Source organism: Lepidochelys kempii, chromosome 5 (assembly GCF_965140285.1).
Source record: "Lepidochelys kempii isolate rLepKem1 chromosome 5, rLepKem1.hap1, whole genome shotgun sequence".
NCBI classification, from domain to species: domain Eukaryota; kingdom Metazoa; phylum Chordata; order Testudines; family Cheloniidae; genus Lepidochelys; species Lepidochelys kempii.
This window is the reverse complement of record NC_136384.1, coordinates 44,786,605-44,911,428: the sequence shown is the minus strand read 5'-3', so window position 1 is coordinate 44,911,428 and position 124,824 is coordinate 44,786,605. Positions and strand designations below refer to the sequence as shown.

Sequence of the window (124,824 nt, the reverse complement as noted above, 5' to 3'; positions counted from 1 at the left end):
GTTTTACATCTACTTTCTGGAGAAAGCTTCTAAAATATGAGACCAAGGACCAGGTTCATCACCTTACTATGGAGGAGCTGTTCAGAAAGCTAGCACAATATGAAGGAGGATGCAGTGACATTCCATCAGCACCAAGTCATCAACAATGAGGATGCCAAGCTCTCCCGTCTCCCTCTTTTGTGGCACCTATATACAGCAATGTATGGGGGAGATCTGTGGCTACGGTCACACTGAGAGGAGAGTTTGGTAAAATGACACAAGTTATGCTCCTGGATACAGGTGCCACCACAACTAACATCTGCACTCGAGCTGTATCTAAAGTTAGAGAACTGCCAGTGCAAGAAATTACGGTATTACAAGGTTACAATGGGAAGGAAATCACTGTTCCTTTCTTAAGACCTATTTCTTCCATTATAGGCACTTAATGACTAAGGCTGCATTTGGCATTCAATGTCTGGATGGATATGGTATTCTGGGCATAGATGTGCCCAAAAGACTAAATGTAATAGTAGGTTTACCAAATAATAAGCTCAGTAAAACAGACATTGAGTTGGGAGGAATCGTTGCGCCATCTTCACATCACGTGGCAGCAGTTAAAGCCCCACAGGCAATCATCATTCCTGAATGGGAAGAAGCAGTGAAGCAAGTTACCAGCTAGCATCCATGAGTCTTTGCAAAAGATAAATTGCAGTGTGGAAGAATCCAGGCCGAAGTCATGGTTGAGGGACCTAACTCCAGGCCTCAAAAACAATATAAATTCTCCAAGGAGACTGAAGAAGGAATATGTAATACCACTGACTCCCTCAAAAATCAGAAGGTGCTGATTGAAATGGATAGTGTCGGCAACTCGCCAATCTGGCCCGCATTAAAATCTGATAAAACCACGTGGAGGTTGACTGTAGATTACCGCAAATTAAATCGGGTTACCCCTAGACTAACATCTGTCATGGCAAAATTTCAAGAAATAATGTCAACTATTGCTGTGAGGGCACAGTGATTCATGGTGTTGGATCTTACAAATGCTTTCTTTTCTATCCCACTGCACCCGAGTGCTTGGCACAAATTTGCATTTATATATCGCAAATTTATATATAGACTTCCCTGTGTCACAAGTACGTATCCAGGATGTGGAGAATCTTAATAGCAGAGACAAAATCATTTGCTATATTGGTGACATCTTAATAGCTACTGTGTCCAGGGAGGAGAACTTGGAGGTTCTAAAAGAGGTGCAACAGGCCACTGAAAGAACTGGCTTCATCATCAGTCCCAGCAAAGCCCAAATGCTACAACAAAGGCTTACTTATCTGGGTATGGGGCTCAGTATTCAAGGGAGATGACCTGATGCAGCCAGAGTGGAACTAATCAGCAAGATGCCTGCACCGCAAGATATTTCAGCACTTTGGTTGTTCCTGGGCCTGACTGGCTTCTCGAGGGACTTTGTGGAGGATACTCTGAGCTAGCGCAGCCCCTCTACCTGCTGTTAAGAAAAGGACAGGAATGGATATGGGGTAAGGAGGAGAAAACTGCCTTCTGAAACTCAAACAGACTCTCCTTCAAGCTCTAGCCCTTGCCTACCCCCAACCAGACAAGCTATACCATCTCCAACTGGCTACCACAGACCATGGATGAAGTGCGGTATTGTTACAACAAAGTGGGACAGGCCTGAAACCTGTGGCCTTCGGGTCCAAGGTTCTGACGGAAATTGAGAAGAGGGAGGTGTTAGTGCTCACCTGGGCACTGAAGCATTGAGATTACCTTACAGGGATGTTCCCTGTTGTATTGAGGACTGTTCACACACTTATCAGGTATGTCCTATCTGAGAAGATTAATGAAGGTTGGGTCTCCAATCCCCGCCTTGCAGGGTAAATACCCATCTGAGTAATTCCCACCTGTCTCAGGAGAGAGCTGATTGCTTTGGCCCACCATCAAGGTCGTTTTGGAGTGGGAAAAAAACAATAAAAGAATACTAACAGTGGGATGGTGGCCAAACCCAGCAAAAGAAGTAGAAAACTACATATGGAACTGTCTGGCATATGCTGCCAACAACCCTGACCACAAGATTGTTAAGGGACCCTGCAGCACCAACCAACTGATGGCACAGACTGCAAATAGACTATATCAGTCCCCTACCATGTTCAGGACAGGGTAACTGATACTGCTTGGTCATAATAGATCCATTTTCGAAATGAGTGGAAGCATATCCAACATGCAATAATACTGCAACCACCACCGTGCGGATGCTGTTTGAATAGACCTTTTCGAGATTTGGGATTCCATCTGTCATTGTATTAGACCAAGGGCCTCATTTCGTGGGGGAAATAGTTAAAACCCTTTGCCAAACCTTCAATATCTGCCAGAGACTCCACATTACAGGCCATCCACTGAGCTCAGGGCTGTGGAAAGGACCAACAGAACTCTCAAGACAGCTCCGAGGAAAATCATCAAAACTTCTGGAAAAAATTGAGACAGAAACCTACTATTTGTGTTTGATGGCCATACGATCATCCATGGGGGTTCATGGATACACTCTGCATGAGATCACAACCGGGCATCAAATGAAAACACTAGAACAATGGTGGCTAGGAGGGGTGTGTCCCAACCACTACCAGCCACAAGTGCAAATGGTCAAATACATGAACATCTGACTGAATGCCATCAGCAATGCCCAGAAGCAAGTGGCCCTGCAACTAAAATGTAGTATAAGGCAGATGGATAAGAGACTGGGGGGAAATTAAAATTTATAGAGTGGCAAATAGGGGACAAAGTTCTCTCTACATTTTTCTCAAACAAAAACCATTCATTGGGTCCCAAATGGGTGGACCCAGTGGTCATTGTTAACAAAGCTAGCCCTATAATGTATCAGGTGGAGTTAAAGACAGGGAGAAAAAGAATTTTAAAATGGTTCTACTCAACCCAGTTAAAAGCATGGAAGGGGAAATAACTGCATGTCGTCTTCGGATTCTCTCTCTTTCAGGGCTAACTTCTACATCTAAAAATGAAATTCATGTATAATATTTATAGGTATAAAATGTTTTATAGTTGTTAAAGAAAATGAACATGTGTATTGCAAGGTAAACAAAACCTTCCATCAAAATGAAAGTAATTGGGTTTATATCTATGGCCATGACTCTGAATTGTCTAGTTTGAAACTTCATGGAATAATATCCATGTATGTCTTTAGTCACAACGATATTGCTACGTAGTCTGGAAACAAGAGACCAATAATAAGTCTCCGACGGCTTTCACGGAAAATGATGAAGGGAATCATGAAGCTATCACTGAAGATGGAAAACAGCTTTCATGGGTTCATAAGTTACTATATGAATTTGCGTGGCGGTACAATAATGATTTCTTGGAGGAGTGTTCAAAAAAAATGAGCAATGCAGGAGCCGCGTAAATGCGCCTATATTCAGTCCAACATTCCCTCCACCAGGCCAGATGGAAATTTTAATTTCAATGGGTCTCCAGTACACAGTAAATAATGTAAGTGCATATCTGAATACTCCATCATTCAGATATCACATTCAATTAACATGTTTTAACTGTACTCAGTTATGTTATGTTAACCATCCTGGCACTAATATGGTTTGTGCTAAAGGAAATGCGTTGTTTCATATCAAATTTGGAAGTGTAAATATACAAGTGCATCCCAATGAAAAGGGAAATTGACATGTAACAAGTTTGTTTGGACTTCAATGTTGTGGTCATCCCTGAACCGAATGTCAGTAACATTGGTCCAGTTGTAAAAAGAGGTGTTAAGCGGTTGTTAATGGTTAACCCAATTTATGCTCTAAAAAAAATAATTATGCCTGTCCAGATTTCATTATCTCAAGCGCATGTAGAATGTATACTCTATGTCATTCCTTTAATATCTGGGTGGCACACATGGCTCAAGGGTGCAGTACCCAAAGCATCCCCTTTACAGGTTCAAAAAAGGGACACAGTAACAACCATATTAGGACGGGTAGGAATGGGGGCTAAGTGTCCTCAATATGATAGATCAGCAAGTTTTAGCCAATAAGATTGGGGAACTAGGTTAGCCTCATTAACAAATCCCTTCACAACATCATTAAACCAGTTAAGTGTCATAGAGTACAAGGTTGCCAGCATTCTACCAGGCTGGATGAAGTTGCAGGAGGCAGACCACCTTAATCTGGTAGGAGCCATTCACATCCTGTAATCAAATAGCTCCATGGCATTGATGTGTATCCGGCTCAGGAGTGGGTCCAAAGTGTGGCTAAAGATATTATTAGAAGCAGACTGAGTGGTTTAATCCCTATCGAATTACGAAATGCTCTCTGGGTGAATGCCACTAATGCCTGTGAACAATGTCACCAGGCACGGTGAAGACTAGTCAATTTCTCATATTTACCCGTAATGACACTATTATAGCATATGTCCTCACCCTATTAGATGCCCAAGAGGAATGGATACGTCTTTTGGTGCCCTTAGGTTTAAACCTCAGTAGTTCAGTCCTGCTCCCAATAGAGCTGAACGAAGCATGCACAATAGGAATGGAGCCTATCAGGGTGTTAATTTACAATCTGTTTAAAGGAGAAAGGATTGGGTTATATATGTGACTCTGGAGTTTTGGAGATCTCTCAGATCTGTCTAAATCCCAACGAGGGCAAATGTAACTATAAACTCCAGCCATCCAGCTCTAACAGCTCAGTGTTAATATTGGTCGATCCTACATGCATATTCTTGCTGGTGCAGGGAGTTCTTAATAAATTCCTATTATAAGATCTCTCATAACCCTTATATTAATTTGTGCCTATGTTCAGTTTTCTCCATCATGGGTTGTGATGTTAATTTTATAAGGTTCCAAATCTCTGTTCAAACTGTTAACATACATTATGTTTTAATCAAATCAAGAGGATATTAAAAAGAATACAATTTGACTCTTTTCATTGGTGGGAAGGTTTATTCAATGGCTCAGTAGATTTAATCAATTCTGGAACATTCTGTTGCATCCGGTAATCATTGTGTTGGTCATCCAATTAATGATTATTATTTACTTAATTGCCCTCACATTTTGGCTAAAAAGAAAGATTAAATATAGTCATAATTATGTATCAGTTCCCTCTTTTAAATTTAGTCTAAATTTGTTGTGACGGCATTGAAGACAGAGTCCTTCAATCCGTCAAGGAGGGGAAACTGTACGGGAAAACTATTATGTTATGTATTCTAACTGTATATTGTGTTACGGTATTGTTTTAAGCATTTGTTCACAATTGCCATTTTGAATTCTGTAAAGTTGTTGTTTGGGAGCCACATTGGACTCCCTTCTTGTTGGGCTTTTAGCACCCTTTTCCTGTAAGGTGGGAAAAGATCCAGCAATTCTGCCCGGAAGACAAGAGAGTATATAAGCTCGTTTCACAGGCTATAGGATACGGGCCATCATGGTGGCAGTCTGTGTCTGTGTCAGTCATCAGTCGTCGTGAGCAGTCTCCAAGAGGCAACACATCAACTCACCCCGACTTACCTGAGATTGAGGGATTCTGGTTCAGCAGCTGATTTGATCCGTGTTCCTCCTGTGCACATCACCGGCACAGTAGGAGGCACTGTAGGAGGTCTGGGTAGTCCATCGCACCGGAGCTGTGGCAGTCAGTCAGACATGACCCTGCCTCCGTGACTGATGTCTCGTCTGTAAAGTATAGATTTCTTGACTGTGAGTCCTTAACATCTGTAAGGGCTAGAGGGCTTCACACCCTTGATTCCAAACCACCGAGTGTTCTTTACTTGCCTGTACCTAATAAACTGTCTTTTCGTTCACTTTTAATCTTGTCCTTCTTCTGTTTCACTGAGACCATAAGTGACAGACCCTAAATCAGGGATAATCCGAACTTCCATCATTAGCAGGGATCCTTTAATACCCCCTTTGATTCCTTTTCCCCTAACAGTAGTACTTTTAATCAAATTCAGTTCAAGTAGAGGAAACAGCACTCTGAGGCTAAAATGGCCAAGGGAAAAATTCTGTCTTGGTTTCTATCCCTGTAGCCCAATTGAGAATAAATAAGACTTCAGGGGTATATTGGCTCTAAATTTGGTCTGAAGTCTTTGTTTATATGCTTGGAAGGAATAACGATGCAAGTATAGTCCTGAAAAATATTACACAAATGGAAGTGACGGTTCTATGCTTATTGGCACTCACATTACTATTTCTGTGTGAACATACTGCCTGCACTACAAGCCCCACCTGGATACTGAAATATAAACTGTGTTTTTTCTGGTTAATGCATCATCCTCAGTAATAGAGACTGTCGTTAGGTATCCTGTTAGTAATGTGCATCCATGAACAAAATCCAGTTTGCCTTCACAACACTGTATCTGTTGTACAGTGCTAACAGGAGTGAGCAGTAATTAAATCTTATCTGCTTACTTGAGTAGTTAAAATCTTATTCTGAATTTTCACAGGCACTGATCTGTTTAATAATGTGACTTTTTCCAGTTTTCTTCTAACCATAAATATATTTTAAAGCTGTTGATTTAAAGGTTGTATTGATATGTATAGCCTTGTAGATTTGTCTCTCTGGTATCCCTGGCAGGTCATTTGATCAGGGGTATTGCAAGTTTGAGGGTTAAGACATTGCCAAATAAAACGTGTAAACTAAAAACTTGGTCTAGCCCAATAAGCTTATAAACTGGACTCTTTCCTTTCTTCAGAGGCTTTTTCGGGGGTGGGGGCATGAAGTCCACATGAGAAGTCCATCATGAGATTAGGGTTACCATATGTCCGGATTTTCCTGAACATGACTTCTTTTTTGGTCCTCCAATCTCCGTCTGGGCAGACAAATGTCTGGGATTTGCTATTGCTACCCTTACTTCTGAGCTGCCTTCAGAGCTGGGCAGCCAGAGAGGGGTGGCTGCTGGCTGACCGCCCAGCTCTGAAGGCAGTGCCACCGCCAACAGCAGCGCAGAAAGAGAGGTGACATGGTATGGTAATCGAGGTCCCTTACAGTTCTACAATTCTATACCATTGTATGGTACCATGCTGTACTACATAGTATCATATCATACCAAGAACTTTTTTGGGGGTCATGACAGCCTGAAATATTTTCAAAGGGGGACCCAGCAAAAATGTTGAGAATTATGCACTGGAAAACCTGGGCCCTATTCCCAGCTCTGCCACTGTATGAGACCTTAGGCAAATCATATCACCTTGTGGTGCCTCTGTTTTCCCACTGTCAAAAGGGAATAATTATTGAGAGGAAGGATGATCCAATGGTTAGGGTAGCATCTTCGGTCTTTAGAAACCTAGAAGTGCCTGCTCTGCCACAGACTTCCTATGTGACCTAGGACAAGTCATTTAGTTTCTCTGCTTCAGTTCCCCATTTGTAAAATGAGATAATAGTACCTCCTTGCCTCACATGGAGGCTATGACGATAAATGCATAAAGGACTGTGAGGCATTGGAGTGACTGGGGCTGTATAAATACCTTAGATAGATGAGTAGATGAATGCTGTTTGTTATTTTGCGGCATAGTTTTCTCCAGAAACTTCTGTCTTGAGGTAGAAGTGATTGGGCTGGTTTCTTTATAATGGCCATGACAGATGGTCCTCTTGCCTCTTACTTCCTGGTAAGTGGATTCATAAGAGTAAATCAGCTACTGGCAAGTAGTTCTGTATTAGAGCAGTGCAAATAACTGATTTTTTCAGTTTGCTAGCAGGTCTGAAAAAATTTCTGTTTAGGTTAAACCAAAAATTTTCAGAATTTTCAGCGAATTGAAAGTGGGAAAAATAATTTGTGATTGCACAAAATGTTTTGATTAACCCAAAACAAAACATTTACGGCATTGTTAATAAAAGAAAAGTAAATGAAGGGCTAGATTCACACAAACCAAGAAGGGGAAGGTCTTATACGCAAGAGTCCAGTGGAATGCAGGAGACCCAGGTTTGAATCCCTGCACAGGAGCAGGGAATGGAGCCCAGGTGCCCTCACCTTCTAAGTGAGTGTCCAAACCACCATGCTATAGAGTCATTCTCATGCACTTTCTCTAACCCAATGACTATTCAAGTATTTCATATAAAATGGAAAAGCTTCAGTAGGGGAGACTGAGAAAGCCCCACTTTAGAATAGCCAACAGCCTCGTAGTTAGGGTGTTCATGTGGGAGGGAGGAGAGATGTGGGCTCAAGTCTGAGTTTCCCAGATCCCAGGTGCATACCCTAACCAGTGGGCTATTGAGTATAAGGGGGCAACCATAACTGCTTTTATGAAGGGTTCCAAAATCCCCTTGTGAATCTAGCAGGAACATTGTTTTTATAATGTTGAATTGGTTCACTTTGACATTTCAGAAATGTTTTCTTTTTCCTTTTCATCCAAAACAGTTTGCCAAAATTGATACACATTCTGGTGGACTTGAATCTGCAGTTATGGGCAAAAAAACAAAAAACCAACAACCCAGAGATACCAAAGAATTAAAAAAATTAATGGTGAAACTAAAAAAAAAAAAAAACCCACAATTAATCACAGTTTTAATCACAGTATTAAACAATAATAGAATACCACTTATTTAAATATTTTTGGATGTTTCTACATTTTCAAATATATTGATTTCAATTACAACACAGAATACAAAGTATACAGTGCTCACTTTATATTATTTTTGACTACAAATATTTGCACTGTAAAAATGATAAACAAAAGAAATAGTATTTTTCAATTCATCTCATACAAGAACTGTAGTGCAATCTCGTTATCATGAAAGTGCAACTTACAAATGTAGAATTTTTTTAAGATAACTGCATGCATAAATAAAACAATGTACAACTTTAGAGCCTACAAGTCCACTCAGTCCTACTTCTTGTGCAGCAAATCACTAAGACAAACAAGTTTGTTTACATTTATGGGGGATAATGCTGTCTGCTTTTTATTTACAATGTCACCTGAAAGTGAGAAACATTCACATGGCACTGTTGTAGCTGGCGGTGCAAGGTATTTACATGCCAGAGGTATTTACAATGTCACCTGAAAGTGAAAAATGGCATTTGCATGGCATTGTTGTAGCCAGCAATGCAAGGTATTTACATGCCAGATATGCTAAACATTTGTATGCCCCTTTCATGCTTTGACCACCAATCCAGAGGACATGCTTCTATGCTGATGATGGAAGCATGGAAGAATGTTCTCTGGAATGGTGGCCGAAGCACGAAGGGGCATACAAAGTTTAGCATATCTGGCATGTAAATACCTTGCATTGCTGGCTACAACAATGCCATGCAAATGCCATTTTTCACTTTCAGGTGACATTGTAAATAAGAAGCAGACAGAGATTGGTCTTGTAGGCTCTAAAGTTTTATATTGTTTTGTTTTTGAGTGCAGTTATGTCACAAAAAAAATCTACATTTGTAAGTTGCACTTTCATTAAAGAGATTGCACTAGGGTTGTATGAGGTGAACTGAAAAATGCTATTTCTTTTGTTTATCTTTTTTACAAGTGCAAATATTTCTAATTAAATATAATAATGAACACTGTACAGTTTGTATTGTGTGTTGCAACTGAAATCAATAGATTTGAAAATGCAGAAAAACATCCAAAAATATTCATAATTTCAATTGGTATTCTGTTATTGTTTAACAGTGCGATTAAAACTGTGATTCATTTTTTAAAATGAGTTAATTTGTTTTGTGTTAATCACTTGAGTTAACTGAGATTAATTGACAGCCCTAAAAATGAAATTAATCCAGCTCTATTAACTATCCTTGCCTGTCCAAGAATGACTCCAGTTGCTTTGTCTCTTCTCCCTGCCACCAGGAAATTTTCTTTGAAGCCCCTTCCTTTGGTACACACTATTGCTTTCTCCATCGTCTGTTTGACACTTTCCTCTTGGCCACAATCCTCAAACTCTCATATTTGTTGAAATTAAACTACATGCCAGCTGCAGATTGCAGCAACGGATGCTTTAAACATTCACTTGCCTCTTTTTTTTTTTTTTTTTAAAGAATCTAATCTGAAATGGCAGAGTTGATTATGCTTTTTTTTTATATATAAAAAAAGCATAGTTTGCCACAGCCTGGAATAAGCACATAGTGAAATACATATGCTGCATGCAACAGAGCCTTAAAACGCTTCTTAAAGAAACAATCAATTTGATTTTTTTTAAATTGACTAAAAAACATTTTTCTTGATAGACAATTCTTTAAAGTAGCATGTCCTGAAACTTAATTTTTTAATTGATTTTTAAGAGGATTTTTCTGTTCCCTTTTGACTTTCAGAAGAGTCTTTTGAGTAAGTCTGGGAGCAACACCAAATATGTTTTGGACGACTACCACTACTACCTCTCTCTCTCTCTCTGTGCAAAAATTTGCTAGCTACCTGTTTAATGTCAGTTTTAGTGCTCTTACTAGTAAATACCTGCATGTCCTGAGGAAGGCATTCAGCATCAAAGAAAACAATTAAACTGACTATTTATAGAATGATGCCAAAGGCAAAAAGTAAACAATCAAAAAAATATTCTTCCTTATGTTTCAGTTATGGTAATCTGAGGGGTTGCTCCTAAAAGTAAGTATGAAAGATTTAGATGAAAATGTGACTTCAAATTGTTAGTGTCTCTTTAAGATAAACCTTGCAAATATATTATTGTGACAGTCACACTTGAAAAGTATGTCCCTTGTACTTAACAGATGTTGTAAAGACCCCAAGACATCTATTTTTAAAAACTACTTAAACTGCTAAGAAAAAAAAGCATTGCAGTCCTCCTTAAGGTAAAATCTTCTGCTGACTTCTTCAGTGAAAGATTTGGCTGAATACGCATGGGGTTTTGTTTGTTAGAACAAGGTGTGCAAAAAAAAGGAATGTTACAAGTAAAGTTGTATTTGTTTGGCCAAGATTCAATACAACTTCAAAGACCATTATCGGGCTGCAAGAACTTAATCCCACCCCCTGACCACATAACTGTGATTCAGACTTCTTAAATTCTGCATTGTAATTATTTGCTTCTAACCTGGTTTCTCAGCTTCCAGGTTTTTGAAAACACAGCTGGCAGATGTAAAAAATCAGAACAAATACCTTCCTCTCCTGAAAAAGTCTTGAAAAAATTAACAATGCAGCTCTCCTCCACAGAGCAACGAGGATTCATTACTACACTGCTGTGTAGTACTTTATAAGCACAGTACAACCTCAGAGTTACAAACACCTCAGGAATGGAGGTTGTTTGTAACTCTGAACAAAATTATCATCCTCTAACCTTATTTACCCGCCTTCAGAAAAGTTAGAGTATAAAATGTATACAAAAATCTGTTATAGGTGTTAGAATTTGATCCCTGAAGTTAAGGACTTTCAGTGAGTGGAAGGTAAAACAACATAATTCATGGCTTCGTTCTTCAGGGGAGAGCCCAAAAGCCCTTGGCAATGAGACCAACCACAGTCTGCAGTAAGCGTACAATAACTTCAATACTGCTAGCAGGATAGTGGCCATAAGTTGCTATGCCTTGATCCTCCTGGCTGAGGAACCCTGGTCTGCCATGCAAGTTTCTGACCAGCATAGAGGACCTTCCATTTCAGGAATTTTAACCACTACAGTGGGGAGACTGACATCCATTCTTGTCAAGAGGAAGTTCCCTTCCAGCTACAGAGGCAAAGCCCTTTCCAACATCAAGTGAGCCAATCTTCCCAGAAGCACCTTTCCTTCCAATAAAAATCTAATTATTCACACGAACTGTTTGCCTCTGTCTCTCAGGTAATTTTGTCACATTAGGCTACAAGCAGCAAGTTTGACAGGACAATCTTGAAAGACAGCTCCACATTTTGATTCATAAGTCACATCTAAAATCTCCAGTTTTGTGTAGGAAAAGATTCCGATCGGTCTTTCTACAATATTGAGTTTTCACAAAATGCCCGGTTGTCATGGTTCCTTTCATTTGACATTAGGGTATCCTGGATCTAGATTAATAGTTACTAAATACGTACAACATAAGGGGTGTCTTCAATTTAGAAAAAAATAGGCACACTATTCCACTCCTTGCGCCTTCATGTAAATAAACAAAAGTTTATTTGCATGCAGCCTTGGTAGATTCCACAGCTGTGAAAATTTGCTTGCCAGTGAACCAGCTCTACACCACATCCTCTGCAAAATCCCAGCCTCCAAGAAATATGCAGCTTCTCCTCTAGCTGTTAGGCTTCACACACCACATGGCACCATTCCCCAGACTATTTCAGAAGAGTCTACAGGGCTGTTTACTGGTAATGTATTATCCCTATCTTGACAGCAGGGTCATGTTAGGTCATTCAAGAAAATTTACGGTAGTAGATAAAGGAGGAACATACCAGTCAAGGAGTCCCCATCTCACCTTGCTGTCTCCAGTAACAATCACAGGCTGCAGGTGCTTTAGTAGAAGGCATGGGGGCTCCTCCAAAACCTCACACTAGTCAAGGCTGTGGGCTTCCCCAGAGATGAAGTTTAATTTCACATTGCTGGAGCTGACAGCTATTAATCTCACCTGCAGGGTTTTCCTCCTTCTTATAAAATCCAAAGTTATCCAAGGCTTAATCAACAATGCCATGAAAGTATACATTAATTGCTAACAAGGAGCCTGATCTCATTTTGTTCTCAGTGTACAGAATTACCCCAATATCTCTTCATCTGCTGGGTAAGGACAATATTTTAGTAAACTTCTTACACCACAGTTTCCTGTTCAGAAGACAACTTCTTTATTGCACATGAGGAAACAGTAGCCTGATGTTCATAAATAACAGTAGCCTTGAACAGTAGCCTGATGTTCATAAATAACTTCATTATTTCAGTCTCTACTGAACTTCAAGCGAGCTTAAATCTATATATTACACACTATAAACTGCATTAGAAGAACATTAAGATTATGAAGTCTAGCACAGAAAAGTTAGGAAACACCAGAATTAAGGTTATTTGAGCAACCTTGTGCATATCCATTATGATACAATCTTCAATGATATGATTATACTACTTTTTCCACAGGACCAGTGTACATGGTGCGCACTGAATGAACAGCTATTCAGCATTTTGATTTTACACTCTTCAAACCCTGCTTTGAAGACAGAATTATTTTCCTCAGAGACTTTTCTATGGCACTTTGCTCTATATTGTCTGAGTAGCTCACAGACATTAAGGTATATTCTCAAAACCTCTGTGAGGTGAGGGGTTGGTATTATTCCTATTTTACAGATGGAGAACTGAAGCAGAGAGAGATTAAGATCAAAAGTATCCTTTAATTTAGGGTGCCCAATTTGACATTCCTAGGACCTGATTTTTCAGAATACTTAGCATTGTATAGCATGTTAAATGTACAAAACACAGCTCTCTTTGACTTCAGTTGCAGCTGTGAATGTTGAGCACTTCTGCAAATCAGACCTCAGGGTCTCAAGATGGGCACCCAGAAAATGAGGAACAAATTTAGTGGCAACCTGTGAAAAGTCTGGTTTAAATAACTAGCCCCGCATCACCCAGGAACTCTGCGTTAGAAGGGTGGAATACAATCCATTTCTCCGAAGCAGCATTCAACTGCCTTAACCATGAGACTGACAAGGTGAATGAGGTAATATCTTTTATTGGACCAACTTCTGTTGGTGAACAGCCTTGTTCACTACTCAACTCTGATTTATCCCCAGGGCACGGTCCACCCTGTGCACTGAATGATGCAGGTGTCCTGTGGTGCATCCCAGTCTCTTTTCCCCTCCTATCATCTTATTCCAATCAAGCCATGGGTCAGAGCTGGAATCAGAGTTGGGAGTCAAAAACCAGGGGCAAGCATCACTATATATAAATCCATGAGTGCAAATGTGGTTGTCCCATCTCAAAAAAAGATATATTGGAATTGGAAAAGGTATGGAAAAGGGCAAAAAAATGATTATGGGTGTGGAACAGCTTCCTTATGAGAAGAGATTAATAAGACTGGGACTTTTCAGATAGGAAAAGAGATGACTAAGGGGGGATATGATTGAGGTCTTTAAAATCATGAGTGGTGTGGAGAAAATAGATAAGGAAGCGTTATTTACTCCTTCTCATAACATAAGAACTAGGGGTCACCAAATGAAATTAATAGGCAGCAGGTTTAAAACAAGGTGAATTAATTTGAATGAAGAAGACAGGAGTTGTGGTTTTAGCCATGTTGGTCCTAGGATATTAGAGAGACAAGGCAGGTGAGGTCAGGGTGGATAAAAATCAATGATTTTTTTTAATGGATTTTTTTTTATAAAATGCTTTTTGACGAAAAAACCTCAATAATAAAATAAATAAATAAATAAATATCTAAAGATAGTTTTAATTAAGATGCATTGTAGCTCAAAGATATCTCATCATGGAATAGGGATTATAAATTCTAATTCTATAGTGTGGGACAATATATTCATGTAATGTTTAAGAAAAGTTTTTGTAAATGAGTTTCAATAGTTCATGGATTAGGGACCCAACCTTATGAGGTTCCAGGGGCTTCTGTATAGATTATTTCGGTCAGGGGTCGGCAACCTTTCAGAAGTGGTGTGCCAAGTCTTCATTTATTCACTTTAATTTAAGGTTTCGCGTGCCAATAATACATTTTAACATTTTTTACGTCTCTCACTATAAGTCTATATATTATATAACTAAACTATTGTTGTATGTAAACAAGGTTTTCAAAATGTTTAAGAAACTTCATTTAAAATTAAATTAAAATGCTGATCTTACACCACTGGCCCGCTTAGCCCGTTGCTGTCCTGGGATTCCGTTCACCTAGGCCAGCAGCAGGCTGAGCGGGGCCTGCGGCCGGGACCCCGGCTGGCAAGGGCCCAGCAGCCAGAACTCCGGATCGACAGTGGGCTGTGCGGGGCCAGCGGCTGGGACCCCAGTCCAGCAGTGGGCTGAGCGGCTCAGCCCGCTGCCGGTCTGGGGGCTGTCCGCCAGCTCCTGCCAGCCAGAGTCCCAGCTACCGGCCCCGCTGCCGGTCTGGGGTCCCGGCCCTGTCCACATAGAGTAGGTACCTACCTTCTCCCTGGTTCTAGCCATTCTCTTCCTCCCTTTGCACTGAGATGAGGGTGGGAGTGCGCTGAGTACGGGGCTGGGAGTGAAGCAGCAGGCTGGGGAGTGGGGTGCAGGGTCTGGCCAGGAGCTAGAATGAGGGAGGGGGCTCATCATAGAATCAGGGCTGGGGCAGGAGGTTTGGGTGTGGAGCGCTTACCTGGGCAGCTCCCATTTGGTGCGAGGGGTGCAAGTGGGAATGTGGGGGTGTGTGTGTGCAGGAGCTCACGTTTGGTGCTCAGGGTGGGAGGTGGGGATGTGGGGGGTACAGGAGTCAGGGCAGGGGGCTGGGGGCGTGTGAGTAGGGTGGAGGAGTCAGGGTTGGGGGGGCTGGGTATTTGTAGGGGGTGCCGGAGTCAGGGCTGGGGTTTTGGGGGGTGTATGGGTCAGGGTATGGGGCTAGGGTGTGTGGGGGGTTCAGGGGTCAGGGCACAGGGCTGGGTGTGTGTGACGGGGGTGCAGGGGTGAGGGCGGAGGGCTAGGAGTGTGTGAGGGAGTTGCAAGGGTCAGGGCAGAGGGTTGGGGGTGTGGGCTGGGGTCGTGGGGGTGCTCCCAGACCCCTGGCCTGAGCAGCTCACGGCAGGGGGCTGGAGGGAATATGCTGATTCCACCCCCTTCCCCAAGGTCCCCGGAGCACAGAGCGCGAGTGCGCTGTGGCTTCGCTTTTCCATCTCCCGCTCCGTAGTAAGGGCCGCCAGCTGATCGGCCGCAGGGAGGGAGAGAAGGAGGGGCAGGAACCCAGCATGCTGGGGGAAGAGGCGCGGCAAGGGGGAAGCTTGCCTGCCCTGAAAGGAGAGAACGGGGGGTGGAGAAGAGTGGGCCAGGCCAGGAAGGATTTTTAATGGCACGCTGCTGTCTGCCAGGGTCCCCGGCAGACAGCAACGTGCCATTAAAAATTGGCTCGCGTGCCGTCTTTGGCATGCGTGCCGTAGGTTGCCGACCCCTGATTTAGGTTAATCTTTCTATCTACCCACTGGGATTCAGTGCTCAGTCTAGAAGATACCATCAGAGATGCTTAGTTTTGCAGTTCTCAAACTGTGGATTTGTTTATCCAGAGATAACATGCTTGTTAACAGCAAAAATGTTTCAAATAAATAAATAATATATAGAGGTGAGAAATAACAGACCTCAACCCTATTGTCCCTTTGCAAATTTGTGTACACAGAGTCAATCCCTTACCTCTCTCTAAAAGTGCAAAGTTTCAAAAAGTTCCAATGAATTGTTGGGAGAGGAATAGATCTGGACAAGGAGAAGAAATCTGGAGATAAATGTGAGAAGGGACGGACAGGCAGTAGAAACAAAAGTATAACTTTTGTTTATGTTTGAGCAGCATATTTCAGAAGTCTTGAGGTCTTTCTGAGTGTTGCCTTCATTGATTTGTGATCTACCGTACCATTCTCTCACTAGAAGGGAAAATCTATAATGGCAGCAGGCCGTAAAAGAGACCCAGTTTGGGAATATTTGAATGGAGTTCCTCTACTTGTGGGTCGGGCAGGCAAGTGTGCAAGATGCAAACAGTGCAACAAAGAAATGCAAGACCTGGTTGCCCAAATAAAACAACATCATGAGAAGTGTTCCTTCTCAGGAAGAAACTGCGTTGAAGATGACGAAAAGAACATGTCTGAACATGCAGGATCTTCAGGTTGGTAAACTTTATTATTTCATAATTCTTTCTTAAGAACTGCCTTTCTTCCTTCTTGAATTCTCATGTTTGAGCAAAAAATATAGTTGTTACTCTATGGTACTATCATTTTAGATGAAGTTGTAATAAAAAAGAGCTGAAATAGGCAGATCTTTCTTTTACAATTTCACCTTTAAAGTAGTACCGAATATCAGTGAACGCAATGAGTAATATTAAATGAGCGAAATGGTAATAATAATTAAATAACTGCATTGACTTATTTTGTTTAGGAGAATCCATTCTCAACATACAGGATTCTGAAGAGTATCCACCTTCAAGATCACCATCATTTTCTATAGTTTTAGGGTTATCTGCCAACGATAGTGTTTCAGTCACATCATGTATGTCACATAGCCACAGTATATCACCTGCAGCAAAAAGAAAAAAATCTCCATCATCCAGAAACAACCATAAAAAGTTTGTGATAAGAACCAGCAGGTTACAAAAAGAGGTAATTGATGAAAAAATTGCCCGGTTTGTTTATGCAAAAACTCTCCTTTCCGTATGATTAAGAACCCACACTTCATTAACATGGTTCAGTCATTAAGACCAGGATACAGTCCACCCAACAGAGCAGATGTCGCAGGCAAATTGCTGGATAAAGTGTATGAAAGAGAAATTGAGCAGTGTGCAAAAGGTCTAGCGGGTGAAATTGTTAACCTGAGTCTTGATGGGTGGAGCGATATCCACAATGATCCTGTTGTGTGTGCTTATGCGACAACAGAAGAAGGGAATGTCTTCCTTGCAGAAACAATTGATACATCAGGAAATGCACACACAGCCGAATACTTACAAGTAGCAGTAAAAACCTATAACAAACTGTGAAAAAAAATTCAAATGTCTAGTACGCAGCTTGGTCACAGACAATACTGCAAATATATCCAAGATGGGAAGAAATTTAGAAGAGAGTCCCAGGCTAACAACATACGGTTGCAGTGCTCATTTGATGCACCTCCTGGTCAAAGACTTCAGTGTTTCAGAAATAAAGGCTAATGTTGTTGAAATTGCAAAACACTTCCGTAACAACCACTTTACAGCAGCTGCTCTGAAAAAAGTGGGAGGAACCAAGCTAACTCTCCCACAAGACATGCAATGGAACTCAGTAGTGGACTGTTTTGGGCACTATATTAAGAACTGGCCTAATCTGATGACAGTTTGTGAACAAAATCGTGAAAAAATAAATGGCACTGTCACAGCCAAAGTTCTCAACATTGGGCTTAAGAGAAATGTTTAACCCATGCTGAGTACCCTGAAGCCTATTTCTGTAGCCTTGAACAAAATGCAGGTTTTGTTTTATTGCTGATGCTGTTGAAATTTGGAAGGAACTGATTGAGATCTTAAAAAGAGAAATATGCAATGACAGAGTTAAATTACATGCATAAAAAAACCAAAAGGGACAAGCACTGTCATCTATTTTTTCACGATATTCATACTATAGAATTAGAATTTATAATCCCTATTCCATGATGAGATATCTTTGAGCTATAACATATCTTAATTAAAACTATCTTTAGATATGTTTTTCCTCAAAAAGTATGTTATTAAAAAAATCCAATTTAAATAAAAAAAATCAGATTTTTTTTTTATTTAAAAAAAAATCATTGATTTTTATCCCCCCGGGGGCGTGCGATCTACATCAGCGGGAGCAATTTAGCAGCACAGACCGTTACAAAGTTTAGGTTGACATAAGCTGCCTTAGGCCAATCTAACTCTGTAGTGTAGACCAAGCCTTAGTCTGCAAAGTTTTTCAGTGCCAATCCATCCCTGAGTTCAAAAAACAAGCTCTCTCTAGTGCTGTGTTTATACTTTCCAATTCTAGGTACCAGCTCTTCTCATCCCATCCTCAAAAGTCTGTACACGCGCCTAGCAGCCTCAGATGAAGCCCTTCCAAGGAGAAGGGACGTTAGGAAAGGGGAGAAAGTGTTTAGACTTGAGGAAATGAGGAAAGCAGCCTCGTTTTTAGCGCAGCGACAGTCCAAGGAGAAGCTGCCAACAGATGAACATATTCCTACAGGACAGGGTTAGCGGCAAGGAGCTGTTCCCGAGCCCTCTTTGCCAATTCCACCGCCCAGGCCTCTGCCCTACAGCGTCCAGCCGCCGCGGCGGGATCATTTCAGCCGGCGCGGGGGCCGGCTCACCTCTTGAAGCACAAACTCTGTGTGCCCCAAGGGTAAGTGGCAACGCCGGGACCGAAGTGATCATGAGGCAGCAGACCATTGAACCCGTTGCCGCAGCGCCGCCTAGCGGCTGAGCTCGCACCGCAGGCTCCAGGAGGCTCACGCCGCTGCAGCAGGAGCGCGGAGGGCTGTGCCCGCTCCCAGAAAGTTCATCCCAAGGCGGGGGCGGCCCCTAAAAGGCTCGCTCGTCCCCGCGCGCACAGGCAGGGAACAGAAAAAAACGACGCAGCCACGCCTCTTCTGCACCAGAGGGGGTGCTGCGCATGCGCACGGTGACCCGCCCGAGGCCGGGGACGGGAGGGGCACAGCGCTGACGTCGTGCCGGCGCTTTCTGGATCCGGGTCAGAGGGCGGCTCTCAGCTGGGTAGCCCCTGGCCCGGTTGACTTCCGGCGAACCCCTGCCGGCGGAAAGCAGAGCGAGCCGCCCGCCGCTGACCGCCCGGGGCCGGCACGGCGCTGCGTCCTATGCGGGGCTGGCGAGGCCCCGGCTCCTCCATTGCCAGTCCCTGCCCTCGGACTGGAGTAAGTGTCCCGGGCCGGGCGCCTGCCGCGGGGTCCTCTGCCGGGGGTGGCCGCGGGTGAATCGCTGCTCAGGACACACGGGAGGGGCCAGGGCCCCGCGCTCCGTCCCCCCCGCCCCCCGCTTGCTGCTGGGACAGAGGTATTGCGCCGGGGGGTACAGAGCTGGGAGCTTCGGCGCTGGAGGTGGGGTGGGAGGGATAAGAACGGCCATACTGGGTCAGACCAGAGGTCCGACTGGCTCAGTATCCTGTCTTCTGACAATGGCCAATGGCAAGTGCCCCAAAGGGGATGAACAGGGAATCATCAAGCGATCCATCCCCTGTCGCCCATTCCCAGCTTCTGGCAAACAGAGGCTAGGAAGACTTCAGAGGATGGTTTTGCATCTCTGTCTATCCTGGCTAATAGCCATTGATGGGCCTATCCTCCATGAACTTCTCTAGTTCTTTTTTTTTAACCCTTTTATAGTCTTGGCTTTCACAATGTCCTTTGGCAAGGAGTTCCACAGGTTGACTGATCATTGTGTGAAAAAAATACTTCCTTTGTTTTATATCTGCTACCTATTGATTTCATTAGGTGACCCTTAGTTCTTGTGTTATGAGAAGGCGTAAGTAACACTACCTTATTTACTTTCTCCACACCAGTCATGATTTTATGGGCCTTTATCATATCCCTACCCCAATCATTTTTATTGTTCTTTACCATACCTTTTCCAATTCCAATATCTTTTTTTTTTGAGATGGCGTGACCACATCTGCACTCATGGATTTGTATAGAGGCAATATGATTTTTCTGCCTTATTATCGTTCCCTTTCCTAATGATTCCCAACGTTGTTAGCTTTTTTTACTGTCACTGCACATTGAGTGGATGTTTTCAGAGAACTATCCACAATGACTCCAAGATCTCTTTCTTGCGTGGTAACAGTTAATTTAGACTTCCATGACTTTATATGTATAGTTGGGATTACGTTTTCCAAAGTGTTGCATTTATCAACATTGGATTTCATCTGCTGTTTTGTTGCTCAGTCATCCAGTTCTGTGACATCTCTTTGTAGCTCTTCGCAGTCTGCTTTGGGCTAAATTGTCTTGAGTAGTTCTGTATCATCTGCAAATTTTGCCACTTCCCTGTTTACCACTTTTGCCAGATCATTTATGAATATGTTGAACAGTACTGGTCCCAGTACAGACACCTTGGGTACACCACTATTTATCTCTCTGCATTCTGAAAACTGGCCATTTATTCCTACCCTTTGTTTCCAATCTTTTAATCAGTTTCTGATCCATCAGTGGACTTTCCCTCTTATCACATGACGGCTTACTTTGCATAAGATGTGTGGCGTACAGAGCTGGGGCCTAGGGCACTGAAGGTGTGTGCCGGGAGATGTGTGGGGTACAGAGCTATGGCTGCCTAGGGCACTGGACATGAGTGCAGAGATGCGTGGGGTACAGAGCTGGGGCCCTGGAGGTGTGTGCGGTACAGAGCTAGGATATATGGCTTGGGCAAAGGTACTGTTCTGTGGTTTGGGGGCTGGCAAGATGTGAGGGCATGTGCTTGTGGCACTAGAGTACAGAACACTTGAGGGGTGTGTGTGTGGGGGGGGGTTGTAGTGTAGTACAGAGCTGGGGGCTCGGGCACCAGGTGCAGGGCACTGAAGGCATATGTGTGGTATGCATGCTGGGATCTGGAGGCATTAGGCCATAGCACACTGCAAATGCAGGTGGGACTCCACGGGGTTGGAAGCATGGGGTGTGTTTATTGGTGCAGTTGTTGATGAGCCTGGAAACACAAAGGTGGGTATGTAATGTAACCTAAGGTTTGCAAAATGTTTCCACAATTCTGCAGAGCACTGATGAAAAAGTGATAAATGATGATAAATTCTATATTTAATGAAATAAATATAGTTTTAGTGACTTAAACATGAACTGAATAATGGGCTGAATCCAATAGCCCCTGTTCCATTTATTTAATGTATCTTATATTGTCCCTACATTTTTAGTTTTTCTTATGCCAAAGATATTTGTATTGGCAGTACAGAACTGAGTTGGAGAAGTTGTTGAAGAGAAATTAGAGGATTTTTGGGCAGCTGGGTAGGGGATAGCTGGGACTTGTGGCACCTGGTAAGATGTTTATAATAGATTTATAGATTTCAGGCAAGAAGAGACCATTGTGATTATCTAGTCTGACCTCATGTACAACACAAGCCATAGAATTTCCCCAAAATAATTCCGAGACCAGATCTTTTAGAACAATATCCAATCTTGATTTAAAAATCGTCAGTGACACTTGGTAAGTTGTTCCAATGGTTAATTACTTTCACTGTTAAAAAATTTACACCACGTGGGGGGAAGGATCCAAGGATTTCATTGTGGATCTTTTGGCCATAGCATTGCTGCAGGAGCTTATGTTCAGCTGGTTATTCACCATGGCCCCCAAATCTTTTTCAGAGTCATTGCATCCCAGGAAAGCATCCCCCCAAACTGTAAGCACAACCTACATTCTTTGTTCTTAGATGTATGTTTACATTAGCCCTATTAAAACACATATTGTTTGTTTGTGCCCAGCTTACCAAGCGATCCAGATCGCTCTATATCAGTGACCTGTCCTCTTAGTTATTTACCATTCCTTCAATTTTTGTGTTAGCTATGAACTTTATCAGTGACGATTTCATGTTTTCTTCCAGGTCATTAATAAAAATCTTACATAGTGTAGGGCCAAGAACTAATCCCTGTATGGTCCTATTAACAACACACTTGATGGATGATGATTCCCTGTTTACAAATACATTTTGAGACCTGTCAGTGAGTCAGTTTTTAATCCATTTAATGGGTACCATGTTAAAAAAACCAACCAAAAAAAAAAAAACTAGGTAGATGTAAAATTAATCAAATTTAATGTGGTACCAAGTCAAGTGCCTTGCAGAAGTCTAAGTATATTATGTCAACACTATTACCTTTATTAACCTAGTTTGTAATCTCATCTAAAATAGATATCGAGTTATTTTGACAGGATCTATTTTCCATAATCCCATACTGATTGGCATTAATTATATTAGTTTTCTTTAATTCTTTATTAATCAAGTCCCAAATCAGCTGCTCCATTATCTTACCTAGGATTGATGTTGGACTGACAGGCCTATAATTACCTGGACGTTCTGTTTACCCTTTCAAAATATTGGCATTGCGTTAGCTTTCTTCCAATCTTCTGGAACTTCCCTGGTGTCCAAGATTTCTTTAAGATCAACATTAACAGTCCAATAAACTCCTCATCCAATTCTTTTAAAACTATTGGATGCAAGTTTTCTGCACCTGCTGATTTAAAAAATGTCCAACTTTAGTATCTGCGATTTAACATCCTCCTAAGATAATGGCAGAGTGTAAAGAGTTATGTGATATGACTACATCTCTCTTTTTTCCCCCCCCAAATACAAAACAGCAATATCTATTGAACATTTCTGCTTTTTCTGCATTATTGGTAATTCTACCATTTCCATTTAATAATTGACCAATATCATTGTTAGAATTCCTTTTGTTCCCAATATACTTTTAAAACTCTTTATCATCCTAACTTTGTTGGCAATGGGTTTCTTCTTGTGTCCCTTTGCTTCCCTTATCCATTTTCTAAAAGTCCTAGCATCTGGTTTATATTCAGAACTATGAGCTTCTCTTTTCTTTTAGTTGTTATATATATTTATTTTTTATGGCTGTTTTCACTTTCCCTCTAAACCAAGTCAGTTTTTTAACCAAGATGGCCTTATTCCTCAATCGTGGCTTTTGGAGCATCTAGTAAAGTATTCCTAAATATGTGAATGATAATTCTTCCTCCCAGCTGATTTGGCTCATAATTGTATTCAGCTTTGTGAAATTGGCCCTTGTAAAGCACCAAATATATATATTATTGGTCTGGACTTTATTCTGCTTGCCCATTATAAATGTGACCAAGTTATGATCACTTGTACCTAAGTTACCTTAGGTACCTAAGTACCTAAGTTAATTTTAAATTCTGTGATCATTTCTTCATTATCTGTCAAGATGAGGTCTAATATAGAATTCCCCCATCTTGGATGAAACAATTTCTGAGCCAGGAAGTTGTCATCTACAATACTTAGAAATTCCAAAGATGTTTTGGTACTGGCAGCATGAGTCCTCCAGCATGTGTCACCCAGACTGAAGTCCCCCATTATCAGTGCTTTTTTTCTGTAAGTCCATAAGGAGCTAGTTATGTGGTTCCCTAGTGTGTGTTAAAGTTCTGTAGCAGCCCCTTATGCCCCGTTGTGTGCTTTATGTGTTAGGACATTGATCCATAAGCATTCAAGATCATTTTCTTCTGAGTTATCAGTGACTTGGAAACAAGTAATGCCATTTTTTACATAGAGCACCACTCCCACTCCCCTTTTGGCCACTTGATCCTTCCTAAATAGGTTTTAACCATTAATTCCCTTTACTGAAGGTTAAAAATCATCCCACCAGATTTCAATTATACCAACAAGAGCAAATTTATGCTCATAAATGAGCAATTCCCTCTTGTTTGTTACCCAGGCTCCTAGCATTTTTGCATAGGCAATTAAAGAATTTCTTCTCTTCATGTCCTTTGGTTCATGATTAATTTTGTTCTCAACGTCTTGATTTGTGTGGAGTGCTCAGACCTTCCCTCTTTTTACCCTCCTCTTTTGTTATTATTTTAACTACCTCCTGACTACTCTAGCCAGCCAGCCCCTGAGAAGATTGGTCCCTCTTCTGCTGAGCTTGAGGCCATCCAAACTTTACAGCTCCCTTTTCTCACAGAAGATGGACCCAGAATGCCTCCACCGAGCACCCTGAATCTCCACCCCACGGAGCCTCACCTCCTGCATCCAGAGGACCCCTGCACTCAGACCTCTCTCCCTGCTGAGCCCCCTTTCTCTGCACCTGGACCCCTTGGAAAGCCGCTCCCTCCTGCATCAAGACTCCCACTCCTGCACCCAGACCATCCCCCGCAGAGCCCTGTGCACTCGAACCTCCACCCCAACGAGCCCCTTACCCCACTGAGCCCCAATCAGCTGCACCTGGACTCCCCCCTGAACTCCCCACACCCAGAGCCCCCTGCCAAGCCTCATCCCCTCACAGTCCCTCTGCTTAACCCCAACCACCTTCATCTGGACCACCCTGCAGAGTCCCATTCCCCCTGTAGATGGAACCCCGCAATGAGCTGCCTGCACCCAGATTGCCCCGCACAGAACCCTCTCACCTCACATCTGGATTCTCACCACAGTAAGCCTCTCCACACTTGGATGCTGGCTGAGCCTGTTTGTCCCACACCTGGATAGCGGGAGAGCTCTTTGTGGACAAGCTTGGTTTTCTTACAGATTGGGCTGAGCTGTCATTCACAGGTGTGTCCTGTACATTTCTCCGTTCCTTTGGAACAGCTGGATCTTGAGAAGTCTTTTCCACCGTTTCCACACTGAGGACCTGGTATCAATTGGAAACTTCTAGCTTTGTGGAATTCCTCTTGATCCTTGTCTTTCTGGTGGCCACAGCCTGCCCATCCTCATCTATCTCCAGCTGTATAGAATGCTGCTGTGACCTTTTGCCTCTGGTGGTTACAAACTGCCAGGTCTTTTCTCTGACTCTCTCAACTCCTTGGTGGCCAGCTCCTTGAATCTGGAGTACTGATGTTTCCTGAATCTGGCTTGTCCCGGAATTCCTCAGCTTCTCTGATTCTCTGTAGTGTCTCTACTTGCCCCTTCAATCCAAGTGGATGCCATTTTAGGTTTGTCAGCTATGCATGTTAGGACTCGTCTGTATGGGGAAATCTACCAGCATTACCAGGCTGCTGTAGTTATATTGGTATAATTACCCATGTGGCACTATATGTAGCGGTATGATAATGTTGGTAAATTTTCCCATTAAGACAAGTCCTTACCTAAGTGTTTCTACCTGGATAATCAGTGATGAAAATTAATTTAAATATTAACATAATTTTCAAGCTTTCTGATAATTATCACCATTTGCATAAACTGAGCAGTTCATATCTCTGAGCCATGGGTTTAGGTTGTATTCTGATTCAGGAAGCTAACTGGTGCATTGATTTATATTTGGTTCATGGTTCTTTACAGCCATTTTTAAAAGGAAGTTTGGATTATGAATCAGTTCTCTTGTAAAGGATGTACTCACTTCAGGGGTTTTGTTGCTTTGGGGGTCATGGAATACACACAGATTTAGTGCATATGAAGGGATGTAAGTTTTAGGGGATGCTGAAAACTGGGTGTGATGTGTGATGCAGTTGTTGCCATATCTGGTGCTGAAGTGGGAATGGATCGTTTTTTTTTTTTTCTTCTTCTATTTGTGGTTTCTCTTTTCTTAAGCAATTGGGAAATTCCCACTGAGTTCCTTAATGGTTTAACTTTCTTTTTAGCATGAGCATATCAGTGTTGTGGATGGCACTCTTTTTTCTTTTCTTTTCTTTTCTTTTCTTTTTTTGTGGGGTAGTGTTTATAAAATCAAGTTGACAACCTAAACATGTGGAAATATCTCACTTTATTTTCAAATTATTTTTAGGCATTCCAATGAAAAAGGTTGTTTATACAAACATCCCTATGCACAGTCTTAACTCTTGCAGCCAGCAGCCAGTGGGGCTACTTTATGTGATTAAGATTTGTGTTTGGGTTTAAGTCCCTGAATGTGAAACTGATTATAAAGAAAATTGAAAAAACTCTCTGGCTTTCACTGCAGCAAAGAGAAAGGAGAAAAGTAAACAGCAGTGATGAGCAAACTGGATTTGAAAATTCTTTTGAGGCAGTGTTCATAACTTAAGAAAGGAAACTTGTTTATAACATAAGTTGAGTTTAAGAAAAAATGCTCAGGAATTTCTGTAGTACATTAAAAACTTCATTTTTGAGACAAATTAGACACAGAATTATGATTGTTTTTTTCTGATTCTATACAACATATGTGATTTAAGTTATACTTTCTGGCATTTTCCTACATGGTGGCAGATTAAAATAGTGGGTTAGGTAAATTGTAACAGACTCACAAATGTTTGTCACAGTCAGCTGAAACAATGTGTAATTAAAAAAAAAAAAGTCAAACTTTTACTACTATTGCCTTAGAACAGTGGTTCTCAAAACTTTTTTTTCCACAGACCACTTGAAAATTGCAGAGGGTCTTGGCAGACCACTTCATGATTTTTCCAAATGTTGTTTGTACCGTTATCTAACTATTGTAAAGTGCTTTGGATAAAAGCCCTTAATAATTAACGATATTTTGTTCTACAAATAAAAGCACACAACTCGTATTTTAAGATCAGGAGTCTTTCTAATGCGATGGATGTGCCCTCTCTTCTCTGCTGTGGCAGCCCCCGAGCTGGGTCTGGGACGGAGGAGTGTCACAGCTGCCATAGAGCTGAGGCTGGGAAGGAGGGCCGTCTCTCCCCGGCAGCTGCAGCCCTGGAGCTAGGGAAAGTCGCCTCTTTCTCTGGTGGCTGCAGCCCTGCGTGTCCCAAATTCCTCCTACCCCCTCTTCTCACCCCATTGCCCCCTCCCACCTACCCGAAGGCCACCACATCCCCTTACATGTGCATCTTCTCCAGGGTCAAGGCACCTAATTAGTGGATCACAGTTTGAGAGCATCTGCCTTAGAACTCTATCCTGTAAATGTGCATATGAGTAACTTTATGCATGTGAATAGTTCCGTTAGACTCAGTTATATTGTGGAAACTGAAATCATTTTAAAACTCTATATTACATTTCACCATTAATGTTGGCTGCTTACTTTTCACATATTATTCATCTTGAGCATGATAATATACTAGTTTTGTTTTATGGTCAGTTGCACCTTTTGGTTCTTATCTAGTAACTGGGTGCCATTTTGTTTCTTTTGGAGTATGCCTGGAAATGTTTAACTCCAAGTAGACTGTTTACATGGAAATCAATTTTCAACAAGACGGTGGAAACGCCTACCTTTAGGATTTGTAAAACATTTTTAACAAAAACTAAATATGAGGAATTTTCCCTTTTAAAGAATTTTCTAAATCAAGGTAACTAGTAATTAAAATGATTTTGTTTTACACAGTGCCTTCTCAGAGGCGTTAAAATACCTATAGGATAAGGCTGAGAAAATCGAAGGTGACTTCTAGAAATCTGTTTGATTATTCTAGTTGTTCAGTGGCAAAATAGTTAAATCAATGCGTGACTTGAAAAGAAGTACATAATTAGTATTTTGTTAACTGCCTAATTTCAGGATTTTTTAAAATGTTGATCTAGGTAGAAGACTACATGTTCACTTTCAGTGAAGAAGAGCATGTTCCCAAATTCCTCCAACTTGGGTCGTCCACCCTTTCTTCCAAAACATCAGCAGCACAATAATTTCTTCAATGAGCTTCCTCTGAACATACCGCCCACTCTTCTCTCTCATCAGCAAATTGTTGATGCTCGGTTCAACTTTCAGAATGCAGCGTAAGTACAGTAGAATTTCAGAGTGGGAAATGATTCCCGAAAGGCCTGTGCTTTTATTTTTCTTAAACTGATCTCTCTTGGAGGGAGGAATCCAGGGGTGAAATTAAGGTGGTACGGGCCGGTACAGCGTACTGGTAAAAAGTGGCCGCCTGTACCGCTGACTTTAAAGTGCTGCCGCGGCAGCGCTTTAACATGGTTGCTCCTTTTGCGCCCCCATGTTGGCAGCCCTGCTGGCTCCCTACTGGCAGGGCCACTGATGGGGGGGGGGGGGACGCAAAAGGGGCAGTGACTTTAAAGCGCTGTTGGGGCAGTGCTTTAAGCAGGGTCCTTTAAAGTGCTGTTGAGGCAAAAAGACTCTGCTTAAAGCGCTGCCCCTCCTCCCTCCCGCCCCCCCTCTGGGGGCCGCTGACTGGGGAGATGCGGGGGCAGGGGGAAGGAGCAGCTACCGTGCGGCCGGAGCCCCAGGCTCTTTAAATTGCCGTAGAGCCCTGGGTGGTGCGGGCGGGCTAGCTGGGGAAGGCTGACCTCCCCCACGCCTTCTGCCCGGGGCCCTGCCCCTTCTGGGGGGCAAAGCTGCCCCACCCCAGTACTGGTAAGAGACACATTTTACTTTCACCCCTGGAGGAATCAAACAAAGATAATACTCTCAGAGAATTAACAGATGTCACTGTCAAATCAGGCCCAAAATTTATCTTCCTTTGAAGGAAAATAATTTCTGTTTATCACTGGAGGGTATATTTTTTTTCCAATATATTAGGCTTTATGGCATATAAAATATTTTAATTTTGTTTAGAAATTGATACATTTTTAACATGGATTTACATTATCTCTCTTGGTGGCCTGCATATTCAATTACTCTTCAGTGGTGGATGAAACACACTCCAGCGCAATACGTGATGCATCACAGCAGTGGGAACTAGTAATACAGTGGGTCTTTGAGGATCTTAAATTGAGAATGTGTGGGGGTGCTGGTGGAAAGTCAAGGGGAGGAGATGAATAAAGGAAAGGAACATTTGGCTAGGGTTACGTTTTAAAGCATGAATGTTCTCTTGAGAAACTCATGTTAACACTAAGTGTTGTTTTTGAGTGAGTTTGCAAAGTTCCTTTTATATTTGTACGCTGCACAGTGACTACCTCATTTTCTTATTCTAGTCAACTTCATCCTGTGAAAAGTATTCTCCTCCTTCTCCTTTCAAATGTAAAGAATGGACATACTGCTTCTAAGAAATAGTTGGGGGTTTCTGCTGAATTTTTTTGGTTGAAAAGTGTAAAAAAAAAAAAATCCCAAACCCTCAGTTATAATCTGAATAATAATTATGGACTGCAGTCTTTCTAGAGCTCTCTTGAGTGGGAACCTTTCAACTATTCCAGCTGTTTCGCCACAGCCGTTGACATATGGAAATGGCAGCTCAGGACCTACATCAGCTGCCCCCACGTTATTCCGAGGCAGGAAGTAAGTATTTGTTAGTATATAATTACTTATGCTTGTAATGCACAAAAAGGTGATTTTCTGAGAGACTTGATGGCGAGATCGATTTGCAATTTTTATTTAAAATTGTCTAGAATCAGGAATATTGAATAAGAATACTGATGAAGTAGGTCCAAGTACATGTATACCAGCATTTTTAAGCATTCATATACCTGCTTGTGACAATATTAGCTGTAGTAGAAAAGTGCTTAGCATATACTGCTCTTTTATTTCTTTTTCAATTACTAGTGGTCCCTCCGCCATCTGACCTGCAAATCAGGGCCCTGATTCTGTATAAACAAACACACACGCGTGGTTAACTTGAAGTAGATTAGTGTCAATAACTTGATAAAAATTATGAGGAAGTAAAAAATTCAAGTTGAGTAGATCTGCTTTTTCAGTGTACATTTTATGGAGATGTTTCTGTGACATAGAAAACAGGAAGTTTGCAGCTTGTTTGCCTCTGCATCTTAGAGTTTGTTTGAGGTACATTATTAATTAAATTTAGCTTTTTATAACTTTTATTTATTTATATATACACGCACACATAAGAGTCTTGCTTTTTGGAATTTTGTAGGCAAGTTGCGGCTATTCTACAATAAATAAATAAACTTACACTTAGCTTTGTGTCCCTCTCAGTTGTCTTAGGTTTTTCTGAAAGGGAAATTCCAGATGGAAACTGGGTTTTGCTCAGTTTTGTGTCAAGCTGGATTTAGATGGAAATTGGAATTCAAGTAAATGTGCAAAAATAGGATACATAAGGAAACACAATGTTATCAAAACATGTTTTTATATTTAAAACTGATTATTTATTAAACAAAGGAAGTATTAACTGTAGCTAACAAATTGACAGATGGAAATCTGGCCATGGTGACCAGAAGCAAAGATATTTAGGTGTCTAAAAATGCAGATAAAGACCTTTTGAAAATCCCATTGGTAACCATCTGCATCCGTAGGTGTCTAAATATCTTTGAAAATCTGTCCCCGTGTCCTTTGTTTTTAGAATTCGTATCTCATCCTCTCCCTCCTGATTTTTACTCCTAGATTGGAAGAGGAAATCAGGCATTTCTGTTGGTTTTTTTTTTTTAAATTCCCAATCAGTTTCTCAAATTTCAAATTGTAATTTTAAACAGGTTTATTTTTTAAAAGAAAAGTTCATTCATGGTGCATTTTTGTAAAGAATAAATATACTTTTCTTTTATATTCATGTTTTCTTTGTATACAAAACTAAAGCATCCTCTTCTGTACGATAGCTGTTTGAGAGTATCTAATACAGCTTTGTCACAATAGGAGTTTGAAATGCCAAGACCAATGTAAGACCACAACATCACATAATAAAGTATATTTAGATTTCTAAAACTAATGACATGCTCAGTTATATTAAGTTTGTGTTTGAAACGGAGACGTTAACTTTGAGCCACATTGCTGAATGCATTAAACTATAAATATTTGCCAAATGAATAGTGGTTCTTTTTTGCCCAGATTACACATTTTACTGTCTGTACAATCTAAACCTACACAGACAAATTCTACATTTTGAATGGCTATTGTGGTAAGTTTCTCTCTTTTTCCCCTTCCCACCCCTGAATTTATCAATTTTATCACTGGGTATACACACTGGACACAACTTTTCACTGCACCAATGTGGATGTAATTTACAAAAACACACTTTTCGGTAGTGAGTATTTCAGAAAAAAAGTTTAGGTTACTTTTCATAAAAATAGCCTGACCAGACTTCAGCTTGGTTAGTTATATTTCTGCCTAACCGAATTCACCATTTAGTTTCAGTTGGCGATGGTATTCGTTTTACTGTTGTATAATGTAAATTGTCCCATTAAGCAGCTGGTGGTGCATTGCACTTCAGAGTTGACTGCACTTCAGCGGTTATCCATTCTCTTACGTTATCCATTCAAGATTTTGATTTACGTAGTATCTAGGATGGGCGTGCCTCTTGTTTTTTAAAAAACCTTTGTTTTGCTGAAATATTCACTGTAATTAACTGTTAGTATTCGTACTTCAGGCTCTTCTTTAAGTAATTCATTATTGGATGTTGGTACATGTTTAAAATACAAACTGGAGGGATACTGTCTTTGTTTTTTGCAGGAGGCTAAGTGAACAAAATGTTCCTTATAACGTCAAACGTCAGCGGTTTCATTCACCTCATTGTGAGTCAACTCTAGTTAACCAAACAGTGCCTTTACCAGAAGAACGCAGATACTCATTCCCAGGATCAATTCCTTCACCATTGTTTCATGCACATTACATACCAGATTTGACTGGATGTGTTCCACCTTTGCGAGATGCTCCATTTCCAGACCCTATAGAAACCACGCTCCCTGTGGCCAAAGATAAGGTAATGCTAACACAGGCCTGAGTTTTACTTTCTTCTTGTGCGATGTTCAGATTGTATCATTTATGTGAAAAAAGTATAAAGAAAACATTTAATGCTATTTTCTTAAGTATTAAAGGTAAGACACCATTCTGTTTTAAAAAGGGTTACCTAGGGAGGTGGTAGAATCTCCATCCTTAGAGGTTTTTAAGGCCTGGCTTGACAAAACCCTGGCTGGGATGATTAACCTGGGCTTGGTCCTGCTTTGAGCAGGGGGTTGGACTAGAAAACCTCCTGAGGTCTCTTTCAACTCTAATCTTCTATGATCTATTAACAAATTTAAATGAGCTAGTTATACTACTATACCTCTACACCAATATAACGCGACTCGATATAACACGAATTCGGATACAACACAGTAAAGCAGCACTTTAGGAGGCAGGGCTGTGTGCTCCGGTGGATCAGCGTATCTGGCTCCGACATACTGCTCTGAGCGGCGTGTTAAGGGTGCCGGGCCGGGGCCAAGGAGTTGGATAAAGGGCAGAGGGTCTCAGGGGCGGTCAGGGCACAGAGACCAGGTGGGTTGGGTGGTTCGGAGGTTCTGGGGACGGGGCGGTAAGGGGAGGGGGAACGGAGGCATTGGATAGGGTGTGGGAGTCCCAGGGGGCTTGTCAGGGGGCAGGGGTGTGGATAGGGGTTGGGGCAGTCAGAGGTAGGGGGTGGGGTTCTGGGGGTGATTAGGGACGGGGGGGGTCTCTGGATGGGGTAGTCAGGGGACAAGGAGTTGGGGGGGTTGGATGGGTCGTGGGTTCTGAGGGGTCAGTCAGAGAGCGGGAAGTGACTATTAATGGCAATGCTCGAGGCCAAAGCAAGTTTGATATAACGCGGTTTCACCTATAACATAGTAAGATTTTTTTGGCTCCCGAGGACTGCGTTATATCGGGGTAGAGGTGTACTTGTCGCTTGCATGATGCTTTTACGGAACACTTACAAACATTAACTACTTTAAGTCTGTTCTCCAGCTGGTAGGGAGACTCTTGTCTCTCAGGCTCCCAGGAAAAGTTTTTTTGGGAGGGTTTTATGGCAGCATCTGCTGCTGGGTTTAACAAACAAGGCTGCTGGTGCCTTCTTGCAAGGGGCAGAGAATGTCTTTAGCTCAATGCTACCTCCCTGTTTTCTTCCTACATGTGGATGTCATGAAATCTGCATAACTGGGTCAGGCAGAGTGCAAATCATAGGGGTCTCTATTTGTTGCATCACATGTGAAACAGCAGAGATAAGACTAATAAGTAAAGAGACCAGTAGCGTGGGAGATGGCTCCCTCTGTAGTGTAATGAGAGAGCTGTAGAGAAGCCTCTCTGCCCAAACCGGGAGGAGGTGAGGGAGAATTTATCATTCCATTTCTGGGGATGTGTAAGGGAGGAAAAAGCCTTTTTTTTTTTTTTTTTTTTTTTTTTTGCTTTATCCTGCATCTTATAGGATGTGTGGGAGGAGGGGCATAGCGGATATAATCAAAGCCGGTGGTAGGCATAAGCAGACTAAGCAATTGCAGGTCCCGAGCAGCTCAAGGGTGCAACCTATTCACTTTTCAGTACTGTATGTATTTGGTGGAGGGGGTGGCAAAAATATTCCTGCTTAGGGCCCCCAATGGGCTAGCACCATCTCTCGTATAATGGTATCAGAGCCACAAAATAAGAACAAAGCCTGCTGCAGTCTTTTCTTTTGAAATTGAAAGACTTATTATGTAACAAAGAACAGGGAAGTCCCATGTTAGAATTTTCATTTTTAATAAGGTCAAGAACGTATTGAGACAGGTCTTGTTATACTACTGTGAAGATATTTACCTCAAGACGTTTATTATTATGCATAGCTATACAGTAGATCAAGAGAAACTGATGCTTATTTCCAAACGAAACCAGTATTTTTCAGCCAGACAGCTAGTGTCTTGATTTTTCCTCTCATGCAAACTGTCTTCAAAATAGTTTTTTTAATATTTGTGTTTTTCCTGACATTGATAAACAAATAGGAACTTTTAAAGTTATGAGTCAGTAGAGAATATTTGTAACCTTTAGGTCTGCTCTTTGCTTGGAAGGTTGCAGATATTGCCTGGCTGAAGATGGAAATTGGCCTGCTGTGGACAGCTTCTCTCCACATGTTGGCCAAATCAGTGTTGTGTGGGTGATTAAGGTGAATTTTGGTTGGATAAGACTCTAAGAGTGAATAGACTTTGGAAACAAATATAGACATGCATATTATATGTATTTTATTGCCTCTTAATTATGATGTATTCTGTCTTTTTCACGGGAAAGAATAACTTATCCATTATAAAAGGTTTTTTTTTTCGTGGGGGGTGTTAAGTTAAGTCAACAGGTTCTGGAGTTGTTTCAAGCATGTCAGCAACAAACCTGCGACTTGAACAAAAAAGAGCTCTGCCGAACGGAACTCCAGAAGGAAATTCAGCGAATTTTTCCACGTATGTTGTTTCTGGCTTTTAGTACATATTTTAATATTTAGGTTTCAGATATATGATTTTGTTCAAGCTAAGAAAAATCCTCAAGCTTGGTTCTATGGTTCTGTTGCTACAGAGAGCAGACTCTTCTTGGTTGGATCCTCACTGAATGGATTTGGTACTCGTAGCAGTGATGGTGACCTGTGCCTGGTGGTTAAAGAGGAGCCAGTAAGTTGCTTAAAAAACATTGTTAAAATGGGTAGACTGTTCACATAGTAAACTCTGTAATAAAGCAAATTGTCTCTTTTAAGATATTACCTCGAAAAGTGTGTTTTTTGGTTTGGTGGATTAAGTCTGTTTTTGGAATCCACCCCTGTAAGAAATTGAAAGGTATACAGGCGGTGTCAAAACCTTCTGTTTAACACCTATATTTCACATTGCTGGAGCTTTGATCTGTGGCTCTCAGAATTCTTTACAGATCTTAAATAACTTCATGCAACAGCCCTGTAAAGTAGTTGTTTATCTTAATTTTACGAATAGACGGAACTGAAACACAGAGGGATGAGGTTAGTTGCCCAAGGTCACACTGGAAAATCTGTGACACAGCTGGGAATACAACCCAAGTATCCTGTTTCTCAGTTCTGTGCTCTTACTTATTAGAACTATCAGTCTTGCGCCTTTTAAAAAAAAAGGGAGTATTTTTTTCTTAGTTGCCACATCAAGTAAGGCAGATAGCGAATATAGCTGTACCTTCCACGTCTTAGATTTTTCAATAAACGTACTTTACTTCAATAGGAGAAAAGTTCTCAAATGGGAAAATGACTTGAAGTCCAGGTTACATATAGTGGTGACAGCCATTTGCATTATTATGAGAAGGCAAAGACGAACTTCCCAGTGATACAAAATCCTATTGAGAAAAACAGAGAATGAACTTTTTAAGAGGGAATAGAGACTCAGTAATTTTACTGAGTTGCCACAGTAAGAAACCGTATGCAATGTATCATCAGTAAAATGTACTTTACTACATATAGTGAGAGGAAGCTAAATACAGGGAACTGTGTTAAGTTCAGAGAAAAGGAATCGTAAAAATAAGTCTTAAGTAGAGGATTCTGGAGTATTTTTTTAGGTAACACCAATTCAAGTGAATGATGCAAAATTCCAGTTTCTTCAGATATGGATTGGCTTCCTTTCACAGTCATTCTGTGATGTGACTATGATGCATGTTAAGCAGTACTCCATATGAAATGTTTTAGCTGGTGCTAAAGAAAATATTATGAAGGCTTTGATAAACTTCCTGAATGTTGATAGGTTTTTACATGCTCATGTCAGATTTTTTCCATTCACTGTAAATATTGTCTAAGTAGGGAAAGAAGGTAACGTATTTATGTTCTGTATTTTAAATTTCATATTTCAGGTAAATCAGAAGACTGAAGCAAGGCATATACTCAGCTTAGTCCAAAAACTCTTCTGTACTAAACTTTGTAAGTCCCAGACAATTGGTAACAGTGTTTGTAATTCTGGAGGGAAAATGGATATTTCATTAAAGTTACCTATATATGTGTATGTTGTCTAGATTCCAATCATGTGAGATAAAAATATCATATAATATACAGTATCTTATCAGAAGGGATAAATGGTACAGTAGTTAGAAAGACCTTTGCAAATTCTAAAATCAGATAGACATGACTTTTTAAATTTCACTGGGAAGATTGTTTTTAATAGACTAATATTGTACTATAGTGCTTGCAACCCAAACCTTACATCTTTGGGTTAGTGAGAACCTGATTGTAAACATGATGAGAAACGGTTTAATCTATATTCACAACCCTGAGAGAAAAACAAAATAGTATTATAGTGAGGAGTAAGTTAATTTAAGGTGGTCTTAGAGGTAAGAACAAAATGTTCTTACTTTTATTTTCCTTACACGTTCTACTTCTGGTTTAATTTACAGTAGTGGAAAGAGAAAATAAAATGTTATGTGTCTGATACAGAAAGCATGCAAAGTTCAAGTGGTCCCAAATTTTGCTAACGTAGTGAAGACTGTTAAAAGTTCTGTTCTCTGATGGTTCTCCATGATGGTTAAGCTCCTTTGGACTCAGCTTTTCTCTCTCTGTCTCTCTTGATTATTGCTGAGTGAGATATGCCTCTGGGAAGATACGTCCTAGCTCCCAAAAAACAAAGTGCACGTGTGGTCCATCCTCCCTCCTCCCCTTTGAGGGAAAGAGTTATACTAATTACAAAAATGACAATGACTTGTCTTCTATGTTGTTAGAATGCGAGGGAACATCTTTCTTAGAACAGAGTCAATTAACCAAATTAACAGTTCCTGTAGAGAGTTTTAAGTACAGTATGTATGTATAATGAAGATATAATTCTTGCATTAAGACAAAATCAAAGTACTAATCTAACAAAATGTAGAATTAAAAAATCCTAAGTACGAAGGAAAATGATTAAAAATTAGACAGGCTAGTTACATGTCACACCCACAGCTCAGTGCTAGTCTGTTTTGCTGTATATCAGCAGACTGTGGGCCTGGCTTCCAAGTTTTAGGTCTGGTTTTGTACCTCCTTAAAGTAAGTAGCACTAATATAAGCGGTTTCATTGACTTCATGGTCCTTTTCATGTGAACAAGGACTATTCAATGTAACATTTGAAGAATTGGTCTGTTTAGGGTTAATCTGCTTATATCTCATGCCCCATTGAAAAACCTTCCACCAATGGTTTTTTCACAGTAGAAGTAAGTTAACTTTAATTTTTTCTTATAATTGCCTAGATTGTATTTTAGCTAGTAGTTCTAGGTTTACTGCAAAAGTTCATATTGGACTTCATTAAACCACTTTACCTAAATTCACTAGTCAGCTCCTATTTACTAATTGTGAACAAGCTGACGACTACTTTAGAATCCAGTTTTCTTACGGTCAGCATCTTGCATGACACTTCATTGAATATATTTTTCCTCCCTTTCAGCAAACTACATTGAGAGACCTCAGCTGATTCGAGCAAAAGTGCCAATAGTGAAGTTCAGGGATAAAGTCAGGCAAGTACCTTAAATTAACGTCCTTTCTTAGGCCTGATACAGTAAAGTTCTTAAACATGTACTTTGCACTTGAGTAGTCCCATAAAATCATGCTTCTTATTTGTGACATGTGCTGTAGTCAGATCATAGATCTTGTCAGCTAGCACAGTGGTAATGTCAGCTTATCTCCTTCCTGGCCTTAAGCAATTTTCACTACTGGAGAGCTGTTGAGTTTTTATGATGTGAATAAATAGCAGCACCGCATCACATGTTATCATGTACACAGCGTTTTGTTTCTTAAAAGCCTTAGTTAATAGTAGATCTGTGCAAGAACCTTTTCTCATCCTGCAAATATTTTTGAGATTTTGAAAAATTTCCAGTTCTACATTGGGACATATCAGAGAACTTTTGAAATCTTTTGTGAAAAAAATCAGTGAGAGCTCCCACCCCAGAATAGCTACTGTTCCTGTGGTTAGGGGGCAGACCTGGGAAGTGGATATTGAGGTTCAGGTGAATATTCTAACTACAGAGACGGAGAATCGAACTCTATCTCTGATCTATTGAATATTTACTTATTTATGCAAAGTGGAACAGGTCAAACAGGAGAGAGTGAGTCATCCACTATGAGAGTAGTAAATAGCCTGTGAGCTAGAAGATTCGCCTTGGATGTAGAAGACCCATGTTTAAGCCCATGCTCCAAATCACACAGCAGAAACTTGAACCTGTACATCCGACTTCCCAGGTGAGGGCCCTAACCACTGGGCTATTCTGAGGTGCGGGGGTGGTTTCTAGTTTTGACCTGAGGCATCTTTCCTACCAAAAGTGTAGTTGCTGGTGCAGTCCTGCAAAAATTAGCATTTTTCCAAAGAAACGATATCTTAGGAAAAAATTCCCAAACAGCTCTGGTTAATAGTTACTTCATTGCAGGATAAAATTCAAAGGGGAAACAATTCAAGATGTTTTCACCATTTAAGTGTTTAACTGTTGTCAAGAATGAATTCATGATTTCTTTGAGTGTGGATCCCACTGTGGATGTGAATGTGCCTCACATACACAAGCTCAGAATCTTTTGAACAGTAGTAGCTGTTGGTGCTTCGCATGCCCCCTGGGCCATCTCATGTTCCCATACCAAGACATAAAGGGCAGAGTGTCTACAACCCTCCCTCAGTTGCCTCTTACTGTCTGTGGCAGAAAAATGGAACCTGGCAAATGTTCAACCCATTACACATCTTGAGCTCAAACTTTGTTTTGTGAAGAAACTCTTCTTCACTTCCCATTATCTTTGACTTAGATGTTTAAAAAAAATGGGTACATGCCTCTTATGTCCCCTGTACAATAGGGCAAGGCATTTTGCACCAGCTGTCATCATGACAGACTCTAAACCCACAGGGTTTAAACCCTGTCTTTCATGTGATGGCCATATGCTCTTAATTGATGGGTTCAGCAGATGTCTTTTCTGCTTCAGGGAAAGGGAAGTCCCCAGCAAGTGTGGTGGGTTTTTGTTTTTTTTTTTTTCCCTGCTGCATCTTCTCTTCCTGCATTCAAAAACTGAGAGACATCAGGCTCAAATTACATCTACTTGAGCAATCCATGACAGTTATGTCTTAACCTGGGGAAGAGAAATCCACCAACCCAGAGTTGTGGGGCCTATCCATGGCAAGTGCCTCCCTGTAACCAGGCACCATAACCTTCGTTCCAGTGGGGAGAAGAAGTCTTTGAAAAAGACACCCAGACCATTTGTACTGGTGTCAAACTCTCTGACATAAACCATCCAGGCATTGGTCCTTTTGCTTCAACAGCCTTGATACTGTTTCAGCACTGACTCTGGGACTAAGAGATCCAACATAAGCACTGTCCACTTCCCAAAGCTCTGGCTGACAGAGTTGTACCAAATGCACAAACACCTCAGAGCATGCAGCAGGCTTATCCTGCAAGGAGGAGGAACATTCCTCACAACAAATTGTCAAACCCCTCATTGATGTCGAGAGCTGGGAGCAAAGTACAGATTTTGAAAAAGGTACAAGAGACTGTTATGCTTGTATTTGACCTTCCTGCAGATACTTGCTCTGGTGCTGGGGTCGATACCAACCAGCAAGACCTTCCCAGCACAGAGAGACCCCTTCAAGGAACTCTAATCCCCTCTTGCATCATCATCAGCACAGATAGTGACAGTGGACGCTCTGGCACTAGAATGGCATCCAGTGGCACTGCCATTCCCAGAGATGTACTCCTCTTCGCCATCTCCAAGCCACACTTTTTCTTCCCTACTTCAATTAGGGAATCATCCCTTGTGGGTCAGAAAGAAGCCTAGAGGGAACTGTGGGAACATTCTGTACTGGGCACTGATATGTGACTGGCTGTGGACAGAAGAACTGTAATTGGACCAGTACCCTTATAATCTGTCACTGTGGCCTTTACTGGCGCTGCTGGGCTCTACCCTTCCACATGTCCAGAAATGCAGAGCCTCATCCCATGTACTGAAAAAGCAAACACCTTCATCCTTTCTCCCACGCTGCCCCCATGCTTGGGAAGAGCTTACCATAAACATCTGCAAAACTAACTTATTATCCTCCTTTAAAACCAGCCTTAAAATTCTACCTTGCCATGAGGCCTACACAAAACTTGGCAATGGTTATGCTGCTGAGACCACTACCTATCCTGCTGACCAATACTGACTCACTGTTTCCTTGTACTTCCTATCTGCCTTTATCCTCTGTTGTCTTTTGCCTTAAACTTGGATTGTAAGCTCTTTGGGGGCAGAGAATGTCTGTCTGTTCGGTTTGTACAGCACCTAGCACAATGGGGTTCTGGTCTGTGATAAAATTGCTCTCCATCTTCTCTCATCTAATGGTATCCAATTTTCTTGAGACTAATGCTTACTTATCTACAGGTTAGAGAACCTCCTTCCGTATGGAACCTCCATGTTGTCCTTTCAAAGCTTATGGAGCCTCCCATCAAACCCCTCTCAGAGAGCTCTATCTACAGTCTTACACTCAAAACAGTCCTTTTGGTGGTCATCAATTTGGCCAGAACAGTGAGTGAGCGTCAGGCACTCGTGTCAGAATACCTGTATACCTCATTCTGTATGGGCATGGCGATATTGATACATCATGCAAAATCCATTCTCAAAGTGGTTTCTGAAGTCCATTTAAGCCAATCAGTTAACTTACCTCTGTTTTTCCTGAAACTCCACACCAGGGGAGAAAAAGCTACATACTCTGGACATATTCAGAGCTCTTCTATATTACACCGATAGGCCCAAATCTTTCAGAATGTCTCCTTTTCTATTTGTGGCTATAGGGACAGGCTACTTCATGCACTCCATTATCCGTTTAAGTATCCTTTGTATCTAATTGTGTTACCAGCTGGCTGTTGTCTATCCTAATGATGATTATTAAGGCTCACTCCAGCTTAGTCTAGATGACATCTGTAGCCTACTTCTGAAATGTACTGATATCTGAAATCTGCAAGATAGAACAACCCACTCATATATGTCAAGCATTATGCACTGGATTTAGCTCGATCTGATGCCAAGTTTGGGAAAGCTGTACCTCAGTTTCTGTTCAACTGATGGAGCTGACGCTCCTTATGCCACCATCCCTTGCCTTTCTATAGTAGCAGTGGCTCTTAGAGATGTTGTGGTAAGTGTGGGTCCCATGACCCATTCTCCATCCCTGCTTTTGGAGTTCTCAGCAGTCAAGGGCTTTAAATTACGAGGGAACCGAGGGAGGGCAAGGGACATGGCTGTTGCACAGGCACATGTGCTGCCCTGCTGGATGTGTCTGTTGAAATGTTGAAAAGTTTTAAGTTTGTGCATGTGCAATTCAGACCAGGGAAGGGTTGTCACTTCTTACCCTGTAACACTTAGTGCCTCTCAGTGCTTTGCCACTGTAGCTCACTACCTGGGACATGGAATCAGCAATAAGCATGCAGGTCATACCCCGAGTGTCTGTGTGCTATGCAGCCAGCCCTGGTTCAGCAATTCTGACCTGAGCAGCCTGTCTACAGACCCACTCTGGCTTCTACCAGCTTTGGTTACAACCAGTAAGGTGACCCCAACATACTCCCAGTCCCAAATTTTCCCCAAACCTTGTTCTCTATGTCCAGCCCTCTCCTGGACAGTTCAGAGAAATAATAAGGTCTGTGTGTCTGTTTAAAGGAACAAAAGCACATCACAGTTTATTAATTTAATTGGAATAAATGTATCCTCCTGCAAACCCAGCACAGAATTGGTTTATAGGAAAAAAAAATGTATTAACAATAGGGCATAGGTTAAGTGATGCCAAGTAAAAGAAATAAAGTTAGAAAGGGTTACAAGCAAATCAAAAGGGAAAACGGTCATCTAAAAGATAAACTAGGAAGGTATAGGCTTTGTTCAAGATGGTTTCTCACACCAATCTTCCTTCTTCCCAGTCATGGCTGACTTTCTCTCAGTCAGGACCTTCCACAGAAGCACAAGGTGCTGGCTTCGCTTGTCTTTGTGAGTGAAAGATCTTGGCCTAAGCAGATTTCTCACTTTATTTGAAGTTTCCAGAGACTTCAATACCACCTTCATTGAAAGACCCATCTTTCTCCACTTGCAAGAATTCTGTTCCCTTGTCTGTCAAGTGATGGATGTCAAAGGTGGCTTCTGTCCTTGCTTATATCTTTCAAATTTCAGTGACCTTGTTTCAAGAGGCAGGATGGCCTCATGCTATTCTTCCCTTCCTATAAACTTCCCATCCCCCTCCTTATGTAAATAGGACTTCTATAGTTTTTTGGTCATACCTTGCTTAATTTCATTGGAGACCAGTAGATAGCTGCCTTCCCTCCTGGCTGAGAGGGAACCTGTTTCTGTTTAGGCACAGACTTTAAAGCACAATATCATTAAGTATTCATATTTCCTCACGTAATGTTAATACATACATACATTTCATAATAATCACCAGTGTATCGTTAACTTTCAGAAAAGACTTCTCCCTGTAAACTTGGATAATACAGTAACACTATATACAATCAGTTGATTCAATTACTTATCACTTGAGTCCTTCCACCCCACCACTATCTTTATAGACCAGTAAACTTCTGCAATGTATTGTTTGAAAAGTAAAACCCAGACCAAGCTTCTCTCTCCTGCTGGGGCATAGATGCCATGCTGTCTCCTCCCCCACTTGTTAGCTTTATAGCTGTGTTCGTCTGATATGGTAAAATGGGTCTTCTTTGTCTCTGCCTGATCACCAGGCTGGTCAGAGAAGCAAATACACATTCCTTTGTCTAGGGCAGACCTGGTTACCAACTTCCCCTGGCATGCCTGGTTTAAACACATTTTATTAATCATTCCAGCATACATCCATAACTCTTAATACACACTGCATATATACCTCACACAAGAATATTAATGATCAGTGAGTTGTTAAATTTTCAAATGCTTCACAAGGCATATTTTTTACAAAGATTATTACAATCGTGCGTAGGGTGTGAATACAGGGGTGCTTAGTGTCACAGTGTGTGATCCACATGCACACCTATGGTGGGATCCACAGTAACAACATCTCGAAGAACCATATTTACTGTAGGGTAAGTAACTGATCTTTGTACTTTGTGGTAAAACCATCTTAACATCAATTGAACATCATTTTTTGTAAAGACATATTGTTTTTTAATCATTATGCACAAACTATAGAGCCTGGTTTGAATCAAAATTAACATTCTAAATACTTTGTGGAGAGAGGTGTTGAATTTGTAGCAAAAAATATGGACTTCCATACTAACCGTATAGTACAAGGATTATGCATGTGCATTAAGTACTTGGTTTAGTATTTAATTTTTAATTTTTTTAAACACTTGAGGAAAAATGTCTATTTTTCACATAGATACACATCTTAATGAAAGCATAATGGATCCAAAAAAGTTCTTGTGAAATTTATGAATGAATATGAAAAGAACATTAGTCTAATAAGAGGGATGCACTAGGATGCTGTACAGCATAGTTATTTATATCCTGTTACCCAGCTAAGTTTTCAACATCTGAGTGCTTACTTGGAAAAAAGATTACATGTAAAAGCATTAAATTAGTGACAAAGTATAGGAATGGTGCCCAAGTCTTTCTAAATGTATGGGCCTGCATGTTAGGATAGAAAGACAATTTATATATCCTTTTCATATGATGACTATACTCTAATCATTCCTAGTAGAGAGTTCCATGAGCAGCTTTCTAATATTCAGCTATTTTCTGCTCACTGCCCCCTTTCTTCCTGCTCCCCCCCCCCCCCATCCTGTCTTGGGGGCGGGGAATCCAAAACTTATTGAGACCTTCCTTGGAGAGATTCACTGTGATCAGATCAAAAAAACCCTCCTATATCCCCTTTGGTACTACAAAATCTAGTATTTCATCAGTTTTTATTAGTAACCACCTTCCAATTTTGCTTTACTTGCATTCTGGATTATAAAATGCTAATTGGAATTTCATTACGTACTTTTTCCATTTACAATGAGGTTCAAAATAAGAGAAAAGATGGTCTGTTGGATAGGGCATAGGACTGTGGGACACAAGATCAAAGTATGCAAAATATTACTTTGATCATTTTATTCAACTATTTTAAATCATAGGTAAACAGTGGATAAATCATCCAAATAGTGAAGTAAAAGCAAGGATCATGTAAAATTTGCCCAGATACCACAGTGGTCTCCTGTGTGCATTTAGTAGTAACTCACAGGTGAGAAACTTAACTACATCTAATCACTTATCTTTGTGTAACAGCAAGTTTAAAAAAAAAACAAACAAACCCCTAAGAATAAGTATTAAAATGATTGTATTGGGTAGTTTTCATAAATATTCTGATAAGTTTACAGTTCATACATTCACTTGCCAGTAATACTACTATGTAAAGGTTCACCTAATACATGGCCATAATCTTAATGCCAACGCACAAAGTGGAGACTATTTACAATCCGAGATTGAAAAACTTACTTGTCGCCTATTAGCCCCCAGGGCAGACTTATCACCCAAGAAGACTGTACTGCCAACACTTGTGGCTTATGGGAGTTAAACACCTGTTGTACTATTTGTGTATTTTTAGTTGCAACATCATCAACAATACTTGCTATGTTTTATTGCTTTTGTTAGTCTGCTTTCTTTTTTTTTTAGATTCCATCTATTTATAGGGAAAATAACTTTCACAGGAAGGGATTCTGAGAGAAATCCTGTTTCAGAAGAATGAAAACTATTTTTTTCCTGCTTCCTGGCCACCTTGAAGGAAGGCTCTTGTCAATTTCTGTTCTGAAATTGGCAGGAGCCTTCCTTGAGGGTAGCTGCCAGAAAGGCAGAGAGCGGAGCCGCTATGCCTCCCTGCTAACCCCCCAGCTCTGGGACCCACAATGGTACGGCTTATTCTCCTGAGCTAGATGGGAGGTAGAGGAGGTAGAGTGTCCTGTGCTCTGCTGTGTTTCCATGAAAATTTTTCCAGTTCTAGTACAGATTTGACAAAAGATTTTGTTCTACTGAACAGGCGTTTTTTGACAAAACTAAGTTTCATCAGAAAATTTCCCCAAAGGTGATACATCTTTCCTGCATAGTCTTCAGTGTCTTTTTTTCCTCTTTTCCCTCCTTTCCTTCACCTAATTATTTCCCTAATTGTGTATGTTACTGTATCCCTCCTCTCCTAAAATCTCCAAGTGACGCATTACTTTTCCAACTTATCCAATCAACCTCTTTCTCTCCCACACTCTTCATTAACTCACACATGCATGTACCCATGCACTTACCCACACAGAAATCAAAAAATGAACCAGGCAGTGATTACCTAGAGGACTAACCCTGTATAAACCAAACTAAATTTAGGGGGATTCACTGTCCAGGCACCTTCTCTCTTTCCCAGCTGCTCCCAGGAAGCATATTTAGTTCAGTGCAGTTCTGTGACCTCTAATATTCCCGGCAGTGTTTTCACATTTATTTACAATATCTACCAAATACTAACTCAAACTTGTAAACTTCCTACTCTGCTGATTTTCTGTTTTCTTTGTGGGGCTTTTTCATTCTCTGACTTCTGAAAGAGTAAGATTTAACTCTGATATAGGTTTTCAAGTAATATGTCTGGTACAATGAGCTGTTTTTAAAGCAATTAACAAAATAAAAATTCCTTTACCAGTGTAGTGTGTTCTGCAGATATTCAGAACTGATATCTTAATTGCCATACTTCTGTTTCCACCAATATAACAGTTTATAGGATTGTTTATCATAAAGGAAGTGTAAGTAACATGCCAAAGGGATTTTCTCCCAAACAGAGATTATTAAATAGCAATCTCATGATTATATTACTGTGTAATGTTTCTCTAAACAAAAGCTCACTGCTGTAATGGTTGTTTTGATTGGTTTATTTTGGTTTATTTTGATATCTATATGGCAACGATTTGTAAACCTGTTAAAGCTTCATAAATAGATTTTAAAAAAAATTTTAAAAGAGCTAGATGTTAAAATCAAAGCAAAATAAGAAGTGTTTGACCCTTTGAGAAAATTTGACTCAATCAGTCCTGAATCTCTAATGTATCACTGTTTTGAGTTCCCTTCCGGTCCATCTGCAGTGTGTCCTTTCTGGAATAGATTGAAACATTGCTGTTCTTCATTGACTGTAAATTCAGATGCTGTCACTAATCTAGAGTTTTCTAATTTCATACAGGCACTACAATTAAAATTTTTGATTTGGGAATAGGCATATTATGCTTTTCTTGCTGCGCTTGTTTTGCTCCTAATAATGTGCAGTTTATAAAAATCGCACACTCTGAAGTCAGATTAACAATGGAGAAACTGAGTTAATAGCAAATCTTGCATATTTTATACAAAACAATGTCTCATTCTTAAGTGCTTGTTGCTTTGATATCCAAACGCCACTGCAGAGTTAAGAAACAGCAAGGACACTGAAGTGTGTATAGCCACATTGGTGTGTTCCCAGAGTAGGATCAATTAAATCTGAATTGTATAGGGAGGATCCTTGTGTTTCTAAACCTTCTACCTATATTTTCCTTCTCCCTTTCTCAGGGACGTATTCTAAACTAAAACATCACAGAATCCAAAATGATTTCAAAAGATGCGTCATCAGACCCAAGTGTTTATGTAAATGTGTAGGCTAATACTAAAACATGTAGGATTTTAAGCCATCCTATTGGTTTGGAATGTATTCTTCTTGCATATCCTGTACTATCCAATTTCAGTATTATTTAGTTGTATCAGACACAACCAAATTCAAGTCCATAACTGAGGCATGAGCAACAATGAAGCAAATAGCACATCCTCACAGCTTTTATTGACCCAAAAAGCAGAAGTCTAGAGGCTTATCTTAAACTCAGGTTTCCAGTAAACAAACTCATAGTTGTTAATTCAGTCAATGACAGTATAGTAATAAATATAGTGTAGTTATGTCTTATTTTGAAATATGTGTGTGATACAATTTGACTTCTTTTCCCCTCCCCCCCGCATAGCTGTGTGGAGTTTGACTTGAATGTAAACAATGTTGTAGGAATAAGAAATACATTCCTTCTCAGAACCTATGCATACAGTAAGTTGTCTTTTTATATTTTCTTATTCCCAGAGAACTTTCTCCTACTTTAAACTAGCACTTCAGTTAAACCCTCTTGATAGGAACTTTTATTACAAATGCACTAGCATCTAATCATATTGGGATGTTATCTATTATTAAGTAACTAAAATATGTACAGTAATTCTTGTTACCCACAATTCTTAAAAGATCAGTTATATAGACAAAAGTGGTGTAGTTTAATAGGACTAGTTAATCTTTTTAACTTTCAAAAGTTAAAATGTATATTTTTTCATGCTAAGGTCCACAGATCTATTACAGTGGGTGTGTCAGCCTGCCTGTAGCTTGGTGGCAGAACCTGACTCACCAGTCACTGGGAGCAGCGGAATGCCCTGCTCCTTGAAGGTCCCCCAGTTTTTTCTGCCTTCCTACTGCAGAGCTTCTTTGGATGGAATTCCAAACAGTGTTTCAGATTTAGACTGAAAATTCCATTGAATAATTAGTCTGGCTAATTCCTAGCAGAGTCCCAGGCCTGCCTTCGATTTTGGGGGAGATTGTCCTCTCAGTTCTGATTCCCTTTCTGAGGTATTTGGAGCAGCTGGCACCCTTGCAGAGAGAGCTAGCCTGAGAAAAGCCAGAGGTAAATGGAAGGGTCTGTGTTTTGTTGGGGAGCGTGACCAGCTCTGCACACAGGGTGCAATTTCCCTCACAATCCAGTCAGGGTGGGTCACCTTAGCCCCTCTCCCCTGGACAGGAGAGGAGCCAGGCAAGATTGGAGAGGCTGGCTGTGCTGGGCAAGATGCAGCCCAAGTAGGAAAATGGGACAGGCAGGATTGGTAAAGAACTGGCTCTGGGGAAAGCAGTCCTCTCCATCTTCATGAGGAGACTGAAGCCAGAAGAGCAGTATGCCAGATGGAAGACCGTGCCAGCATCCCTTCAGCCCATACTAGCAGCCAGACCTCTGACTGCAGAGCACAGCTGTCTCTGCTTCCCTGTATGTCACAGATGTTGGGGGGCACCAGATACAGCACAGTCACTACCAGTGCCAGAGGATGCAGTGAGGTGCCTTTGGGCCCAGCTCCCTCCCCCTCTGCCACCTCTATAACAGCCCCCAACCTGAATAGATCCCTGCTGATGTCCCAGGATGAGACTCCCCCTCACCCCGGGGGAAAACAGACTTATCTGGCCCATGTGGATCCCATGCAAAAGAGAGGGATAGAGCTGCATGGTCCAAGGCTCATGCCTTCCTTGAGAGACCCAGAGAGGGCTGTGTTAGGGAGGAGAGACAAATAACCTCAGCATCTCTGAGGTCATAGAAATTGCTAGCCCCTTGAAATGTTCCCAGTGCAATCTGAACCCAATTTCACTCCCCACTCTGAAGCAGGATTATGGGGACAAACTCCCAAAGGAGAAATAAATGAATAATAAAATTAGTGCTTGCTTCCCCTGCTCACCTTCACGGCATGAAGCCTGTCAGCTAATCCTCAGTACCAAGATATTCTGCTCACCATCACAGAGCAGATAAGCAGAATGGTTGGCCCACAGACATGCTGATTCCTCTAGGGATGCTTTCACCCCAATTTCACACCAGCAGTTCAAATCAGAGTTAGACACACAAAGAGTAAAATATATTAACATTTCCCTCCCCACAGCCCAAAAAAAAAAATCCCACCAAACAAAAAGAGGATAGACTTTTGTCGATGAGAGTACTGGGTATTTTGAAGCTATCCCTCGCTGGTCTGCAGCTGTCTTGTAGCTGTATATCCATCTTGATGCTCTTTGGGAAGATATAATAGAAGGCTAGGACTTATCTGTCACACCAAAAAGATTGGGAAAGTATCACGCTGTTGTCTCCAGCTGGTGCTGTGGGTCACCGTGCCCTAATGTTCAGATTATTGTTCCTCGCTTTTGTTGCAGGTTGCCATGCCTCACCACTGCCTCTTACTTTCCCCGGTAGATAGCTGTGGACTAATGGCTGGACAGCAGCCCATATATGGAAGAACAGTCAGGCAGTGAGGGGTCTCTTGGTTCACCACTCACTTGTCTACCCTTGACTCAATTTTATAAGGGTAGAAGGCCTCCTCGGTGTGCACCAGACAAAATTTAATCTGCTTTCACTACCCAAAATAAATGTGGCTCTTTGGTGGCCAGGGATTCTGTGTTTCTAACTTGTGGATGTTTTTACCTGAGTGACCACTTCACTATATAGGCCTTTGATAAGTATCATCTCAGCTCCCTCCTTTGGGCATGGAAACTCTTAGATAGCATCAGGCAAACAAAAATAAACTAGTAAATATGTGCCTCTGATCATCGACCTCTCTGCATCTGGAAACCTTATAACCTTGCTGTGCATGAAGATCCAGGATGTGAAGTAGTGAATGACATCTCATAAAGCTGGATAAAGTCCCTGCTATATATTTTTCCACCTTTTCCACTGCTCCCCAAGACAATACAAAAGGAACAAGACAGTGGCAGTTTTACTGTTTATGACTTTCTGGCTCTCAGGCTTGATTAACCTAGCATTGGATCTTTGGGTATGTCTGTCTCACACAGGAGGTCTGTTAGTACAAGACCAGTCCTCCATCAAGGACCATACAGGGTTTAAAATGAATACTTGGATGAAGCATGTTTTGCTTGGGCACTCTTAATATACCTAAAATAAAGCCCTTCTGGGGGAAATCAAAGCTATGTTTCAGTGGTTTAACATGGTAATTAAACTAAGGGCTTTGTATCAAAAAAAGTTCTCTTTGACTTTTTTGGGGTCCGTAAGATCAATAAACCCAAGTTTCTGAAATGTGTTCTAAGCATGTTTAAGAAAAGACTTATTTATACAAATTCAACATTAAATATTTTGTTAAGGCATCAACTTTACTCCAACCCCACAAGGTTATAGTGTGTGACCCAGGAACCTCATTGTGCTCCTTACAGACTCAGTATTGTACTTTTAATTTGGAAAAATAGCCCTCATAAGGCTCATTGTATTAATTCCTTAAGTAAATTCAAAATATTCCTCCTTTGGCTAAGCAACAAAGTACAGTCCTTAGGCATGCTGACAATCTTAGGGCAGAGTAGTTATGTCTTCTGTATTGAAATCTGCTAGATGGCCATTAGTTAACCAAATTCTGCATATTGGTTATCCAATCTTACCTGATGCCATTTCCTTTCTTTTGGCAGAAATCTTTTCCACACCTTAATGCCCAGGGGAAGAGAGAGACATAATTTACTTATTTCTGGATGTCCATATTTAAAGGATGATCCTGCTTTCCACCCTGTAGGCACATTGCTATGAAAATCCCATTGTAATGGATCTGTAGACCTTAGCACAAAGAAGAATAGGAAAATTTATGCATGTTTACCTGAAAGTTTCCTTTCTTCAAATTATAAGACCTACGTAGGGGATAATGGATTATCTAGGTTAGAGACTGACATCCAAGAATTTGGGTTTGTTTGTTATGTGGTATTTACCATGCAATGCAATAAGAGAAATTGTTTTCTTCAAAGTATTTTAACATCATCTGTAATTTAGGAAGGCAGGCTTGAATTATCCTAGCTGTGGAAGTTATCTCAACTTCAGGAGGCGGGGCATTCCCCTGCTACCAGTGACTGGTGGGTCCAGTTCAGTTCCCAAGCTGCAGCCAGGCTGAAGTATCCATTGTAATGGATCTGCGAGCCTTATTACGCAAAGAAAGGAAATTTTCAAGTAAGCATGAATACAATTTCCTGTTCTGGTAAGATGACAGTAGCACTGGGATAACTAATGAAATTCTGTAATAGGCAGGAAAAGGGAGGGCATCATATAGAAGGTGGTGTCATGTTAACCTGGAGGGAATATAAAAACTGTAACATTGACAATTAGTTAAAAATGTATTTAATTGCTTATTTTGAGTATTTATTTTACTTACAGTTGAGAATCGAGTTCGTCCATTAGTACTGGTGGTTAAGAAGTGGGCAAGTTTTCATGACATAAATGATGCCAGTCGTGGTACTTTAAGCAGCTATAGTCTTGTGTTGATGGTTTTGCACTATTTACAAAGTAAGTATGTTTTCAGCTTTTGAAATTGTGTCCCTTTTAAAGTAATATTTTTCTAGCTTTCTTTTTTTTAGCATTAGGAGTTCAAGTAACCTGATAGAAGTGGCTGAGGATAAAGTGAAAATTATTTTTATATTCTTTTTCCTTAGTGCTTCCTCTTAGGTAGTGAGGATGGACCTGTTCTCTGGAGGCAGACTAATTCTTAATAAAAATGTGCTTGGAGGACCTTGTATTGCCATAAAATAAACTCAAGCCCAGGTTAATATTTTCACTTTACAAGAGAGAGATTTTGGTTAAATGCTCTGCTTTCAGGTTATTTTTGTGTTCAGGAATGTCTTCTGGATAGCCTAAGGGGGACTGTGTGCTGTTGGGTGGCCTCCTCTGTGTTCTGATTTTCCAGGACCTGAACAACTGGAGCACAATGAATTCCTGCAAATAGAGCTTAAATTCATGAGAGCTTCCTTACTATTGATTTTTCATTAAGGGACTGGTATATCCAGTGATCATGAGCTGCTGGGGTCCCTACATGTCTGCAGTCTCTCATCTTTTCTTGTAGTTTATGTATAGAAATTGTGTCTGTATTTGATAAGTCTCAGGGCTGCTGAGTTGAGACTTCTTGTTGCAAATTCAGTGGAATAGTGCAGCACAGAGATTGCTTCTGTAAGCATAAGACTGAACTGCATGCTCATGGTTCTTCCCCTCCCTCCATATGCTTATATTGCTCTGTTATGTTAAAGAAATCCCTCTACATCATCTCCTAAATTCTCTGGCCTGCTTAGAAACATAGGAATAGAGAATCTATATCAAATCAGTGGTCAGTCTAGGTCAGTATCCTGTGTCCCAACTGTGGTCAGTAGCAGATATTTTGAAGGACAGTGCAAGAAACTCTGAGGTGTACAGTTATGGAGTAACGTGTCTACAGAGGAAGTTCTGTGTAGCCTCTGCCACTTAGAGGCTGACTTATGCCTCAAAGCTTGAAGGTTTGTATTTCTTCCAAATTCTTGTTTTTTAACCTTTTCTAATGCAACTCTCAATGTTCTTATCTATATAAATAGCTGTCCTTTTTCTAATCCTACTAAGCTCTTGGCCACAAAGATTCCTTGCTGTTTTACCTTCAAATTTTGTGTGTATTTTTAAGTTTTTCTTTTATCAGTTTGCTGCCTTTCAGATTGCGTAGATTTTCTTTCCTGCAGGTAGGAAGATAGACATGGCTCTATTTATTCACTTCTGCATAATTTTCTTGGCCTGGATGCCTGATATCCAGCCTAGAATGTATAGCTAACTACTTACTAAAATGTCTCAAGGAGCATGTGATACCATGATTTCTCTGCAAGCTTTTTACAACAATTCGGAAGTTAACTAAAAACACAGTTAACCAGGTTGATGGCTCTGATTATTGTAGTAAGACAACATCTATAAGCATAGCAATTTAAAAGGCATATGTCATTCCATGACCAGTTAGATTGAGTTACCTCTCAATTTTGTCCTGCCGAGACTGTGTAGATATTCCTAATGTAGCAGTCACCGTGGTATCTAGGCACCAAATGTAAGAGTTAGTCTGTGCTGTCCTATTATAAGTATATTTTTGGTCTGGTTGTCTGCTATAGGCTCCTTTGGAGAGATGCCTGTGAAAGGGAAGAGTTGCTAGCCAAAATGTTGCTAAGTCTGTTTTTTGTGACTCAGAAACCTTATGGTAGGTGGTGGAGTGTTTCCAGAATAGTTTCTTGTTCCTTCCAATTAAAAAAAATGGCTGTATTGTTTGCATGCAACTGGGTAGAATGGATGTAAATCATTGAAGCAGCCAATTAAAAAAATGACATAATCGGGAGGTTAATCAGTGAGGTCTTTGTCAGTCTGGCCATTTTGGTTATAGGATCAAAACCACTGTGGACCTTTGGATCCTAAGGTCCCAAATAAGAAAGCTGAAGTGTGTGCAAGAGGGGGGAAGAAGTATCTTCAAAGAGTTGTGAAAAGCATTTAGCAGTCTTTAAAATGGATTTGGCCCAAAAGTTATAAACCATTTGATGTGGTCAGAGGTAAGCTTTCAGTGTAAGTAGGCTGACTCACTTGGAGATTGAAGGCAAGGGCCTCACTTTTTTTTTTTAAACTTTAATATTTGTATTACAGTAACACCCAAAGAGTTCCTGGTTCACATTGGGGAACTTTTTGCTCTAAGTGTTGTGCAAATACAGATAGATAGCTTTTCAAACCAGAGAGTGTGTCTTACATGAAGACAAGTGTCCTACAAATAGTAGGGAAGGGGATACAATGAAATACATGGGTTTTATATACATAGATATTTTGCAATGATACTGCTAGTTGTGAGGGAGTGATAATTGCACAAAATCCCTGTGACAACCTCTGCATTTGTTTGCATTTTATTAGGAACTTAATGTGTATTTTGCTATCTCTTAATATTATTAAGCAATTGGAAATCAGCTGGAGAAGCATCACCATGTGATCAGCCAGCTCCCCAAGGAGAAACAACAATTTACAGACCACAGTTTGGGAGCTTTTTAGCTCTGTTAGATCAACCTCCTGGGCTAAAAAGGCTGGGGGAAATGTGCCTCTGGATATATGCACAGCTGCTAGTGGTTGTATTCCTAATGTTTTATTTCTGCAAGATTAACTAGCACACAACTCCTGATAACACATTTGGTAGGAGGCTATTGGAAACAGCTTATCTTTTCTAATTGTATACTTTACCTACAAAAATCCTAGTAAGGAGGTATAGGAGAAGAAGAAAGGAAAAGCAAATATTTCATTTACCAGTAAAATTGAGTCCATCTTTCCTCCCTAGTACAATCAAATCTCTGTTCTGTTTTCTTTTTTGCTTTTCGCTTTGCCCACCATGCTACTGTGGAAATCTTTTTTGACCTATGGCTTGAGTTTATTTTATAGGTACACACATTTCTTGAGCTTTAACCTTTCTACATGAACAGGTCCATCTGCACTGTATTGTAGGAGAAGAGGAACTCAAATGGCAAATGTGATTACGGACCAATAACATTTCCCCCCTTAATAGCCCATGACTCTTCATGTATGATGTAGACTCAGATGAAAATATCTTGAGCACTCAGATGGCTCAGATTTTGCTTCCTTTCCTGTCATTATGACAGAATGCTGGGAAATCTCCAAGATGTCATAGAAATAAGATAGCTCCTTCATATCCCCAAACGCCCACAAGCAAAGGAAACCTTGAGCATTAAAGCAGCTGTGATCTTATTCTTAGCAACCCAGTTAGTCATTGTAGCATTCTTTTGAAAATATGAAAGTCCTGTTGCTGAGAGTTCTGCAGGTCTAATTCTCAGTTCTCAAAAACAAAGGATATCTTAACCATTGTTCCCTTCTGAGACCTAGTTTTGAGTTCTACGTGCTGAACTTCATTATCATTCTCCTTAAGGAATGGTATAGACTAACTTTTTTAAAAACATGTTGATGGAGTGACATTATAGCTTTAGTGAAACAAGGAGCTAGCTACCAGATCTGCAGCTCAAATAATGAGTGGGATATAAATGTTAAATGGAAACTCAACTGTTTTTTGTGGGGGTTTTTTTCTCTCTCTATTATGTTTAACACCATCTGATATGGAAGATAAATATTTGCCCCATTATTTTTATTCTTTGTGTGTGTGTCCTGTCTCTCCTCCCCCGCCGTGCCTCTTCTCCCTCCCGCCCCAACACACACTCCCTCCACCACCTCAGGGTTTTATGAAAGTTAAAATTACCTCTTTATTTGTTAGTGCACTAACATCACCAATGTCCACGTGGCTTTGGGACACTGCTAGCTGTGTAGTAAAGCGGGAAATAGCACAGAACATAATCTCTCTAGGGCTTTTGTCAGCAGTGGCTACTGGATATGTGGCACATCTTATTTTATTTTTAGTTACTTTTGATGATCTAGCGTGGCAGATTTTATATCTGAAGAATTGTGAACTCATTTAGAATATGGAAGACATCCCATGCCATGTTATAATCATGTTAGGGTAGATCCAAGTACTTGAGTTAAGCTATGATTATCCTTTTTGGAGTCTAAATAATAGTAGCCTACAATAACGAATTAACATGAATTTTAAAATGCAAACAGTGTCCAGCTGACATAGAAGTCTTCATATGTTTGTTCTACAAATAGCAATATGTTGATAACACTTTCATTTAACTGAATCATTTTCATATTATGAGATATACAATAATTATATAAAATTTATGCAGGTAATTTTAATTTCACAAAGTACATGAAAATGAAATTCAGAGTAAACGCTTCTGTCATGGACTTTCAGTCCACACCTTTGGTGTAACTGATACAATATTGTTTTCTGTGAATTATGTGAATCACAGCAACTTTAAACTTTTTTTTTATAGCCCTACCTGAACCCATCCTTCCATCCCTCCAAAAAAATTACCCAGTAAGTGTTTCTTATAAATTCTTATTACATCATATTTTGTATATAAAACTGATTATCTACAATATTAATGTGAATACTTAAATCAGTATTGGGTAAAATTAAATATAGCTATGGGCATGGTCATTGGAACGCTCAATGCCATTTCATTTGCGTGCAGAAATGCTGCCTGCTGATTCTGACCATTCCTTTGTTAGTATGAACTGTTTCAGTTACATACAAGATCAGTTTTCAACACAGGATCAGACAATGTGTTGTGGTGTTGTTAATAGGAGCTGCACACCTAATTGACCATGTACTGTGCTGAAAATTCATCAGTTGCATATATTAGTCTGGTGTAAAGTTCCGCTTGCTATTTCTTAATACTGCTTCCAGCAGCACTTTCATTCTTGTTGTCTGTCAGCAGCAGGAAAGGCCAGGGAGAGAGCCAGCTGCCTAGCTGTTGAGTCACTTGGATCCTCCATTTGATCAAATATTTAGACCAGAAGAGGACAAAACTTGCATAGTTAATATGGAGGATTGTGCACAACCTCCCCATGACGTTAGGCTTCAGTTCTATCAAGTGTGTGTGTGTGTGGACACTTACTGGTATGCCCACGGAATGTCCCGCTGATTTCTTACGGAACTACTGGGCATAAGAGACCATGCTGTTGGATCTCTTTTTAGGATCAGGGTCTTAATTGGTGGCTCTTTAATTGAATGCTTCCTGCCCTTTTACAGATATTCAATTGGAAAAGAAAAGGAGGGAGTTATTGAGTGGCTATACTTTGTATTTAAGTTGTTCAGAGACATTCCTTATTCTGTTCTCCTTGTGTATCACTTTTTTTCATGTTTCTCCCTAACATCTGTCTTTTCTCCTCCATCTGTGCCTTCATATTCTTTGCTCCTCATTTCTCTCCCATATTTCCTATAACTCCACTCAGTCTCTTCTCTTGGTCTCTTTATGCTTTATTATGTTACTGATAATGACAGTTAGATGTCCAGATTGTGCTGAATCAACCCTTCAGAAAACCATGCTTCCTACCATCAAACACTGACAGGAAGAGCTGCTTTCAAAATTGCTGACTCTCTATAGCAGGGAAAAATAATAGTATCCAGCTCTCATATGGCAGGTTTTATTCACAGTAGTCCAATGTAAGCCATTATACACAGTGAAGATTAACAAAAAACAGTGGAAAACTTTGAAATAGAATATAAAACTCAGAATTTGCAATTCTGTTCTTATTCCATTGACCCTGCTGACTCGGTAGCTACAATTAGTCTTTAAAGCTATATATTTTTTTTACATTGTGTTTTTATTCTTTAGAAAAATATTACTATAGTTTTATATCTTTCAATCTCTTCTCTCACAATTCACTTTTTTGGTATTGCATTACATCTGAAGTTTCTTATAATTTTTTGTAAATATCATACTCTGTGTAGTTAAAGATAACTGAACTTGCCTTCAGGTCAACATTTTATGTCATGTAAATATTGCAATTCATGTGAAACTTAGTTGTCATTTGCAAAAAGAAAAGGAGGACTTGTGGCACCTTAGAGACTAACCAATTTATTTGAGCAGCTCACTTCATCGGATGCATGCATGCTGTAGCTCACGAAAGCTTATGCTCAAATAAATTTGTTAGTCTTTAAGGTGCCACAAGTCCTTCTTTTCTTTTTGTGCATACAGACTAACATGGCTGCTACTCTGAAACCAATTAGTTGTCATTTGTACAGCATATATTTTTGAGTGTCACCGACTCCTACAGTTTGTTCCGTGTTAAAAAAAAAAAAAAAAAAATCATTTGAATGTGTTTCTGTTATGCAGTGTTGTCATAGCTGTGTTGGTTCCAGGATATTAGAGAGACAAGGTGAGTGAGGTAATATCTTTTTTGAACCAGCTTCTGTTGGTGAGAGAGGAAAACTATTGAGCTTACACAGATGTGAAGAAGAGCTCTGTGTAAGCTTGAAAGCTTGTCTGTCTCACCAATAGAAGTTGACCCAATAAAAGATATTACCTCACTCCCAGTGTTTCTAATGTTTATTTGAACTCTCACAAAATGCAGGTGTTCACATTGTGGACTTGCCAAAGAAGTTGGACTCTCTTAGGAAGACACATTGTGGGAAATTAATCTGTTTTAATATGAAGGCATAGGAGATTCTTTTTAACTTCTTTCAAGTGATAGCAATTTCACAGATAGGTACCTGTATTTGAGGTGGCAGTGTAGTATTGTATAGTTAATAGCCATTACATTTACTCTTTTGGAATTAATTTATGAATATATAGTACCATAAAATGTAATAATATTCTAATCAAAATCTTGTATTAAAGTAATAAAATCGTTGGCTTCTACGGTATGCTAGAAAATTGCAAGTATATTGCTGGCTCCACCTTCTCCACCAAGAATGTAATTTCTTAAGTATTAAACTATTGATTTGAAAATTGTAACTCCTACACATTGGATAAACTACAAATCAGAATGAAAATGAGGAACACCTTATAAAAAACTTGAATTCAGGATGCTCAAGTGCATTTCACATTAATGTAATCCCTAAAAACTAGGGCTGTCAATTAATCACAGTTTACTCAAGTGATTAACATGAGTTAATTAACTAGATTAAAAAAATAATTAGGATTAATCGCAGTTTTAATTGCACTGTTAAATAATAGAATACCAATTGAAATTTATTATAAATATTTTTGGATGGTTTTTCTACATTTTCAAATATATTTATTTTAATTATAACAGAATACAAAGTGTATAGTGCACACTTCTGAGTGCAGTGCTTACAAATATTTGCAAAAAATAAAAGAAATATTTTTCAGTTCACCTCATACAAGAATAGTAGTGCAATCTCTTTATCGTGAAAGTGCAACTTACAAATGTAGATTTTTTTGTTACATATCTGCACTCAAAAACAAAACAATGTCAAACTTAGAGCCTACAAGTCCATTCAGTCCTACTTCTTGTTAAGCCAGTTGCTAAGACTAACAAGTTTGTTTACATTTATAGGAGATAATGCTGCCTGCTTCTTATTTATGATGTCACCTGAAGTGAGAAGAGGCATTCACATGGTACTGTTGTAGCCGGTGTTGAAAGGTATTTATGTGCCGGATATGCTAAACATCCATATGACCCTTCATGCTTTGGCCACCATTCCAGAGGATATGTTTCTGTGCTGATGATGCTCATTCAAAAAGAAGATGTTAATAAAAATTTGACTAAACTCCTTGGGGAGAATTGTATGTCTCCTGCTCTGCGGTTTTACCCACGTTCTGCCATATAATTTTGTGTTATGGCAGTCTCGGATGATGACCCAGCACATGTTGTTCGATTTAAGAGCACCTTCACTGCAGGTTTGACAAAACGCAAAGAAGGTGCCAATGTGAGATTTCTAAAGATAGCTATAGCACTCAATCCAAAGTTTTAAGAACCTTAAGTGTCTTCCAAAATCTGAGAAGGACAAGGTGTTGTGCATGCTTTCAGAAGTCTTAAAAGAGCAACACTCCAATGCAGAAACTACAGAACCCAAACCATCAAAAAAGAAAATCAACAGTCTATGTTGGATTTGATGCCGATGATGAAAATGAACATGCTTCGGTCTGCACTGCTTTGGATCGTTATTGAGTAAACCCGACGTAAGCATGGAAGCACATCCTCTGGAATGGTGGTCGAAGCATGAAGGGGCGTACAAATGTTTAGCATATCTGGCACGTAAACACCTTGCAGTGCTGGCTACAACAGTGCCTTGGGAACATGTGTTATCACTTTCAGGTGATGTTGTAAATAAGAAGCGGGCAGCATTATCTCCCATAAATGTAAACCAGTTTGTCTTTGCGATTGGCTGAACAAGAAGTAGGATTGAGTGGACTTGTAGACTCTGAAATTTTACATTGTTTTGTTTTTAAGTGCAGTTTTATGAAAAAAAAAAAATTTACATTTTATAAGTTACACTTCCATGATATTGAGATTGCACTACAGTACTTGTACGAGGTGAAATGAAAAATACTATTTGTTTGTTTCATCTTTTTACAGTGCAAATATTTGTAATAAAAATAATATAAAGTGAGCACTGTAAACTTTGTATTCTGTGTTGTAATTGAAAACAATATATTTGAAAATGTAGAAAACATCCAAAAATTTAAAGGGTATTCTATTGTTTAATAGTGCAAATTAAAATGGTGATTAATCGTGATTACTTTTTTTAATGTTGCAATTAATCATGATTAATTTTTTTTCAGTTTGACAGACCTACTAAAAACATAAGAAATGTGCTAGTTACAGATACATCAGCATCCAAAGAAACTCACATATTACTTGTGGTCACGGGACCCACGGAACAATATATATCTCCACATTCTGATACTGTTTACCAATGCAATTTGTTCCCTTTCAGTACAAATCTACACCATTCCAGTTATCCAGAATCAAATACAAAGCTTTAACTTGACCTGAAAATACTCCTAGAACTTTGAGAAATGTCTAATCTAAATTGCAGATAATATGTAATAGATGAGGAAATAAGTGTTTTGAATAGGAAGTAATAAAGGCCAGGTTTTCTGCTTCAGTCTAGCCCCTTTAATGTTGTGACAGTGCAAAGGGGCTGGAGAGCAACCAGATCTGCCCATCTGTGGAATTCATTGTCATGGAGGAGTTTGCAGCTGGCAGAGAGCTGACATTTGTACCTCTGAGTTTTGGAGAAATGCTGGGTCATATCATGTGTGGAGTTGTTCTGGTGCTTCCAGGCTGGCAGACAGACCCTTCTGGGCCATAGTCAGATGCATAAATTAGAGCAGCCCTGAAGCTGCCCCTTAAGCAACTTTAATCTGCCCTGGGTCTGGCATTGTACTTGCCTCTGAATGAGGCAGCCATTAGTGGCTACTATGTATTTTCCTCCCTCCTTCCTGCTGCACCCTTTGAAAAGGTGTGTGAGGGAAGATACTCAAAGATGGCTAGATTCTATGCTGATAATGTCAAATTGTAAATTTTTAAAGGAAAAAAATTATGTGGCCAGAGTTTCCTTGTGTGTGTTGCTTTTGAGTAACTAACTGTGTTGGGTGGAGGTTTGTGTTCTCTTCCAATAAGACATGTAGAATGGGAATATATATTACTCACCAAAGGCTCTTAAGCAAAGTAAGTTGTCATGGGATAAGAGGGAAGGTCCTCTCATGGGTTGGTAACTGGTTAAAAGATAGGAAATCAAGGGTAGGAATAAATAGTCAGTTTTCAGAATTGAAAGAAGTAAATGGAGGTGTCCCCAGGGGTCTGTACTGGGCCCGGTTCTCTTCAATATATTCATAAACGATATGGAAAAAGGGGTAAACAGTGAGGTGACAAAATTTGCAGATGATACAAAATTGCTCAATATAGTTAAGACCCAGGCACACTGCGAAGGGATGCTACAAAAGGATCTCTCAAAACTGGGTGACTGGGCAACAAAATGGCAGGTGAAATTCAATGTTGATAAATGCAAAGTCATGCACATTGGAAAACATAATCCCAACTATACATATAAAATGATGGGATCTAAATTAACTGTTACCACTCAAGAAAGAGATCTTGGAGTCATTGTGAATAGTTCTCTGAAAACATCCACTCAATGTGCAGCGACAGTCAAAAAAGCGAACAGAATGTTGGGAACTATTAGGAAAGGAATAGATAATAAGACAGAGAATATCATATTGCCTATGTATAACTCCATGGTACACCCACATCTTGAATAGTGTGTACAGATGTGCCCCATATCAAAAAAGATATATTGGAAAAGGTTCAGAAAAGGGCAACAAAAATGATTAGGGGTATGGAACAGCTGCCATATGAGGAGAGATTAATAAGACTGGGACTTTTCAGCTTGGAAAAGAGACGACTAAGGCAGGATATGATAGAGGTCTATAAAATTGTGACTTGTGTGGAGAAAGTAAATAAGTTATTTACTCCTTCTCATAACACATGAACTAGGGATCACCAAGTGAAATTAATAGGCATCAGGTTTAAAACAAACAGAAGGATGTATTTTTTTCACACAAGGCACAGTCCACCTGTGGAACTCCTTGCTAGAGAATGTTGTGAAGGCCAAGACTATAACATGGTTCAAAAAAGAATAAGTTCATGGAGGATAGGACCCATCCATGGCCATTAGACAGGATGGGCAGGGATGGTGTCCCTAGCCTCTGTTTGCCAGAAGCTGGGAATGGGCAACAGGGGATGATCATTTGGTTGATTACCTGGCATTGGCCACTGTTGGGAGACACGATACTGGGCTAGATGGACCTGTGGTCTGACCCAGTATGGCTGTTCTTATATGTGGTTGTGAAGATAAGTTTGTATATTTGAGGAAACATTAGCGTCTGTAGCCAGCCAAGTAAAAGTAGGAAGGCTGTGAGAAGTTGGGGGAAGCACTAAAAGGGTTGTAGGGTTCTTGACTGGAACACTTTGAAGTAAGAGGTGCAATTTCCTGCATTTTAGAGGACTATCAGACTCTTCAAAACAAAAGTTCATTGGGGGCTTCGGGAAGTTTATATCTGGAATTCTTTACTACATTGAGTAAATTAGGGTCTGTTAGAATACCAGTGAATGAGTACAAAGCCCAGCAAAACAGCAATGCCTCCCTAAGCACTTCTGTGTGTGTGACACACACACACACACACACTCATATATAATGAAGAGGCCAGAACCAGCTTAGTTTAAAAAGAGGAACTGAGGGAAAGGAGCAAATTTACTTGCTCATGCATTAGAACAATGGTCTTTCCTGTCCATCTTCCATTCACAACCAGTCCTGTCAATTCCCTAACCTCTTCCTAAAGAATCATAGTTCCTAGTATTCAAATGCAAATAAAACTTGTGTGTACATTTTTTGTGTGAAGTGATATCTCTTCAGGTTTGTTTTAAAGTCCGATCCTGTTTCTCCTTTTTTATAGGCCGAATATAGTGAGGATACTGAAAGCAGAAAGGGGGCTATTGCTGGGAGAATCATGTCCTCTGCTTTTGAGAGTTGGGAAGGGAAGATTTAAAGACAGATTTTCTCATTGCTGAGCCAGTTAAGGATGCTGTGTGAATGAGTTCCGGCATTGGTGCCACTGCTCTATAGTTATTTACCTCTCTTTCGTACTAATATAGCACCCATTACCTTATTATCTGCATCTCACTCTCTTTAATTTATCCCCACAACCCCTGCAAAGTAAGGAAGTACTATTATCTCCATTTGTCAGATGTGGGAAATGAGGTTCAGAGAGGCTAATTGACTTGCCCCAGATCACGCAGGAAGTCTGTGGCAGAACCAGGGACTGAATCCAGGTTTTCCCATGGCTCAGGCTAGGTCCCAAACTACTGGACCATCCTAGCCTGGGACACATTCCTCTCTGTTGAGCCAGTGTTTCTTTAATGATTTTTCTAGGGTTCTAGTGATCACACTGCTGGAAAACGAACTTGAGCAGCCTTAACGATAAGTTAATGACTCTTGGAAGGAGAGTTCCATTTAAAACAACCCCCAAAACTTAACCCTCCTGTCTCCCCAACCTTTTTCTTCTTTCTTCCTCCTCCTCCCCTATACCCAGTCCCATTTCTGGAGTTCTATTTGTTCCCTGAAATCCACTTCTGTGCCCCTTCGAATCCTGCACCATCTCACACTATGCCACCTCTCTGATCTCTTCCCCTCATCTCCTGCAATCCCTGTATGTCCCCACAGTCACTTGGATTTTCTTCCCCATTAATATATAATGTTTCTTTTGGACAAGTATTTTTTCTAGGAATATAAAATTTTAGATATATCTTTCCTTTCCTCATCAGTAAGCTGTAAGTGCAAACTAGAAAGGAAACTGGAGTTATCCATACCTGTATTCAGTGTAGGCTTGGTTCTCCATCCATAAAATAGGGTTAATGGTACTTCTCTACTTCGCAGGGGTGTTGTGAGGATAAATATTTTAAAGACTGATTGGCCCTCAAATACATGGTGATGAGGACCATATAAGTACTGTAGATAAATGGTCCCTACCCTGCAGAGCTTCCAGTGTAAATAGGCAAGATGATGGGTGGGAGAAAAGGGACAATGATACTGCCTGTTTTACAGAAGGGGAGCTTAGGTATGGAGAGGTTAAGTGACTTGCTGAATCTTAACACATCCTTGTGAGAGCAGCAGAAATGAGGCAAGCTACACTGAAGGGCTGACTGAAGGCTGTTATGGATCAGCTGGGGCAGCAGTGCTGGGGAGCTCCTCCTCCCGTCACTGTTTCCCTGCATGTGCTAGAAGTTTTGTTCTAATGAAGAAGACACTTGTGTTGGTTTCCCTTAATATAAAGTTGGCCACTGTCTGTTGGCCTTTGGCCTGACCCAGTATGGCCATTCTTACGTTAAATTGAAACAGTTATAATGAACAATCATTATTTTTTGAATGCTATGTTGGAGATTTAGCTATTTGGATATGAATTTAGAAATGTGATAGCAAAGATATTTGTTAGCTAGAAGGAGATGAAGAAAATGTGGGACTGAAAGTCTAAATTTCTAAAAAGAAAAGGAGTACTTGTGGCACCTTAGAGACTAACCAATTTATTTGAGCATAAGCTTTCGTGAGCTACAGCTCACTTCATCGGACGCATACTGTGGAAAGTGTAGAAGATCTTTTTATATGCACAAAGCATGAAAAAATACCTCCCCCCACCCCACTCTCCTGCTGGTAATAGCTTATCTAAAGTGATCACTCTCCTTACAATGTGTATGATAATCAAGGTGGGCCATTTCCAGCACAAATCCAGGGTTTAACAAGAACGTCTGGGGGGGGGAGGGAAAAACATGGGGAAATAGGTTACCTTGCATAATGACTTAGCCACTCCCAGTCTCTATTCAAGCCTAAGTTAATTGTATTCAATTTGCAAATGCATTCCAATTCAACAGTCTCTCGCTGGAGTCTGGATTTGAAGTTTTTTTGTTGTAATATCGCAACTTTCATGTCTGTAATCACGTGACCAGAGAGATTGAAGTGTTCTCCGACTGGTTTATGAATGTTATAATTCTTGACATCTGATTTGTGTCCATTTATTCTTTTACGTAGAGACTGTCCAGTTTGACCAATGTACATGGCAGAGGGGCATTGCTGGCACATGATGGCATATATCACATTGGTGGATGTGCAGGTGAACGAGCCTCTGATAGTGTGGCTGATGTTGCTCCAACCCCTCAGACAGAGACAAACACCTACAAGATCTCTGTCAAGCTTTCTTACAACTACAATACCCACCTGCAGAAGTAAAGAAACAGATTGATAGAGCCAGAAGAGTTCCCAGAAGTTACCTACTACAGGACAGGCCTAACAAAGAAAATAACAGAACGCCACTAGCCGTCACCTTCAGCCCCCAACTAAAACCCCTCCAACGCATTATTAAGGATCTACAGCCTATCCTAAAGGATGACCCAACACTCTCACAAATCTTGGGAGACAGGCCAGTCCTTGCCTACAGACAGCCCCGCAACCTGAAGCAAATACTCACCAATAACCACATACCACACAACAGAACCACTAGCCCTGGAACTTATCCTTGCAACAAAGCCCGTTGCCAATTGTGCCCACGTATCTATTCAGGGGACACCATCACAGGGCCTAATAACATCAGCCACACTATCAGAGGCTCGTTCACCTGCACATCCACCAATGTGATATATGCCATCATGTGCCAGCAATGCCCCTCTGCCATGTACATTGGTCAAACTGGACAGTCTCTACGTAAAAGAATAAATGGACACAAATCAGATGTCAAGAATTATAACATTCATAAACCAGTCGGAGAACACTTCAATCTCTCTGGTCACGTGATTACAGACATGAAAGTTGCGATATTACAACAAAAAAACTTCAAATCCAGACTCCAGTGAGAGACTGTTGAATTGGAATGCATTTGCAAATTTGATACAATTAACTTAGGTTACCTTGCATAATGACTTAGCCACTCCCAGTCTCTATTCAAGCCTATTTCCCCTTGTTTTTTCCTACCCTCCGCCCCCCTCAAATGTTCTTGTTAAACCCTGGATTTGTGCTGGAAATGGCCCACCTTGATTATCATACTCATTGTAAGGATGCATACTTTGCATTGTAGCTCACGAAAGCTTATGCTCAAATAAATTGGTTAGTCTCGAAGGTGCCACAAGTACTCCTTTTCTTTTAGCAAATAGACTAACACGGCTGTTACTCTGAAACCTAAATTTCTAAAGAGAGACATTTTAACTTATATTCAATCCTAAACTAATAAATAGATATACTTGTAACTTTATTGAAAATTCAGTTGTTACTCTAAGTGTTGGGAACTTGTTGACACGTTATTTTCAAACATAAAGGGATATAATCCCCCGTACTACTGCAGATGTCATAGTGCAACTTTATAGGTCAATACCAGTGCCACCATAATTAAAGAAAATTGTATTGGTTATCCTATTAGATAACAGTAAGTATTGTACTGTGGTACTGTAATGGTACCATATAATATATGGTTTTGTTAATATTATACAAATGTGTTACAGAACTCACTTGGTTGCCATATTGTTGTTTTGTAGAATTGTTTATATTGGCACTCTTGTTAATAGCTCTGTGTACAAAATACTTTTTCAAGCATATTACCTGTTTAAGAGACTAAATCAAGAAATTTATCTATTTAGTCTATTACAATATTAGATCATGTATATAACTTCCAAATCATAATATATAATAGACCATCTATATTCTAGTAAAAAAGAGTGACTAACTTCCTACAGCTTCGTCTGTGCACGAATTGGTACTCTCCACCAAACCCATGGAAGAAATAGATAAGCACCACTCTGCTTTATGTGGGTACATTCCACTTTTTTGTTCCTTCAGTAAGAAATTCACTAAAGATGGGGTGATCCTACTTAAGTTTCAGTCTGTTGGAATTCTTTATTGCACATCAGCATCACTAACTATAACTCTTGAGCTTCCTGTTGAGCCCTAAATAAAGAGAGTTTCCAAAGGGAGGGCAAGGGAATAGGTGTTTTTAAAATGGTAAGCTGAAGGAGTTTGTTTTTTCCCCTATCATTTAGTGGCTAAACTCTAGGAAAACATACTCTAGCTGTGTAACGCTCCTGTGCCTAGGAAACTTAACATTGAGCTTCAGCACTTGACTTATCAGCGTCTCTGTCACAGGATTACATTCTCTAAAAATGCTTTTGCAAAATATGAAGATATTTTGTTCACTGAAATTGAACCACCAGCAAAACAATGGAAATTGAAAGGAGTCATGGCCCAGAAAAACAAGATTCAGTTTCATCCAGTCAGTACCAAATGTTTTAGTACTTACGCAACCTAGAGGAACATTTTCCCCCTAGAATGCAAAGAAGAAACCCAGAAGATGACAATTTGGATGCAAAATTTCAGAATCAGAATTGTCTGTACTTAAAACATTACAGCGGCATAGCTGCACCATTGCAGTGCTTCAGCATAGATGCTACCTACACTGATGGGAGGGATTCTGCAGTTCGTGTTGGTAATGCACCTACCTGAGAGGTGGTAGCTAGGTTGATGGAAGAATTCTTCCTCTGACTTAGTTAAACCAACCTGATTTTCTAGTGTAATCAGCCCTGAGTCTAAATCATAGTCTTTTCAAGGCTGAATAATATATTACATCCATATTATCTTATCTGCAGCATATCTCAGAATTTAAATACTATTTAGCCTTTTGAGCCATAAATCCTTTAACATATAATTTAGGCTAAATCTTCAAGAAGGTGCTTGTAATGATTCTTTCATAGAAGTGTCCCTAAACTATGGGCATGGCTGTAGTGCCGCCAAGGTAGTCTACACCGTAGGTGCCAGAGCCTGTCCCACTGCTAGGGAACCTTGTGGCGAACCTGAGCCAGAGCCTGAGTTGTCGCTCCTCTGCAACCAAGACGGGGGTTGATTGATGGCTTTGTCCCAATCGGTACTGGTCACCCCTCCCAGAGTTGGATCTCACTGACCTCGACAAGCATCTGGATCGGGGCCTTGGTGACCAGCAGCGCTCTGCAGATCCGCGACAGCACCGGGTCGGCGATCTACATCTCGCACTTAACGAGCAGTACCAGGATGTGGAGCAGGATTGGGAACTAGAGTGGGCTTGGTGTCATGAAGATGTAGTCACATGCAGTGATGCTGCCCTGAGGGATAGGCGACAGTCCATGGAATGGTACCGTCGGTCCCTTGACCTGTCCCTGGAGCAGTACTGGTGCCACGGAGATTCCAGGCGCCAACTCCGAAACTTCTGCCGGGGGGTGCGTACCTCCAGAGGTTGGCGCCTGGTTACCAGCGAGCCTCACCTCGAGCCTCTCTGCCCTTGTCCAAAGTCCCTCCCTGGCCCCTGCTGAACTGGTCAGACCTGCTGTCACACGATCACGGCCAACTCCTGCACCCCAGCCTCGCATCCCTCTACCTCACAGCATGGATGTTGCGTGGCTGAGCCCATATGAACGGGCCTGTTCAGACTGGGTCCAGAAGGTCCTCCTTGAGAGTAGAAAGCCCTTGACTAGGCAGACCTACCTGGCAAAGTGAATGAGGTTCTCCCACTGGGTGGCCGAACGGGGCATCTCCCCTTCACATTCTTTAGTGCAGTTGATCTTGGACTGCCTGCTTCATTTAAGGAACCGGGGCCTGGCGCACTCCTCTATCAGAGTACACCTGGTGGCCATTTCGGCCTTTCATCTGCCAATCCAGGGACCGATTGTGTTCTCCCATGACATGACAGTCAGGTTCCTTAGAGGCCTCGGGAGGCTCTTTCCTCAAGTCTGGTCCCCGGCCCCTCTATGGGATCTCAACTTGGTTTTGTCCAGGCTCACAGGGCCCTTTGAGCCTTTGGCCTCATGCTCCCTATATCACCTATCATGGAAGGTAGCTTTCCTGCTGGCAGTGACATCGGTGAGGCGAGTCTCCGAGCTGCGAGCCCTGACCTCAGAACTTCCATACAGAACTGTCTTCTGTAAGGAAAAGGTCCAGCTCCGGTCCCACTCGGCCTTCCTCCTCAAGGTGGTGTCCGCTTTCCACATGAGCGAGGACTTCTTTCTTCCTGTCTTCTGCCCTAAGCCCCATGAGATTAGTGAAGCGAGTCGCTTTCACGCTTTGGACATAAGAAGGGACCTGGTTTTCTACCTAGATCGGACAAAACCTTTCCAAAAGTCGACTCAGCTTTTTATCTCTACAGGTGGGATAGGATGAAGGGCCTCCCTGTGTCCATGCAAAGGATTTCTAACGGGATTACCCCTTGCATTCGGACCCGCTACGGGTTAGTGGGAGTCCCTCTGCCACCGATGGTGAGAGCCCACTCGACTAGAGCGCAGGCATCCTTGGCGACCTTCCTGGCACATGTTCCGATCCAGGACATCTGTAAAGCCATGACATAGTCCTCGGTACACACATTCCAGACCCAGTAGGCCATCACGCAGCAGGCCAGCAATGATGCTGGGTTTGGCAGAGCTGTATTGCAATCTACATGTCTGTGAACTCCTTATCCTGCCTCCAGGGGTACTGCTGGGAGTCACCTAAGTTGAATGGACATGAGCAATCACTCGAAGAATAAAAGACAGTTACCTTTTTCCATAACTGGTGTTCTTCAAGATGTGTTGCTCATGTCCATTCCACAACCCTCCCTCCTTCCCCACTGTCGGAGTTTCTGGCAAGAAGGAACTGAGGGTGGAGGGGGCAGGCAGTACCCTATATGCCATTGCATATGCTTACCACTCCAGAGGGCTCTAGAGCCGGTCCCCTATGGATACTGCTGAGGGAAAAACTTCCAGAACCGGTGCATGTGGCGAACACACACATACCTAAGTTGAATGGACATGAGCAACACATCTCGAAGAGCTGTCGGAAAAAGGTAACTGTCTTTTTAGCTGTCTAGTATTCACATAAGGAACGTTTTGTTAAAACCTGTCAGAAGGAAAATTATTTAATTATAAAGGGAGAAGTGGGAGGAAAGAGTTATTGCACACGCACGTTACCTTTCATGATATAAATTCATGGCCTGCAAAAGCACTCTAGTTTCAGCTATCTTATACATTATATAAAACTTTGAAGTAGTCCTTAATCTCCATTGCTCTGTCAGTGAAACAGCTTGTTTTAGTTGAGAGCTACCATCCTTGAACACTTGTTAGCTTTTCAGTTAATGCATAAAGCTGGAATAATGTATTTCAGCCCTAAAGAAATTGCAAGCTCACATCATTTATCTGTTTAAAGAGTGGTATTTTGCCTGATTAACTTTGTCAAGTGGTGATCAGCAGCCCTTGGAGTTCCTGGAAAACCTTATGGAGGTGTGGGAAATCCTCAAAGTTCTTAAACGTTTTCCTGGCAGTGTCAAGGTTCCTCCCCCACTCTGAACTCTAGGGTACAGATGTGGGGACCTGCATGAAAAACCTCCTAAGCCTATCTTTACCAGCTTAGGTCAAAACTTCCCCAAGGTACAAAATATTCCACCCGTTGTCCTTGGAATGGCCGCTACCACCACCAAACTAATACTGGTTACTGGGGAAGAGCTGTTTGGACGCGTCCTTCCCCCCAAAATACTTCCCAAAACCTTGCACCCCACTTCCTGGACAAGGTTTGGTAAAAAGCCTCACCAATTTGCCTACGTGACTACAGACCCAGACCCTTGGATCTTAAGAACAATGAACAATCCCATATTCCATTTCAGAAGTGTCTAGTAATAGCATGTAAATGTAGAAGCAGTAAATGTCTGCAATAGCAACTTCATTATGTTCACCTTTTTACGTATTCTTAGAGGGCAACAGTCCCAGCTGTCAACCTGTGTGTGTGTGAGGAGGGGAAAATATCTTAAGGCCCTTGTTACTATATGCTGTGGCTCTTTTGTTCAAACCTACAGCAAACTGTAGGGATCGCTTCCACTCAGGTATTACATTTCTGGTGAAACTGATGTTAAAACAGTATGGAATGCTGCAGGATCTTTAGATATTTACTGAGTGCCTGTTGATCGAGAATGTGACTTTACTCATACAGTAACTCCTCACTTAACGTCCTCCTGCTTAACGTTGTTTCGAAGTTGTCGCTGCTCCATTAGGGAACATGCTCGTTTAAAGTTGTGCAATGCTCTCTTATAATGTCGTTTGGCTGCCTGCTCTGTCCACTGCTTATAAGAGTCTGTGAAAGAGCAGCGACTTTACAAGGGAGCATTGCACAAGTTCCTCTTCTCCACCTCCTCCCTCTCCCTTCTAGCGGTAGCGCTTCCCCCACCGCCAAACAGCTGTTTGGAGGTGCCTAGGACTTTCGGGGGGAGGGGGAAGGACTGGGGATGCAGTGTGCTCCAGGGAGGTGGTGAGTGGAGTGAGAAGAGGTGGGCCTGGAGTGGAGCAGGGACAGGAAGAAGCGGGCCTGGAGCATCTCCCAGCAAGGTCGGCGCCTGATCTTCTCAGGGAAAGCTGCCGCTGCTGCTGCACAAGGTGCTTCCTAGCGTCCTTGTCTGCAGTAGGCTGTGCCTGTGAGGAGTGAGCCAGGGGCACCTCCTAACAACAGTACAGTATATAATGCCTTTTGTCTGCCCAAAAGAAATTTCCTTGGAACCTAACCCTCCTCATTTACATTAAATCTTATGGGAAAATTGGATTAGTTTAACATCATTTCACTTAGTTACATTTTTCAGGAACATAACTACAACGTTAAGTGAGGAGTTACTGCTAAACTTGAGAGAAGCTTTCTGTACATTTCAGTTTTATTTTCTGAAAGCTTAGCAGGCACAGGGAATAACACAAAATAATAAATAACTGACCCTGAAGAGTTTCCTTCAGTTTTTGCTAATTTCTTCTCTTGCAAGCTGCAAGATTGCTTTCAGAAGTCTGTTAATTTCTGTACATTTCCTTTTTTAAAAGTAATACAATTAGTATTGAAGTTGCAATTCAAGAACTAGAATCTTTTCATATGTGCCCTCTTATTACAGGGATTTCAAACCTACTGCATTAGCTAGGAATACAAGGTTGAGTTACATTCTCTCTTCTTACGATTCCTTCTGCCATGCCTCCATATTCTGAGGTGAACTTGCAAGATATGGTGCTGTACAAGTTTCTCTTAAACATAATAATGATGATGATGAATACCTGATCTGTATGCAAAATGGCAAGACTGGCAGTTGTTTGCTGCTATTTTAACATGCCCATCTTATGTTTAGGAAAGTTAAATTGTTTAAAAAAAAAATTAAAAGGGAAAATTTAAATAAGTTATTTAGTCGGGTGAAGACTTTCTGAATTGGTAAAGGCAACTCTTCTTGTGGTCAGCCTCCAATATTTCTGGTGGAAAAACAAAAGTGCCATGGATTATATAGTCGGGTATATGTTGATTGTTAAATGATTTTTAATGTTTTCACTTAACTTGATTAGAGGAAATGCTGCTACTACTATAGTCTTTGAAATCATTGTCTGAGAAGATGCATGGTCACATAGGAGCCAGGGGTTTGACACATTGGTTTAAAACTAACTATGAAATAAGTTTCCCCTCCCTTTCAGACTGTCTGTCATAGTGGGTATGCAAATAAAAATTCAATTTTGAGATTTTTCTGATGTGACCGTTCTTAGGCATCTTCATGAAGGGAAAGGGAGCACAGGAAATAACATGACTGACTGTCCCCACGCAGGGGATGATTAATTCTCGTTGAGGTCAGTGGAGTTACTTATATGCAACAGAGGAGTAGGAGGAACAATAGGGCCCTTCACTGGTAAATAGAAACTGGGCCATGCACATTTACAGCACTTGCTAAATAAATGATGGGCAACTTTCTGCTGTGTATGTCTGATCTTGAAAGCACCTAGATTAAGTGCAGTCTTGCAGCATGTACTTTACGAAAGGCTATATTCTCTATTCTTTTATTTTGACAGGAATCTTTTAATCCTACTATGCAGCTGCACCTTGTACATCAAGCTCCACGCACCGTTCCTCCTTACCTCTCCAAAAATGGATCGACTCTTGGAGATTTATTAGTGGGCTTCTTCAAATACTATGCCACAGAATTTGAGTAAGTGATCAACTTCTACCTGTGTTTAGCATCTTGCAATAAATGAAAATGCCTCATGTTTGGACTTAGCTTGCTAACATTTTAAGACTGATCAGCAAAGAGAGAGGAATGGTTTGGAGACAGGATAGGGGTGATGAAGAGCAAGGAGAGAAATAAATGAAAAGGGGCACATGACAGCACTTGGATGTGCCTGTGTAAGCTTGGCACTGAGATGTGCCTACGGTTGTTTAATAAACTACCTTAGTTTAATCTGTAAAATAGTCTGTCAAAAATCAGATAGCTCTATTGTCCTAAAGCCAGCTATTTGTTAGTGTGTTGTTTTAGACTGAAACTTCCCTCTCCAAAGAGATTCAGAGTTTCTGGATGCAACTGAAGGTATTGATTTTGACCTGAAGTAGGTTGGGTCCTGATTACTTCAGTGGCTTCTTCATTGTTTCATAGTTTCACCTTATATTAACTGAGGTGCTTGACCTAACGGCCCCCTGTTTGACCCAAACAGTTTAGGTCAAAACAAACACCTTGAATTTTTACCTGGAAATCAACTGCTGTTCAGTACAGATCAGAGTACGTTTTACATGATCTGCGGTTCTTCTTCGAGTGCTTGCTCATGTAGATTCCAATTAGGTATGTGCACGCTGTGTGCACAGTAGCCGGAAGGTTTTTCCCCTGCTGGTGTCTGTCGGGTTGGTTCAGGTGCCCCTGGAGTCATGCCTCCATTGCACCGTATATAGGGTCCTGCTGACCTGCCGTCACTTCAGTTCCTTCTTACCGCCTGTGACAGTTAGCCGGAAGGCTAGTTTCTCTTGCTTTGGCAAGCCTTCTCCCTAGTGGTCTTCAGACTGTTCTCTATAAATAGTTAAATCAGTTTGTTCGTAGTTGTAGTTAGTTTAGTCATTGTATGGTTAGAATTCCAGTAAGGAATTATTCTGGGGATTACCTGCCATTTTCCCTACCCTTCTCCCCTCGCCCCTTTCCCCGGCACCAGGGCATGCCTCAGTCTCCGGGATTTAAACCCAGTGCAGCTTGTAACAAGCCTATGCCCCGGAGCGACCCTCACACTTCCTGCTTGAAGTGTCTGGGGCAATTGCATCAGAAGGACTGTTTGCAAGATCTGCAAAGAGACCAACGATTAAAAATCCTTCTGATGGAGGCTGCTCTCCAACCCCACTCGGAGCCAAGTTTGGCCAAGCCAATGCTAGCACCTCTACATCAGTGCGCAGTGCCCTGGCATCGACACAGGAGACTTTGGCACTGAGAAAGACTCTAATAGAGATGCTCTGCACCGGCAGTGCTCTCTGCAGAGGGGCTCTGCACATGGTAATGCAAGGCCAGGAGCAAGAGTCGGTCCTGATTAGAACCTTGTCTTCGTCATTGCCACATGAAGCAGTGGCTCAAACCTCCATGGCTCCTGTACTCAAGAACAGTAGGGTTCACCAACAGCTCCTGAAGAGGGTGGCCCAGAACCTGGGGCTCCAGGTCGAGGAGATCTGAGTCCTTGGACCCCATGGTAGATATCCTGGCCCCCAGTGACTCTCAGAGTTGCTTTGCTGCTTATTAAGACCATAGAGGGTACCACAGAAACTTAGTGGCAGACCCTCACCTCTCTGCCCCGATGGTGAAAAGGACAGAGGGGAAATATTTTGTCCCCTCTAAAGGGTTTGAACATTTTTATTCACACCCACCACTGGACCCCTGTCATAAAAATAAAGGGAAGGGTAACCACCTTCTTTATACAGTGCTATAAAATCCCTCCTGGCCAGAGGCAAAACCCTTTCACCTGTAAAGGGTTAAGAAGCTAAGATAACCTCGCTGGCACCTGACCAAAATGACCAATGAGGAGACAAGATACTTTCAAATCGGGCGGGGGGGGAAACAAAGAGTCTGACTGTGTGATGCTTTTGCTGGGAACAGATCAGGAATGCAGACTCAAACTTCTGTAAAGTTAGTAAGTAATCTATCTAGAAATGCGTTGGATTTCCTTTTGTTTAATGGCTGGTAAAATACACTGTGCTGAATGGAATGTATATTCCTGTTTTTGTATCTTTTTGTAACTTAAGATTTTGCCTAGAGGGATTCTCTGTTTTGAATCTGATTACCCTGTAAGGTATTTACCATCCTGATTTTACAGAGGTGAATCTCTTACCTTTTCTTTAATTAAAATTCTTCTTTTAAGATCCTGATTGATTTTTCATTGTTAAGATCCAAGGGTTTGGGTCTGTGTTCACCTGTACAAATTGGTGAGCATTTTTATCAAGCCTTCCCCAGGAAAGGGGGTGTAGGGCTTGGGGGGATATTTTGGGGGAAGACGTCTCCAAGTGAGCTCTTTCCCTGTTCTTTGTTTAACATGCTTGGTGGTGGCAGCATAGGGTTCAAGGACAAGGCAAAGTTTGTACCTTGGGGAAGTTTTTAACCTAAGCTGGTCAGAATAAGCTTAGGGGGTCTTTCATGCAGGTCCCCACATCTGTACCCTAGAGTTCAGAGTGGGGAAGGAACCTTGACAACTTCTAAGTGGTGGCAGCAGCAAATGAATGGGAATATAAAGGGTATCAAAGACCCACGTCTAAAGCCCAAGAGGCGAAGAAGCTGGATCTCTTCGGGAGGAAAGTCTATTCTACTGGGGGAGCTCCTGCTTTGGATTTCAAACCACCAGGTGATCCAGCTTCAGTTCCCGCGGGGCTATGTCAAAGTTCACAGAGCTTCTGCCAGAGGACTTGAGGGCTGTTTTCTCCACCTTGGTGGAGGAGGGCAAGCTTGTGAAACGGGCTTTGCTACTGACAGCCCTACATGTTGCCGATTCAGCCGCTTGGACCATGGTGTCGGGGTGGCCATGAGAAGAAGCTCCTGGCTGCAGGCATGAGGGCTCCCGTATGAGGTCCAACAGACCATCCAGGACCTCCTAATCGAGGGCTCAACCCTCTTCTCCAAGAGAACGGATTCACAGTTCCGTAGGCCTAATGACTCAAGAGCCACTCTCAAGTCCCTTGGCCACCATACCCCCTCAATGCAATGGAGGCATTTTAAGCCCCAGCCTCTGCCTTGATTCTACCAACCTCAGAACAGGCAAGACTATTCTAGGAGGCTTAATAGAAACCACAGGAGGCAGCCTCCTCCTTCATCTGCTCAGGGCTCTGGGCAGGTGAAACAGCGCTCTGGACAAAAACAAGCCTTTTGAAGGTGCACCCAAGGGCGACACACCAATTCAAACGTTGCATCCAACTATCCCATCCCTTCCTTTTCATGCCATGTATGGGTCCGGAACACATCTCCACATGGTAGAACTGGAATATTCTCTCCAGTTCAGCTTCTCTCCTCCCTCCCATCCTCCCTCCCGCGTCCCTCTTCAGGGAACCCTCTCATGAGCATCTCCTAATGCAAGAGGTGCAGCTGCTACTGAGAGCGGAGGAGGTTGGATGGAGGAGGTTCCTCTGAACAAATTCATGAAGAAGCTGAAGTTCTTTGGCCTCCATTATCCCTTCCCTGGATCCAGGAGGACTGGTATGCTGCCTTTGACTTGAAGGACGCATACTTCCATATATCCATAACTCCGCCAGACAAAAGGTTTCTTAGGTTTGTGGTAAACCACAATCGGTATCCGTTCACGGTCCTCCCCTTTGGCCTGTCAGTGGCACCTTGGGTGTTCACCAAGTGCATGGCAGTCATGGCCACTTCCTTACAGAAGTGCCAGGTGCAGGTGTTTCCGTACCTCGACGACTGGTTCATCAAGGGCTACTCCAGAACACAAGTGGAGACGCAGGAAGTCTAATAAGATCAACTTTTGACAGCTTTGGCCTTCTCCCCCACTCACATGATAGAGTTCATAGGGGCAGTGTTGGACTCAAGACAGGCGAGAGCATTCCAACCAGTGTCATGGTTTCAGACTCTTTGTGACATCATACAAGTTCTCAGATGTTTTCCTACCACCACGGCAAGGAATTGCCTGAAGCTCCTCAGCCACATGGCCACCTGTACTGATGTAGTGCAGCATGTCAGACTGAGGCTCTGACCCCTTTGGGCGTGGCTAGCATTGGTGTATTGACCAAACCAGGACAGTCTAGACAAGGTAGTCAGTCTTTTGTAGCCAGTTCTTGAGTCTTTCCTATGGTGGCTCAACCAGCAAGCTGTGTGTGCAGGGATTCCTTTCTCCAGACCTCCACCATCACTTTCCCTGGTCATGGACGCATCAGTGATGGGGTGAGGAGCGTATCTGGGGAAGCTCAGGGCCTCTGGTCCCAAGCGGGACTCACTTTACATCAACGTCAGATTGCTGAGGGCAGTCCGTCTGGCATGCCAGACCTCCCAAACTCTCACACCTCCCCTCCAAGTATCAGTCGTGACAGACAATACAACAGGGATGTTTTATATAAAAAGAGGGAGCAGCACACTCCTCTCCCCTGTACCAGGAAGCCCTCAAACTGTGGGACTTTTGCATAATCCACTCAATACATTTTGAGGGATCTTATCTCCTCAGAGCGAGTTGGCAGACCATCTCAGCAGGTCCTTTCACAACCACAGGTGATCCATACACCTGGATGTCATGAACACCATCTTCCAGCAGCGGGGAATTCCCCAAATAGACTTATTCTCAACAAGACACAACAGGAAGTGTCCGTAGTTCTGCGCCTTCCTGACTCACATCCCAGACTCAATCACAGATGCTTTCCTTTTCTCTTGGAAGGACCACCTCCTTTACTTGTTTCCACCCATTCCACTCTTTCACAAGGTCCTACTCAAGGTTCAACGGGATGAAGCCTCTGTGATATTGATAGCTTCAGCCTGGCCATGTCAGTACTGGTACACGTCTCTTCTGAAGTTGTCAGTGGACACTCCGATCACTTTACCGCTGCTCCTGGACCTGATAACTCAGGTTCATTGCCATCTTCAGCATCCCAATCTCGAATCTCTCCACATCACGGCTTGGAAGCTCCATGGCTAAATCCGATGGAGCTTGCTTGCTCTGATCCAGTTAGGGAAGTCCTCCTTGGTAATAGGAAACAGTCTACTATGGCCATCTACCTAGCCTAATTGAAAAGATTCGCGATTTGGTCATCGCAGAAACATAAGTCTCCTATGCACTTGTCAGTGCCTTTTATCTTGGGTACCTTCTGCACCTGAAGCAACAAGGGTTCTCTATGCCGTCAATAGAAGTCCACTTGGCTGCCATTTCTGCCTTTCACCCAGGCGTGGCTGGCCGATCTGTCTTCACCAATCCGATAGCTGGATGTTTTCCTAAACGACTTGACAGGTTATACCCTCAAGTACAGCAACCAGTCCCAGACTGGTTCTTAACCTTGTTCTTTCCAGACTAATGGGGCCCCAATTTGAACTACTAGTGACATGCTCGTTGCTCTCTCTCTCACGGAAGGTGGCATTTCTGGTGATGCCAGGAGGGTGTCAGAGCTTAATGCCCTAACATCCGAACCTGCTTACGCAGTCTTCTATAAGGACAAAGTTCAGCTTCGACCAACCCAGCCTTCCTCCTGAAGGTCATCTCCCAGTTTCATGTTAATCAGGACATTTTTCCTCCAGTTTTTTACCCTAAGCCACGCGCCAACAGCCGAGAGCAAAACCTCCACTCTATGGATATTCACTGGGCATTGGCCTTTTATATCAAACTGGTGAAGCTACTCAACTATTCGTCATAGTAGCAGACAGAATGAAGGGTCTCCCAGTCTCTTCCCAAAAGAATTCATTGCGGATCACATCCTGTATCCGGACATGTTACGATCTGGCTAAAGTACCTGCCCCCGCCATGACCGCGCACTCCATGAGGGTGCAGGCACCTTCAGCGGCACTCGTGGTCCAGGTTCCAATCAAGGAAATTTGCACAGCTGTGACATGGTCCTCAATCCACACTTTTACCTCCCACTGTGCCATTACTCAGAAGGCTAGAGCGGCACTTCAATCAGCGAACCCATGAGCTCCAATCCCATCTCCAAGTTCCTGCTTGAGTCATCTAATTGGAATCAACATGAGCAAGCACTCAAAGAAAAAACGATTACCTTTCGTAACTAACTGTTCTTTGAGATGTTGCTCATGTCCATTACAAGATCCACCTGCCTGTCCCTCTGTCGGAGCAGTGCCAGAAAGAAGGAACTGAAGTGGCAGCAGGTCGTCAGGACCCACATATACGGCACCATGGAGGCGCAACTCCAGGGGGCACCTGAACTGACCCGACTGATACTACTAGGGGGAAAACCTTCCGGCTACTGTGCATGTGGCACTCACACATTGGAATTGGAATCAACGTGAGCAACACATCTTGAAGAACAACAGTTACTCAAGGTATATTTTTAATTTAAAATGTATATTACTGTAGTGCATAGGAGCCCTGGTTATGGGCCAGGACCTCTCTGTGCTAGGTGACCAAACACAGTACAAAAAGGTTGCCCCTAACCCACAGAGCTTAAAATCTAAGTGTAAAATGAGACAACAGATGGGCTGTACAAGGGAACAATGAGACAGTACTGGTCAGCATGATAGGTAGTGGTCTCAGCATATCAGCCACCTAACCTTTGACAAGTTTTTTTTGTAAGCATCACAAACAGAGTTTGAAGGAGGATAATGTGGTAGCTTTGTGGATGTTCATGGTGAGCTGCTCCCAAGCATGAGGGGCAGCATGGGGGAAAGCACAAAGATATTTGTTTGAAAATGTAATAACTGACTGATTGGAGTATTCTGTATCATGAGTCAGTTGGAGAAAGGAGTTGACCTCATAACAGTAAATTGAAAGATAGACAATGAAGGGCTTTGAAAATGAAAACAAATAGCTTATGTTTGGTGCAAAAAAGAAGGGGAAGCCAGTGGAGGGATGCAAAGAATGGGGTGACAGTCATAATGATGGGCTAGGAAGATGATTTTTACAGCAGCATTTGGAATGGATATGAATAGGGCAAGATTTCATTTGTCAAGGCCAGAGAGAAGGATGTTGTAGTAGCTGAGACATGAGAGAATAGCGTAGATGAAGTTTTATCTATGTGGATAGATAGGGAAGGTGTGATGCAGAAAGAATCCACAAGATTTCGACATGGATGTGAGAACCTAGACAGAGAGGCTTGGGTCGAAGACTTCTACCAGATTACTGGCCTGAGTGACAGGCAGGATGGTGGCGTGGTCCACAGTGATTGAGAGAGGAGGTAGTAAAGATTAAGAGCTATGTTTTAGTCATGTTGAGTTTGGGGAGATGGCTCAACATTCATGAAGAGATGTCAGAGAGACAGGCCAAGATTTTAATTTGGATAGAAGGAGAGGTCTGGAGTAGAGAGGTAGATCAGTGAGTTTTAGTATAGAGATGGTAGTTGAATTTGTGAATATGAATGAGATTACCCAGAGATAAGGTATCGCGGTAGAAGAGAAGGGGACCAAGAACAAAGCCCCTTAGAACCCTATATTAAGAATCTTCCGAAGGATACATTGAATGAGCAATTAGAGATAGGAGAAGAACGAGGAGAGGACAGAGTCATGGAAACTGCGAGAGGACAAGATTTCAAGAAGAGCATGAATTATTTCAGTTTTCCAAGAGCATGTTGTGATATCATTCTGGAATATTTTCCTTTAAAAGAAAATAATGAAACCTGGGAGTTTTTATTTTAAAAAAATTCTCACGTTAAGAGAACGTGAATATTGTATGGTTGAGCATTCATATAAAAAAAGACAAATGTTATACAGTATATCAAACTTTTTTGCAGCATATAGATTCCTGTCATATTTTTTCATTCTTACATACTTAATGCTGTTTTCATTACTGTAATGCTCCAATACTTCTAATGATCTTTCAGTTCTCTATATAATTGAATACCGTATATACTTGATCATAAGCTGGTTCGTTTATAAGCCAACCCCCCCAAGATGGATAAGTAAAAATGGTAAAAACTGTATAACCCTTTCATAAGCCGACCGTATATTTCAGAGGTTGGCAAACTTCAGCTCCCAGCCAGCCAGGGCAAGCTGCTGGCGGGTCGGGACGTTTTTGTTTACCTGGAGTGTTCACAGGCATGGAGCTCCCTTTGACCGTGGTTTGCCATTCCCAACCAATGGGAGCTGCAGGAAGTGGTGCCACTTCCTGCAGCTCCCATTGGCTGGGAACAGCAAACCGCGGCCACAAGGAACTGAGGGGCTTCATGCCTGCAGACGCTCCAGGTAAACAAAATGACAATGTATTAGATATTCAATGATTCCAAAGAGTTTAAAATCATCAAATTTTGCCGTAGACCCGTTTTATAAGCTGACCCCTGCTCTTCGTTGCGTCACATTTTTACCAAAAATAGTTGGTTTATGAACGAGAATATATGGTAATTTAATCAGCAGCATGCACAATACAATACTACTTTTCAACAAGCAGAAGAGCCTTCCTTAAGAACATAAGAACGGCCATACTGGGTCAGACCAAAGGTCCATCTAGCTCAGTGTCCTGTCTTTTGACAGTAGCCAATGCAAGGTGCCCCAGAGGGGGTGAACAGAACAGATTATCATCAAATGATCCATCCCCTGTCACCCATTCCCAGCTTAGTTGCATTTCAGGGGAGGAGGTAGTTAACTATGCACTTATTTCATACTTAGGCGGCCTATATATTCCAGCGAATTTTCACTATTGACCTATTATACAACATAGTACAGATTAAAGAATAATTATTTGTATGTAGAATTCATATAAGTAGCTTTCATAGCTTCTGGCCTATACAGAGTAATACATAATATTACAAGATGTAACACACAATATAGGTGTTATAGAGAAAAATATACGATTTAGAAGTAGTATGACCGTATAATTGAAAATTGTATCATAATGGATATTCACAATGGGACATAATTAAAGTTTCATCTGCATCCTCAACACTGTTGTTACCTGGCTTGAGTGTTTAATTGGTCAGCTGTCACAGGGTTTTGGGTGGAGGGAGAACAATGTAATATTATTTGGTGATCAGTTTGAGAGATCGTTTCTAAATGAAGACAGTGGATTTTTAAATTAAATTTTATATACATCATATCCGGTAGAATTAAGTAATTCTTATGACCAAGGTAGCATGGTCCAGTAGGTAGGGCACTGGGCTGGAACTCAGAGCTGGGTTGTGTTTGCAGCTACACCATTGTCCTGCTATGTGATCCTGGGCAAGTCACTTCACCTTGTTATGTCTCTCTTTACCCTCTCACTGTTTGTCTGTCTTGTCTATTTACACTGTAAACTCTTTCAAGCAGAGGTTGTCTATTAAAATGTGTTTGTACAGTGCGTAGACTCCAGTCTCAGTTGGGGCCTCTAGGCACCACTGTAATACAAATTATAAATGAAATAATCGAGGGGAAAATAAGATTGTCCCAGAAGTACCACACATGGAAAAGCTTAAATAAACTTGTTATGCAGCAATATTGGCAAACAATACACAATTTGATTCTCATACACTGGATTGCATTTGATTAAATTTCACTCTAATAATGTTTTGTACATAATTCAACTTGCTGAGGATGTGTTTTTAAATGTTTTTTGAAGTGTGAACTTTTAGTAAGTAAATGGAATCTCTTCAAAGAACATAATTTTTTATTCCAAATTATCAAAGCTGTACTTTCAGAATATTCAAGTCTAATGCACAGTGTAAAGTAGTCTGGAAGTGTATTCAAAAGAAAATAATCTACTGAAACTCCTCTCTGTTTATCAGACCCTCTTACGAGCCTCGTGTCTGATTTCACACAACAGCTCTGAGTGAAGGCAGCAGGTTTTTACTTGGCAAACACTCTTTAACAAAGCAAGGGCTGATTTGATAAATGCCTTGCTTATATCCAGTGGATTTTGCTGTGGAATTGGAGACTAAATAAAGGCACAATGAAAGATGCAATCTTCTTTTTAAATCTTACCTGTTTATTGAAAAGTGAAAATGTTTTGCTTTCAGAATTTATTCTTCTGAATTAGAATTTTAAATAAAAAAAACTGTATAATGAAGACATGTTACTTGAAACTATGTAGTCCCTAGTGATGAAAAATAGATTCTAAAATGCCCTTGGAAGGGTTGGGGTGCTGATTTTTATAGCAAGTGTTTTTGAGTTACATAATTGATGTTGGGCTATGGGTTTAAGGTCATCCTATGAATAAGCTGTATTTGGTTAGAGATGACAAAATAAGTATGGATTGGTCGTGTGATCTCTATCTTCATTTTTGGAGTGTGAGGAAGAGCAAAGTATATAACAAGTAGAGTAGTTCATAGCTCTGTTCATCTATTCAGAATACAGCTGGGAAGATAATGCAATAATGAACACTGACTTAAATTAATAGTTAATTGCTTTTGAATGTATTCACAATGTACTTGTTCATTTTCTTTGAACATTTGTGTAAGTAACTTTTTTTGTCCACAAGAATGCATAATGTGCTCGTGCAAAAGTTTGTACCAGAAGCATTTGCCTGGCTGTCGTGAAATCTTTGTGGTTCTTTCCTTGAAATGTTTGTCTGCTGCTCAGAGAACAGAAACATCATGTGATCAGTGACACCAGAAATAGCTGATGACATAGTTGAAACAAAGGGCATATTTTAAACTCATAGGTTGAAATATATTTGCATAAAATGCTCATTGAGCAATTACAAATAGCGAACAAACTTGTAAACATTTTTTACAAACCAAAAAGTCTATAGTCAGTAAATAAATTACTTGTTGTGAATAGTTCAATTCTAATTCAGACTCCTAATTTTAGTAGGAATACAATGTTAATGAATAGTAAATGGGGATATCAACTAAGAGTAGTTACTGTCATGATTCAGTGAAGTGCAAAATGTGATTTAAACAACTAGAAATGCTACATCGTTGTTCCCAAACACTTATTAGTATAGAACAGCTTAAAATATTTAGATTTTTCTGCAATAAAATATATAGAAAATATTCTCCCCCTCCCTTTTTTTTTTTTTTTGCTGAAGATGCAACTGCTTATCTTGAAGCCAGGTAGAACCTCAATAATTTGTAAGGAGGGGAGAGAGGGGGAATGTGTATCATGTTCAGTGTGCAGCAAAGTGGCTTCACTGCCTGCTGTGATCTGCTCAGTTTAGATATTCTGTTACATAACTCTTCTCTTTAGCTTGTTTAAGATAAGACATTATAGCCATGTTGGGGTGAGAGCTAAATGATGGTGTCTAATATTACTCTTTCCTCTGTGACCCATGTTTTCTAGAACTGCAGTGGAACCTTGCTAATAATACTGTGGTCACTGCATCTTTTCAAGTCGCCCCGTATGCCTGAAGCCCTTTCTCAACCTGCCTACATGGTTAATGAATTAGTAAATCTATGTTGTTCATTTGACATGGGCATTACAGTATTTAGTTACAATACTTTATATTCTACTGATAAATGTTCCCTAATTTGTGAAAACTAGTGGGAGATGCAAGGAGCTACTAGAGTGGTGGTATGGATAGGAGCTAAAGTTTTTGCTGGCCTTGAATGCTAGACATATTTACCGTTTATACTTTTGTTGTTGCATAGGAACAGTCAATCAAGAGAAATTTAAATATGTAAAAATGTGTGGCTAAGTTGTTTGAAGTATTTCAGCTAAATTGTACATTAAGCAATTTGTCCTGCAACCCCATGAGAAGTTTCAACAAACTGTTAAACATGTGTATTTTTTTGAGTTATGGAAGAGTGAAAATATATTTTTTGCAATAAAGATGGATGTGCACTTAACTCAAGTGGCTGAACTTCACAAGCTGAAACTTTTCAGGTGTCTAGTCTGAAGTCGTGAATAAGAACTAGTTTGTAAAAAGTATTTTGAATACAGTCTTCCGTAAAGCTATGGGGGAAGATTCTCAGTTGGTGTAAATTCTCATGGCTCCATTGATGTACAATTTTAAACAGTCAGAAGGTTTGAGAGGAAAAAGTGTAAAGGTTCTCTCATATCCTTACCTTGCTTGTAGGCTTTGTGCAGGCTTTCTGCACAAGTATGAATTTCACCAATCTGAGAGTAAACTACTGTACTGTATATTATGATTAAATGTTGGACATTTTTAATGACACCCACTATATAGCCACAGTTAGACCTAATTTTATTACCGTGCCCTTCCCCTACTTCTCAACCTACACTGGTCAGCTTGGCTTGTTTTAATTAGAATTTTAATAGTGTCTCAAATTCTAATTGTCTTTTTAAATTAAAACAGGATGTTGGACACCCTAGATTTGAGCTGTGAAGGGATCAATTTTTATTTATTTATTTATTTTTAAGAAAGCGTTTCACCACCAAGTCATAATGTACATTGAGGTCTGTGGTGTTCTGTATTGCTGAAATGTTTTGATGATTTATTTTAATGTGTGTCTGAAAATTTTGCCTCTTGTCTCCCCCTCATGTTTTCCACTCGCCAAAATGGTTAATTGCCATGAAGACTGATCTCCATTATTTTCTGAAGAGAAACAGAGGCTGCTCAAGACAATCTGCCACCCTATGCAAAATTTTAGTGTGCCACTCCACTCCTACCCCCTACAGCAGAAGTTCTCAAGTGGGGGAGGGGCATGCACCCTACATTAGACTTTCTGGGCTGAAGGCGGTGAGCCTTCTGATAGTTCAGTAGTTATGGTAGATGTGGAGTAGGAGCTAAGCACTAGGTCACAACACTATTCACTCAGGTGTGGTCTGGCTGTCTCTCCATCAAGAGAGAGAGAGCTGCAGCCAGTCAAATCTGACTGAGTGGCATTGGAACCTGGTGTACAGGGTTGCACTGCTACTCAAGTTTGGCCTGGCTGCCCCAGGCAGTGGCCTAGTTTGTCTGTGGCTAGAGCAGCCCCTGCTAGAAACACCAAAAAAAATATTGCTACTTCGAACTACTATCCTCTGAAATTCCTAAGTCATAACTCTGTATGAGCACTTTACCTATTTTATGTGTAACCATGTACTGATGGTTCAAAAAGCAATCTGTGTTAAGTGTCTGCAAATTGTTTTCCTTTCCTCTAGCTGGAGCCGCCAAATGATTTCAGTTCGTGAAGCCAGAGCCATTCCAAGACCTGATGGCATTGAATGGAGAAACAAATTCATTTGTGTAGAAGGTGAAGTGTGAAGCTGCAATTTTTGTGTTTTCAGTTTCATATATTTAGTTCCTTGATAGCATTGATTTAAGTTAGCCTGTCACTCATAGACTTTGCTTGTCTCTTATTTCAGGCATTTTCAATAATACATGCAGATACATAATATATTATATGACATTTCAGTGGAAAAGTTAATATACCCAAGATAGATTACTGTCTTACAACTATGTAGCAAAGTCCTAAGTGACTAAAGTGGAAATATTTGTTGGCTTCTCTCCTTTGAGTGATTGATTTTTTTTTTTTTTTAACCATTGTCCTATAATACCTTGTGCTTCACTTCACATATTATTTTATTCAGTGACTGCTCCCAGTTTATCTTTCACTTACGGTACTGTTATAGGCAGAGCTGATAATGTTGCTTAGTGTTAAGGATGCGTGATATTACCCATTATATGACTTTGATAGTTCTCAGAGGATCAGGTGGACGAGTGGATAGCACACCCAGTGTCCAGTCTCTCACCTCCTGGTGGGAAGGGCTTTCTGTCCAATTACTAACCCTTGTTACGTGGCTTAGCTTCACCTCTGGGTTTTCGATGCCCTATCCTCTCCTTACTAGAGTGGGGTGAGGCTTTGGCCCCTCCTGCAACAAGGGAAGTTGTTAGGGGAGCCTGGGCCTTCCCTCCTTCTAACTGGATTCTGACCTGTGACCCAGGACCCTGTGAGAGACGACAATATCTGACTCACTGGAGGCTTCTTCAGTACCCTTACTCTGGAGCCCTGAGGCTGGTTTTGTCACGTTCCCCCTTTTGAGCTGAGTTGCTCCCTTTTAAGGTTCCTCTCCATTTGGAGCATGCTCTGCAGGTTGGGAGGGGCAGGACTCCCCTCCCACTGGACCCAGTGTGGGATTTGTACACCCTGTCACACTGATCCTTTTTTCAGTTGCTAATAATTTTGGCAAATTCAAATTTTCTATTCTGATTGTCCGTCTGCCTCAGGCTGAATTTTTTTAGAACATTTCAGCCATAATGGTCTAGCCATTTCCAAGAACAAGGCTAGAGAAAAATACATAGTTTTGCATTGTTTTGAATTGTTAAAATTCTGGCAACCTTTTCTTTGAGAAGATGTAGCACCTCCGTGCTTTGGAGCAGGGAGTCAGAATTTGGTGGTGGTGGTGGGGGGGTCCTTTGTGTCAAGGACGTCTCTTTTGCTATTCCTGTGAAAATCTGCCCAAATTGGGCCAAGTTATAAGCCTTTGAAAAATCTCAGTTTGCTCATGCTCAGTGGTGATGTCTTAGTTTTAGTACTTAAATCACTGATTCTATCCACATTGGGAATGCTTTCGCCCCTCATGGCCCTCAGTGCTGACCTAACTGCACGTGTGCCATGCCATCCCCTTGTAGCTCATATGAGTGACTGGACTGCATATGTTTTTAGAGAAGCTTGCACAATAGCTGTCTGCACTGTATCTGATTCAGGCCAGTATTAGTCTCATTTCCATAAGCCTTTAACACAGCTGTGCAGTTGTAGATTTTTTTTTCAAAAATTGTTTCAAGGGTAGTGGCAAGGCAGGTTTTAAACTGTCTGGATTCTAATGTTTCCTAATGAAAAAATACTTTTAGTCCTCTTCTCAATCATAGAATCATAGAATATCAGGATTGGAAGGGACCTCAGGAGGTCATCTAGTCCAACCCCCTGCTCAAAGCAGGGCCAATCCCCAATTTTTGCCCCAGATCCCTAAATGGCCTCCTCAAGGACTGAACTCACAACCCTGGGTTTAGCAGGCCAATGCTCAAACCACTGAGCTATCCCTCCCCCCCATCAAATTGTCAGGATGGCAATTTGATTATTTTATATTTGACATTCATTTTTAGTGAATTATTCTTCTGATTAATGAGTAAAATTTACATTATACTGGAGTTTTCCTTTGAAAACTTTCTGATGTTTAGGAAACATTGAGGGACACTTACAGTTGATTTATTTTAATTAAAATGTTGCATACATAATCTTGCAAAATTCTTCTTGCCCAGTCTTCCAGTAAGTGTTTTTCTTTTGACAGGAGACTAAAATATAATTTTTATTGTCATTTATTAGCATAGCATGGGAAAGGTTTGAGTCTGCACTCTGACAGCTTCCTGACAATCTTGGGAAGGCTTTGCAGCCCCTCACTTGTCATTTTAAAGTTTTTATGATCTTGGGTGCAGTATGGAATGCCTGGAGGCTCCTAACTAATATTACAGAATAATCAGCATCAAATTTCAGATAGATAAAAGGAAATACTATGCTACTTCACATGGCATATAATCAGCATTTGGAATTCACTGTAGTAACAGGTCACTGTGTGAAATTCTGTGTCTAGATTTTAGAATGCTGAACATCTTGTGAATCGGATGGCCAATATTCTGATCCAGTATAAAGGCATATCTCACTGTAAAGTAAAATCTGCTAGTAAGCACCCAGTGAAATATTTTAAACCTATTTTTAGGATGGAAAAAAATTCTAGAACCATGCCAAAGAAAACCAGTCATCCCATTGTGTTAGTGAATTATGAGTACTGAAGTTCATTTAAATTTAGAGTGTAATTTGGATGGTTTTGATAATGAAAGGACCCAGTCTTATAGTCCCTATACTGGCAAAATCCCCGTGAGGTAAATGAGAGCTTCTAAACGAGTACCCTCACCTCTTGCGAGCGCCCCCTTCTGGTTGAGTGTGAGCCTGCCGTTTCTCAGTTCTTGGAACGGGGTGGCACCCACCTCTCGCAAGCGTTCACCCCTCCCACCCACCCCTTTGGTCGATGGCTTCATCAGCAGGTCTTCAGTGACTCAGCCTTCAGTGAATCTCACACACTGTCTGTAGGTGGAATAGAACAAACAAACCCCTTCCAAGGTATACAGTCTTCATCTTTCGCTAAGGCTTCTTACCCAGAAAAACTGCCCGCTATAACAGTCCAACAGGGCCCATCGCGGTGCCCTCACTTGGTCTGGCTAGGTTCTGGGCTCAGTCCTTGCTTGGTCCCTGCAGTCTGCCAGGAGCTCCTTCTTAGCCCCCCTGGTCTTCAGCAGCCCTCCCTGAGCTCACGCCTGCCCACACTGAGCTGTCCGTGGTCCTGCTGCTCTTCCAGCCATCCAGGAACCCAGTTCTCTCTCTTCCAGCTCCAGGCAACAACTGACTGCTCTGTTGCTGCTGCTTTTTTTTTTTTTTCCCATGCAGCTGATCTAGGCTGCCTGGAGGACTACTCCTTTGCTCTTTTTTGGGGTGGGGTGGGGTGAGGCAGGACTGCAAGGTCTCCAGCAGGGGTCTCGGGACCTAGTCCATTCCACCACACTGCTTTTCTTGAATAAAGATCCTAAAAACAGGCCATAAATGAATACTTTGGAAAGTCACAAGTGCATCATTGCTACTGTAATTAAAAATACATATGAGAAATACAAAACTGTTTGTGACCAATATTGTGCTCAATATATATATGGACATTTATAGTATTTTTTTCAGCACATCTTATATGTATTTATGTATTTCATAAAACTCTTGTGCTCACATCCACTAAAATTAAAAGGATTCCTAAACCATTAAAAAGAAAGTTAGTTTAAGATCCAAAATTTGACATATTAAAAGGAGACTAATCTAGCTAGGACTGTATTTTGCCTCAGGGCTCTGTCATTGGCTATTGTACCTTTACAAGTATGAAATACATAATACACCATAGTGTACTTAAACTGTCCTCTGGAAAAGTGTAAAAAGACTGGATTCTAAAACATGTTTTGCAGTGAAATTGAAAGGTGGTCTGTGCATGGTTAACCCTATAGTATATTTGCTCTACTGCAGAGGGGAGTACACATTTTATGAATACTATGCTGATATTGATTATGCGGATGACAAATAATAGGCCAAAGTCATGTTGGTTTCTAGTCCATTAGAAGCAAACGAGAAAAACTATACATTGTCAACTGGAAAAAGACAAAAATAGTAGGAAGAATAGAAATTTTTTTGAAAGATGGGTTTTTAAAAATATTTTACAGGGCTTTTGTTTTTATATATTCTGGTTTAAGAAAAATACCATATTTTACCACTGCTGTCTGTTGTATAATTTTGTCGCAAAAGATACAGCATAATAAGAGAAAGTAATTGCTTGTAGATCTGATATAAGCACATTGTTGTACATGGACCTTTCAGAACAGTTGCACAAAGTCATATTTAGATGTATAATACACACTATTGATTGTAACAGGACCTTCCTTATTTAGAATATTCAGAAATATATTTAAAATGGCATAGAAGTATATGGTCTATGAACTGACAAAGGACATTAGTTAAGGATATGGCTGCTCTATTCCTTGTTCTGAGACTCTGAATAGGCTGCTGACTTCTATAAGACTTGAAATACTTGTACAGTGGACGAAAGCACATGATAGAAGACCTGTATTAATACTCCTGCTGATAGTGTCAGGTATCTACATTTAAAGGAGTAATACTCCAACAATCTCTACTGCAACTGCAGAATATTAGTGTTGTGTTTTTATGGTATGAGAGTTACCTGCACAGTACATGTCAGAAAGGGAAAATGCAGCCTGTTGCTAAAAGTCCTCATAGAAAGTGACAATATATTGACTTATCCTCTGCTTCTCACAGAGTAGTTTACCAGGTGAAGATAAAGTAAAGGTTGGTTTTTTAACACTTAAATTTTTACGTTTAACCTTGCAGAGCCTTTTGATGGAACAAACACAGCTAGGGCTGTACATGAAAAGCAGAAGTTTGACATTATCAAGGATGAATTTCTAAAGGTAAAAATACATCAGATTAATTCTTGTAGCCCTCTTGTCTGCTAAAAAGTTTTTGGAATAAAAAATGAAAACTGAGAGGGTCAGTGGATTTGTGTACTACAGTGGTGGCCTGAGGTCTGTTTGCCTTACACTTGAGAATCTGTGTAATAGGCATTCATCCCAATATATGTAGAAGGAGAGAAATATGAAGTGAGAATGTTTTGTTGTGTGTGCGTGTGCATTCGCATGCAAGGGCAGGGCTAATGCTGAAGTGGGTACCTAAAATGAAAATTTCTTAATGGTCTGTGTGTTTAAATTCAGGACTCCAAGGCAGAGATAAATTGTAATGAGAACTGGGCATCCAAATCCCTTAGTCAGCTTTGAAAGTCTTAGCCTGACTTTCTTATTAATGTTTTGCGGATAGAACATTTTCAACCTTTCCTGGATTCAGTGGTGTTTCTTATGGGAATCTGCAAGGGAGCTATGGAACAAAAAATAGTTTGAGCCTTTACTTCTCCTTCTATCATGGGTAAATATGGCCTCCAGTAGTTTACAAGTTGTTTTTCTGCTCTTTGTACACATTTTAAATATCAGGTACGCACTTCTTCAGCAAGAAGGGGTTATTGGCACAATCTGAGGAGAACATTAACTGTAGTGAGACATGACTGTTGTTTGACCTGCAACTTTCCCTATTTCCCGCTGATGGTGGAGAGATGTGGATTTTACTTGGAATGTAAGATTTGGGCCTCAGATTTGGGCTTAATCTGCAAATACTCACCACCTCCTGTCTCCTATCCCTGTTCCCCATCATAGTTTGCTTTGACTGTGACATATCTGTTTGGAATTAAGTACCTATACCTGCACTGGTACTTCGGGTTCATTGAGATTTTTTCATAGCAGGTATCACTGTTCATGTTTCTCCGACAAAGAGAAGGAAGTGAAGATCAGATTTTTCTAATTCAAGAAACAAGCAGAATTAGTCTTTTTAAAACTGAGTATCTTTCTGTGTCACAAACACGAGTAAAATACTTTTCTGCTTTTTAAAATATTGTTACATTTCATAGGCATTTTGTGTTCTCTGAGGAAGGCAGCAAATAGGATGAAAGATCTAAAAAAAACCTGTTGTATGAGCAAAGTTTAAAAATGTGTGTGTTTTAGTTTTGCAAAAAGACTGAGGAGAGGACCTGATAACATATTTGAAGACTAAGGGCTGTTATAAAGAGGATAGTAATCAATTGTTCTCTCTGTCCACTGAAGGTAGGGCAAAAAGTAATTGGCTTAATCTGCAGCAAAGGAGATTTAGGTTAGATATTAGGGAAAACTTTATGACTAGAAGGATAGTTAAGTACTGGACTAAGCTTCCAACAGGGGTTGTGGAATCTCTGTCTGCAGGCTTTTAAGAACAGGTTAGACAAACATCTGCCAGGCATGGTCTTAAGTATACTTGGCTGCCTCAGTGTGGAGGATGGACTGGATGACTTCTCGAGGTCTCTTCCAAATCTACATTTGCATGATTCTATAACTATTTATATAGTTCTAGGCACAGTATATTTGTCCTATGATTTTAAATATGTTATTGAATATTAGCAGTGGAAAAGAGAGAGCCCATACTGGAAAACTTTCTGGGCATGCTGTAAACATCGGTCCCTTTTTCCTTTTGGTGTTAGGGCAAGATATCAGTTGAGGATCTACTGACACAAGTGGTCAGATCTGGGCTTTTAATATGGGCAGTTTGCAAGCTTGATTTTATTGTGAGAATATTAGTGACCTCATAAGTTATATAAAGTATTTGGGGTTTTTTGTACAAAATATTTTATTTCTGTGAAGCCACTAGTGTTAAGCACCATATAATATATGTAAATAAAATAGTCCATTTTTAATGAATGATTAAATAAATTGCTTAGGCACCATAAGGGTCAACTATATTAATTATTTAAAAAGATGCACATACTTACAAATAACCTCTAAGGCTCGGATTTTTAAAGGAGCCCCAAGGGGGAGGTTGGTGCATAACTCATTGAAAATCGCTCCAGCCTGTGAAATGTTTTCTTGAAAGGCACTGACTCTACACTGGCACAAGGTTTGCCTATATAAAGTCAGTTGCCAAATCAGGGCCTTAGACACCTAATCCCATACTCTACTTCTGTAACCCAGGACAGAAATAGAGATAATATAATTTGTCACCAATTTCAAGGACACATTCTTCTTTTTCGGAAGTAGCAAGGGATAGCTCCTCAGATATTTAGCGTATGTCTCCAAAATCAGAAACGTGAAGGTACCTAACCATTTTAAAGACAGAACATTATAAGAGACTTAGTTCTTTTAAAATATACTAATACCCCCACCTTCACAAGTTGTCTTTGTCCCCTGAAAACATAATTACTTGGGTCAGGTCTACACTACCACTTCAGTTTAATTTACATCGCTCAGAGGTGTGAATAAGTCACCCCCCTGAGCAATGTAAGTTACTCCGATCTAAGCACCAGTATGGACAGCGCTCTGTCAGCAGGAGAGCTTCTCCTGTCAACATAGGTACTGCCTCTCACAGGTGGATTTCTTATGCTGATGGGAGAGCTCTCTCCCATCGGCATAGAGCGTCTTCACCGTACACGCGACAGTGGCGATGTAGCGCTTTGAGCGTAGACTAGCCCTTGTTCTCAAAAGTGCACTTCTTTTTGTCTGGCTTACTACAGATTCCCTCTTACTGTAAGCAATCTTTTTAAAGAAATAAGTACCTGATGCTGCTCATAAATTTGTGAGGAAAACAAAACTGTTTAAAACTCTTTGTGGATCTGTGTGGGGTTTACCTCTTTCAGTTTTAAAGGAGGTGGTGATATAGAAGAGAATAGCTTTTAAAAAACCTTGTAACTTTTTTTCCTCAGTCATGGCAGAGATTACGAGACAAGAGAGACTTGAACTGTATACTACCTGTAAGAGCAACTATACAGAAAAGATAATTGGCTTCCTTCTTCTTCTTCTTACTGGAGTCTGCTGAAATATAAAGAACAATATCAAAACCACGATGCAGTTTTCCCCATAGTTTTTTATGAAGTGTTTTCTCTTTCAAGTTTTTGTTAAGGAAATGTTTATAAGAAAGATTGCATATTTTATTATGACATTTGTTAATATAACTATTCATTCAAAAATGGGTTTTCTAAAAATCCTTGCACCATTGACTTGTATAGGAGACTATTATGACCCAAATTTCAGACCACAGGACTTAATTAATTTTAGGGAAGGTATCAGAGTATATTAAATTGTTGTTACGTTTAACTAAGTAATGGTTAATTCGACCACACTTAACACTGAAGTAAAGAAATGAAGAGCTAAGCAATGTATAAAAGTCCAGCTTAAAACATAGCACACATTGCACGTTTCTTGATGAATAAGTAGGCTGTGCTTTACAACTGCTTCAAGCAGTATGCACTTTTGCTCTACTTGGCACTTTCCAGTTTTATTTCCCTCTTACATGGAACAATTTATCAAAATGAAATTATCCCCTAGTTGTTATGCTCCAGGTCACAGGAATTATAATCTAAACTGGAATTTTTGAGCAGCAGAGCTACTACAAAACAGTTGAAATAATCCATGATAAACCAATGTATGTAAATGCTTAATGTTTATACAGATTAGGTCAGATATCTATATTTTAATGTTTCCTTTCCATATGCAAAGTAGTAGTGATGGCTGCTTAAAGAAAAGCTGCTAATAAGGCAAGTTTTTGTTTTGATTTTCTGTAAATATTTGTAAATTGGTCGGCTGCTGTAAATTGAAATTTAAAAAGTAATCTTGAAAATTTTAACTTTTCCAAAAAAACACAGTGAAACTTCTTTTAGACCTGCTGTAGCACAGTTTGTGCCTCTCATGTACTTGTTATTGCAGACCAATTCATATGTTACAATTGTTACTTCTCAATGATGTCAAATTAATATTTTCTTTTTTTCTCTTAAGTTTAATATTTTGTATGGTGTCCAGTGGAATAAAGTTTATGTATGGAAAATACAGATAACTTTTCTGTTTCTTTTTGCTCTTATTTCACATGAGCTCTTCTAAATGTTTTCTACTTCCCTGTGATTGTGTAGAATGAGAAGTCTGCTAAGGATTGTCTTGTCCAAAACCAAAAATTTATGTGTGGCTATTGGAATTTTATATGTATGTGCAATGTAGTCCTTACAGGCTTCTCAAAATGCTCATTTGGATTCTTAACATATTCTTGAATTCATATCTCCAAGTTGCAGATAATTTTTATTTATGCTTCATTAATTACAGAATTTTTTAAAAAGTTACAAAACACTCCAATGTTTAGGATTAAATGGTCAGCTTGTTGCCTGTTCTAAAATCATTTACTGTACAGGTCTCACTCTAATCTGTCATTTAATTTTTTATTTAAATAAGTTTGCTTCTATAACTTTAATCTAATCTGTAGTTCAATGGCAATCAAGCAGATAAAACTGAAATGTTTTATTCTAAATCAGGTTTTGTTTCCTTTTCTTGAGATGATAAAATTGGTCTGAATGAGTCACTCACTATTTAAATACGTTGAAGAGGTATGATCAAATGGCTTTACATAAAACAGTGAAAACTTGTTGCACAAAATGTCAGCATTCAAAGATTCTCTAGTGACTCTAGATGTGTGTATACAATGTTTAAAAAGGCACTAGCTATTCCTATGCCTACAGAGTACAAAACTTTATGGAAATAGAAGATCTAGAAAGGAACATGTATACACAAGACAGCATCTCATATGCATTTCAAGTGAGTGGCATGTCAAAGCTACAAAACTACATGTATAATCTTCCACAAATTTTATCTCAAGGGGCTTGTCTTCACTATACTACACTAGAGCATCTCCCGCCAACATAGCGCAGTATAGACATCACTTTAAGTCAATGTAACTTACGTCACTCAGAGGGGTGGCTTTTTCACACTCCTGAACAACATAAGTTGCATTGATTTAAGCAGTAGTGTAGACAAGCCCTTGGAATATGCATCTCTCCCAACAGAGAAAGCAAAAAGGGCAATAGGTATTGCATCAGGAAAGCTCTCCATGTTACCATTCTCCATGTTTATAATTGTTTTGTATCCCGCACTATTTCCCTATCTTTGCCGAAAATTTACTAGTAGGATAGTCTCCTTTTAAAATTCCCTTATAGTTTCCTTTATGAAGCTCAATAGTGTCATCAATGGTTTAAAAAAAGAAGAAAAAAAAAACAGTGAGGAGAATTGCAAATAGATTTTTAAAATTGAAACACTTTTGACCAGCTCTACCTGTAACCAGGAATCCGTGAGTCCAAGTGGTAGTTCCTTCAAATGTGTGGGAATAAACTGCCATCTTTCCTCCAGCAAGTATTCCCATAATCCGGAGCAAGGTACCTTGTGAGTAACTATTTTTGAAGTAGTTCTCTTTGGTGGTAGCATGAATGGTGGCAGTACCACAGTAGTGTGAAGAATAACATAAGGAAGACTCAAAAAATGAACAAATATCAAGGTATTGTAGTATCCTTCTCTCTGGCCAACCAGGAGCAGGACAACTTCCTGTGGAAATGCCAAGTATTGGAAGAATAACTTGTGAATGCTGTAAAGCTTGTACTATTGTGCACTGTAGTTTTTGACTGACTTCATAAAACAAGATGGAAGCTCTTGAAGAAATCTTATTGTTTGGATTGTGTAACTTTTGAGCTCATCTTCCACTTAGTTTAGAAAGTTTGGATCACTCACCTTGTGTAGTTGCTTGAAGATGACTTGATGAGCTAAATCTTCAATTAGTTTAGGCATCTATCCAGAGTGAGGAGTCCACTAATAGCCAATATGTTTATGAATTAACTTTTTCAGATCTTTCTCCTCCAATTTACTCAAATAAGGTTCCTCATTTGTAATCTGATTCCATCTCCTTTGTAATCAGCAGCAATAATAGTTTTCTGAGAGACCTAAAGTCTAAGTAACAGACTAAGGCCACGTCTACACGAGGACTTAAGTTGGCAAAACTTTTGTTGCTCGGGGATGTGTAAAAACACCCCCGAGTGACATAAGTTTTGCCAGCCTAGGCGCTGGGTGGTCAAAGCACTATGTCCGTGGGAGACACTCTCCCGCCAACATAGCCACTGCCACTAGAGCTAATTTTATATCGCCGGGAGAGCTCTTTCCCGTCGGCATATTGCAGCGGCACAGCTGTAAGTGTAGGTATGGCCTAACTGTTAAAGGGTTTGTCATGGTGGACCAGTGTTTCCTTCGGTCACTGTGCATAGTCTGACACTGAAGCATCTCTGAGGTTTCTCACTGCGATGAAGTGGAATGATTTAATTTAGACCCCTTCCATTGCTTTAGAAACAGCTTTGAATACTATGTGAGTTTCGGTAGTGGTTTGCTGCTTGATGTCTTTCCCATTTCTCAGTTTACATTATGCCAGAAATTGACTAAGTGTAGGATTCTGTTTTACTTTATATCATTTTCCAAGAGCCCTCTTCAGTGTTCCAGTGCCACAGGAATTAGTAACATCCGTTTCAGTTAAGCCTCTGATTTGGACAGGTGACCTAACTGACTTCACTGTGTGATAGCAGAAGCTTCACTTTTTGTAGCAGCAGTATTGGAATCAGCATGGACTGCGTATAGTAGGATCTATAATGTTGGCTTTTTTACTATTTGATTTATGCTGCCAGTGAGATTAAAGCGAACATAATCATAGTTGGGCCAAAACACTATTATGAACTCACTGAAGATTTTTTTTATAAATCTAAATCAAGCTCTCAGAATTAGGTAAATCTTACACATATGACCAAAATAGGTTATTAGCACAGGGTGTGGGTGAAAAAGCTGAACTCTAAACATGATACACTGATGGTGCAAGGAATTGCTCTAGTAAATCCCCCGGGAGGTATTCTGTATGTAGCTCAGTTCTGGAAATCCTAGACTGGGGAGATAGTGACTTGAGTAAAATGAAAAAAAGGTTGAAATATGTGCCCTGAAGCCAGAGTAAGAGCATATAAGGGGAACTAGAGATCAGTGAGTGCCATTACTAGTACAAGAATGCAGCTGGTGGGAGTACATGGCAAAGATCTGCTTTAGTTTAGAGTTCAGTTGGAAGAATAACTGCTGCAGGTGTAAATTAGTGAAGATAAATCAGTCAGTGAGGTCTTTGACGGGAAGCAGTATTAATGGTAGTATAATGTTGGGGTTTGTTTATGTTTATATAAATAAATATAATATAGTACCTTCATGGGGAGAAAATACCAGCAACTGAAGGGTTATTTATTCTACTAGAGAAATGCATAACAAGAACCAATGGCTGGAAGCTGAAGCCAGACAGTCTGTCATAAATATAAAGGGAAGGGTAAACACCTTTAAAATCCCTGCTGGCCAGAGGAAAAACCCTTTCACCTGTAAAGAGTTAAGAAGCTAGGATAACCTTGCTGGCACCTGACCAAAATGACCAATGAGGAGACAAGATACTTTCAAAGCTGGAGCAGGGGAGAAACAAAGGTTCTCTCTGTCTATGTGATGCTTTTGCCAGGAACAGAAAAGGAATGGAGTCTGAGAACTTAGTAAGTAATCTAGCTAGATATGCGTTAGATTCTGTTTTGTTTAGATGGCTGATAAAATAAGTTGTGCTGAATGGAATGTATATTCCTGTTTTTGTGTCTTTTTGTAACTTAAGGTTTTGTCAAGAGGGATTCTCTATGTTTTGAATCTGATTACGCTGTAAAGTATTTACCATCCTGATTTTACAGAGGTGATTCTTTTATTTATTCTTCAATTAAAATTCTTCTTTTAAGAACCTGATTGCTTTTTCATTTTTCTTAAGATCCAAGGGTTTGGGTCTGTGTTCACCTATGCAAATTGGGGAGGATTTTTATCAAGCAATTCCCCAGGAAAGGGGGTGTAGGGTTTCGGAGGATTTGTGGGGGAAAGACGTTTCCAAGCAGGCTCTTTCCCTGTTATATATTTGTTAGACACTTGGTGGTGGCAGCAATAAAGTCCAAGGGCAAAAGGTAAAATAGTTTGTACCTTGGGGAAGTTTTAACCTAAGCTGGTAAAAATAAGCTTAGGGGTTTTTTCATGCAGGTCCCCACATCTGTACCCTAGAGTTCAGAGTGGAGAAAGAACCTTGACACAGTCAAATTAGAAATAAGGAATACATTTTTAACAGTGAGGGTGATTATTCACTGGAACAAACTACCAAAGGAAGTGATGGATTCTCCATCTCTGGATGTCTTCTAATGAATACTGGATGCCTTCTAGAAGATATGCTTTAGTCAAACACAAGATTTTTGGCTCAACAGAGCGGTAACTGGGTGAAATGTAATGGCCTGTGACATAGAGGTGGTCAGACTATAATGTCCCTTTAAATCGAGGTAATTATTTAAAAAATGATCTGTGATGCAGAGTCTGCATTATAAATCATGTACCTAACAGGTCTGACTGCTTGGGGCCAGGGGAACAAAAATGCTTTATCTGCACATAGGAAACACTTTGGATGAGATGATTCTGGCACCCAAGTTTGTAATTTAGTTTTAGAGAGATGACTTATATTCAGAAATTAGTCCTGCTGGACTTCCTTAATCTTGTGATATCAACCAGAGCTGCTTGTTTGATTTACAACTTGCAGTTTATTTAAAGTGCCAAATAAAATATGGAATTATTTTATTTCACTCAAAGTATCAAGAAACAACATTCTGGTTAATTTAGGATTCTGTATTCAAAATCTCAGTTGAGGGAGTTCCCCCATTATAAATATAATGACGAGTGCTGTGAGGACTGACTATATCCTGGACAAACCTTATGGAATTAAGATAAACTTTACTGAATTAATTTAAACCTTATTTAATTAGGCTTTATACCTTTGGCGTCAATTGCATTAAAAATGCAGTGGTGCATGTGTTATTGTGGAAATGTGTGTATCTGGTGTAGGAGGAGGGGGATGCTAATTTAACCCCTCTGGTTATCTGCCTTTTGAAGCCATCGCCTGGGGAGGTTTCCATATACTAGTTGAAACTGGATTTTTTAGGGACCAACAGACAAAGCATTCTTGGATAAATATCCTGATCCAGCAAATGGACAGGACTTCTCGTCCATGGACGGCTGTTGTGATAATTGGGCCTACAGATTTACCATAATTGTGAACTCAACTGTAAAAAGCATAAGAAAGTTAATGAGATGTCACAATAACCTATAATAACAAATGTTGATGGGAAAAGGTACGAAAGGGAGACAGACTGAATTAATCCCTTCCCACCTCAAAAAAAGCCTCCTGATGTAACTCAGACTGTTAAGATCATGCTTGGTAAACGAGAAAAACGTGGAGCCACAAATCAGTAAACCAAAATTGGTGTGTCAGAAACTAGGCCCAATTGATGGACAAAATAATGAGGGGATGGGCTAGTCCACTATTCCCTTGCTGGCTGGCTAAAAAAAGAAACGATGGGGAGAAAAATAGGCCACTGGAATGAGCTTCACCATTATGGCTGCGGCCACCCCCCACCGTATTCTGGCACACCAGGCCTTTTGTCATCCTGATCCTGAGACATGTCCTGACCAGATTAAGCCAGAGCGAGGGACCCTGATCACATCTACCAGCTCCAGCTGCATCCCAAACACCCCAGGGATAAAAACAGAATTGGACTTCAGTAGCAGCAGCAGCAGCTTTGGCACATCTGTGCTAACATCTTCTCTTTTCCCCAAAAGGACGGTTATCACCATCTCTGATACCATGTAAGAGACTGCCTTCTAAAGACTGTCCTGCTAGAAAGAGAACAAGAGATGTTGCTAAAATAAAAGCTTTATTTAATACTTTACATTTCAAATGCCTTAACTGTTTTTCCATCTTTAAATTTTTTTTTATTAAAGATAATGGTGTGTTTGCCAAGGTACAAAGTATGTTGAGACCTCTGTATATCAAACCCTGGACCTTGTTTAACACTGCTTAATGTTGGACAGTGTTTGGGTGATAATACCTTTGACCCATTCCATATAAATTAATACAACAGGACCCCAACCCTTAGTGAAGATTTGGAAGGACTTGGCCTACTGAGTCCCCATAAGAGTGGGTGCTTGTTCTGAGCTCAAGCTGTGATGAACTCGAAACCACCAGGGAAACCCCTTGGGTGGGGTTTTGAAGGACTGCTCCTGCCAGAGCCCATGTTTGGATTGGAGGCATCACTGGTAAGCTTATTAGCGTACATGCAAGTTCTTTTATTTTTATTTTTTAATGTTTGATCTGTACTGCTTTTACCTTAAGAAAAAAATGTGCTTGCATAGGAAGTGCTGCATGGTAACTTGTAACTGTGGGGAATTACTCTGTAGGTAGTCTCTGAAGAGAAAGTAAGCAGGCCTGCTTTGGCAGAGTCTCTTGCTGGGACATCCCAGTAGAGTCAGGAGACTGTGCAGCCTGGAGATTCCCCGGTCAGTGGAAGTGAGACCCCCGTCTGCACCCAAGAGAGGTGATGGCCAGGGGAGCTGGAAGCCTGATGTGGGCGCCATCGCTGAACCACTATGGGGAAATACAGGTGCAGTTCCCCTGACCTGTGACAAGCACTTCATTTGGTTAATTTTAATTTAGGAATATTGAAGATCATTGTCTCCTGGCCTGTGAAAAGCAACGCAGTTGTATGATGGTAGAGAATAATTGTAGTGCAAATCTGGCTGGTTTCCATCTGTTGTAGAGGAAAAGCAGATGTTAGTCTGCTAGTTTGCTTATCAATTACAATACATAGTATCAGTAGCTGTTCAACCTGCAGCTGCATCTTCATCCACATTTTAGTGAATTGTTTTGTCTTCATAGGCTTTAGTAAATACTATTTAGCAGAGTTACCATATGGGAAGGAAAGGGAAAATTGTAATTTGTTTCAAGATAGTGTAGCATCTGAGCAGTAAATCAAGTCATGCCTCCCATTACCTTATAAACTGAATGCCTAATTACAATACTTATGTTTTTCAAGCCAAGGGCATTGAATTGGCTCCCCTCACATGGTGCATAAACTCAGTATTCCAGTTTCGAGGAGTAAGGGTAGGAAACTTGAAACACCAGGATCACCTGACACCTTTCACAAGCACTACATTCATTTTTAAGGCTGTGTATTCTTTGCTGTGTTTTTAATATTTTAAACTTTATAAAAAAAAATTTTAAAACCCACATTTTATTCTGAACCCTCACACAGGGTTTTACACCAGAGCCCCCTGTTGAACATACATTTACTTTGCTTTTAATTACTGATTTTGAGACAAAATTAGACTCGACATATCTGCTTCCCCCACTCTCCTAGCCCCACCCTGTCCTTTCTTCTGGTTGCGGAAAGTCACTTGAAGCTCTGATTTGTGTTTCTTTTTGTAACTCTGCTCATTTAACCAGTGAGCTTGGCTATAAAATACTCTTATCAAAAGCTTCTTAGTAGCAAAAATGAGCTTAGTTTGTGAATGGCTTGAGCAGCCCAGAGAAGTGGCTGCAATTGCTGGTTTGTCCCTTTTATTCACAGTGTGCTGGGGTGGGGCTGGTGCTAGGACCCAGTGGTAAGACCTAGGCAGCAACAGCAACTTGCTGTTGTAACTTTCCTGCCTTCTATTTAAAGACTCTCCTGAGTCAGGAGAACTGAAGCTGCTGGGGATGACAGTTGCTTCGGGCAACCCTGGGGAGGACGGAGTAGGGGGTAAAAATCCCAGCAAGGGCCTGAACTGAATGGAGGGTTACTCTGGCTCTGAGTGTGACAGAGTGTCTGAGATTTCCTTCTCTCTAGAGGATGAAGTCCCCGAAGGATTGGTGGAGCCCCAAGAAGTGGAGCAGTTGACTAACAGGTACTCCCGCTCCAGAAAGGAACAAGCCCTGCATGCATGAGTGGGGCATAACACTTGGGGGACCTGGGATCCAGGCCTATTTTATCTCCCCTCCCTTCCTCCCAAAGAGTATTTGAATAAAACAAATGAGAATCTGCCAGCGACGCTTTCTGGTTAATTTGGCTGTAATTAAGTTTTATTCTGTAAGTGCCTATCCTGAGCACTGAAGGCTTTTCTATTTAAAGAGTCTGCAGCATGCCAGCTGGAGTGGCATCTCCTGCCCCTCCCTTTCTGGCTGACTTTTTGTTACATATTGATCTTACTTATTCTGGGGATTTACATGTCAGCAGTCGGGTGAGGAAGGAGGACTCTAAGCTCCTTCCACCAGGGATCTGAGGCCTTCTGTGACTCTGCTTTTTAGGGTGAAAAGGGGCACAGAATACTGTTTTGATTTTAGGCATTTTATTCAGGGACCAAAGTTTCTAACATAGAGAAACTGCTGAGAAATAGCTTGGATGAGTGCTCTCCATATAGGACTGGAAGCCAGAAATCTGAGTTCTGATCCTGTCTCTGCCAGGATCCTGGGCCCTGATCCTGCAATCTGATACATGTGGGCAGACCCTGGTGCTCATGCAGAACCCCAGTGATATCAGTGGGACACCTTGTGCCCATCTAGGTCCACCTAATGTAGATCAAGAGCAGGAGGTTGTTGTGTGGGGACAGAATCCATCATTGTTAAATGTACATTGTAAACAGAGTTGAAAAATAAGTAGTAATGTTTGAAAAATACTTTCTGAAGTCTATTTGATAAGGGTTTTGAATGATACACTTGCAGCCACCCAAGTGGTAGGAGTTGTTCTTGATTATACAAAGTGACTCGGCAGCCTATCAAATTTTGGAGTGATTTGGAACCTTACCATGAAAGTTCTTCATGGGCAGAGGTCAAAAGGATGAAGAAAAAATGGTGAAACTCTACTCATAATAATGCCCAATTTTGCACCTATATTAACCATGCTGGTTAAGCTCTTTAGCCCAGATTTGGGAAGTTACTTCAACATGTGTGTAACCTGAAGCACATGTGTAGTCCCCCTGAAGTCAATGGGACTATGCAGGGCTTAAAGTTTATACACATGCTTAAGTATATTTCTGAATCAGGGTCATCAGCTGGATATTTCTGCTTCTATGAGCAACAATTAAATAGTTAATAATGGTGTTTAAATTATCTTTAAACTACAGATGGGAGTAGCTCACGCCTTCTATCTTCAGATCTCCTATATTTAATAGCAGTTCTGAGGAGGGGGGAGTGTCTCTATCTAAGCATTTGAATGGTACTTAGCACAATCAGATCTCATTCTTGCCTGGGGTGGGTGCTACTGCAATACAAACAGGACAAGTAAAGTACCGTTCCCTATTTAGGCATAGCATCATCATGCTGCAGATGAAGAGTGTTCTAATACAGTGAGTATTTGATAAATCATGGTGATGAATTCCTTAAACAGCCAATTATATTAATAATGGCCCTGTTCATGTACATCCCACAACAGCATTTCATTAAGATAGGTGAGTGTACCTGAGGGACTTCCAAACAGCTGTGTTCAATGGGCGCCTGAGTTTTTTCCGCTCGGGGCTCGTCTTCACTGGCAGCGTTAAAGTGCTTCTGCAGCAGCGCTTTTAGTGTCGCCGGCGTAGTCGCAGCATAGTGCTGGGGGAGAGCTCTCCCAGAGCTCTAAAACCCCCCCACCTCCACAAGGGGAGTAACTCCCAGCGCTGGTGCACTGTCTACACTGGCACTTTACTGCGCTGAAACGTGCAGCGCTTGGCGGGGGGCGTTTTTCACACCCAAGCGAGAAAGTTGCAGCGCTGTAAAGTGCCAATGTAGACCAGCCCTAAGTTTGACTTGCTTCTGATTTAATTCCTGTAGTTCTGCTCACATCACGATTGTTCAGGATATTCCATTGCTTTTCCAGGAGGTCTGTGGTGGGAATTGACATTTTGCCTTTAGTGCAAATAAGGCAAAACAAGTTCACGGCTCAGAAATGGTTTATTGTTGCAAATGTTAAAACTTTTTTTTAGCTATTAGGGATTTTTGTAAATGAAAATAAAATGAAGATTTGGCGCTTTAGGCCCTCCTCTGTCATTACTAGTTAGCCAAAACTCTCAGGAATATGAGTAAGGATGTAGAGGGCAAGCCCATAAGATGTAACTCTACACTCTGTAACGTGGCTGTGAGTTTACAAGTGAAATTTGGTGCCTCTGTTGCAAGACACAATTGCTATTAATGTTTTGAAAATCTTTTTTAGAAAAGTCCAAGACATGTTAAATCTGTTTGCAAGGCTGTACATGCCTGATTCTGCAGCCAACTCTGCTGTTAACTGCAATTTAACATTTGTGATCTGTGCGCAGCACTGGTTGCCTGTTCAGCTCTAGACAGAGTTTAATAGTGCCTGCCCTTGCACTTTTAAACCTGGGGGGAGTTTTGCCGTAGGACGTAAGAGGAACCTATGTCATGTTTTTCATCCACAGATTTCCAAGAGCTTTTACAAAGCAAGATGAGCATAATGATACAGGGCATAATGAAGTCGAGTGACTTGCCCCAGGGCAAACAGGAAGCCTGTTTAGAAACAGGACTAGAACTCAGGTTTCCTGGCTCCCCCAGCAGTGCTCAAACAGAATAACTTTAGCATTGTCTTCCTATCATTCATTTTTAGAGAGCTACAAAGCCTGGGACTGTGTTATGTCAGTTCTTTGCATATTCCATTACAACAGTTGAGGTCATCCAGTGCACTTTTGTTGAAGTTCCTTTATGCAGGATGCTCTTAGCTGAGAGCCCTTGTCTCTGAAGCTTGCTTCCACTGCCACTCTGCCAGAACCCAAATTGACTAGCTTCATATATTGTGCTAGAGAGAGAGAGATCTGACTGATGGTTTAATCTTTCTGTCATTTAGTAGATAACAAAGGTGAGATCTCAATGAGCAATGGGACATTAGTGGATTATTAAGTCAGTTTCTGAAGACTAAGGATACAATGGTGTATATTTCATAGAAAGTACTTATCTACAGCTGTGATAAGTGCAAAGTTAATGAATAAATAAAAATAAAGTTCATCAGTGCTGTTTAAAAAAAGCTGTAGCCGTGCCTGTGAATAACCTGACACAAACCCTGTGCATCCAATAAAGAGAAGAGGTTATTTTGAATGAACAGGTTATTCACTCTTTCAGAATCTATTAAAATGAGCTAATATTTTTTAAAATATTAAAAATATTGTGAGTTATTCCTTTTAGACAGGAAAATACAACAAACTAATTTTTAATCCTGTAAATTTTTTTCACTACCGGGCTCTTTGTACAGTCAATTGGAGACTAGGCCATCTTAGGAGAGGGTGTCTGTCTGGTACTTTAGAAACAAAGGTAAAAAGTAATTAATTTGTGGTGTAGGTAAAAATGTAGTGTACACACTATATATGCCATTTGGATAAGCTAAAAGAGATTCAAAGTGTTGAAGATATTCTGAGTGTTTTTGGAAGGTGCTTAGTAAAGTAGCATTCAAGGACAGGACAGTAACAACAGTAATGGACAGTGGTGTTAAAGCATGATTATCCAGCGTGGAATGTGTGAGGATTTGCTGGTAACTGTAACTGGTGTTTTTCCCAGTTAGACTAAAGCTTTACAGAGCAGGTGGGCTGCATTTGAAACACAGTAGTAGACAGGCTACCAAACAGAATCAGTCTTAGCATTATTTGATAGGGAGAAAATAGTTGAATGCAAGAGGAAGAAGGATTTAAATCAGATATATGAAAACAAAAGCTAGCAGCAGCTGGTGGTTGTTTAAACTGGCGAAGATGATGTGACAAAGCATAAAGTTTAATGGTCATTTTTAAAGTTCTAAAGTAGAATGCTAGAGAGAGCGTATAAAAAACATGCAACATACAAGTAAAGGGACTGATCCTACAATGAAAAAATACTTACTTGCACTAAGTAGTCCTATTTAAATCAGTGAAGCTGCTCAGGTGGGTAAAGTGATGCATGATGATGTTGTTTCCAGGATCAGGGTCAGTGCTACAAGGCAGTGTTTCTATCAGAAACTAGTTATCCTTTTAAAATCTGCTGTTAAGGTAATGTTCTGATAGCAACAGTCTCCATAAAGCTCCAGCAAAGTCATGGTGCCTTACTTTTCACACCATTTTATCAAAGTCAGGTACTGCAGGTTTTTTTTTTTTTTGTCATTTCTGGAAACAATGAGACTAACAAGTAGTGTCAGAACCTGTCGTAAGGACAGCACAAGACATCATGTCCTTTGTTGGCATGAATAAACCAGTTGTTCTTATGAACGCCTGTGCTGTGTGCTCTATCTTTTGGAACTGTACCTTGTGAAATTACCTTCTTGACAGACGTCTATTTTTTCTATTGCCATTTAGAACTAATATTTTCTTATTAAGCAGCAATGGTATTTGGAAAGGATGTGTCATATCTTTGAGAAAAACACCAGACAAACTATTATGATGTAAGTTAATAGTCCCTTATTTGTAGGATTCCATGTGGAGTCAGATACATATGTGGAATTAAAGTTTAATCACAGGAAAAAAACATCAGTTAGCTGTCCAGACACTGCTGTTTCTGGGCTCCTTCCATTAGCTGGCTCATATAGATAAAAGGACTTCAGACTCCCAGCGTCAAATACTCAGAAAACAAAAGATAACCAAACATTATATTGTTGTAACCATTTCCTGTACCTATTTGGGTTGATTATTTTTTTTAAGGATAAAATCTCAGAAGGCAAGTGAACTGGAAGACCAATATGAGGTTCTGGAGAATTGCCATTAAAAAAACAACGTCATGCCCTCCTTGCAATTGGAGTTGCCCATTTTGTTGGGATGTATTCCTGATTTCATCACATGAAATAATCTTTAATTCAAGATTAATCTTTAATTCCTGGATACTCCAGGACAGTCTTGGAGGCTTGGCAACCCTCCTTGCAATTAAACGGAGACAAAGCCAAGAAGATGGTGAGAGGCGGTATAGCAGGGTCAGAGTCTGCCCTCAGCCTGAAGGAAGCTGGAGAAGTGGATTGAGGAGTCGAACTTGAGTAGTGGACTGGTCTGGGTAGGTGAGAGGTTCTGCTATCCAGTGTGGAGAAGGAGCTGCATGGCAGCCAGTGAGTGGGATGTGGCAGGGGCCCAGAGGGGACTGTCACAGTGGTGTAAATGTAAGTTTGTATGCATAGGTGTTCTAGACCCACCTACTAAAGTAAATGGGAGTTGGAGAGTGTGTTTTCTTTTGTTAGTTTCAGTATTTTTTTTTTTAGTCTCTTTCAAATAGGTCAGCACCTTCTGTCTAGGTGAGGAGAGGAGAAAGAAACAAGGTGTGGAGTATACAAAGGCCTTATGCAATCAGTAGGCTGTATACTGGATGTGTAAAGATGTTATCCTACCACAACACACGAGAATGTGGGCACAAAAAAGTACGGGCCCAGGAAATTCTCCATTAGGGCTGAGGTTTTAAGTAAAAGGGCTCAAAATGAACAAACTGGTGGATGCCTGTGTTACCACTCTCTGAAAGTGTAAAATAGCAGGAACCACAGTAAGATGCTCCCTGACTACGAAATTGCCACTGTACATTGGGTCAGCCTGGCATGTCGTCCTGCACAGCTATGCCAGGATTCCTGCTGCAGTTTCCTATTCCTGTCTACTGGCTAATCTGAATTGGGCTGTTGCCAACACTGCCTTCTCTCACCCATGGTATTTGGGTTGTGCAGCTCTGAGGATCTTTACCATTTTTTCAAACCCAGAGGGACCTGTTCAGGGCACAAGGCCCATAGCCTCTTTTCCATCCCTGGCTGCTACTCTCCATGAGGGAGGAAGAGCTTTCAGGTGTGGGCTATGGAAATCCTTTGACATCTGGGGGCTCCTTCCTCAAAATAGCCAGCACTGGTGAGAGCAGTAGAGACAAGTCAGGTCCTGTGGTCTCCCTTTTTCCTTATTAAATGGGGAACAAAATCAGCAGCAGCCAGGAGGAGCTCACAGGAAGTGTCCTATGGATCTGGGCTCATTTCCCAAAGACCCAATACTAACTGCACCTGACGGTTCAGGGAGGAAGGGAGAGGCTTCCAGCTTCCCATATATCTGGCTCTCGCTCTCACTGACACTCGCACTCCACCCCACCTCCTAGGGGATCAGGCCCAGTGAACTCCACTCTGCCTCTCCAGGAAGATAGCAGCAGCTCTGCACCCTGGGGCTCTGAATACTTGTTTGGCTCATTGTGTAGCATTGGTTGTGGTCATTCAGCTTCCCAGCCTCACTCTCATTTCCATTTCCTTCTAACCTTCACTTTTCTCTTCCATTTCTGTCTCCCACCCAGGCAAATTCGCTTTTTCTCCACCACTCCCCTCCTCTTACTGCAACAATTCCTTCCTCTTCCCCAGTTTAACCAATGAGTGTCTCCACCCCCCCAACTTCTTTTAAACACTTTTATGATATAAATAAAAAGTTACATTTATAAAACAAGCTCTTCTGTTTTCACAAATGTGTTTGAAAGTGTTTTTCTTTCCAGTGTGTATTGAAAACAAATTTCAAAACCTCAAAAGTTGCTGTGAAACAGAATTGTCATGCTTCGTTCAGTTCTGCCTGGATGACAGGCATGACACACAACTACTTTTGCTGGGTACTTTTGCACAAGAGTTGTGGGGGCTGTATGCTTCTAGTTTTTGGAGTTTAAGGTTTTTCTGAAGACCATTGTACTCCTTTGAGTTTTCTTTTCTCCTTGTGCTTTAACATATGTCTTCTACCATATGTTGAGGAGTGTTTTTGAAATCAATGTGGTTGTCATGGTTGTAGTTATGCTTTTTCTCTAATCTCCACTTGCCATCTGGAAACAAATTCAGTGCTGCTCAGCCTCCTCCTTGTGTCCACTAATACAATGAGTTCCACCTGGCTCTGATCCTTGAATCTCATATAATCACAGGTTAGCTCTTCATTCCTATCTGTGTAATTACATTGTATTAGCCAGATAAAGGTAGTTCAAAGCATGACTATCTCCTTCTATTTAGTGGAAGCAGGATCTTTCAGCTGCAAGTTTGCCTCATCCCATGAAGTAGGCTTTGAGAGTTCATGTTGTGGGTGTGTTATCTTTTATTGGACCAGCTTCTGTTGGTGAGAGAGACAAGCTTTTGAGCATACACAAAGCTCTTCTTCCAAGCTCTTCTTTTGTACTCAGTCAGATGGGGCTGGTGACACTGGCAGTTTTTCTTCAGTCAGTTGCTAGGTAGGTTACAGGTCTTCTTAAAGTCTTTTCCATAGCAAGATGTCTAATCGATGACCTCTTCTGCCTTCTCTGTGGTTTGCTTTTAAAAATGGAAATTTTTAAGGTACTGGGTACTGAAGAAATGTAGAGGGTTGAATATTTTCTGATAGTCTTTTTTTTTCTATTTTCTCCATATTACTCTTCACATTTCTTTACTGAAATAAATTTGTGACTTTATCCTTAATTATTTAATCGTTTTAACTTTTTTTGCTGCTGTAGTTTATAAAGCTGGATGGGGTAAATGGTTCTGTAGGTTTTTCCTGAAACAATATACTTAAATCACTGATAGAAATTATAGCTATTGGAATTTTATGTACCATAAATATTTTAAAAGTTTCTTTATAAAATCATGGTTAACTAATAATGTATTGGCATGTTAGAGCACACTGGACTCAGATAAACCCATGATTTTGGAGGAATATTTTTATTATTTGTAACACCCTTGTACACAGAATTGACCTAAATTAATAAATTAAAGTTCATAGAGTTGGAAGATGAAGAGAACTAAGAGTAATAAAGTAATAAAGTAACTTAGTAATTTAGTAATAAAGTAATTTAGTAATTTAGTAATAAAGTATGGGCCTGAATCTCCCCTGCCTTGTGCTTTGAATTAGTCATTTACATCTGTGCAAAGTAGGTGTAAAATGCTACTAAATCAGTGTATCAGCATTTACACCAACATAGTACAGGTTTAAATAACTCCACAAGGTATCAAGCATTGGAGAATCAGGCCTTAGATCTTTAGTGATATTGCTGATTTGTTTCATGCTTAGATTTTTGCTGAACATTAAGCTTCCTTTAAGTTTTAAAGCCAGACTCTAACCTCATGCTAGCATAAGTGAGAGAAAATTTGAAGTTCTTAGTGTTTTTATACAATTTTACAACATATGATGTTACCAGTGCCAACAGCGGATTTGTCAGACAAAATGTTACATTATTTATGCCTATATTTGTTACAGTAGTTAAATCTGAAAAATCGTTTTCCTTAGGTATGTTTGATTTTACTGTAATTGATTTTTTTATAATAAATGATCCTATCATACTTTTATTTATTTATTATTGTAGTTTAAAGGACATTATCCAGAATGAAGATGTGAAACCCAAGCTACAATGCATCATGTCCGACCCTTCCTTTTCTATGGTAACAGTTCAAAGTGAAGATAGTGGAATAACATGGGAAACCAGCTCAAGCAGATGTTCTACTCCTTGGGCCTCAGAAGCTAGTGCTACTTCTGATCTTTGTAGTGTTGAAAGTTCATCTGTAGATTCTCCCCCAGGGAAAGTTATCTTTCTCATGGATGAAGGTAAGACTGTCCGGAAAAGGATGTGCAAATCATCAGATAGGACGTCAGACTTGAAGGGAGGCCAGGGTAGCAAAAAGAGTGACTTGTCCGGAATGCAGATGCAAGAATTAAGAGATGCTCCCGCAGAAGTGCAGGATGCTAAGTTAAATGCTGCTGAACTGGAAGCACAAGCTATGGATGCAGAAACTTCAAAAGATAAAGAGGGTTTGCCAGACCTTACTGAGGAACCAGTGTCACGTGCTCCAATTGCCTCAAAGTCCATGGGTAGAGAAAAAAAATTGAAAAAAGGAAGGCCAGCCCTTAATGGAGCTGTAAGAGCTAAAATCCAGAAGTTCAGTTCAATTTCAGAAGAAGAAACGCCAATTTTTTTCCGAAAGAAAGGTAGTAAGGATCCAGCTATGCCATCGGATATAAAAAGGAAGCAGAAACAACAGCACGAAGGATTCCTAAATCAAAGCCTTTCCTCAACACCTTTGGAGCATCTTGAAAAGGATTGCACTGATGAGGATGATGGCTCACTTCATAATATAAAACAAGTCGAAACAAATATTGAATCTAGCAGTTTTTCAAATGTGGGTGTAATAGTTCCTCTTGATAAAGAAGAGAGAAAAGAGACACAGTCTTCTCCAGCTGAGACTCTACATGAGATATCAGAAGAGTCACTGTCTTTTTCATCATACCTTACTGAGGAAGAGGGGAAGCAGGAAATCCACACAAGTTCACCCATGCGCATAACATCAATATCAGAATGGTCAATGTCTGAGCCATCAGATCTTATGGATACAGCAGAGAAAGAAGAAATACAGCCCTTTCCTCCTGAGACTGCAAATGTGACCTCAGAACAGCCGCTGTCCATTACATCATATCTTATTGATGAAGGAGATTACCAGGAAATTCAGCCTAATTCATTTTTGACCACAAAGACCATTTCAACAGATTATATTAATGAACCAGAGGGGCAAGCAACTCAGCCTTATGTGCCTATATCTACAGAATCTGTCTCTGAACATTCTAGTTCATCACGTACTGGCAAGGAAACAGAGAAGCAAGAAATTCAGTTTTATTCACCTGTGGCTACACAGTTGGAGCCTAAACATTCCGTTTTATCTGAAACAAAAAAGCGGGATATTAAACCTTATCCACCGATAACTGCACAATCAGAATGTGAACATCTGGATTTATCATATTCCATCGAGAAAGCAGAAAAGCAAGAAATTCATCCTTATTCACCTGTAATTGCACAATTGGAATCTGAACAACCAGATATATCATATTCTACTTGTGAAACAGAGAAACAAGAGACTGCACAATTGGAGTCTGCACATTCAGAGCAGCAAGCTATCCAGCCACATACTCCCATATCTGCTCAGGCAGAATCTGAACATTCAGATCTATCCTATTCCATTGAAGAAGCAGAAGAGCAAGAGATTCAGTCTTATTCACCTGCAGTTGAACAACTGGAGATTGAAAATGTAGATTTATCATATCCTGTTGATGAAACAGAAACACAAAGTCAGTGTTATTCACAAGTAACTGCAGAACCGGAGTCTGAGCTTTCAGATTTATCATATTCCACTGGTGAAACAGAAAAACAAGCTGCACAATTGGGGTGTGAACATCGAATTTTATCACATTCCATTGAAGAAGCAGAGAATGAAGAAATTCAGCCATGTTTACTTGTACCTGCACAATTCGAGTCTGAACATCTAGTTTTATCTGAAATAGAGAGTGAAGAAATTGAACATTATTCATCCATAACTCCACAACTGGAATCTGGTCATTTAATTTTATCATATCCTATTGAAGATACAGAAACACAAGAAAATCAGTGTTATTCACATGGACCTGCAGGACTGGAGCCTGAACATTCACTTTCATATTATTCAGTTGATGAAGTAATTCCCCAAGAAATTCAATCTTATTCACCTGTAACTGCACAATCTGTGCCTGAACATTTAGTTGGGTCACATTCTATTGATGAGGAAGAGAAGCAAGACATTCAGCCATATAGACCCAAGCCTGCAAAATCAAAGTATCACTCTTTGGTTTCATCATATGACACTGATGAAACAGAGATGCGAGAAATTCAGCTACATTCACCTAAAATAGAAAACTTGATGTCTGAACAGTTAGTCACTATGTCACTAATGCATACTGATGACGGAGATGGACAAGAACTTCAAGCTTATTCACTGGGCACAGAATACATGCTGTCAGAACAGTTAACAGCTCCTTCTCCCACCTTCATTGCTGAAAGTGATAAGCAAGAAATACAACCTGATGCACATGAAGTGCCAGACTTGGTTTCAGAAGTTTTGAACTTTTCAGCTGGTTCCATTAATGAAGAAGAGAGGCATGATATTGATTCTTCTTTGCCTGACACAGAATATACGTCATCTGAACAATCAATGGCTGTTTCATCAGACTTTATTGATGAAACCGTGACGCAAGAAAATCAGTCTTATTCAGCTGAAGTAGACAGTTTCCCATCAACACAGTTAAAAACCACCTTAGTTAAGCCTTTTAATGAAACAGAGACTCTAGAAATTCAAGCGTATGCATTTGAAGAAACTGATTTGTTGTCAGAAGAGTCAAAAACTGGCTATGCTGATCCTACAAATAATAACGAAGCAGACAAGCAAGAAATTCAATCTTTTCCAAATGAAGCTGAATACTTTGAATCAAAACAATTTCCAGGTAGACTTCAGACAGCACGTACAGCCCAAAGTACTAATGAGAATAAATCAGCGATGACAATGGTATCTGATTTTGTTTCAAATGAAGCTTCCTGTAATCTCCTATCAGAGCCCATTAATGAAATCCACACACATAATTTATACTCCTCACTACCAGGTAATCCAGTCTCAGATAAAAATTTAAACAATGTAACAGAAACTAGCATTGGAGACCTTTCAACAGCAGAAGAAATACAGCATTTTTCAAATGTAGAAGCAGGGTCAAAAGAGCCTGAACATTATCCACCGAGAGAAGAGAAATTAACAGAACATGTGAACTCTGCAGAAGAATCGAAATATACTCCAGAACCTGATGAACAAAAAGATATGTTTAATATCATTTCAGAAGGCTATGAGATATTGAATATTCATGTTGTCCCACTCATTTCTTCAGTGGATGAAGAAGAAAGCAAACACATGCCAGATAAACTAGAATACTTAGAAACAAATACCCTCATTAAAACAAAACTGTTTGATTGTGGTGACCAGGAAGCGTCAGCACATGGAACAGCTACAGAAATTTCAGAAAACTCAGTGATAGATGACACCAGCGGTAAAGATATGAAACAAAAAGAACTTGTTGAAGAAGTAGATGCTCAGGAAATTGTAGAAACAGAGGAGGAAATTTCCACTGTGTCAGAAAATAAAGGTGGCAAAGTTTTGAATCCTAACAAGAGTACCACTGAGGTGGATTATTTTGAAAAGTATACTTTGATTGATGACAAATCCCCCACTGAGCTATCTGTTCAGGGGCTATCTCCCTTTGTTGCTGTAATGGCAAATCATAAGAAGCATACAGAAGAAGCCATCTCTTCAACTGGAAGTTCTGATGTTAATACTTTGGAAGATGAATTTACTTTACTAGATAATGACTTGGATGAAGCCTTTTATGGAATGATAGAACAAGAAAGTGAGATGCAGACTTCTGCAGATGCTCAGAAATTTTTGACTATGCAAAAATCAATTGATTGTAGTAAAAAAGTGATAAATATAGAAGATGAACAGAAGTTAGCAGGCACACCCTTATTTGATACAGAAGAAGGAGTGTTAGAACGATCTATGTTGTTTCCCACATCAGTCAGCGCGATTAACCCAGAACTTCTAGAGGAGCCACCTGCACTGGCATTTTTATACAAGGACCTCTATGCAGAAGCAGTGGGAGAAAATGCAAAAGGTGAAAATGAGCCTCCTTCTGATGAAGAAAGTGGGAATTCTGATGCATCTTTTCCTCGAAATTCTGACACAGACGATGAAACTGGAATATATTTTGAAAAATACATTCTTAAAGATGATATTCCTTGTAATGTGGCTGGGTCTCAAAAAGATCAGGTTTCAAAGGCTCAGTCTATTAATAAAGACGTGTCAGGCCAACTGAGGCTTTCAGGAGACAAACATAAGGATTTTTATGAGGTAATTGAAAAGGAGCAGCAATCTGTTCATATTTTAGCTGAAGAATCCACCAAAACCGAGATCTTGTCAGAAGGAGAAATTATGGCAGGAGAGAGAATCCCATTTATTAGTTATATTAAAGTAACAATTTGTCAGCCAACTCAGGCAATTCCTTTTGGAAGCAAGCTTAATGTTTCAGGTGAAAGAAATGATCCCACTAGTCAAAGAGACGAAGAAAATGCACCTGCAGCAACACACCAGGAATTGTCAGAGCAAGTGAGTCATGAAGAGTCCAGTCAAGTACTAGATTCTGAGGTAATTACCAATCAAAAAGAAGCATCCGTGCAAGATAAATCAAAGCCAGTAACTCCTCTAACAGATGAGCAGAAAGAACTACATGAAATAGCAGCAGTTAATAAAATGGATAATTACGTGCCTCATGGCAGAACACCTGTTGATGAAAGTGAAAGCAATCAATATGTTCATACTCCTCAGGAACCAGAGCAATTAATTTCATATTTGAATAATCACCTTCATCCCATGACAAAAGAGGCATATGATTTAGACCATGATCGTATGAACAAAAAAATAAGCAGGGAAAAATATCTATTGGATACAGATGAGCAGACAAATGAAAAAACAGTCAGAGAAAATATTGCCGATGATATAGCAAAGCATAACCTAGAAGTAGCTAAGACTGGCCTTCCAGAACTTGGAGTAAAATTCGATAAGGCATCAGGTGATTTAGACTTACAGCCTTTTAGACATGATTTTGATAACTTTCCATCAGATTCAACAAGAGAGGAGCAGTGCTTTGAGACTGATGAACATCTTGCCGAGTCAATGGATTATGAAGTGATTACCCAAGAAGAACTTTTGCAAGATGAAATGTCCTCTGAATTGGCACATGAAGATTTGTTGTTTGAAGACAGGGAATCTTTTGAGCAGATTAGCTATAGTTATGAATTTGTAAATGAGACAGAGCAAGAGACACCCATTGAACATGAGGATTCAGGCTTTGTGATGATGAATTCTGAAAAATCATCACTAGGCATATCTGAAAGTGAGAGTCCACAAAAAGAAATTAAGAAGGCCCATGTTGATACTTATTGCTGCCAGTGCAGGTGCCCAATTTCTGCTATTGACAAGCTTTTTGGGGAGCATGAAGGCCATGATGTGACAACACTGGACACTGCTGTAATGGATATGAAGGTAAGCATTTTCATAATTGAAGATCAATAAAGGATTACTTGATTGACTATGTAGTTTAAAATATGTATCTTTCATCTTTAACCTTAGACCAGATTTGGGATTGGAAATTATTAGTTGGAGACTGCTCCAGATTCAGTAGAGAGAATGCAAGTATTTTGGTTTTCAGTTTCTATGTATGCTATCCGTTAACAGGAACTTTTCCTTTTGCCATAGTTGTCAATGCTTTAGTCATCCTTGGGCTGGATTATTACAATGCACTTTTTAAATACCAGTGTTTCCTAAATGGTGGTTCCTGGAATAGGTCACGGAAAGGTTGTAGATGGGTCATGGACCCAGTGAGGAGTGAGGTCCCGGGGAGGAGGGGTGGTGGAGGGTAAGTACACCCCACACCAGCAGTTCCTGTCCCATGGGGCTGGGCCTAGCTCCCTTCCCTCTGAGGGGTAGTTGGGCCAAACCTTGAGAGGTGCTGTGACCCTGGTCTTGTGCCAGGGTCACAACACCCAGAGTGGGGAGCCGGGCCCAGCCCTGCAGGACAGGAGCAGCCATTGTGGGGTATGGAGGGAGGTTGTATCCTTTCCCCTCCCGCCCGCCCCCAGCCTCCCTTCTACCCTTGGCCAGGATTAGGGTTGTGCTTCTGGGGTGGAGGGAGTAAACTGCTGAGGATAGTCAGTGGCCTCTTCACAGGACAAGTAAGAGAAGGTGGTAGCAGAGGAGAAGGATGCTGGATTATGATTCTGCCCCTTCCTCGCTCAGTGTGGACCCTGGGTGTTATCATGTTATCATTTACTAAGCTTTCCTAGTTTTAGCATCATCCTTAATATAGGTGGCTTTTTTTTGGCATGCGAAGAGGCATAACTTTAGTAACACTGGTTCATTTCACTTTGACATTGTAGAGTAACCTCTATATGCTTGCACTGACATTGTCACAAGATTGTTAGCAGTCCAGTTTAAGTACAAAGGTCAGACAAATGCTTTAGCTTGGTTACAAAACATGGCTAAAATCTTACCTCTTACTACACATTAGACCCTAGTTTTTTAATCGGTTTCCTTCATTTGGTTGTTGTGGTAGTGCAGACAAGCTCTTATTGTCTTCAGGGGAGGGGAGAGAAGTGCCTGATATGGAGCCTAAATGTGCACCACTGTTGATGTTTCAAATAATTTGCATCCAGCCTCTAGGATATCAATTGTCAGATCTATCCAATATAAAAGGTTGAAACAAACTCAAAAATAAGGGTGTGAAATTAAAATTAATCTCATCCATAATTCTAGCAAGACTATTCTTGCCAGTGTTACAATTTAGTATTATGTAGTATTAATCCATAGGTATGCATTAATTAATATACTATGTATAATGACTACATCCAAATACTCCTACAATATAAATACTTGTGAAAACACTTTTCACTTCTCTAGAAACCTGTTTAATTGCAGTTTGGCTCTGAAAAGTGACTGTAAAAATGGTGGTATGAGGTCTCATCTTTATGATCTCATTTATTCCATATCAAATTTGCTCAGCTCACCAGTCAAAAGGTATTGCTTTTCTAGTTACCAGCTCCGCAATCTGAATCCAGCGTCTGAAAGTCACCTGTGTTTTCTAGATTGTGCACAGTCACCAATAATAACCATTTTGCAATTAGAACTTTATTAAAAATTCTGAGCCATGTTGTGCCAGTTTTTAAGCAGAATTCCCCCACTGATTTCACCTTTAACTTGCACCTTTTTGAATCTCATTCTGGCCTCTTTGCACGTAAGTTACTTTCACTCTCTTACACCACTTTACTAACATTAAATGTATACATTTCACCCTTGAATTTGGCCTGAAAGTGGATCTCTGGCATATGTTCTGTTGCACTAGATTATTATAATGCTAATTCATAAATAAGAATAAAAAATTATAAGATGATGAAATACTGCCCTCAAATATAAATAGGCGCAAACTTTTGCAACTGTTTATTTTTCTTTTTCTCTAGTCTGTGCATGTACCAGATTTTATCACTTTTTATCTGTGGCATTTCCTGCTTTGGCTGTGAATTATGATCAGCTGCCAAAATGTCACTAATAAAGTCACAGCTCTGAAGTCGTCCCTGGTGTAGTTGCACTGAAGTGAGTGGAGTTACTCCAGAGATGGATATGTCCCCTGATGTCATTCCCTGACTGTGGACCTTGGAGACACAGCCAGTAATTAAATCTGGCCACAACACACGTCTGACTTCACATGATTTCTACCAGCCAAAGCTCATGTTACTCTTAGATTGTCTATGTGTAGTTTTTGCTACTCACACAGCTATAATTGCTAAGGAAATACAAAGACAACACAATGCTCACCTTCTCAGCTTTTGGCATTGGAGAAGAAATTCACATTAAGTGAAATGAGCTGTTAATCTATAAAGACTGACAGAGCCATTATCTTCACAAACAGAATTTCACAGTGGAATCTCAAAGTGATCAATCCTAAATATTTATCAATTTAACAATAGAATATGATATTTATAATTCAGAGGTCACATGTGGTATTTTTCATTTTAGATGTTGAAGTTTGCCAAATTATAGGAAGCTGCTACCAGCCTTCCTCAAACCTTCCATTCAGAAGTATACAAATTAATTAAAACCAAGTGCACTTATGAAATCTGAATTGCATATGAGCAGATGGCCAGCTCTCTCTCAAGGAAGGTCAAGAAGGACTGCTGCATTGAGACAAGCTCTATTATTATTATAATACCTGGTCAATGTTGTCTTTATTATTCCTAGAGCCTTATTCTGTATTCTTGAACATGTAAAACAACCAATGACTTTGATGGGAGTTTTGGGTGCAAAAGGAATGCAAGTTCAGACCTTCAGTGTATAATATATACATAGTTTAAATTGTGTATATTTATTTAAAATATTTAAAAGTGAACCTTGGGAACATCTATATTTATGTTTATTTCCCTAGATACTTTATTGCATAGGCTAGCCTGTAACAATTACTTGTGTTCTCTTCTCATTGTGGGCCTGATCCTGCAGTCTCTTGAGCACTCCTGTGCAGTGCTGAGCACCCTCAAATTCCCACACAGCCAGTGAGAATTGCGGGTGAGAAACACCTCACATAAGCACCTTGAAGGATCAATTGTTGCTTCTTCTTTGAAATTGGTATTATACCTTTTCCAACCACTATTCCTGTGCTTGCCTTTCAAGTCATGGTGAAGCTATGAAATTAATTTTAACAATTGTTCTAATAACATCTAGAGGTGAAACATTACATATATATTTTATGTGAAAGCTTTATAAAGCAGTATTTCACAACCATCATATTTAGAAAATTTGCTGCCACTTTTTTATTTCAGGATCAATTAGATGAATTTCTAGGAGAATTACAGCAAAGGTCAATGAAGTTTGAGGAGTTGGTTAGTGAAATAGAATCCCTGTTTAATTCTGTTGAGGTAAGTCTAATATCTACACTACTCCAGTTTTCTCCTTCAATATTGTCAGTCCTTTCAAGATATTTTTATACTGTTTTGTAGTTTCATGTTATCATTTACACAGGAATTGTCTGTTTCACTAGTCCTTAAAGTTTCCTTACTATGAGTGATTAACTGAGAAAAATATATAGTTGATTTACTATACGGGGCTGCTGCACAATGAATGCTATGTGGAATATTCCCCACTGGATGGGGAAATTATTGTGATAGCACTTTCAATCTGTTTTGTTGAAAAATTAAAACTTTTACATGGATCAGCATTTTCAAATGTTGGATACCTAAAGTTAGGCACCTAAATTCATGTTCAGGCATCTAAATGAGTCTTCTGATGCCCTGCCCAGAGGTGCTTAGTTCCTGTAGTTTATGTTGATTTCAATAGGAAATTTGGATGTTCAGCAGCTCTGAAAATGAGGCTTCTTATTTAAGTGCCTAACTACAGAAACCTTAACTTTAGGCACTCAAGTTCAAAAATCTTGGCCATTGTTTTTAAAGTATTTACCTAATAATATTTCTTATACATGAACTTGCTTAGATAATTACATATGTCTTTTTGTAAGGCTGCCAAAGGCTGCCTGAGTGATAGCTGGTGTTTACATAATTTAGAGAGTTTTATGTACATTCATTCACTGATGTAGTTTTACTTCTCAGATTTTCATATGTTTTATTTTCCAGGAAAACAGTAAAAAAAAGGAGCAGTTTTTAGAAGACCAAAATGAAGAGCTGGTTAAGACAGTGATAGCCCAGTATGATGAGAAGTCCCAGAACTTTGAGGAGGTGAAGAAGATGAAAATGGAATACTTGTATGAACAGATGGTTAACTTTCAGCAAAGTATTGTTGAGGCGAAGGAAACCTTGGAGATGACTGTAAAGGAAACAGAAGAACTTGATGATGTTCTTTTCCTAAATGTAAGTACGAATTACATTCATAACAGAAACCTTAATGATATTAGTCACACATGGCATTTGATATAATATCCTCAGACCTACTTTGTCTTCTGAGGTAAATTAATTCTGAAATCTCAGATACGCCAGTCTGGAACTGCTGGGTCATGTGAAGGTTCAGAGAAGAGGTCAAAGAATGATATGTCATGTGGAAAAAAATGCCTCACAGTGAGACACTAAAGGAACTCGTTCTATTTAGCTTATTGAAGAGCAGATTAAGAGATGACTCAGTCACAATCTATAATAAGCAGAGAGAAGATATCTGTTATGAGAGGATTCTTAATTACAGCAAATGATGGTGTAACAAGAAATGGAAATGGTAATTGAAGTCAGAAGAGTCCAAACCGGAAAAAAGACTCACATTTTTAACAGTCAGGGTAACTAACCGTTGCAACAGATTACCAAGGGTTGGGGAAAATTCTCCATTACTTACAATCTCTAAATGGTTTTTGGGTTAGATGCAGGAATCACTGGCCAAAATCTATGCCCATAGGAACGCACCGTTGCTGCAACAATTGTCAGTGACTCAGTGAGTGGCACTTCCCCCTCTGTGTCAGTACTGACTCAATACCCATCACAATATGTGGGGGCATGTGCCACTGGATGTGCCATTTCTCAGGTCAGATGTAAAAATGGGGCCCTAACTACATGTGGTTGTTAAAGATCCTGGTATTGCCAACTCTCACAGCTTTTCTGCAAGTTACACGATTTTGGCTGGGGCTGGACCCAGTCTCTCAATAATGCAAGAGGCTCCAGCCCTCTGGTGAATTGGCGCTCCCTGATTAGTTTCTGGCCTCACTTGTCTGCCCCCAAGGCAGAATAACGAGTCATCTATTACAGGCAGAGCCCTCTCCTCCCCTCCCCGCAACATCCTGAAGCCATTCTCATAGCAGGTAGCGAGGGAGCTCAAGGGTAAGTCTACATGGCAAAGAAAAACCTGTGGCTGTCCTGTGCCAGCTGACTCGGGCTGTGGGGCTGTTTCATGGCTGTATAGACCTCTGGACCTGAGCTGCAAACCAGGCCCTAGGATCCTGCAGGGTGGGAGGATTCCAGCCCAAGCCCAGAAGTCTACACAGCAATGAAACAGCCCTGCAGCCCAAGCCCCATGAGCCTGAGCCAGATAGCACAGGACAGCTGCGGGTTTTTCTTTGCTGTGTAGACGTGCCCAATGAATGCAGCAGCTCAGGGTGACTCCACTCCTTCCTCCTGTGACCAGCCCCAAGTGCTTCTCCCCTGGCCTGGATGGGGGATAAGGGACCTACTGCAGTTCCCCTAGACCTGGGAGAGGGTACGAAGAAGCCTAGGAGGAGCAAAGATGTAGCTGTGGGGTAGGACTAAGGGGATGGGGATTGGGGAGGCTGAACTGAGGTGGTGGGAAAGCTGAGAGTTTGGGAGCTGGGGGGAGTGAACTTGGGGGGGCTGCACTGGTGAGGGCTGGGGGCTAAGCTGATGGGGTGGGGGTTGGATGGGGCAGAATTCATTGCTGGGCAGGGGATGGGCAGACATGAAGGCTGAAAAGCCCCCACAAAATAGTCATTTTTTAATTTATTATAAAAAAAGCATGATTTGGGGGGCCAATCTCCTAATTTTGGGGGTCTTTCATGATTTTTGATCTCTTGAGGCTGGCAATGCTGAGATCCTCTGGCTTTTTCTATAAGGAATGGAGGAACCCCCATCTGTTCACTGATCTGTTCACTGTCCTCTTTGTGCTGCTAAAGAGACAGCTGAGGATTCCCATGACATGGGAGTTATCCCCAGCTCAACTGGTGTAAAGGTCGTGGAGCTTCTAAGGGTCAGCAATGTGGAGCGAATTTTGGTCTCGGAATTTGGACCGTAATGTTTTAATGTAGAAATTACATCTCTTCCTGTAAATGTAACTTACGACTTGTTTCAGCAAAGTAATTAAGACTTGTGCTTCACCTGAAGCATGAGTAATGAATACTGACTAATTGTGCTTAAAGCTAGGCATGTGCTTAGGTACCATGTTGGGTCATTCATGGCCTTAAAGAGGGGAAAATACTTGGAGACCTAAATTCTCTGCTGGTGTGTATGGGAAAATTTCCAGTGTAGTCCATGAAGTGGTGCTTATTTACATCAACAGAAAAGAGCAGAATCAGTCTTTAAATTACTTGCTTTAATATTATGTTGACTTCTGTTTTTTATTGTTAATATGTTCTTTTCCCCTTTCTCTATTAGTTATCTAAAGAAATGAATAAAAGGTATATGAAATGTGGTTTAGGTGCATTGTAGTGAACATTAGGATTAGCATGTTTGGCTGCTTTATTTAATACTTTCTACCTTTATTGAAAGCATGCTTCCAGTATAAATATCTGCTTTCAAAACCACAAATAATAGTCTGGGAATAAATCTTACACGTTACTGTAGCTGACAGCTTTTGAAGGGTTTTGCATGTGTTTTATAATTCATAACTTAAATCATAATAAATATAGCTTTTTTAAAATGTCAGATCACTTGGAATATTCTGCGTAGCCGCTCTTAAATAGCTGTTGCATGTAATTATATAAGAGCATTCTGATGATGCTTAGATTTCTGCCTTAAATACCCTGTTTTGAAGTGTTCATATTTTACTACTGTAATTTCCATATGAGATAAAATCTTAATGAAAATCATCCAACATGTCACTTATATGGGTGGAACTGCTGGGATAATTTCAGAGTTAGTATAAATGGTTGCAACTCTAGTGAAGTTTGAATTTGACTGCTATTTCATCCGTGTTTGTATCCCCGTCCCCGCCACAAACACATACACCAACAAAACCCCCAAACCCATAATCAAACCCTTATGCCTTATCTGATTTGCCACTGGGGGTTCCATTTAGTGGGACTCATCCTGATGAGAGAGAATTTAATCTTAAAGTCATTTGCCCTCTGCTAAAATCTGCACAAATTATCTCTTATTATTATTCATAAAGCCTGAACCCACATCCCTTTTGCGCACAACGCTGTTATTGAGTGAAATCCTGGTCCCACTGAAGTCAATGGCAAAACTCCTCTTGAAGTGGGGACAGGACTTCACTTACTGACTTAAATGGGAGTTATATACTGATATGCATCCCATATGATTTGTCAATACTGAAGTCAATGTGCTTAGTCATGTGCTTAAAGGTATGCATGTGCTTACAGTGTTCAGCTCGATTGGGGCCCAGGTAAATCATATGTGGCCAATTCAGGGACATACTGAAGTTTTTATTATAATTTTATTATAACTATAAGACATAGTAAGTTTTTATTATAAGAAACATCAAATTGTAAATTTCTATATGTGAGTAAGGGGTTAATTTTTTAAGTGGTGCTCAAAACATCCTTTCATATTTCTCATTATTCATGGGATTCGTACTATGAAGTCGTGTGGTATAAGAGCATAAGAACGGCCCTACTGGATCAGACCAAAGGTCCATCTATCCCAGTATCCTGTCTACTGACAGTGGCCAATGCCAGGTGCCCCAGAGGGAATGAACAGGTAATCATCAAGTGATCCATTCCCCAGCTTCTGGCAAACACAGGCTAGGGACACCATCCCTGCCCATCCTGGCTAATAGCCATTGATGAACTTATCTAATTATTTTTTGAACTGTGTTATAGTCTTGGCCTTCACACCATCCTCTGGCAAGGAGTTCCACAGGTTGACTGTGCCTTGTGTGAAAAAATACTTCCTTTTGTTTGTTTTAAACCTGCTGCCTATTAATTTCATTTGGTGACTCCTAGTTCTTGTGTTATGAGAAGGAGTAAATAACACTTCCTTATTTACTTTCTCCACTAGTCATGATTTTATAGACCTCAATCAGATCCCCCCTTATTCGTCTCTTTTCCAAGCTGAAAAGTCCCTGTCTTATTAATTTCTTCTCATACGGAAGTTGTTCCATATCCCTAATAATTTTTGTTGCCCTTTTCTGAACCTTTTCCAATTCCAGTATCTCTTTTTTGAGATGGGACGACTACATCTGCATGTAGTATTCAAGATGTGGGCGTACCGGATTTATATAGAGGCAATATGATTTTTTTGTCTTATTATCCATGCCTTTCTTAATGATTCCCAACATTCTGTTTGCTTTTTTGACTGCTGCTGTTGCACATTGAATGGACGTTTTCAGTGAACTATCCACAATGACTCCAAGATCTCTTTCTTGAGTGGTAACAGTTAATTTAGACCCCATCATTTTGTATGTGTAGTTGGGATTATGTTTTCCAATGAGCATTACTTTGCATTTATCAACATTGAATTTTATCTGCCATTTTGTTGCCCAGTCACCTAGTTCTGAGAGATCCTTTTGTAGCTCTTCGCAGTCTGTCTGGGTCTTAACTATCTTTAGTAATTTTGTGTCATCTGCAGATTTTGCCACCACACTGTTTAACCCTTTTTCCAGATCATTTATGAATATGTTGAATAGGACTGGGCCCAGTACAGACCTCTGGGGGACATCCACTACATTAAAATTGTATACCAACATGTGGCAATCTGTCCAATTACTTGTATACTGTAGATTATTGAAAAGTAGGCTATGCAAAAATAATTTTCTAGGGTTTTATTGCATGTAATTTACTAGCATTAGCTTACATATTAAAATTAGTTTGTTTTATGCATGAACTTCGTTACTGTAATTGATTGTATCTCATTTACTAAAAAAGATTAAGGAAAGGGTTTATATAATGCTGCATGTCTTTCTAAAGAAGATGTATTTTTATTATGTATATCCTTTTAAAACTGTGAACAACTAACAACTTCAGTGTAAAAACAAATGGGGTTGCTTGACTGCTTTGTAGAAAGAATTCTTCCATTTCCTTGGAGCTGCTTTTGCCTCAGTTAAAAATATGTTGTTGTTTTTTATAATGAACCAAGCAAATAAGGGCTAATTAAGTCCAATCCATTTTCCTTTTCCTTTTTTTCTCCTCATAACCAGCTGCTTTACATTATGTCTCTGAAGTCAGCTTTCTGTAGATAGATGTAATTTTCTGTAGACTTTAAATATACTTAAAGGGACAGTGTCAATAAGTTTAAACCCCATATTCTTGATGGAACTTGCTCTGAACTTTATAGCTAAACTTT

The 124,824-nt window shown here is 40.5% G+C and overlaps 1 protein-coding gene across 4 annotated transcripts; it reads left to right on the top strand.

Annotated features, from left to right (window-relative positions):
* The first annotated feature begins 19,132 nt into the window (after positions 1–19,132).
* TENT2 (terminal nucleotidyltransferase 2) lies at positions 19,133–93,675 on the top strand. 4 transcript variants are annotated; one of them, XM_073344141.2, is made up of 16 exons: positions 19,133–19,346; positions 21,789–21,823; positions 27,581–27,772; positions 29,100–29,225; positions 31,344–31,593; positions 33,928–34,042; positions 34,155–34,246; positions 35,433–35,499; positions 36,986–37,055; positions 46,488–46,564; positions 50,448–50,576; positions 54,935–54,978; positions 71,796–71,932; positions 84,839–84,930; positions 89,608–89,687; positions 90,261–92,538. In XM_073344141.2, the coding sequence occupies exons 3-16, from the start codon at positions 27,618–27,620 to the stop codon at positions 90,477–90,479; spliced, it is 1,653 nt and encodes a 550-aa protein (XP_073200242.1). In that variant the 5' UTR covers positions 19,133–19,346; positions 21,789–21,823; positions 27,581–27,617; the 3' UTR covers positions 90,480–92,538. The 4 variants fall into 4 exon arrangements, with proteins under 4 accessions (XP_073200242.1, XP_073200241.1, XP_073200244.1 ...); XM_073344140.2 differs by lacking the exon at positions 21,789–21,823; XM_073344143.2 differs by lacking the exons at positions 21,789–21,823; positions 90,261–92,538 and adding an exon at positions 92,549–93,675 and having other exon boundaries at positions 19,140–19,346.
* Positions 93,676–124,824: the final 31,149 nt, after the last annotated feature.

Coding starts and splice junctions, on each gene's coding strand:
- TENT2 (XM_073344140.2), top strand. CDS start 27,618: ATGTTCCCAAATTCCTCCAACTTGGGTCGTCCACCCTTTCTTCCAAAA. Junction 37,056..46,487: donor AAGTTCAGGGATAAAGTCAG/GCAAGTACCTTA, acceptor CCCCCCGCATAG/CTGTGTGGAGTTTGACTTGA. Junction 46,565..50,447: donor TCTCAGAACCTATGCATACA/GTAAGTTGTCTT, acceptor TTTTACTTACAG/TTGAGAATCGAGTTCGTCCA.